At 32.1% G+C, this 112179-nt stretch overlaps 9 protein-coding genes across 9 annotated transcripts; 4 read left to right on the forward strand and 5 right to left on the reverse strand.

Moving 5' to 3' along the window:
- Positions 1-2557: 2557 nt before the first annotated feature.
- On the forward strand, positions 2558-11637 carry LOC132749471 (vesicle-associated membrane protein 4-like). The gene is made up of 7 exons (XM_060739223.1): positions 2558-2895; positions 4017-4063; positions 4927-4974; positions 5493-5593; positions 6574-6653; positions 7679-7730; positions 9945-11637. Exons 1-7 carry the CDS (start codon positions 2830-2832, stop codon positions 9986-9988), a joined length of 438 nt encoding a protein of 145 aa, XP_060595206.1. The 5' UTR covers positions 2558-2829; the 3' UTR covers positions 9989-11637.
- A 6071-nt stretch (positions 11638-17708) lies between these two features.
- Positions 17709-23926, forward strand: LOC132749472 (alpha-mannosidase 2-like). The gene is made up of 2 exons (XM_060739224.1): positions 17709-18936; positions 20313-23926. The coding sequence occupies exons 1-2, from the start codon at positions 18052-18054 to the stop codon at positions 22710-22712; spliced, it is 3285 nt and encodes a 1094-aa protein (XP_060595207.1). The 5' UTR covers positions 17709-18051; the 3' UTR covers positions 22713-23926.
- Positions 23927-26077: 2151 nt separating this feature from the next.
- Positions 26078-28451, forward strand: LOC132749457 (peptidoglycan-recognition protein SC2-like). Its single transcript, XM_060739202.1, has 5 exons — positions 26078-26184; positions 26512-26727; positions 27099-27366; positions 27679-27792; positions 28173-28451. The coding sequence occupies exons 1-5, from the start codon at positions 26182-26184 to the stop codon at positions 28376-28378; spliced, it is 807 nt and encodes a 268-aa protein (XP_060595185.1). The 5' UTR covers positions 26078-26181; the 3' UTR covers positions 28379-28451.
- Positions 28452-35442: 6991 nt separating this feature from the next.
- LOC132749458 (uncharacterized) lies at positions 35443-39902 on the forward strand. The gene is made up of 2 exons (XM_060739204.1): positions 35443-35611; positions 38506-39902. The coding sequence occupies exon 2, from the start codon at positions 38662-38664 to the stop codon at positions 39595-39597; it is 936 nt and encodes a 311-aa protein (XP_060595187.1). The 5' UTR covers positions 35443-35611; positions 38506-38661; the 3' UTR covers positions 39598-39902.
- Positions 39903-41544: 1642 nt separating this feature from the next.
- On the reverse strand, positions 41545-53382 carry LOC132749473 (uncharacterized). The gene is made up of 9 exons (XM_060739225.1): positions 53278-53382; positions 51744-51791; positions 48956-49056; positions 47752-47823; positions 46859-47009; positions 45725-45840; positions 44944-45012; positions 43821-43986; positions 41545-42179 (listed from the first exon to the last, which is right to left on the reverse strand). The coding sequence occupies exons 1-9, from the start codon at positions 53282-53284 to the stop codon at positions 41653-41655; spliced, it is 1257 nt and encodes a 418-aa protein (XP_060595208.1). The 5' UTR covers positions 53285-53382; the 3' UTR covers positions 41545-41652.
- A 5235-nt stretch (positions 53383-58617) lies between these two features.
- LOC132749475 (uncharacterized) lies at positions 58618-65854 on the reverse strand. The gene is made up of 2 exons (XM_060739228.1): positions 65733-65854; positions 58618-59334 (listed from the first exon to the last, which is right to left on the reverse strand). Exons 1-2 carry the CDS (start codon positions 65781-65783, stop codon positions 58672-58674), a joined length of 714 nt encoding a protein of 237 aa, XP_060595211.1. The 5' UTR covers positions 65784-65854; the 3' UTR covers positions 58618-58671.
- Positions 65855-80200: 14346 nt separating this feature from the next.
- LOC132749459 (uncharacterized) lies at positions 80201-83746 on the reverse strand. The gene is made up of 2 exons (XM_060739205.1): positions 83468-83746; positions 80201-81436 (listed from the first exon to the last, which is right to left on the reverse strand). The coding sequence occupies exons 1-2, from the start codon at positions 83483-83485 to the stop codon at positions 80798-80800; spliced, it is 657 nt and encodes a 218-aa protein (XP_060595188.1). The 5' UTR covers positions 83486-83746; the 3' UTR covers positions 80201-80797.
- Positions 83747-86695: 2949 nt separating this feature from the next.
- LOC132749474 (uncharacterized) lies at positions 86696-94759 on the reverse strand. Its single transcript, XM_060739226.1, has 2 exons — positions 94631-94759; positions 86696-88099 (listed from the first exon to the last, which is right to left on the reverse strand). Exons 1-2 carry the CDS (start codon positions 94691-94693, stop codon positions 87437-87439), a joined length of 726 nt encoding a protein of 241 aa, XP_060595209.1. The 5' UTR covers positions 94694-94759; the 3' UTR covers positions 86696-87436.
- A 7699-nt stretch (positions 94760-102458) lies between these two features.
- On the reverse strand, positions 102459-105130 carry LOC132749460 (uncharacterized). Its single transcript, XM_060739206.1, has 2 exons — positions 104576-105130; positions 102459-103900 (listed from the first exon to the last, which is right to left on the reverse strand). The coding sequence occupies exons 1-2, from the start codon at positions 104624-104626 to the stop codon at positions 103232-103234; spliced, it is 720 nt and encodes a 239-aa protein (XP_060595189.1). The 5' UTR covers positions 104627-105130; the 3' UTR covers positions 102459-103231.
- Positions 105131-112179: the final 7049 nt, after the last annotated feature.

A 112179-nucleotide genomic window follows, 5' to 3' on the forward strand; every position in this document is an offset into this window, starting at 1 on the left:
GTCTGTCAAAAGCTTTACATAGCTAGTGTAAACTGTTATATGATATTTCTGACAACGAATTATTTATTTATATAAAGGAGCACAAGGACATCTGATGATCTTTAAATTTAACCAGTCATTTGTGGTTCCATTTTGACAAATTAAAGTGAATGGTGTTTTTATGCTCCCCGAAAAATTTCGGGGGAGCATATCAGTCAATGCGAAAGTCAAAATTTTTTTCCAGCCACAAGGACTCAGATACTTAGATTTATTTCCGGCCCTGATGATTTTTTTGCGGCCCGGACTCTGAAAGGTATTTTTTGTAGGGGTGGGGGAGGGATATTGCCATAATTATAAACAAACATATTCAGCAAATATGAATTATCAGACTCAACTATAAGATACTATGAAAAAAATATACAGAAACATAATAAATTAAACAGTTTTGCATATTTTAGGCCAAAAATTGTTTCAAACTGGCTGAAATTTTATTCGGACATGAGGACTGACTGTATCGAAATTTATATCGGCCCTCCTGATTTTTAGTTGGCGAGGTCCGAGGACCGACAGACTTTCGCACAGACTGGCATATAGTCGGCGCCTTGTCCGTCTGTCCGTCCGTTTTCTTGTCCGGAGCATAACTTGAAAACCCTTGGAGATAATTTGTTTAAACTTCATACAGTGGTAGAGGGCATTGAGGGGGAGTGCAGTGTCAAAGAACCATAACTCTATTTTGCCCGGTTTTTTAATTATCTCCCCTTATAGAAAAATCTTGTCCGGGGCATAACTCTAAAACTATAAGAGATATCAACATGAAACTTTGTAGGTGAATAGATCTCAATGGGTAGATGTGCAGTGCATAAGAACAATAACTCTTTTTGTCCTAATTTTGGAGTTATTGCCCTTTGTTAATTTCAACACTTTGAACTTTGTCCGGAACATAACTCTAAAACTATAAGAGATATCAAGATGAAACATTATAGGTTGATAGATCTCATTGAGTAGAAGTGCAGTGCAAAAGAACCATAACTCTGTTAAGCCTCATTTTTGAATTATCTCCCCTTATAGAAGAATCTTGTCAGGGGCATAACTCTAAAATTATAAGAGATATCAAGATGAAACATTGTAGGTAGATAGATCTCATTGAGTAGAAGTGCAGTGCAAAAAAACCATAACTCTGTTAAGCCTCATTTTTGAATTATCTCCCCTTTAAGAAAAATCTTGTACTGGACATAGCTGTAAAACTATAAGAGATATCAACATGAAACTTTGTGGGTAGATGTATCTCAATGGGTAGATGTGCAGTGCACGAGAATCATAACTCTGTTTTGCCTAATTCTGGAGTTATTGCCCTTTGTTTATTTTACTTTTTGAAGTTGTCCGGAACATAACTCGGAAACCATAAGAGATATCAACAAGAAACTTGGTAAGTTGATAGATAACAGTGATTAGAAGTGCAGTGCAAAGAATAGTAACCCTGCCTTTCCTAATTTTGGACTTATTGCACTTTAAACTTTTTCCATGGACATAACTCTGAAACTACAAGAGGTGTGCTTTCCTGTGTCCAAAACCTATTCGGGGAGCATCACCCGGCTCAAACCAGGCTCTTGTTCTTACTACAATTACCTCTGAATAAAACTGTAATGTGAAGTTTTGAATTATTGGATACATTTTTGACTTCCATACTTAACGTATAAACAGTGTAAATACAATACTATTTCCTGTTGCAGCAATAAATATTCAAGTTGAAAGATACTCCGGCTTTTTAGAAAGGTTACAGTGATTTAATGAAGTAACACACTTGTAATCGCAAGATGGGGTAACTCATTTAATTGACTAAATGTAATAAGGCTTGCAAGACATTGTACAGTGATTTGGTTCATACACTGTAATATTCACAGGTGGTCCACAAAGTTTTCTACAGTTCTTTCAATATGTCTTGCACTAATCCTTGATAAAGCCTTGATCTAAATGAAGGTTGACCCGTGTAGGCCAACTTCTTCAGGGGTTTTGGACATGGACCCCCAAGAATAGGTGTTACACTGCCTTTAAGAAGCCACACCACTGTAAAGTCATTTAAACTGCAATTGTGAAATCTTCTGAAATGCATGGTAATTTCTGAATTATATTTCAATTAAGCAATTATAGAAATATGTAAATTTTCTATATTTCAATTTAGGTTAACATTTTGTGTATTTCTTATCTTTTGCATATTTTTTTCTGTTTTAAGTGACCCAATTGATCTATTTAAGACCTTCGGATTTTTATGTTTTAGGCTTCTGGACCTAAACTGAATACAGCTCATAAAAGACATCAAACTTGAGCAATCCCAAAATGTAGTTCTGGTGACCTCCCCTGAGTTGCTGCCAATAATTTAGTACAATGCAACCTTATAATATAAACATTTAGTGGTGTTCAATATGCAGAAAATATGTTAAATTCAATGATATTGAAGGGGGTCATAAAAGGACACGAAGAGAAATTAAACATGACCAATTCTCTTATAAATATCTGACTACATCTTGTTCTCTTATAAATATCTGACTACATCTTGCATTCATTTCTAACGACTATTAATTAACACGCATCACCGTTTATGCTAAGTCACTTCCGGGAGAATGAAAACAATAAAAAACTAACATTATTTTAAGGAAAATTTAATCTTGTGCTTTATATTGTTCTTTTAGATATTATACATTTATTTCAAATTAACAGTTATGTTTAAACGTTCGACTTTCACACGCTGATATTTTGTGACATCGCCAACTAAAAGTGCTACCACAGATTCAGATTGGGCAATTTTATTGACGTTTAGTTTTGTCATCTGTTTAAACTCGTTCTACAGTTACGATGCCACCTAAGTTTGCAAGAATACCGGATAGTTCAGACAGATATGGTGCAAGAGATATTGAAAGGGTATTTATCTATTGTTGTTTTTGAAAAAAATTATTTATAATTTAAATTGTTTTGTTTTTCTAGTTAATGTCTATGTTTAATAGACCAAGATCATGGAGTTGAATAGACTCCGAAAAATAAACAACTGTCCGATCTATACCCACGATCCTTTGCGCTCTTGTATATCTGTGCCAAGATGTATTGGTTTACGGAATGCCAGATGGGCAGGGATCAAAAAATATTTTTTAGAGCCACTCTTCTTTCCGGACGAGTGGCTTGAAATTTCAAAACGTCCTATATGATAATAATAATCAATAAAGTTCCTGATGCAATAGAACATTGCCGAAACAATCAAAAGTTAGAAATTTTTATTATCAGTTTGTTTACATAAATTTAACAAACCAAAACCTGAAATAAAGCTTGTGTTTTAGGTTATGTATAAATCACACACTTTATAGAGCTCTAAATATAGAGTGTAAAAAGCTCATCAGAAGTAATGTTTAATGTATCTGACTTATAATAAAGTTTATATGACAAAAGAGCATTGTCTGGCATGTTCCAGTTACACCAGTATCAAATTAACAATGCGTAAAGTGAGCAATTTATATAGAACCTAGAACACAAGCTTAGTTTCTGGTTTTCCATACAACTTGATTATGAGAATTCTAGCTTCCTATAACATTGGCTAATTTCCACTCATCATTTTGTACTCGTCCTTCATTATTCTCTTCATATAAATACGAGTGGACAAGCAGACTTTCGATCCCTCATGAGTCCATACAACGTCTGATAGGTGATAGTTAAAACCAATAATTTGATTAGTTTGGTCCACTGGACATATGAGGTCTGGTAGGTGATAGTTAAAACCAATAATTTGATTAGTTTGTAAAAGTTGTTAGACTGAAGATTTGAACCCATGAATAACAATGAAAAAAGTCATTTTTCTAAGTTCTTTCTCAATTAGTATTTCATATATTATATTATAATTAACCTTCAGTTATCTTAAAAATTATCATGAATGGTGACTTTATGATGTGTTGTAATGTCTGAATATTCTTTATCATTCACATTATAATAATGATTATAATTTACATATGATGTAAACTATATACTGATTCTCTTTTGTTGTTTTCCATTTGCAGCAATCATTGCTGGATGCTGATTCTGATGAGGATGATTTCTTTCTAAAGTATGAATGTCATTTTGTTTTATACATTACTTTTTCTCAACATTTTATTCCTCCCACTAACTTTTTAATGTGCTTCTACAAACTGATACTAAACCTGTATTTCACTCAGGAATTTATTCAATATATAATAGGGGCCTTTGCTTTATAAAGGCCATTTCACAATTCCAAATGCCAGCTTCGCAACTGAAAGAAACGCCACTTTTACATGATTGTTGCCGCAGTATTACAACATTATTTAAAAGTATATTTAGCAGTGTCACTTTAAATATCCTGAAATATTATATACAACAATGTATGTAATTAAAATGTACAGTAACACTGGATGAAATCACAGCATATCCCCCACATTACATACTGGAAATATCTCAAGTATTGAAATATCTCTCAAGTTAATGTTTTGTTTTTATCAAATACCGTAAAGATAAAGTGGACTCTTATTTGGCTTTATAAAGTTTCGCAAAGTCACAGTGTGTTGATAATAATGCTAAAACTCCACAAGAAAAATATGTATCCCTCTGCCTTTCACAATTCAAAAAGGCCCAGGCCACTTCACATTTAAGAGCAAAAAAGCCCTGGTATATTATACATGTATGCTATTACTTGTAATTTTGTATTGATCATAATTCATTGCACGATATGCTCAGACTTGTTCATTATGTGGAAAAAATAATAAAAGCTCATTAAGTAAATTAGTTTCCAATTGAAATAAAATTTGACAATTTTGAAATTATAATTCCTATATATGTTGGTATATGTAGTATTTCATATTGTAAATTGAAACCTTATTTATCTTAAAATCTATTGTACACTAGTAAAATATAATTCTTGTGTGCCTTATGCTGAATAATGATTTTCTCTTGCAGTGGTCCAAGAGTTAACACAAAGAGACTGAATGACCCTAAAATTGGCAGGTAAATATATGATGTTTATTTAATAACTTTTCTTGTTTGTGTAATGTTTATGTTGTGCATTTTTCTGAGGCCAGTTGGTTACTTCTATGGGCCGAGCTAGCCCAACCCAAATTCTACTAGCTGTGGGATGTTGGGCTTCTGCTAAAATTGCAGAATTTGTGAAAATATTTCACACTTTTCTATCTTTGGCAGATCTGTTTTAAATGGAAATATTTATCCAAAATCTTGTTAGAAAGAATAGGAAAAATTAATATTATCTGTGATAAAATCAGTCAAATATACCCAGGTCTCTAAAGTGATGTTCTTTTGAATATGAAGCAGAATTGTTATACATGTAATTGGGAATATTTATCCAAAATCTTGTAAGAAAGAATCTAGGGAATATTAATATAATTACTAAATTAGTGATAAAATGAGGCAAATAAACCCAGGGCTTTGAAGTGATGTTCTTTTGAAGATGAAACAATGAGTATGTTTTAAAACAATGATAATGGTTGTTTTGTATGATTGTATGATAGATTACGTGGTCAGGTTGAGGAAGTTGTAGACGTGATGAAAGATAATGTTACAAAGGTGATAGAGAGAGGTGACAGGCTTGAAGATCTTCAAGATAAATCAGGTATTTAAAGTTTACCTTTAATTTGGTAATGATTCAATGATTTTTGACAGAGTTTTGCCCCTTGAAGAAATTTTCAGTTTCTGACTATCTCCCCAACAGTTGTACACATTCAACTCAAATTTAATATACCGTATAGATACATCATAGTTAAGTAATAAACAGATCAAGATTTAATTTGGTAATGATTCAATGATTTTTGACAGAGTTTTGCCCCTTGAAGAAATTTTCAGTTTCTGACTATCTCCCCAACAGTTGTACACATTCAACTCAAATTTAATATACCGTATAGATACATCATAGTTAAGTAATAAACAGATCAAGATTTAATTTGGTCATGGTTCAATGATTTTTGACAGAGTTATGCCCCTTGAAGAAATTTTCAGTTTCGTTCATTATCTCCCTAACAGTTGTACACATTCAAGTTAAATTAAAATTTTTGACAGAGTTATCCCTCTTGAACTTTGAAAAAAGGAGAAATTTTCAGGTTCTGTTTTATTTCCCCAAGAGTTGTACACATTCAAATCAAATTTAATACATGTACATATGTATATAGATACATCATAGTAATAAGCAGGTCAATATTTAATTTTGGTCATGGTTTGATGATGTTGGACAAAAATGTCCCTCTTGAATGTTGGAAATTTTTTTGAAATTTTCAGTTTCCGCACTCTTACTTTTGAAGAAATGTTTATATAAAGTTGAAATTGCATGTGCAGGTATTTAACCAGAAAATAAAAGTCAAGTTTGAATTTAATTTGGTCCAATGATTTTTGACAGAATTCTCTTTCTTGAACGTAGAAAAAAAAAGAAATTTTCAGTTTCTGCTCCAACTTTTGTAGGAATGTGTGTCCGAGGTTGATGTTTCATGTGCTGATATTTTACCAGAAAATACAAGTCAAGTTCTAATTTGGTCATGGTTGATAGATTTGTATAAGTAATTGTTTGAATTATAAACTTTTGTGTTTCAATTGTTTTTACAGATAGTCTAGCCAATAACTCGGACATGTTCAGAAATAGAGCTAAAGCCCTCCATAAAACCATGTGGTGGAAAAATTGTAAGGTAAAATGATATTAAATGCTCTTACACTTTCAGAAAAATAATTTAAACTGTACTGCTATATGGTTAATACTTCAAAAGCTTGTAAAGACTATGAAATTTACGGATAGATTTAAAAGCAGGTAGGCATAGATTTTTATACAAACTTGTCTCCAAGTTTTATCATTTTTCTCATTCAGAAGATTATTTTGTTAATTTTTGCTCCTTTTCATTTAAAAGCTTTTGATAGTTTTTGCTCATGTTCAAGAAGGAGCTTGTTTTGGGAAAAAACTGCATAGATGCATGGGCTGGACTGGCTAATAATAGCTTCAGACACAAACAGTATGACTAAAGTTCAGATATACATAAATTATGTGATAGTCAGTAACTTATATTCGCCTTCTAACTAGTTTGGATTTTCCCTTTATGGCTATTTTTAGCAAACCTTATAGGGAATTATTTTACATCATTCATGATGTCAGATAAGTCATCAACTTTGCCTTAGAAAAAAAACTTTAAGGAGATATTACAAGCTTCTAAATGAGAAGGGTAAAAAATTTCAAGCTTCTTAATGAGAAGAAGGATATTGCTTTTAAATTAATCTGTTAATTACATAGTATTTAAAAGAATAAATTTTCTGTGAAACATTAGATTCTCTAAATGTTGGTACATGTATCTTAATATTGATTCTAGGATATCTAAAAAGCATGGTTGTTGCCATCTTTGTTTACATGTAATATCTTGAAAATGTAAAAATTGTGTACATGTTTCTGTTTCCCACAGTTAAAAATAGAAGCTGATCATCTTTCATGAACATGAAAGCAGTCACTGATTGGCTGACTGAAAGGTCACAAGTAGGTGATCTCCTGTTGGTCTCTGTCAGATCTACATGTAAACATAAGAAGATCTGAAGTTTAGGCAGATTGAGACACAAACTAAAATAAATATAGACTTTGTAGGACCTAATAATTGTCAATTCCAGCAGGAATACAAATTTGTTGTTCTAGAGATGATAAAAGCATTATTACACTGTTTTTGTCTGTTTTCAGATGAGATTGATAATGGCGTTTGTGATTATATTGATCTTGTCCATTATTATCAGTAAGTATATCTATGTCTTATCGATGAAGTATATCTATGTCTTATCGATGTCTCTGACTTTCATTAGATTTTAAGTGCAAATTTAATTAATACAGCATATGGAGAAAGCGCATTGACAGTTACTACATTTCGATTTAAGTTCCAAAGTTCTAATTACTCGTGGGTTAGTCTCAAGCCAAGCCAAGGATGGTGTCAATATTTTGGTGTCTTGGTGGTGGCACAAGTATTAACTATTCCTAATTTAACAAAGATTCTATTTTTAAGCATAATGTTCAGTCGTTTATATGTCACTTTTTGTGATACATCTTGTTAAATACTAGTTTAGTTAATGTGATATTATGTTGTGGACTATAAAGGTAAAAGTCAACTTAACATATTGCCAGATGACTCAGGAAAATTTCTATTAATATTGTTATATTGTTGTGTTAATGTTTAATTTATAAGCAGAGTAGGTTAACCTTTAGTAATTAGGTTAGTTTTTAGCTCAACTATTACATTTTTACTATAATATGGAGAACTATCCTTCCCACCAGAGTGCCTGAGTCATATTTATGACTGTAGGTTTGGTTTTTCATACCCACCCCTCTTCAGTTCAGATTTCCTTTACCCTTTTAGATATTGTTAACCAGGTTTTCAATTTTGAAAATCCTGGTTATTAGATTGGGGTATGGCGGGCGGATGGGCGGATGGGCGGGCGGGCGTCAAATGAAATTGTGTCCGCTCTGTAACTCTTCAACCCTTTGAAGAATTTTGATGAAACTTCAGACAAATGTTTACCACATCAAGATGACGTGCAGAACGCATGTTCCGCATGGCTGGCTCCAAGGTCAAGGTCACAGTGACATTAACATTGAAAATCCTGTCCGCTCTGTAACTCTTCAACCCTTTGAAGAATTTTGATGAAACTTCAGACAAATGTTTACCACATCAAGATGACGTGCAGAACGCATGTTCCGCATGGCTGGCTCCAAGGTCAAGGTCACAGTGACATTAACATTGAAAATCCTGTCCGCGGGCGTCAAATGAAATTGTGTCCGCTCTGTAACTCTTCAACCCTTTGAAGAATTTTGATGAAACTTCAGACAAATGTTTACCACATCAAGATGACGTGCAGAACGCATGTTCCGCATGGCTGGCTCCAAGGTCAAGGTCACAGTGACATTAACATTGAAAATCCTGTCCGCTCTGTAACTCTTCAACCCTTTGAAGAATTTTGATGAAACTTCAGACAAATGTTTACCACATCAAGATGACGTGCAGAACGCATGTTCCGCATGGCTGGCTCCAAGGTCAAGGTCACAGTGACATTAACATTGAAAATCCTGTCCGCTCTGTAACTCTTCAACCCTTTGAAGAATTTTGATGAAACTTCAGACAAATGTTTACCACATCAAGATGACGTGCAGAACGCATGTTCCGCATGGCTGGCTCCAAGGTCAAGGTCACAGTGACATTAACATTGAAAATCCTGTTTACATGATTTTAACTTGATTTGGCAGTCAAAGGTCATATCATCTTTGGAGGTAATTTAAAAAAGATATGATATATTATTTCATGTCTACTTTGTAACTTGTTTTTCATTATACAGAATTATCAATATAATTATAGTGAACAAATTCTTCTGTGCTGAACTCGTCCTACATTTCTCAACGGATTTTGTTCAAACTTTCACAGAAGCTTTGTCATCAAGCACCCTGGCACATATTGTCGGGGTTTTGTGATTGGATAGTTTTTGACCTAATTATGGCCCTTTGTTTTTTTCCTTATACATAATATTATAGTGAACACTTCTTCAGTGGCAATTCCTCCTACATTATTCATGTTTTACATTGCACATAGTTACATTGTTTGTTGCTTGTATTTGTATTTCAAATACAACATATTTATCTACAATGGTGATAATTGAAAACCTGGTTTCATGGCATTGCCATGTTTCTTGTTTTGGAATTTTAAATATTTGTTAGTAACCATCATCCCCATTTTTCAGGCAAGTATCTATACCTATAATAGTCAAGTTGACTGTCTTGTGGCCAGCTCTTGTTATATTTTATCCTTAACATTTGTCATTTTCAGTCTTCGGTTAATCTACATTATTATAGTCAATCTTTTTAAATTTAGCTGACTTAAACAGTGAAAAAAATGAGAATAATAACACTTTAAATTGAAATTTGTTTATTTCACTTCTAATATATATTTTCTCTGTTTGTATTTCAGTTCCAATCATTGTGAGTCAAGTAAACAAAAACAAGGGAGGATAACTCTGTCCAGATTTTTGTATGGAATTTGTTTGACATGTACATAATATCTTCGGGGTCATAGAGCACATACAGGGATCTTATTCTAGTGATGAATACCGTAGTTATTATAAGTCTTCAAGTTTATAATTTACCAAAGAAAAACAGGGATTTAAAACAAGATGTATAATATTGGGGTTGTTTAATTTATATATGTAAAATTTTTGTCTTTCTGACTGGTTCCGATTAAGGTAAATTAAGCAACATGACAATGCTATAAAATCAGGTAACCAGTCAAAACTGCAAAATCTGATTGGCTGAATATTGATTCAAAATTTGAATAGACCAATGAACAAGCAGTGTTTAATGACTGGTACTCAAATGTTAGGGTTATAATGAAACTCACAAACAACATTCCAATATGATGTAAATATTACAGTAAAATAATTCCATGAGGTATACGGGCATCTTTTTTCCTTTTTTTTCCTGTTTAAGTCACTTACACTGTTTGAGACATTTCCTGTATTACTGCAAGTTTTTTACATAGGTAATATAAAATTAAAAATAGTGGACAGGACAGAATTTTTTTAAACTTTGAATGATTAAAGAGAATCGTAATTGAAACAAATTTATAATAAATTTGAATTTGACATCTTATTTTTTGAGTTACCTGCCCCTAAAAATGAGATTTTTTACTTTTAGAGCTCATTTTCATCCTGAAGTTTGAAAAGATTCTCTTATCTAATTCCTGTGGTATTAGATAATTAACTATAAGCTTGCTGTCGTCAATTTTATTTACCCGTGCAAACAGTGCAGACAAAGATCAGCCGGCATGCCCTAGCTGTTCGATGATGGTCTGCATTGTTTGCTATTTAGCCATACATATTTTCCCCGACATATTTTTCAAATTTTCCCTAAAAAATGATAATTGGTTTAGTCCATATTGAGAGATGGAAAAGTGCATTAAAGATATTTAACTTACTAATTGCTAATCACAGGAATAAACCTGAACCTTTTAAATGCTATGGACAATAATAACTTTACCTATTCCACCTGTATAAACTCATATTATCCTGCACTTTTAACAGTCTGACAAGAACTACAAACTAAAACCTCTATAGAGCAACCACCCTTTTGAAGACAAATATGTTGGTTGTTACTGAGAGGCTTTTGCTCCACAAAGGTTAAATTTATTGTGAAGTCTTACTTTGGGAAGAAAAAATCTTACTTTAGGAAGAAAAAGTCTTACTTTAGGAAGAAAGACTTACTTTGGGAAGAAAAAATCTTACTTTAGGAAGAAAAAGTCTTACTTTAGGAAGAAAAAGACTTACTTTGGGAAGAAAAAGTCTTACTTTGGGAAGAAAAAGTCTTACTTTGGGAAGAAAAAGTCTTACTTTAGGAAGAAAAAGTCTTACTTTAGGAAGAAAAAATCTTACTTTAGGAAGAAAAAGTCTTACTTTGGGAAGAAAAAGTCTTACTTTGGGAAGAAAAAGTCTTACTTTGGGAAGAAAAAGTCTTACTTTGGGAAGAAAAAATCTTACTTTGGGAAGAAAAAGTCTTACTTTAGGAAGAAAAAATCTTACTTTAGGAAGAAAAAATCTTACTTTGGGAAGAAAAAATCTTACTTTAGGAAGAAAAAGTCTTACTTTAGGAAGAAAAAGTCTTACTTTAGGAAGAAAAAATCTTACTTTAGGAAGAATAAGTCTTACTTTAGGAAGAAAAATCTTACTTTGGAAGAAAAAATCTTACTTTAGGAAGAAAAAGTCTTACTTTGGGAAGAAAAAGTCTTACTTTGGGAAGAAAAAGTCTTACTTTGGGAAGAAAAAGTCTTACTTTGGAAAGAAAAAGTGTTACTTTGGGAAGAGAAAGTCTTACTTTGGGAAGAAAAAGTCTTACTTTGGGAAGAGAAAGTCTTACTTTTGGAAGAGAAAGTCTTACTTTGGGAAGAAAAAGTCTTACTTTAGGAAGAAAAAGTCTTACTTTAGGAAGAAAAAGTCTTACTTTAGGAAGAAAAAATCTTACTTTAAGAAGAAAAAGTCTTACTTTAGGAAGAAAAAGTCTTACTTTAGGAAGAAAAAGTCTTACTTTAGGAAGAATAAAATCTTACTTTGGGAAGAAAAAGTCTTACTTTAGGAAGAAAAAGTCTTAGTTTGCGAAGAAAAAATCTTACTTTAGGAAGAAAAAGTCTTACTTTAGGAAGAAAAAGTCTTACTTTGGGAAGAAAAAATCTTACTTTAGGAAGAGAAAATCTTACTTTAGGAAGAAAAAATCTTACTTAAGGAAGAAAAAGTCTTACTTGAGGAAGAAAAAATCTTACTTTGGGAAGAAAAAGTCTTACTTTAGGAAGAAAAAGTCTTACTTTGGGAAGAAAAAGTCTTACTTTGGGAAGAAAAAGTCTTACTTTGGCAAGAAAAAATTTTACTTTGGCAAGAAAAAGTCTTACTTAGGGAAGAAATGATACTGTTTTTCTTAAGAGGCTATTGTTATTCATATCATTAATTGAACGCAGAAAATTTGCAGATTTACTATCTATAGTATACTTTTCCTGATATTAATCTTTCATTTTTACAATATTTTCCCTTCCCGTTAGCCTGCTGGCATCTTCAGAATCTGCCCAGGCAAGCAGTGCAGACCAAGATCAGCCGGCACTTCTATGCCAACTGATCATGGCCTGCACTGTTCTCTATATGGTCAATACATATTTTGAAATTTTGCTTAATATAAATGAATGGTTTTGTCCAGATTAAAAAGTTGACAAGTTGGTTGTAAGATATTTTTAGCCAGGTACGAGTTAATGTGTAAATGAAAATTTTTGCTATTTGTCTATATTATGCTCTGTATTGTATTAAAGGTTGTGACACAATTTATTAGTTATTTAATGTATATATGGATAACTGTGATACATATATAGAATTTTACTGGAGTATGCTGTTCTGATTAATTATATTGTTCTAGTGTATTGTGTAAAATTTATTAATGAAGCTAATACGCAGGGCGAGTGTAAATATAACCTTGTGTAACCAGCTAGAGCTACACGATCTACCAGAATAACATACTCGTGTAACTTTCCTTGTGTTATATACCCTCCAATTAAATAAAAATATGGAGAAAAAAGATTATTTTTCCTTATGAATAAGCATATGAATGTAATTCAATAGACATATATGATATACTGTCATGTAATAACATAAAAGTGTGAATGTTAGAAAAAATTAACATTAGGTATGTTCACTTTAAATGGAATTTTTGTTTGCTTCAAACTAGGGTGCAGGGAAACATGTATATATATTTTTATGAATTTATTTATTTTTTGCTAGTTTAAGATTTTATATTGTTTTTCTCCCCACCATTATAATAGCAAATTGTTTTTTTCCTTTATCAGAATTAAAAGTAGTAGGTTTTTGGACCTTTCTTCTGCATACATACATATGTGGAAAAATTTCAAGAAACATTTATTCTTGTATGTATTAACTTGACTTTAATAAAAAAATAAATAAAATAAAAAAGGGCTTGCCATTTAGTTTAGCTCTGGGATCAGCATTGCAGTAAAACTTTTACCTGCAAGATTCATCTCCACAACCTCTGAATTTTTCTCTTTAAAGTTCATTTTTGTCTTTGAAGAGTGTAAAGATATATCTAATAAAATAAAATTGAGCATTTTGTTAAAACTTTATATATGTCTTCAGGGAAGTTATTGTAAGGCATAGACCTAACCTGTATTTCAGGCATAGATTTGACTGAGTTATTTCCCCTTGTGAAAGTTACTGCCCTTGTTTTACTGTCAAGCTCCTCTCTGTGTGCACCTTGTCTGTTTTGTACCTCTTAAGAAATTATTTAAGACTAGGAATAAATTCTTAAAAATAACTACAAAAAAACTCTTCAAGAAGTGTTGAATACTTCAACTGAAGAAAAATAATTTATGCATTCATATATTATTATATGTATGAATATATTATTTTTTGTTCTTTCCCTGCCTTTGTTTAATTACAGACATTTTTACTTAAATTATTCCATGACATTTAGCCATTGTATTTGATTTGTATAATTATATCTTGTTGGTATACTTAGTTGTATGAATAAATTTAGAGTGTTAAGATTAAAAATAAATGCTGGATACAGTAATATGTAAGAAAATTTCAGAAAATAAATGGCATTGTAACTGTAAACAGTGATTTACATTGCATTTTGCTTGAGTAATCATGCACTTATAGTAATATTTCATGAAATTATCAAAAAAAAAAAGGAATAATTTGTACTACGGTTTAAAACCATGGAATAAAACTGTAATTTGAAACCATGTAAAATTGCCAGGATCTGAAATCTTGAAATTACCATGGTTTAAAATCATTTTCATTTTCATGTGATTTGAAACCTTATGAAAAAACCATATGAAATCACACTCTTTTGAAACCATGTAATATCTATGACAAAGTGCATTAGATATAATATTTAGGAATAAATATTTTTGTGTAAATATCTTGGAAAATGCAATTGAAAAGACAGTGCTTACTTTACGCATTACATCTCCCTGTCAGTTTATAAGAAAAGTTGATAACTGATTTTGCTTTTATATTCTGTTATGTTATTAACTTATGTACACTATTTGTGCAATATATTTGTCGTTTGCAACTTACGTAATCTAAATTTGCTGGTTTTCAGTGAATATTGAAGTTCTGGTCCCGAACGCTGAAGACTTTCAAATTTTGTTGTTGTTATTGTTGTTAGGTTTTTGACTGAAATACGAACATTTTTCTATATTTACTAACATTGTCATCTTCCATTTTGAGAAAGATAAATTTTCATTTATTTGATATCAATTAATTTATAGACGCTCATTAATTATGCTTATTGATTTAATTAATATATTCATTTATTTATGTTTATGAAGTGATAAAAGCAATGTAAGCTGTATGTTATAACTACATAGGTAACTTGTGTATGTCACAAAGAAAAATCATTGTTTCATTATTTGGCATAAAGTAAAACGCTACATATTTCTGATAGTTTTGTTGTTATATTTTGGTTGGGAAGAATAAATTAAAAGCAAAACTAGAAAACCTGTTGTAAGTAATGTTCAGATTATCAGTAGTGTTAAGTGAGTAATGTTCACAATGTCATTAGTACTTAGTAAGTAATGTTCACAATGTCAGTAGTGCTTTGTAAGTAATGTACATAATGTTAGTAGTGTAAGTGAGTAATGTTCATAGTGTCAGTAGTACTTAGTAAGTAATGTTCACAATGTCATAAGTACTTAGTAATGTTCACAATGTCATAGTGCTTTGTAAGAAATGTTCACAATGTCAGTAGTGTTTGGTAAGTAATGTTCACAATGTCAGTAGTCTTAAGTGAGTAATGTTCACAATGTCAGTAGTGCTTTGTAAGTAATGTACACAATGTCAGTAGTAATAAGTGAGAAATGTTCACAATGTCAGTAGTACTTAGTAAGTAATATTCTTAATGTCAGAAGTGCTTTGTAAGTAATGTTCACAATGTCAGTAGTACTTTGTAAGTAATGTACACAATGTCAGTAGTGTTAAGTTAGTAATGTTCATAATGTCAGTAGTACTTAGTAAATAAGTTTCACAATGTCATAAGTACTTAGTAAGCAATGTACACAATGTCATAAGTATATAGTAATGTTCACAATGTCAGTAGTGCTTTGTAAGAAATGTTCACAATGTCAGTAGTTATTATTAAGTAATGTTCACAATGTCAGTAGTGCTTTGTAAGTAATGTACACAATGTCAGTAGTGTAAAGTTAGTAATGCTAACAATGTCAGTAGTGCTAAGTAAGTAATGTTCACAATGTCAGTAGTACTTAGTAAGTAATGTTCACAATGTCAGTATTGAATGTAAGTAATGTTCACAATGTTAGTAGTGTTTAGTAAGTAATGTTCACAATGTCAGGAGTGCTTTGTGAGTAATGTTCACAAGGTCGGTAGTTATTAGTATGTAATGTTCACAATGCCAGTAGTGTTTAGTAAGTAATGTTCACAATGCCAGTAGTGTTTAGTAAGTTTTGTTCACAATGTCAGTAGTGCCGAGTGAGTAATGTTCACAATGTCAGTAGTGCTTAGTGAGTAATGTTCACAATGTCAGTAGTACTTAGTAAGTAATGTTCACAATGTCATTAGTACTTAGTAGGTAATGTTCACAATGTCAGTAGTGCTTTGTAAGTAATGTTCATAATGTCAGTAGTGTTTAGTAAGTAATGTTCACAATGTCAGTAGGGTTTAGTAAGTAATGTTCACAATGTCAGTAGTGTTTAGTGAGTAATGTTAACAAGGTAAGTAGTAATTAGAATGTTATGTTCACAATGCCAGTAGTGTTTAGTAAGTAATGTTCACAATGTCAGTAGTGCTTAGTGAGTAATGTTCACAATGTCAGTAGTACTTAGTATGTAATGTACACAATGTCAGTAGTGTTTAGTGAGAAATGTTCACAGTGTCTGTCAGTAGTACTTAGTAAGTAATGTTCACAATGGCAGTAGTGTTTAGTAAGTAATGTTCACAATGTCAGTAGTGCTTAGTGAGTAATGTTCACAATGTCAGTAGTACTTAGTAAGTAATGTACACAGTGTCAGTAGTGTTAAGTGAGTAATGTTCACAGTGTCAGAAGTACTTAGTAAGTAATGTTCACAATGTCATTAGTACTGAGTAGGTAATGTTCACAATGTCAGTAGTGCTTAGTGAGTAATGATCAAAATGTCAGTAGCGCCTAGTGAGTTATGTTCACAATCTCAGTAGTGCCTGGTGAGTAATGTTCACAATGTCAGTAGTTCTTAGTGAGTAATAATCACATTGTCGGTAGTTATTAGTGAGTAATGTTCACAATTTCAGAAGTGCTTAGTGGGTAATGTTCACAATGTCAGTAGTGATTAGTGAGTAATGTTTACAATGTCAGCAGTGCTTAGTAAGTAATGTTCACAATGTCAGAACTGCTAAGTGTGTAATGTTCACAATGTCAGTAGTGCTTAGTGAGTAATGTACACAATGTCAGTAGTGCTTATTGAGTATTGTTCACAATGTCAGTAGTGCTTAGTGTGTAATGTTCACAATGTCAGTAGTAATTAGTGAGTAATGTTCACAATGTCAGTGGTTGTAAGTGGTAACATTATAGCAGTAGTGTATGAATTATGGTCGTCAAGTTTAAGAAGTGAATTATGTAAATTAACTGAGCTTCGTATGAGTAAATTATGTTCATGAACAGGGTTATTGTTAGTAAGTAGTGTCTACAGTCAGTTGTGTTCAGTGAATGATGGTCGCAAAAGTGTCGATATGAAATGAGAAATGTTCACAATGCAATGGCTGGTAAATTATGTTAAACCCACTAAATTCCATATGTGATGCGTTAATGTATAAATGGTCACACGCTTTGACTGAAAGAAAAAAGTTTAGTGTTTTCTTTCGTGTTCTTTTTATTATTTTCTTTCAGTTAAGAATGAGTTTCATATAGATTTTCAATATCACTCACTGCTTCAATTGACAGGCTGACAAATCCTCATAGATTGTATAGAATAATTCCCAGCTGTTACCGAATGAAACAAAAATGTGTGCGGGGTTGATTAGAAAAATAGATCCAGAATACGTTCCTCGTGAGGGGCTGATCAGTTCACACACGATGAACTGATAAATGATTGAAATCAATAACACGGATTGCGTTTAGTCAGTTAAGTTTGTTTACATGTTGTTCTCAAAATAACGAATTGAAAAACATTAATATCAATTTGTTTAATTGCATGTAAAATAGAGGTTAAAGAAAAGAATGTCACTTGTTAAGAAAACATTTAATGGCGATGTATTTTAATGGTGGAATATTGTGTAAATGCCATACGGTGCATATTCTAATATAAGTGAAGAATGGGTTTATTGTTAAACCATATAATTTACGAAGATCAGATTGGAAAACTAGACCCATTATGAAGTGTTGATAATCGGACTTGCTATTTAATTGTAAAATCAAAAATCGATTCTATATCATATTTAAGTATATATAAGTGCACGACCTGTGGCTTTATAATACCATATCGTTCTTATATCTTATAATCAATTCAAAAGTTATAGCGCAGACGACAATAAATCTTCATCATGATTAGGATTTGGCAATCGATGTGTAGTTTAAAATCTCAGAGAAAGTATCTATTTTACATATGTGTTTTATGCCTTGGTGTGTTAACCTTACAAGTCTCGCTATTCTGCGAAATCAATGCTAATTATGATAAAAAACGAATTGAAAAAAGAAGGTATGGACTTATGCAGGGATATTTAAAACCAGAGTCAAGGTCAGTGATAAATGTTGATTTTACTGTGAATAATGTCCTTGATCATATGACAAATGTCCGGCGCGGATATTTTGGGAATGAAAATTTTACAGACAAAATGTCGGACTTTGTTAAGAACTACACTCTTCAAATTCATAAACAAGAGCTTTTGCGAGTAATCGTGATGCCACATTCGCACAACGACCCCGGTTTTAAGAAGACCTATTCAGAACACCCCGACCAATCAACAGATACTATTTTGTCATTAGCCGTCGAGAAACTGTTTCAATACCCTGACATGGCGTTTGTCTGGCCAGAAACTTGCTTTATTCAAAGATGGTGGAAAAATCAAAATGATACAACCAGGAATAAGTTAAAACAATTAGTAAAATCAGGCCGTCTGGAAATTACTTCCGGCGCTTGGGTCACACCGGATGAAGCTACGCCGCACTATTTTGCGTACTTAGATCAGCTGATTGAAGGTCATTTTTGGGTCAAGCAGCATCTAGATGTAACACCAGTTGCATCTCTTGACATGGACCAGTTTGGCTATTCTTCAACTGCAAGATATTTATTGAAAAAGGCAGGAATAAAATATTCTGTGGTTAAACGAGTTCACATGGGAATGAAAGAATATCTTATGAAAACGAGGTTGATGAATTTCTACATGAAAACTCCATTTGATTTATATGAACAAGGAATTTTCACACAGGTATTTTAATAAACTGTATTGATAAAATCACGTTGTACTAAGCAGTGTCTATTTTGAAGGGTATTGAAGACCTTTTCCCCCCATCATAGGAGAAAGTCATTTTTAAAGTTTTCTTTGTGGCAAACAAAATAGGCTTACATTGTATGACATAGCAATAGCATAATAGAAGAGAGTATCTATGGTGGCTGGTTTGTAACATGTCGTTTTTCCCTCCGCTGAGCGCCAGACGAGAACACGAAAATACAACAAAATTACGACTTATAATCGTATTATCGTGTATTCACCTTGCTCCCCGCGGAGCTGAAGTACGACAAATTATTGTCTTTGTCATATGTACGAGTTTTTGTCTGGCGCCCCTCGGAGCAAAAATACGACATGTCATAAATCAGCCACCATACATATTTGAGAATACTGCACAACACACTGTAAACCTTTTTTTCGATTTATTAAAAACTTATACCATGCCATGTAAAGTAATTAAATGTATCATGAAAAAACTGAAGGCTATATATACGAGCAATAATATATGTCTAAATATAGAAAAAAAGTAATCAAAAAGAAAGAATTTCGGTAATTTCTCCACTCAAAGTAAAGCGCCCGGTTCAAAATGATACTATCTATTCAAAACAATTATCAATGGAGGATACTTTACACCCAATGGTTATATTTCATTTTCAGCTCGACCATTATAATTAATATACATGGGACGAGCAATCCGTGTCTAGGGCATATCACAGCTATCTTAACGATAATATCCAAAAAAAATACACGCTATAATTACAATGTATAGTACAAATAAACTTGTTCTATATAGAGCGTATTTTTTGGATATTATCTTTAATATTGGTTATATTGATAGAATTTCAAGTTCCTGTGGTCCTATATATAGTTAAGTTTTACGTAACAACCCCACTTATTCTTTACATTTGAGGTACTAGTATTGCTTTGAAACTATTACCAACATCCCAACATCTAGGCAAGAGGACATTGCCTTGTCATGGATATTGACCTATTTTTATTTAAAATTACGGTTAAGTTTTCCGAACCACCAACAAAAATGTCGGTTACGTTTTCCGTCTTTCCCCACTTTCTATACGTGTACACTTTGATCGAGGTGCGCGTATTGCTCTAAAGCTTACCATACATAATAGTGAGCATCAACCCCGCTTTCAGGCAAGAGGACAAAACTTTGACAAGAATTTTATCAAAATTATGCACAATTTTTTAAACAGTCTAATTCAACATTACCTTGTATTTTAACACAACAGGAAACATTTTCACTTAGGTAAGTCGCTAATTTGTTTCGAGTTAGTATTACTCAACCATGTATTCCATTATATACCTAAAACGTTTTAAAATCAATTCTATCTTTGAAGGTTGAACCATACGAATGGCTAAGTTTTCCTGACAGTTGTGGCCCATCTAGAGATATATGTGCTGATCTTGATTTTGGACATGACGTCACACTTCCGGATCCGGGTACACCGGAAGCAAACAAACCAATAAGGCTTTTAAATCACCATTACAGAAGCCTTTCATCGTTCGCAGACAAAGTTGTGCAACAACTGAAACGTAAAAGTAGATCGTTTCTGCATAATGTTTTGCTTCTACCACATGGCGATGATCTAAGGTATGGGACAGGTTATGAATGGGACAATCAGTATCGCAACATGAAGATTCTGATACAATACATTAATTCTAATCAAAACTACAACGTCAGAATGAAGTTTGGTACCCTGAAAGATTTCTTTACCGAGTTAGAAGAACGATCAGAGGTCAACTTCAAGTTCCCGGTTGTTAGTGGAGATTTTTTCCCATTTACAACCGGCAACGAGTACTGGAGTGGATTTTTCACAACGAGGCAATATTTGAAAAGACTCGGTCGCGAACTTCAGGAGTCTGTTCGTGCAGCCGACATTCTAGCTGCTTTGGTTATTTTAAGCGGACATGTTCATGAGATGTCGCGTGAAATTCTGACTTCAGTATTAGAACAACTGGTAGGTGCTAGAAGAGAACTTAGTGCGTTTCAACATCATGACGCTATAACCGGCACGTCACGCACACATGTCGTGAAAGGTTATGAAAATAAGTTGTCGTCTGCTTTGTCTGTGACGCAGCAGATCATGGCGTTCTTAATAGAAGTAATTCTTTTCAACGCTTGTAGTTTTAGGGATAAAGAGAATACTAGATGTGGATATCAGAAGGAAAATAGAATGAAAGACGGCAATACTCTAAGAACATCTGTATATGTTTTTCCCGCGTCTGTTCAAAAAGTGTCGGATGTTGAACTTGCATTTAATTCAAAGACAGACTATAGTTTAGTTTTATACAATGATTTTACTCAGGAAAGAGACGAAATTGTGGAGTTTTTATTTTCTAGTCCATATATATCAATATCGGATTATACATCAGGGAAAAACTATAGCTTTGATTATCTCTGGCAAGGTGAAATGGTGCATATATTCTTCAAAACAAGTTTACTTCCTTTAAGTATAACTACATTCAAAATTTTAAAATCACATCAAACATTTTTAGGAAAATCTATGAACATAAATCATTTTGATGTAAGTGATACAAACTTTACTCTCTGTGAGAACAGTCAAGTGAATGTCACGTTTTCTTTATCTGACGGTTCACCGCAGGAAATTTGTTACAAAATAGAAAATTTCTGTGAAAAAATAAGAATTGATTGGAGACATTACCGACAAAGTGGCGGAGCATATTCTTTGTCTTTGAGTAACGAAAGTGTAAATTTGTTAAAATCGAATTTAAAAGTGCGCATGATATCTGGAAGCAAGCAATGCACTGTTGAGGTTTCGCATGACACGATTAAAATTGAATATGTTCTGAAAAATACTATCGGTCTAAATGGCCGATATTTACAAGTGAATGTTCACACTGATCTGTCGCGAGCCAACGCAGGATATTTTGTTGGAGAAATTTCAATGAGAGTTGTCACTACCATCAACAATAGCGATATATTTTACACAGATTCAAACAGTTTACAACTTCTAGAACGGAAATACAGAAAAACCATGCCGTTCTCATCAAACGTTTATCCAATTTCGTCAATGGCCGCCATTAAAGATGGTTCCCGTATTTTAAATATACACACATCTCAGCCTCATGGAGCAGTATCATGGGAACCAGGTATTGTAGATCTATTTATAGACAGAGTGGCGCTAAAAGCGGAATATGGCCTTTGGCACGAAGTGAAGGACAACAAATTTACGTCAACAAAACTATATCTTCAGTTCGAATCGTGTACAAATTCAAATTCTGATTCAAAATCGGAGAATTTCGTACCATCTTTTGAAAGCTTGATAATAAACGATTTAGTTCAACATCCATTAAAAAGCTTCTTTTCTATAAAGGATGTACCCCTAGAAAAAACCTCAGTTGGATTTTTACAAAGCAGTTTACCATGTGATATTACAATAGCTAATATGAAGTGTTTATGCCAAGATAATTTTGACCTTGAGGGTGTTTCGTTGACCTTGTTTCGTAGGTTGGCAACGCGTTGTGATACTATACCAACAAAATGTGGCATTCCGGCGAAATATACAATGATTAGTCCAGACTCATTATTTATCAACAATCCGGGTAAAAACTTCACAGTAAAAGAGATGTCTTTGACGCATCTGAAAGTGAAGAAATCTCTAACTCAGTACGAAATTGTTCCATTCGAAGAAATGGATTTAAAGACATTTTTATTTGTAAAAAATCCTCGTGTTAAAATGAAGAGAGAACGAAACAAAACAAATATATTTGTATAGCCTGACATACATTTTATTATACTATATTTTTTTAAATAGGTGCTGTTTTAGATTAAGAGATTGATATAACAGATGGATAAGAAGCTTTTACAGAAGACAATGTTGAGATTGACGACCAGAATCCTTTGCGTGAGCTTATCTGGCGTTTGGTGTTGTTCGATTTCCGCCATCTTGTTTTAATGTGGCAAACATTTTGAAGATTTGTGTTATTGAAGGAGTTTCGATATTTTTGATTTTACAAACGTATAGATGCAAAAAAGTATAAGTCATTTTACTTTTAAGTTTCGCCGCAAATTAAAAATGGCGGAATAGAGAAATAGAGCAGAGAATATGAGTTCGCTTTAAAATACTTTACCAGATTTATACTGACGTCACAGCTTTGTCTTCTATGGCTTAAAATAAACAAAAAGTGAACACTCCCTCTGTACCTTTCTAACTAAAGTTCAAGCCAAAGGTTTCTTATGTACACTACTAAAACACAAACAAACAAAGAAACAAAACATATAGTCCAACACATTTTGCCTCTTTGGTATAATTAAAATGTATTTTATTGTTTGATTCATGTGAAATTTCGTATCAATTTGTCACCTTCTATGAATTGACCAAAACAAACTACAACGTCAAATACTAGATCGTAGTTTATCGTATATGTTGCAATTGCCCAAGAAAAATACTCTTGATATAATATCAATCTAATAAAAGGCGTTTCTTCTCTCAAACATATTTATGTAGCTGATCTTAACATAATCCTGTGATCTTAAAAGATAATTTATCAAGTATGAACTTTTAAAGGCAAGTAAGCATGGATATCGGTATAACCGATGGATGAAACACCTTTTTCTCAACGCCAAATCAACATGAAACCAAACGCCAAATCAACATGAAACTAAACTTAATCAACATGAAACTAAACCTAGGGAAAGTTGTACTTGCCTGGTACGAACATACCAAAATAATATACCAGTCAATAAAAGAAGGTACTTTGTGACTTTGTAAACTGACGTCGAATAAAGAGATAAAGTTAACATAAAAATTGTTAAAAAAGATTCCGAAAACAACAATGCAAATAGGTTAAATAAAAATGGCTTCTTTCATTGTGATATCGGTGAAGGGTTGTCATATTTTACCAGATTATCTTTTATTCGTATGTTTGCAGATAAATAACCATGAATGAACCATGAATGATACATTTCTAAATGTTCTTTGTAACAAAAATATTTTAACCATTCGCCACATCTCATCAAATATAGTTTTCATTGCCGTCGTATAATTATAGTACCAATGTTGTCGACACATTAAGCTGTTGTCGACGCATTGAGCTGTGATCGACGCATTGAGCTGATGTCGACGCAATGAGCTGATGTCGACGCATTGAGCTGTGGTCGATGCATTGAGCTGTGATCGACGCATTGAGCTGATGTCGACGCATTGAGCTGTTGTCGACGCATTGAGCTCTGGTCGATGCATTGAGCTGTAATCAACGCATTGAGCTGATGTCGACGCATTGATCTGTTGCCAACGCATTGAGATGTTGTCGCCGCATTGAGCTGTGGTCGAAACATTGAGCTGTTGCCGACGCATTGAGCTGTTGTCGACGCATTGAGCTGTGGTCGACGAATTGAGCTAATGCCGACGCATGGGGCTGATGTCGACGCATTGAGCTGTTGTCGACGCATTGAGCTGTGATCGACGCATTGAGCTGTTGTCGACGCATTGAGCTGTGATCGACGCATTGAGCTGTTGTCGGGTTTTTTGATTGTACGGTGTGATTCTGTTCCGAATGTTAGATGTACCAAGTGATGTATTGATTTTGCCTGAATTTGTTAAACTTGAACTCTACTTTTTACTTTTCAGATTCTACAAATGTAAATTTGATATGGAATTCAAATACCATTAACATTTAATATAAAAAAAGTAAATGTTGTTGATGCTTGCTGTCTATTTGGCTATGCTATCTTCGTTCTAGTACACTTGTATGCTTTTTGACTATGCTATATTCAAGTACACATGCACATACATATTTTGACGTTGCGCGGAAAAGTTGTGGTAATCGCCCTATCACCGTGATGCATATGCTTTTAAGGTATGCTATCTTCAAGTACGCGTATGTGCTATTTGACATTGTTATTTTCAAGTACACATGACTGTATGCTATTTGATTATGAGATATTCAAGTACACATGTATGTATGCAATTTGGCTAATTGTCTTCAACTACACATGATGTTCACTATGTTATCTTCTAGTACGCATGTATTTTATTTATCCTTGTTATTTTCAAGAACACATGTGTGCTATTTGACTATGTTGTCTTCAAGTAATCATGTATTCAAACAGTCTGGAGTTCCTTCCCCTTATAATACTTTCCGTATTGAATGTAGGCAGGGAACCAGTATAACAAAGTTATATTTATTATTTCATTCGTAACTTCCTATACAGTACTTTATTTATAATGAATGCATTTTTGTTACATAAATATAAAGCATGCATATTAAGAAATTCTAAAAGAAAATGCTTTTTTTCATGTACAGTCTGTATTTGAAAAACTTGTCAATACTGGATCTATCTTAATCATTTTATTTTTTTAATCATAGTGTTGCTATTGTCATCCGCGCTATGAAGAACTAAGAGAAGTTAATCAAATTACATAAATTTCAAAAGAAAAACTTATTTATCATATAAATATCTTAAAGGATGAGCATATGTGGGAGACTATAATAAATAAATTCTATATGAATAGATGAAAAATAAATATACACATGAATAATTTTCTTTCTTTAAAAAACAAAAACAAAACAGAAAAAAAATATTTAAAAAAACAACAACAAAAGCTTACCACAGTCTAGTTTTTTTCCAAAATTATTTCTTTATTTTTTGTTTATAGCACTGTAATAGGTACTTTTCCTCCCCCCTCCCCCATCTTAGAGTGAGAGCAAGTTTAAGTGCGTGGGTGGGTTTGTTTGATGGGCACGTGAATGCATGCACGTGGATATATGACTGCGATCACGTATATAGAACTGTATTTATACGATTCTAAGGACACTTCCAACAGCGAGCCAATTTTAGATATGACGGTGCCATTTTGTTTTTAGCAGTTAGCACAATACCGAACTTAACAATGTTGGTTCCATGTTATCCAGGTGGTTGCCTCCCCTTAATTATATTTACAAATTGAAATAAAATATGCCCCATAATTCTTATGTAACAGGTAACGCAATAAAATTGATTTTCGATATTTGTGGAAAAAGGTTAAATTTCAAAATCCTAAAGTTATCAAAGTGAAATGCGCACCGATATATTTATCGATATATCATCCACTATTAAAACAAAACTAAATCTTTAAATCTTTACTTATCACATTTTACCGAGATAACGGACAATTACGTGACCAAGACAACAATCTACATTTACCACAAAAGTCTTATCATTTTTCTGTTAATTTTACTTCAAAATCAGGCTTAAGACTGAAAATGGTTCGTATAACTTGCGAAAAGTTAACCCTTCACCTGCTGGAAACAAAAGTGCTTCGACTTTGCCATCAGTATAGAGCCAGGCGAGCCTGCACATCCCTGCAGTCTGACCGGGCTCTAACACAGATGGCTGACTAACTTCATTTTTTTATCTTGATATTCAAAATATTGATAATGAACAATTTCATAATAGAAGCTTGAAAAGTTCATTTCGAAATTCAGCAGGTCAAGTGGTAATATTAATAATAACAATTCTCTTTTGATTATATTTCAGTAATTTACAGTAATTAAAGTTGTTTTTAACTTAATTTTGTTTTAATCTTATTGCAGCTATCTTTAATATTTATTTTGGAAATATTCCTTTCGCTTACGATCGTCAGAGGTGATGATTGCGCATGCGCGACGACAAACGTTCATATCCGCGAGAGCGCTGGAACCAATTCTGCAATTTTGGCCACTCTAAGAAATCAGCACTGCGTGCAGTTTAACGGTCAAAGACAAACAGTCGATGGAACCTCGTGGGTTAACGTGATTTACAACGGAAAGGTCAGTTAACATAAAACTTTAATATTGTTTATTAAAGAAGAAAATCTAGCCAGCAGTCTTGAGGATCTGCATTGTTAATATTAACATATAGAACGACAACGATTGCAGCCAAAGATACGACTAATAATAGTAATATAGTAACATACTCATTTTACATTCTAAAACTATTTTATTATGCTCGAATTTACAGCATGCCAGATCTGAATGCTGATTTTTAGATTTTTAACTGCCAAAAAAGGATGCAGACTAATACATAAAACAGGATAGTACCGTTACTTGACGCTTGATAGAGCTACGTTGGCTTTGGTCCTATAAAAATCTATGTGAGGCAAAAATTAATGTTGTATCAGTTAATTCTTACTGTTCTATAGAACGGCTGGATTCACGAAGCATACGTCACGATATCGTCTTGTATTACGCATGCGCCAACAAACTTACAACAGCTACAACTTTCGGGATGTCCGAATATTATAACAAGGGCGGAATGGGGAGCACGTGCTCCTACTCAATATGCAGGACGGTTACCAGCCACACCAAAGTATATGTTTCTGCATCATGGCGCCTCCTCACCTTGTTTCACAAAGGACAAATGCATTGACAAAGTTCAAGGTTATCAAAACTGGCATATGGATGGTCATGGTATTTAGCAAGTATTTTAACTCATACATCTGATTGCCTGATTGTATAACAATATAAACTCTATGTTCGGTTGTCATGTCACTTGTACATGGTACATTTTGAAGAACATGATTTCGTAAACCAGTCGTACCGACCCGAACCCGTGAATCTAGTATTATATATATATATATAAACGCTTAAAACAGAAGTAACGAATTCATAGCTCTTTGCAAAGCCATTCCAGATTGAAATTTCATTACATGTATCCATGATTTGTATTCCCCATAAACTTGAATATAATACTTAGGAACCATTTCAATTATACAATTTTAGGCTGGAATGATATTGGATATAGCTTTGTTGTTGGTGAAGACGGCAATGTGTATGAAGGGCGTGGCTGGGATACGATTGGAGCACATACTAAACATTACAATACCGTTGGGCTAGGTTTGTAGCTTTAGGTCATTGTTTTAGAAAAAAAAGGGAGTGGTTATAAATTGCAACACGAACGCTAGAGCAATTTTGAAAAATAAAATAAGCCGCCATTCTAAATCATTGCTTTGTTGCTTTTACAAAATGCTGTAGACGTTATAATGTTTGAGGACTTATTAAACATTTGTACCGTATAATAATAATGTTGATGATGATGATGATAATGATAATAACAATTGAGATGATAAAAATGTGTTTTATGTTTGCAATGGTAATAACGATATAGACAAAGTCCTTGAGCTCGCTTCTTTCTTGACCTTTTTCACACCAATACTGTTTGTTCAAATTGGGAACTAGTAATTTCGAGTATTAATTTTGATTTTATTTTACAACAGCTATTTGCGTCATTGGTGATTTCACCGACCATGTTCCAAATCAAGCGGCTTTAGATGCGGTACAGAAACTGATTGCCTGTGGTGCTGCAAACAATAAACTTGTCGCGAACTACACTCTCCTCGGACACCGAGATGTCGGGTCTACAGCCTGTCCTGGCACAGCGTACTATAACCTGATTCAGACCTGGCCACATTATAACCTGTGAATTGTAGGATAATTCAACAGAGCACTGTTTCAAATTATATTTAAATCTACAATGAAATTGATAAAAAATATAGTGTAAATTATTTTCTTTAGTTGAAACTACGGTTTCAGTTAGTTTGTGTGACTGTATTTTTCTATATCTCTGCGGTCGCTCCACCTAGACGGATATCCTGAATAACTAACCAGTTGATATCTGATCAGATGATATTTTTTTTTAAACAAACAATAGAAACATTACAAACATAGACGATTTTAACTGATGAAGAACTTGGAAAACAAAACACAATTGTTCACTACTTTAATAAAATCGTATATTTAAGCTTTTATTGATGAATTTAGCAAGATACATTAAAGAAAGTTTGGCAATCAGAAATACTCTCTTAAATATTTGATTTTTTAACATCCTCTTGGAAAATAATTTTTTTTACAATTCTCATATATTATAACATCATGTTTGTTTGTGTAATCATGCATTGTTCTTAAATAATAAAGGTATTTTCTCTTATTTGATACATTATCATATGATATGTGTGTGTTAACGTGTATAGCTTTTAATGATACTGTTCTCTATCTAGAAAGAATTAAACTGCTCAATAAGTATTTAGTTTTGCTGCTGGTTAACATCTATCCTTCGCCTTTATCGGGAGGGAGTTTTACTTTCAGTGGGATGGTTAGACTCATTTGGTAAAATATGGTATACAATATCCTGTGAGGTTGCCAGTAGAATTTCTATTACTGCTATGATTGAGAAAATATTTACTTATTACTCATAACAATGTACATTCTATTATATATTCTAAGTATCACATTGTACTTTGTGTTACCATGATCACGTGACGGGATAATTGTTTTATTTATCTATATGCATGACGATGTACTATGTACAAGTCTAAATAAAACGTATGTATGTATGTATGTATGTATGTATGTATGTATGTATGTATGTATGTGTGTGTGTGTGTGTGTGTGTGTGTGTGTGTGTGTGTGTGTGTGTGTGCGCGCATGTGTGTGTGTGTGTGTGTGTGTGTCTGTATGTATGTATGTATGTATGTATGTATGTATGTATGTATGTATGTATGTATGTATGTATGTAATGAGTAGATATATAATGCACTAATATACAATTGTTCCACAAGGGACAGACTGCTTCTCCTGCTGAGTCAGCGATGATACACAAGTGACAATTAGATTCAATGTCCGAGATCAATTATCACAGAGAAATCCCGCCTAACCCGAGGAACGATTCAAATACCACTTGCTATCTCTATTGAGCTAAGGGAGGCAAATATGTAGTAGATCTATTTACAAATCATTATTTACTATATATATAACCGATGTTTCATAGTGCGATACTGCAAACAACTTTGAGAAAAGCACACTATGACATTTTTACGTCATTACTAGATCAAGTTCCAACTAACAGAAAAACGGATCCCGATTGCGTAGAAAGCAATCGAAAGACCGTGAAAAGTTTTGAAACCCGAATTTCGCGTGTATCAGATGCTACTGACGGTTGTGAGTGGTCCCATTTAATGTATTTAGTAATATTATTTAGTAAATTCAAGTGATTTTGACCCGTACTCGGCTGACAAACATGCATTAGTCTATGTTTACGTACCGAATTGTTGTGCCACTTTTTTGTCTACCTGGGAGTTTTAGCACGAATGCGCTCGTTTGCTGATAGATATTTCATGAACGGGAAGGGCTAGAGACTTGGGGTCGGTCTCATTTGGAAGCTTAATACAAACGTGAAATAGTGATAAAAGTTTTTTTTTAATTATCTGGACAATTGTTTTCACAACGTCCCGGGAAATGAATCCCTTGCTCGTAGACTCGAATCTGGAGTTTTCGGCCTTCTCTTAACTTATAATATATTTTAATGGGGACAACATCTTTTTATTTTTTTGCTTTGTGAACACCAAGGTTTTTATCAATGTGGTCATATTGGCTTTCAATCAAAAATTTACCGACTTTCCTTTGCCAGCTATATATATATTTATAGATTATACACGATTACACCATCTAAGACAATATGGCTGAACTTCTTTCTGTCCGTGATAATTACAAGGTTAGCTTTTAAAAAAGCTAGTAGCGACTCGCTTCGTAATTTTTTTCCAGGGGTGCGTTTAAATGTAAAAATGACCGTTCTGTTAGCTGAAGAGACTTCAGCGAACATCAAAATAAAAGTGACATAAAGTTATTGAAGCCAGTTCTCTCAGTTTAAGAAAGAGGAATATGAGTATATATGAAGATGCATGTAAACAGATAGAATGAAGTCCCTATGTCTATGCACATTTACTGTATGGCCTGTTTACCTTGACCAAATAAATGTTAGATAGGTAGAATTCATAAAGATGTCTCTTTATACGAAGTTAAGTCGTAATATGTTATTTAGTATTGAAATGAGTGACAGACACAAGTCCTAAAGTAAACACAAGTTGTCTATCAATTCAGCCAGGGACCCCGGAAATTGACCAGTCTAAGATGTTTTTCAGATAAGCCGGGATCCTATTAAAACATATAGGGATCCCGGGAATTGACCAGTTCAAGAATTTAGTTTTCAGAAAAACAGGGATCGTTTTAAAATATAAAGAGATCCCAGGAATTGGCCAGTTCAAGAATATAGTTTTCAGAAAAGCTGGGATTGCATTAAAACATACAGGGGTCCTGGGATTTGACCAATTCAAGAATGTAGTCTTTGATTTTTCCAATTAATTAGGCATATAATTATAAGTATTGTGATTTCCGCATTTTAAGCTTGTTAATAAATAGCTCTAAATATATTTATATCCTAAGTTTAATTAAGTTAACGTTCATAACATACAATAAAAAAAACTTAACGTTTAATGGCCTTTCATCACGACAATAATCAACACAAATATAGTTTATTAGTTTTTCCTCTATATGTTATACGATCCCGGATCCCGGCCAATCCGGGGCGTCCCGGATCCCGGCCAGTAAATATATACACTTAATATCGGAAAGGATTAAATAACCGGAAAAAGGGAAAAAGAAAAAAATGCACAGAACCAGATGTACACTTATGTTAATTAACCAAACGAAAACTTACTTCAGAGGAACAGGTGAAATCGCGAAATCAAAAGTCAGTGTAAATATGATTTATTGAAAATAATTCATGAAAACAAACATTTTAATTATCATTCTAACACTCACGTGATTTTGCCTCTATAGACAAAGAAGGAAAAAAACTGGTGTTAAACTGCCAATAAACACCGGTTAGGGACTACTTGTATATGTGCTGTTATGTTTTCACCCTCGATTGTATAGTTTACAAAGCATTTTTAAGCAATAATAAAAAGCATTTTTATTTATATCTTCAGTTCTTATAATGTTTTCTTTTCATACAATACCGAAATAATATCTCACATACACTAACGCCACATATTAGATCCATATCAGTTAAAAAATATTTTGATAAAACGGCGCCAATCCGTAAGCAGCGTAATGACGTCATCCTAAGTAAACAACTCATTCATAAACAAGCTGACGTTATTTCATACATACAAGAATGATAAATGGGGCACTGATGTAAACACAATACGACGTAAGTTTTTATTGTTGAAAACTTGATAAAATAACATTTTTGTCTTATTATTTCTTTTGTTTAATAATTTCTATATCTTCGCAATAGTAGGGTGCGAAAATCGAACAGCATTATACGAAAATCGGCACCGGAAGTTATTTCCGCTTGAAAAATAACATAAGTGATTTTCCTTATTTTATCGTGTTAGAATCGAAATAACATCGGCCTGAGAGGTGTATATCGGCTATTTAACACCGGTTTTGTCGTTTTGATGCGACAAAATTAACCACTCAGGCCTACGGCCTTCGTGGTCAATTCCTGCGCATCAAAACTCCAAACCGGTGTTAAATAGCCGATATACACCTCTCAGGCCGATGTTATTTCTTAATTATATCTTTGCGCTCAAAATAATACTGGCGTGAAAATTGAAGTTTTTTTGACGCTATGTAAGATTAAATTTGATTGGCTAAATAATTTTGGATCCTAACCCTGATAGATAAATTTTGTAGAGAGCTGGAAGCCAAGCTTCGATTAAATTTTTGGATGGATTCGGAGTTTTTGGTTGTTTCTCAGTAAAATCCTAACGTAATACCGGCTCGCCGGCTCGCCATGAACAATCAACGAGGTTTTTCGATTGGCGGTAATGTTTGCAGTTGATAAAAGTATATTTCTCAAGAAGGATATTGGAATTAAGAAATTAGGTCTTGTAACTGATCTTCTATGAAATATAGAATAAGAACTGAGTAGGCCGAAGCCAACATTTATCGGGTGAATTCCGTCGATTAGCTTGTTAGAATTCCTATCGTAATTAAAATTTACACACCTTTAATTTTTTCATCAAGTTCAAATCACACCAACTAAGCATATATTTTCGCATTTATAATATTTAGTAAAAATGTTTTACAACATTGATAATCTTTCATTTGATTTTTTTTTCTATACACGCGGTTTTTAATGTTATAACCTCACATTGGCTGTTTAAGTTCTAGGAAAAAAATGTAGGAATAAATGTTGCTTAAGTCGAGTAATCATTTACTTTTAATATCCCACAGAGCCTACAATTCTTTCATCCTTTAAGTTGGAAGACTTATGTTTGTTGAAACTGTTGATCTTCCGATCGAACGGGGGGAGGGCACTTTTTTACAACAGAAAACGAAGAAATAATTAAATGAAGCAAATATATTACACTTGAGATAAAGTGTATGATGTGGAATATTATATTTTCCATTTCGTTTATGAACTTTGTTCAATGACCATCAATATACTTTTTCTGTCGTCTGCTACTATTTACTTTGTTTACTTCTAAACTCAAGGTTAATTTCCTATAAAGATGGCTGCGCCCATAGTACATGCACATGTGCACCCATAGTGGTGAACTATAATATCGTCACGTATCACATGTATCAGTGAATTTAAACAAACAGTTCTTCCTTCTCATGAGAATGAAGAATCAAAGACAAAAGATGTAAGAGAACTACAGGTATCAAAATCAATAAGTATTAAGACGTCAACAGCTCTTTCCCCCAAAACACAAACTCTCTTGAGTCGGGATCGAGATACAGTATATTCTGGTAATGAAAAACATATGAGCTAATGCTCCTCCCTATATCGGTTATGTGCTCGAAACAAAATAAGGAAGCGGCTCTTCTCGGCATTTGTTCACATTTTCTGCAAGCACAACATCGGTAAATCATAAATTCTACAACCGTGAGCCAGGTCTATATAAACCATTAGGAAATAAATAGAAGGCAAACTTTTAATAAGGTTCAAGTAACAGCTTGATTTAAGCGCAGACGACAATATTCCCGAACGCAAAAGGTAACGTTTGTTTTTTTCTAGAAACTTTTTCGTGCAGAAAGAAATATAAAGAAAGCGGAAAAAATGAAGATATATATGGATTGGTTTCATGTAACAGCCCGATGTAATATTATTTATAATAGAATATACCTTTATTAGATGTAAGATTGCTAAATTTCTTACACGTGCTAAGTGCTTTTTTGTCTATTCTTTCCAAGCTCAAAATCAGATGTTTGTCTTAATAGGTGCTTTTAAATTTTGTAAAATAAAACAATGGATATATGTTTCAATATATATCGGATTAATTTTATATATAATGATGCAACTCAGTAAGTTGATTGACTTTTTTCCTATATTTCAAATACATAATGTTATTTGAATCATTTTTCCTATAGTACAACCAACGAAATTGTAGGTTAAGAAATCCTAGGCTGAACAAGAATGTTAAAATTTGGTATTGAAATAAAGGGAAATAATGCGTCTCTAAAAATAAAGTTGTCAACGCAATATTTACATAACATTAAACTTAAATGTCAAAATAGTATTAAATACATTGTATTTAACAAAACACAAAGAAAAAATTATTTTTGTGTAATAATGATTTATACAATTCGTTATATCAATGTCACCCGGATATTTAAATACTTGTCAAACCTCTTTCTCATACGATAACTATAACGTTGGAAAAACACCTCACTGTTATTCTCCTTTTTCTCCTTTATCCTTGAATAATACATGATTATAAAATGAAATTGTCCGTAAAACTAACTTATATATGGTTTGATCACAAATATTTGTTAAAAAATACAACTTAATTTTGGCCCACCCTGACTTTGACCTTGATATCACAGTCGTTGTTACATGAAATCGACATAAACTTGTACATATTTCAGTTTAGATTAGCCCACTCTTGAACAATTGCTGAACTTGGCAATGGTTTGCGACATTTAACCCTGGTTCATCATGTATATTTCCTGTAACATAGTCTAATGCCTTTTATGGTATATCCATTATTTTGATGTTATTAAATAACATTGAGAAAAACTGCTGCGATTGTGCTCGGTCCTGCAGCATTCGCAGTGTAAGTCAGTAAAATACACCACTTTGAAGCACTTGGTACAAAGCAGAATCAGATTACCCTTGATAAGCACAATTTTAATCTTTATATATTTTCTGGTTCAGAAATCACATACGCGGAATGAGCAAATCTATCCCAAGATCACATTTAACACATCTTATAAGTGTGCATAAATGATTGTCTTATATGTGCGTCGATCGTTCTGAAATTCTAAATAAGTACAGTTGATATACATGATTTGATATTCAATTTATTAGATATCATTAGAAACACAAATATTGATAAGGATGCCCAATAAATGTGAGAGAGAATTATGTTTTCAACCTAGCAGCGTTGTCGCATGGATGTGACAAATCTTTTTTATCATTTATAGAAGGATCTTTTCACTTTTGGACAATTTTCGCATTTCGTAGGCGATGGTTTTGTAACCTTGTACTAAACTTCTTGTGGGGCGGTTCATTTCACCTCGTATAGCTTCTATCACATTTCCCTATAGCTTCTATCACATTAAAAAATTCAGAACGATCGTACCAAAATTGACGCACATTTGAAACATTTATATATGCACACTTATAAGATTTGTTAAGTGTATATAACAAATTAGTGTCTGTTATATATTGACATTAATTATGGGTTTCAGGGCAAAAATTGTCTTATGATTTGAAAGAGAAAAAAATCAGGATATTGACGAGGACAATATTTCAGCATATTCGTATAAGACTTCACTCTATGCATCAACAAGAATAACATCAAGCTCGTTTATTTCCTCTGTAACAACTGTTGGAACAACCGATCTTACTACAAGGAATGTTGAGGTATAAATCATGTATTTAAAAGATTAAATGGACTTCGTAGTACGCGTGCACTAACCTGCTGAAACCAAGTGATTTGGCTTTGCCACCAGCATAGAACATGCATATAGCTCAGTTTTTAAGTAACCATTTCCAGCAGTAGTTTATTATTTCTCTATCAACTTCGCAAATCTGGAAACATTTTTGAACAGACACAACACCATCAAATGCTCATGCTATGATGGCTGCTAAATTTCTTAGCAAAAAATTTGACAATCTCTTTTCTTATTCATTGGCATGCTATTTGTGGACTTTATGATAACTGATGTTTACTTGAAATCTTAACATTATTATTTTATATGTATCGTATCTATTCATAAGGTATTTGGGCGTCTATTCTGATAGTTCCTTGGATAAATCTAAGTAACTATATATAGTCATCTTCTCATCATGTACGAGTAGTTAACAAAATAGCCACCTCATGAAAATAAATAAAATCTGCACTGTTAGGCTTCAGAAAATAAATTCCTAGATTCTCATCCCCGCCCGCCCGGCAAAAATTGTTCCGCCCGAACGATTTTTATTTTCAAAAAAAGAGAAGAAAGAAAAAAAGAAGAAAAAAGATAGTTTATATATAGAACCTAACATTTGATTACCGTGTACAAATTCCGAGGACTGAATGTACGTATATAAGTGCATGATTATTATCTGTGTGACCGAAAGTCCGTCCGTCTCGGTCCTGGCTGAATAAATATCAGATCATGCGATCTTATTGCCAATCCTCGGGTCCTAATAAAATTTCAAAGAGTTAAAGATAACCAGTTTTGACAGTCAAATCGAAATTTGTTTAAGAACTTTAAAGGTATTGAACCACAGAACAAGTCAGATAAACAGCTGTGAGCTTGTTAGTTCATAAACAACATCGGTAAATTTTGCCGTTAATAAAAAATTTGGATTTATTTTTTAATGCCTTTTTAAAATAGAGAATGAATAATCATAAAACATTTAATCTGATAAAATTAAAATCAACAACAACTAGAATTGTAAATGGTTATGCAGGAAAAAGACATTTTTTTTATTTGTCACATATTTTCACGATGCCGATTTTTAATAGGTAAATATCTGTACTTTCTTTGCCAAATTTTCAATAGGTTATTTGTTATTATTTTGCTATGTGATAAATAAATAGGATTTTCTTTTTGTGTAGCTTCATTGGTTGATTAATTATTTTTAACCGACGTCACTCCAGAAACAAGCAATTATCATAGTATTGCAAGCAATCCATAAGTCCCCTACCGGTTAGAACCCCATCATCATTCTGAAGGGCCATTGGCCATTCACTAATGTTTCAATTTTTCTCTATTTTAAGTAAATTTGTTGGAAAAGTTCTTTAAAAGTGATCACAGGAAACAGTTTTTATGAACAGACAGACAGACAGACGGACTGAGGACACTCTAAAGTTAATATTTGAAACATCCCTGTTACCAACATATAACATTTTAAAAGCAAAATTCTTAAAGAGGAGATAACTCTTGAATTAAAGATGCAATTTCATAAAAAAATGTTCAGTTCTTTTTGACTAATCACAAATATTGTTATATTTGCCATGTTTTAAGCCTATTTGTTGCCAAGGCAACTGATATTTTATCAAAATAGGAAGAACAGATAAGACATGCATAATCTCAAGACTGCTATCTACCCATATGTCAAGTTTCATAAAAATATTTCCAGTACTTTTTGAGTTATCACTGGTTTCAGTTTATGTGTAAAATTTGCCAAATTTTCAGTCTATGTGTTGCCATAGCAACCAGAATTTTTAACATAGGAAGAAAAGAAAAAGACCTGCATAATTTCAAGACTGTCATCTACCCATATGTCAAGTTTCATAAAAATATTTCCAGTACTTTTTGCGTTATCACTGGATCCAGTTTATGTGTAAAATTTGCCATATTTTCAGCCTATTTGTTGCCATAGCAACCAGAATTTTCAACATAGGAAGAAAAGAAAAAGACGTGCATAATCTCCATACTGCCATCTATCTATATACCAAGTTTCATAAAAATATTTTCAGTACTTTTCAAGTTATCGCGGGATCCAGTTTTGTGGACGGACGGACTGACGGACTGACAGACGGACGGACGGACAGACGGACGGAGGGTAAACCTAAAGTCCCCTCCGGTAAACCGGTAGGGGACTAAAAAGTAATATTGATCGACATGGCATAGTACATCTTTATTCAACTATTTTATAAAATAAGGATATCTTATTTTGTAAATATACATGTATGTATTGGTTATTAATTTGTCCAAACATCAATTTGTTTGATGTCGGAATATGAAAGGTTCAATAAAACAGGTCATAACAATCAAGATATATTATCATGAAGCTTCTATTCTCAATCTGAATCTATACATACACATAGTATAAGCACCTAACTAGCTTATAACAGAACTAATTCCATAATATTGACCTCCTCGTATGTAATTTCCAGACCGAGAATGGAAAATAGAAAATAAAATCCACCAACCCGCCCCATTTTTCTCCAAAGTTTGGATGAGAATCTAGTTATTTATTTTCTATTGCCTTAACCACAACATTACCACAACATTAAAGCTGTCTTAATGTTTATAAATGTGTTTGAGAGGAGCATTATCTTACATTCATTAGCATGTAATTGTCTGATATAATTTGTTGATTTGCCGTACAACTGTTGAGCTATCTTGTTCCTAGACATTACATCACTCACAGTTGCTTGAACATAGTTGTCCCGTTATGCTCTTAACCGCTAACAAAATTGCCTTGTATACATCGTTCATAAAACGATATCTTGAGTCCTATATAACTTTCTTTATCTCATTGTTTTTTTGTTTATTACACATGAATCAAAGTATGTCATATCTTAACTAATCTTTTTCTAGAAAAACAGAACAAATGGTCAAGATAGAGCTAGAGCTGTTCAAGAAATATGCGAAACATTAAATTCATCAGATGCTTTTGGGATACAACTTAATGGCAAGCTACTTCAGGACCAATCACTTTATTTCTGTGATGTTCCGAAATGTGGGTCTGCATTCATGGAACTTTTTCTGTCAAGCGTGTTTCAATGCAATGGAACATGTCAAGAAACTTCCATAACTCCTGATGAACGACGGACTAATGACGAGTCATTAAAACAGACGCCCGCTGCATATTCGTTTATGTTTGTCCGCGAACCATATGCACGATTGTTTTCAGCATATGAAAATAAACTTTTCTTACCAAACAAACACTGGATAATATTGGGTATAGATATAATAAAAACAGTAAGACCTCGCGCGTCCCTTGTTAGCAGGACGTTAGGACATGATGTCACGTTTCTTGAATTAGTGAAATATGTAATTTATAACTACGAACACGGAATAACTTTAAATTCACATCTCCAACCTATGCACATGTATTGTAACACATGTAACTTTCAGTATTCCTTCATTGGCAAGTTAGAAACAATGTCCAGTGATCTTGTCGATTTAATTGATTACTGGAAACACAACAGTATTGTTCCTAAAAACGTGTCATCCGCCGCAGAAATAGAGGCACACATGCTGTATAAGCGATCCTTTGGGCCATACAAGCACATGTTTATGACTTTAAAGAAATATGGCGAGATTTTATCAAGATACAAACTTTTTCAAAGAACCTGGTCAAGCTATCATATTCGAGGGCTTATACTGAAGAAATTTAGAATGCCTTTTGGCGAAAGCGAAGTAAACAATGTCGGCTATGTAATGTTTGGTAATGAAATTAAAAGTGCAATTGATAAAAGCTTGCCGTTTAAAGAAGATCTGAAAGCACAACGAGAGGAAGCACTTGTGCAAGCTTATAGTACTGTACCTTTTGAGCTTATGACAAAGCTTAAAGAGTTTATGAAACTCGATTGTCTATTGTTTGATTATGAAACGATGCCAAAAATAATATTTGATAAAATTAGTTCAAATAATTCATTTGAATTTGATTATTTTAAGGGCTTGTAGAACTGGATCACAGTATTATGTTATACAAACTGCCATAAAAAGTAATCAATAAGCTAATGAGAGACCCAGCGTGTTGCAAACATTATACACAAATAATTAAAGTTGTTCGCTAAGGCAGTTGTGTACACTACAAATAAAACGTTATAAATTTGCCATTGAAGAAGAGTGTTTTTATATGAAAGTTTCAACAATTACTTGTGAAAAAACAAAGTAAAATTGAAGTAACATTTTGCTGGAATATGATGTTTGATTTATCTACCACAGACTATTAACTAAGTAAAGGTAATTTAAATGACAAGGCATGCCACAATCGATTCAAACAGTATTGAAATAAAGTCGAAAATCGATATCAAAATGAAACAAAGTATAATGAACTACGTACTAGATGACCACTGAAGACATGTACCAATATCCAAGAGAATTACTTTACCTTCTATAGGTAGTATTTATTTGAAATCGTTGGTAAAATATGATGTGAAAATACATATTTAGGAAATAAATTCTGACCTTTTACAGATTAAAGAAAAGGTTTATTACTTTCATTATACTTATTCAGTTATTACTATGTATGTTTACTCATTTAGTTCTCTGAAAAAAAAAGAAATCCACCAACTAGTATGTAAATCAATAAGGAGAATGTAACCTGTATATGAAGATTTTCAACACGTTGAAAGTTATTCTTTTACATTTAATTACATGTTACCTAATCTAAGAATTTAATATTTTCAACATGTTGAATATATCAATTAAAATTATAATGATGGGCCAGGTACCATTAATCGAGGGATTTCCAATTAAATGAAGAAAAAAAATCGCAAATTAAAATGTAACACGTATCTTTGGACATTAAACACGTTTAAAAATAAAAAAAGTATGTTTTCTTGATCGGACATTTACAAACTATAGATTGGAATGTTGTTTTTTTCTCCCAAAATTATACATTTATCAAGGGATTTATCAACGTGTAGAAAAATCAATAATAAAAAAGAAGAAAGAAGTTACAAAAAGGCATTGACAACTGCTACCACCTGCTTTCTCAGGCGGGGTCATATTTGACGGGCGTTTCGGCGCTTCCTCCAATGCCCTACAATTATGCACCTTCTTGACTGAAATTAAACTCTTGTCGTCAGAAGATGGTAATCTTAAGTTACCCCTGTTATATCTACCATGAAGCGTGCGCCGCCTATCTATTGGCCGTTCTGGTCTTCCAACCATTGCTCTTCTCTCTTGTGCCAGACCCACAATTTGCTGATATGGCTTTGTCGCGGATTTGTCTTATTAAATGCCTATCAATTGATTGTAACGGGAAGTCTCTACAGTAACTTTCAAAGGAAAACACCAAGATCTTTAATATATCAACAAGAAGTCGGTACTGTTCCAGCAGTCTTATTATTTTTTTTCCTATGGAATGGTAAATTCAAGATGGGACAACTTGCCTGCTAACAAATTATCGTAAAACGATGCCATGTATCAGTTTTTTGTCACAGTAATTTCTTAGGAAGAAATTACTTCTTCCCACATATATTTACTAATATCAATTAAAATCCTGTCCGTTTCTACGGATTTCTAAAATATCGATAAACCAATGGAAATGTTACTTATGTTAAGGAATTGAAACCAAGATCAATGAATATTGACCACATTGATATATCAATGTTTCCTGGATATCAGGATTTTCAACATTCTGAAATATCAATGTTGAATAAATCAGAGTTTTCAACATGAGAAAGATACCTTTGATCCGTGTTTCGTCCATCATTTACTGAGATGTTTACTACATACTAAGTTAGAACAGGTTAGTATATCTGATCTTGTGTAACACCGCTTTCAATAAATAGATGGACTTGCAAACGAATTGCAAAATCATTGAATATAAATTTGCATACATTAAAATCGATATAGTTTAGTTAAATATATTTCAAAATGAACAAAACTTCAAAAAATATTGGAGAAATATCATCACCATTTTATTCAATTCACATTTATACAACGCATTGAACACATGCTTATGTACATTATAATTAATTTCAATGAATAAGAACATATGGTTAGCAATTAGCCAATAATTGCCGTAGTATTTGTCGATGCAGGAGAGCTTGCGCCTGCAACAACGACGGTTGCCGTCACAGGTTTTGGTGGGTTTGTAGGTGGGTTTGTAGGCGGGTTTGTAGGTGGGTTAGTAGGCGGGTTTGTAGGAGGCTTTGTAGGTGGGTTTGTAGGTGGGTTTGTGGGAAGGTTTGTAGGTGGGTTTGTAGGAGGGTTTGTAGGAGGGTTTGTAGGTGGGTTTGTAGGCGGGTTTGTAGGTGGGTTTGTAGGTGGGTTTGTAGGAGGCTTAGTAGGTGGGTTTGTAGGAGGCTTAGTAGGTGGGTTTGTAGGCGGGTTAGTAGGTGGGTTTGTAGGTGGGTTTGTAGGAGGCTTAGTAGGTGGGTTTGTAGGAGGGTTAGTAGGGGGATTAGTGGGTGGCTTTGTAGGACCTGCTTTTGTTGTCTGTGCTACTGTTGTCGGTGGTGGAACCGGATTACCATTTTGTCTCAGCGTATCAAAATCTAGAGCACCGCCTTTCCATAAGTTGTATAGTCGGTCTAGGAAAGAATAATTTGTTATAGTTGTAACATATTTGCTTTGGAAATAAAATAGTCAATTTAGAGCTTAAAGGATTTCAATTTAGAAATATAAAAATTGATTCACCAAGAGTACTGAGTCTGGCCTTGGTCTATACAGGTTTGGTTCCTGGAGATTAATGCTTTACCGAGAAAGAAAACGTTTCTAGAGACATTTGCCTATGAGTGAGACTAAAAATAGAATTTGAGCAGCACACTAAATACCGTATTCCAGTATACACTGGACAAGGTGCTTGAATGATTTAGTGCTAAAATATTGCCTTTTCACCCAACGGAATGAACTTAAAAAGGTCTAATTCATCTTAACACAGATATATGTGTGTTAATGAATGAAAAATGTAAGAATCGTCGGGTAAAAAACGATATTTTTGTCTATTATGTGATCATGATTTCTTCAAGCGTTCGAGGTACTGCTCCAGTCCTGTAATGAGTTAAATCATTTGCATATAGATATTTATCAAGTTCAATTTTATAAAAGATATGACAAATTAACTCCTTTAGTATCTTACTGATTATAAGTCTTGATTTTACTTGAGCATCTCTTTATAGATGTTTAGAATTATGATTAAAATGCCTTAAATTAGTAGTATTTCTACATCCCCATGGGCTCGCAAAAGAATGCTTTACTGTTTTAAACATTTTGAACGTGTCACCTGGTTTATCCTACTGATTGTTTTCTTATATTCAGTGATTGTGAGGCTAGTTTTTGTAGATTGCATGGGTATGTGTATTGAAAGTGTGACTACATTTGGTCATTGTGTGGCTACGTGTGGTGATTGTATGGCTAGGTTTGGTGATTCTGTGGCTAGGTTTGGTGACTGTATGGCAAGGTTTGGTAATTGTGTGGCTAGGTTTGGTGACTGTATGGCAAGGTTTGGTAATTGTGTGGCTAGGTTAGTTATTGTATGGCTAGGTTTGGTGATTCTGTGGCTAGGTTAGTTATTGTATGGCTAGCTTTGGTGATTCTGTGGCTAGGTTAGTTATTGTATGGCTAGGTTTGGTGATTCTGTGGCTAGGTTAGTTATTGTATGGCTAGCTTTGGTGATTCTGTGGCTAGGTTAGTTATTGTATGGCTAGGTTTGGTGATTCTGTTGCTAGGCTAGTTATTGTACGGCTAGGTTTGGTGATTGTATGACAAGGTTTGGTAATTGTGTGGCTAGGTTTGGTGATTGTATGGCTAGGTTCGGTGTTTGTATGACAAGGTGTGGTAACTGTGGGGCTATGTTTGGTGATTGTATGGCTAGGTTCGGTGTTTGTATGACAAGGTGTGGTAACTGTGGGGCTATGTTTGTGATTGTATTGCTAGGTTTCTCGGTTTGGTAATTGTGCGGTTATGTTTGATGAATGTTTGGCAAGGTTTTGTGATTGTGTGGCTATCTTTTGTGTATGTGTGGCTTGGATTTATGAATGTGAGGCTCAGTTTGGTGAATGTGTGCGTGCTGAGTTAATTGAAAAATGCTTTCAATTGTTGATCTGTTTATTTAAACCGGTTCTAGGAGTTAATGTAACTGTCTTCTTGCCCTTCTAACAATTTAGAAAAAGACATTCAGTTAATACGGAATATCTAATCCATCATTGTTGTGGCATGAGAAAATAACTCACCAAGAATTTCCTCGCAAGTGCCACTGTTACAAAGTCCGTCACCACAACACGCGGTACATTGCTCGGTGGCCGCACGCTTACCAATATTCCCACACACATTAACATCTGGGTTCGTCATACACTCATCCTTCCTTTTGAGTGCTTCTTTTGTCAATAATGTACAAATCTAAAAAAATTTTGAATTAGATTAGTTTGCAATATAGATTGTTTTCTTATTGTCCATTTGTACATTGGTTGTCCAAATACCACTATGACTGCCAATATTAGGGGGTCTATATTGTCATGTATGTCGATATAAAGATTTTCATATCACATTGACTTTGGAAATACATCTACAATACTAAGATATACCCATTATTTTGAGACAAGTACAATGGTACCTGGAGAGTCGTCCAACACAATATTGCAGCTGGGTCATTATATCTTCTTGTGTAAACTTTTAATTCTAGTCCTATTTTATCGTCCCTTTTGTCTATAGAAAGTATTATTACCTTCTTTAGTACATTCTTGTTTCACATTTTTGTCATTTTGTTTTTAAGAGTCTAACTGAACAAAAGATTTTGAAACAAATTGAGCTTTGCCTGACTGATAAATAGGTTCATTAGGAACCTTTTCACGAAGTTGTGACTTCTATTGTGTTAGAATCAGCTGAGACGAACAATTTCGTAAGAGGTAACGTGTACAATAGGATTTTTGTACGCACATAATTAAATATTTTGGAGTATATTTATACTGTCACATAAAAAAGAATATTTTTGAATGGCCAGATGAAATAAGAATATTGCGGAAATAGAAAAAAGTAGGTCAATTTATTACGCGCTTATGCTTAACATATTTAGAGTAAGTTTGAGACCATTCCTTCAAAGTTAATTGTTTCATAATGTATATGTCATGACAAGAAACAGTATTTTGGTATTTATCGAAGAAAGGTATGCTATGGTTTGCAAGACTATATAAACGTTTTATCGTTTTATCGAAAGTGTCGAGCAAACCCCAAAAAATATTCGTCCACTGGTTTCATTAACAGTATCTGCCAAGAAAGAAAAAGTTTTGAAAATATTGATAAAAAGGAAAGTTTTAAAATAAGCGAATAAAGATAATAATTTCAAAACAAGCTACCTACAAGTTTTGGAAGACATGTATATCTATAGCTGTCAGTTCCATCGAAATCGAGTCTTTTGGATCCACAAGCCTGAAAAATAAAATCCATATTGTTATTTCAATAATAAAATTCGCCCTCCTCGATCCACCAGGGTGACTTATCTCGACTCTGCCCGCTGCCCGACTGTGTGACTTGTTTATGCCTTTCGCGTTACCTTGGTGATCTCTCTGATTAAACCTTCATTCTTGAATTGATCATTAAATTTGTTTGAGTTCATATGAGTCAATATAGAGAATTGCAAATAATATGTTAAAATATATTCGTAGTATGATTTTGATAGTTACTCCATAGCCAGTCGGCGATTACAGAATGATTCTACCTACCCGACCAGTGCAGACGAAAGATCAATCGGTACTACATCCGTGTCGTGTTATCTTGGTCAGCACTTTTTACAGTCTGTAAGTATTTTATTTTCCCCTAAAATTCTAAATGGTTTTGTCCAGATTGAGAATGACCAAGTCTATTGAAGTTATTATGGGTTGTTTGTTCATCTTTAAAGGTTAAAGATAAGATCAGATTATAAAACGCAACCTCCATATTTTGAAAAGTGAAGACGCAGCTCAAGCAAACCAAACCTGAAACATTTTTCAATTAACAGTGTCAGGGCACTTTTAAAAGATTCAAATTTTCACAACTTTGTTTTCAATTGCTTATCAAATACTTTAAACATTTTGATCTTGTTTATCTGTGTCAAAATGTTTAAAAGCTCAAATTTAACAGTACAGATCAATTACATAGTTACCTCATTCGGTTGACATGTGGTTTCGGACAAACAGTCCACTGGCCTATCGACATCGCCTTGTTCAGAGTCCGACTTTGTATTATCGCAAAGGTAACACCTTGTTGAATTTGTATCGGCTGAAATGTAAAGCGAATTAAATATGATTTATATTGGTTGTAACATCTGGAGGGTATAAAAGCTTTCACTGTCGAAGATTGAAACTTTTTTAGGCTGGTGCTACGGCATTACATAAATAGGTATACTTTGTCAATTGCTTCTCAATCGCAGTCATTTATTTGGTTTAAAATGTTTACGTGAGAATACGATTAAATGGTTAGATTATAGTAATTATATATCAAGATTCAAGACTGAATGGGGCATAAACAATTTTATTGCCATCAGCCATAACCGTGTTAAAATATTACAAACACATAAACACTTTTTTTTAAATAAAATGAAAATGAATTAAAATGAAAAAAAAAGTAAAAAAAAGTAAAGAAAAAAAAAATGAAATAAATAAACCTATGCATTACACTCATAAACATCAGAATAATTCAGTATATAGCAACAAAATATAACAAATTGTGTTGGAAATTAGTTAAAATCAGTTACCAGTTAATGTTCATGCTAAAGTTGCATAGTACATGTGTGATTTTCTGTACTGCATTTTGTATGTTACGAAACTATTCATTATAAAGGAACGGACATATCTAAAGTTTGTTAATACACTGCTTTTAAAAAAATGGATGCGTATATAATGTAATTCAAAATATTTTTTCAATTCTCTTTTTATAAGCATTTTAACAATCGATATTATTTTTTGCTTGTAATGAAGTATATAATAATGCACGGGTTATTGTTCAAATGCTTTGTAATTTATCATTAGGCATAATTAGGTATATTATATATTATATTATTATATGATTATATTCCTGCGCATTTGAACTCGAAACTCGAACCGTGCATTATTTTACAAACAATGCACTCAAAATTGATTACCTATTTCCTAAATAATGTACATGTATATGCATTTATAAAAAATGACACCACTTACTTTTCGTAAATGTAAATGAACAACTAAATGAACAACTATATCTAAATGAACTGATATAGATTGATCATCTTTTCAAAAATTTGGGTGAAATCGAAGCTTACTATATTTTATCCCGCACAGTCTGGCGTTACAATCAAGACCTCCAGACTTCCGCTTTAAATCACAACATCTTGAGCAAGCTACAAGGTCACCTCTCTTATGTAAATCACGCCTTCCTATTGATGGAGATCCGCCCACACCTGATTTGCATACCTAAACATAAAACATTTCCATATATTATTTAATTGAAATACTTTCTCAAGCTGTGTGTTTATTATAAACAGGGACCAAAAATATTTTGGTCCCAGTGATAACTTCAGGAGCATCACAGGATTTGTTGAAAATTGAATTGGTAAACTAACTAATTGTTAAAGAGTATTATTATTAATTTTACTACATTTATTATTATTCATGTATAATATTTTATGGGACACCTCTAACCGTCATTTATTCTTAGATTTCACGTGAAGTGCCTCCTTGCATCCTAAACTAAAGTCAATTTTAACGAAATTGATATAATAAGAGAGTTACATTTCTTTTCAATTTTCGCGTAAATTAATTTTTTTTAATTTTCGCGTAATTTCATTTTTTTACCTTTGACATAGATATATTTTTTCAATCAATTTTAACTATCAAAGGTTAGATCATTTTCTTGCCATTGATCAATACAGCTTGGACGAATGAATGTGACAAACTCATTCCATACAAAAACGGCGCTTCACTTTCACAAGGAACTGATTACTTATGTACATGCCCAAGCAGAGGTTCAGTGCAAATGACCATAGAAAGGATTTCATGATCAATCCTATACCGCGACGCCAGATTCACAGTGTAAAATTTTACCTATTGAGCTAACCGGATGGCTTGCCGTGAAAATTTAGTATGCTACAGACTTATATACCAACATATTAAACATTTATATATCCACTTATTAAATATGTATATACCAACTTACACTTTTTGCTCGGCATCCACCAGTGTAAACTACTGTAAGTTGGTCAGTAATTAGTTCGTCCATATAACAGACCTGAAATTAAATTTAATTTAAAGTTAAATCATCCATCCATCTATCCATTACACTTTTGTTTCATGTTGGGTAAATACATGGAAATCATTATTACTTGATTATTAGTAATAATTTTTGCATTGGCAATTATGTTACGCAACTAAATTTTAGCCGAAAGAAAAATACATGTATATGGACTGTAAAATGAAAAACAGGAGAAAGGCTTAATCAAGTCATTTGGAACATAATTAAATAATTAATATTTTCTTCAGCGATTATATTAACATTCATCAAATGCACAGTAATCAAAACGATTTTTACCAGTCTAAAATGCCCAGAAAGGATAATTCATGCATATGGTGTCTAAACCATTTTAGTTACAAAACATATAGTCCAGGCTGTTTTATTTAAAATTTGAATAAGAATTAAAATCAAATAATAATTTAAATATGCTGTATGGTGATATTTAAGGGCAAAGTCCAACATTTCGTTGTATAGTTATGTTTATGGCACATCACTTCAAGCTGTATCTATAACATGAGCGGCGGGATACTGCTTTATATGACAAATCTGTTGACTAGAAAATATTTGTTATAGTGACTGAAGTAGGTACCCATTTATATTTATGTTAGGTAGATAAGCTTATAATATAAGGTATGATTTTTTATTGACATATATAAACCAAACCACTAGGCGTTGGTTATTTTGCTAACATTCATTTAAAAGTTTTTATATATCCATTTAGCCTGTCAATTATCTTTATAAATCTAAGTTCCTTTATTTGAGGAGAACAATGAAATTACTTCATAAATTGTCATTTCAATCAAAGGTCATTAAACAAAGTTTTTATTTATGCTTACGTTTGAGTTCTTATAAAGATCATTACCTAATCGGAGCAGTATCTTAGACCCGAGTTATTTATAGAAAAAGATAATAACCTCATTATTAGGACCCGAGCTATTTATAGAACAATACAATTATATCATAATTGAGACCCGAGTTATTTATAGAACAAGACAATTATGTCATAATTGAGACCCGAGTTATTTATAAAATTAGACAATTATGTCATAATTGAGACCCGAGTTATTTATAGAACAAGACAATTATGTCATAATTGAGACCCGAGCTAATTATAGAACAAGATACTTACCTCATCATCAGCGCATTTCTGGGAACCAGAACAAAAGTCAAGACTGGCAACTCTGTCACATTTTTTACACGTCAAATCCGACGTCTGTCCACTTACTGTAACTGTAGAATGTATCATGATGATAGAATATGTCATATTTGACGGAATAAAAGTCCCAGGGGGACCCGCCCCATTGGCGGTAACGAGGCTTGTCGAGGTACGCTTTTTCCAATCTGAACCGCAACTGCATATCAGATATTGTTTTGGGTGCATATTCTACCATATTCTATCATACTTCATATTCTTAACTTTAATGAAACAAATCTTGATGGAATTTAATGTCAATTGATCCAATTCTATTTTCTTACAATAGCGTATGAATTCATGACGGCAAATTGACCTCATCCAAAGCACGCAGTTTCATCTTAAATACAGGGAAATGACGTAATTTTAACGACGTTCATTCATAAAATGCGCTTAAATGACGCCATTGTATAGAATATGAATCATGTGGCAACCCCAATACAAGATGGAATTTCCGGCATGGGTAAAACTAATGGGAACACCATTCCGATATGCAGACTGTTATGCTGAATGGTCGGTATGGACAATCTTTCAAATACGGCCATATATAACTTAGTAACGAATTTACAAATGCTGCATTTTGATAAGAGGAACGTTTTTCATTTATGCAGCAGCCGTGTTTATTGATAATATGAGTTTAACGATTGTCCAATGAAATTCGACGTAACAAACATTATTGATAATGATCCAACGTAATTCATCCTTTCATATATGGACATCAATTAAATGAAATTAGGTCAATGTTTAATGGAAATCGGATGATGGTGTTCATTAAAGATGAATTTAAATTGTAGGTATAGTGTAAATTGCATATGAAAATGTTGGTATAGTTTAGATTACATATTAGTGGGTCGCGAAAATACATGACAATGTTATCTTAAACCGCAACTTTTTTACACGCGCCCTTTTGACAAATGTTTTTATTGAAATCATTTTAGCAACTCGATATGATTAGCATCAATTTAGTTTTTTTTAATGTTTATTTGATTTTTTTCATCATTTTTTGTTTTATTATATAAAAAACACTTTTCTGGGTATGTGATAGATAGACTATTATTTTCGTGTCGGTTCATTACTAAATTTATTGATCTCCCCAGATGCTCGCACAATATAATTTTACTCGACCCATTCAATAAGTTCAGTATTGAACCTATACTCATTCAATATCCATTTATTACTCAAACAGTCCATATTCATTATTAATTACATCAAATTTACAATAATAAATGTTTATTAATTTTATTCATTAATGTAAACATTTTAATAGCATAAATAGGAAATTATGTATAATTTGTTATATACTGTTACAACACTTTTATGTGACTTAATTATACATTGATGACATAAGAATAAATCAAATATATGTCAATTTATATCAGTATTAGGTAACCTCAACTTGGATTTCCTTATCTCTCCACATTACTTTAATGGTGATAAGTGATAAAATATGACCTCATTTTATGATGACATGACCTATTTGAACATTAAGGAACATTGTTTAAAGGAAATAATATTTCATATTCATTTCGTTATATCGGTCATTAAGTTTACAATTAGATAAGATAAATAGTTTTAACTTAAAGCGGTATAACGGACACAAATCTGAATTGAATATAAGATAATTGAAGTATCATGCCCACCAAGTGTAAGCCGGTGCCTCATAATACCGAGGTACTTAACAGTTTAACACAGACAACAAAAGTTAGAAGAATAAAATACGGGAAAATACGTTGAATATTGTAGCAAAGACATGTCAATTATATCATTGTTTATTCCATTTAATGTTTGCATGTAAGCAATTATGTACACAACATGGCTATTAACATGTATCTACTGACTAGTTCTCACAATAATATTTCCAAGGCAATAACAATTTAACAGTTTCAAAAGCAAAACCAATAGTAATCTTTATTTGTTTAGTGCATTTTTATCCTGTCTGAAAGTGTGGATTTTCTCTATGGCATCATGCATGTACCAAATATCTAAATGGTTGTTTATTAAAGACAATTGTCTTGAAAGATATGAAAACTAAAAGTAAAATGGTGAAATAATATACTTGGTTCTTAATCTGAATAAAATAATAAATTTTCTCCGTCGTATATGTAGCATATCAATAACAATACAATTAAAAAGAAAAAAGTTTAACTACAGGCAGTTGCATGAGGTCTAGGAGACACTTGAGACTGTTTATCCCTTGTATCTTGGAATTATGGGTACCTTGGAAGTATGAGGCACCAGTGTAATTGGTAAGGGCACAAGTCAAATGAACTTAATTTTTTTGTCATAATTGTATTCAATTTTGTATTTTCCGATGCAAACATAATCAATTATCCATTTGACCAACGGACATGTTTCAAATGATTATTTAGAATGTATGGGCAGTGGCGGATTCAGGCAAGCAGCCCCTCTCCCAGCTCAGCTCAAAGATACGTTCATGAACTGGGCTGGAATATGTTTTTGTCAGTTTCATGCCTTATTGGCTGTAGTGTACTCCCTTATCAAAACTTTAAATGCTGTCATCAGGTTGTTAATCAACTCCTTGGGGTAACGTTTAATTTTCAAAGGGAGTAGGGCAGTCTTTTGATATTTAGGCAGATTTTGTATTTTGTCCGTAACATTTTCCACACCATTATGCTACTGTCAAGCTCTTGAAATAGATTACTTATTCAACTGTTTAACTACTTTCAATTTTATTTTGAGAATTAGAGGAAAATGTCAAACTCACCTGAGAAAAACGTAATTACAGACACGCTAATTATGGAATATGTAACTCCTGAAAAAGAAAGTACCAAAACTTGAACAAAGATTTTTTTTTTCGTGTTAATTTAAAGTTTGTTTTAGCTGATACCTGGGGCTTATATAACAAGCTTCATGTTCGAGGGTAGATATATAAAAGTATAGTTTTAGTCAAATCAAGCCCAGATAATGTTTTTTTTTATCTTCTTTAGAAAGGGCAAACGCGTGCGTTTTAAAATGTTGTTATTATGGACTCAGAACATGTGAGATACTTATCACCTAAACAAATATCATTTGACGTACAAAAAATGTGTCATAAAGATAGCAAAATGTAAACAAAATGATATTTTGTGATACTATCGAAATGCTACGTCATTATAAATGTATTCATTGCCAAAGAGAAGAAGAACTAAAAGATTAGTAATTCAAAATGGCCGAGGTGTAAAAATTGTAATATGCTACAGATGATAAAAATGTAAGTAAAAGCTAAATAAATGCTTTTAGAGTTAAATGGGCCTTAAAAAGTACAATGATCGCATTACAATAAACGTTAGACAATTTCAAGAAATCATATAACATTACCCAATTACTTATCCTCTAAGATAATACGTCGAAATGTTCTTGTGTCTGATTGCCCCGATAATTCGTAGCGTTCAATGATATACAAGGTGTCACAGTTTCATCTACATGTGATTAATTTCAATTAAAAACATATATCTTTTAATGCTTATTCTACATCTGGATAAGATTTTTTGGGTTGAATTATGGAAATAATATTGGGCTCATGCTATATGTTGTAATGTGACAGACCAGGTTTATATGTAATAATGTGACAGACCTTAGACATGGCCTATTGAAATCTAAACTTTAAACTAAAGGTCGTCTAACGCGATGAAATTGAAACTGTTTTAGACCCAGTTATTTTGAAAAAAAAACTTCAGACTCTGTAGACTGGTAGAGTGCCATAGTAAAATGCAAAATACTGACCACTCCACTGGCACCGACCAGCTGTGGCAAAAACAAACAGCTAGATACGCAGGTGGTGATATTTGTTTTTAAAGAAATCGGTACCATGCGCATATTTCTTTATATTGCTATGGCCATGATGCTCAAATTTCTAAAAAAAAATCCAAAATTATTGAAAAAAAACAACTTAAAATTTGATGCCCTTGAATGTATTTGGTGATTGTAATAAAGTGCTTGGCACCTTAAAAAATTAAGGGTTCAGGTACACGACAAGTTTCGTTTCATAGTTTAATAAATGTTGTACGAAAATAATCAGTACTGTTAAAAAAAGTATTTGGGAATTACACATAAAAGCATTAATAACGTAGGGTCTTATATAATATAAACGGCATTATTGATAATTGTAGCAAATAAGACAATAAAAACAAATATCTTCTTAAAACACTTAAATAGTAGTACTATATAATAATATGTCTATATTTTATGACAGAAGTATAAATATAACAATAAATAAAAATAGGAAAATAAAAGTAAAGTAATAAAAGATAACGCCGAACCTTTCATGATCTTCTTTGTTGTGTATATGCCTAAACTCTACAAACATGTGTCAAATTTTACATATATAACAATGAACTTATCTTTGACATCACGGAATTAGGTCATAGCAAGGTTATAGAGGGCAACATAAAGATCGTCTGCTATTACATAAGAGGCAATATTTTATTAAGTCACCTATTATTTTCAATTAAATAAAATGTATAGTTGCTAAATATCTAGTGCAAGCTATCATTAAAGAAGGACTTATATCTATAATAAGTAACAATCCTTAAAATGTATCCATGTATTGTCTTGCTTTCATCATTCACGTACTAAAGCTCTCTTTAATATCAACCTGTAAAAATTATTATATATATCTGACTTCAAGACGTATAAATAATTGTATAAATGTGATAGGTGTCAGTAGGCCCATTGGGCCGGGTGTTCTGATAATTGTCTTCATTATTGTATATTGTATTGTTTAAAACACATGTCACTTTATTAAACAATTTACTTATTTTACTTACTTACTGTATACAAGATGCTATTTGAATTTAAAAAAAGCAAATGGTATGTATGTATCAAGCTTGTATATTCCCTTAAATGATGTGTGGTGATTGAACAGGAACGCCTTTATTATATACGGTATGTTGATTGTTTTCTTTTTGACATTGGTATGATTAAACTGCAATAATGATCGGTTCTTAAATCTGCAGTCCACGACTTATGATTTGTTTCGAAAAAGATTTTTTCTTCTTCTGAATATCCACTCAAAATAACATTTGAATTTCATAAACACCATATAGTAGTTTTTATGACCAGACTCCAGGTTTATATGGCAGATTCCCTATAAATATCCTTTGTACTTTGGTCTTCCGGTTGAAAAGTCTGGTACCCGGAACTAAACACAAAATTGTAACATATTTTGTTTTAACCATGCAGTGCAAAAACGCAAAGAACATTCATAGAACACCAGTCACCATTACTAGTACACTTACCTCTTTCAAAATTTAATATTTTAGTAAATAATCGGTCCGGCAAATAAATCTATTTCACTAATTCGTAAAATCTTTTCTAAATATTTAACAATATCTGTATAATGAATTAATTGTATGACAGTTCTGTCCAACTATCCATTAGCATTCTGGATAGTCTTGGTTAACATCAAGAATTATAAATAATGAAACTCGTACTATTGATATATCATTTGTAAACCCTGATGTTTCACTACCATACGTTTTTATATTGAAATCACTTATTCATCAAATAAATCGAGTTTTTGATTAAATGATACATATACGTAAATTCATACATGTATATAGATACAATTTTTAATCTTTAAAACGGATTTCTGAGCTTGACCAGCCAAAACCCTTTGAGCTGTGCTTAATGAAACAAACACATGAAAAAACATACCTTATTATGAGCAATTAATTACAATATCAATAATTTTTCTATAACAATATAACAAAGATTTATTATTAACAATAGCTTTTCCTGAAAATCGTAAGTTTTGTTTTTTGTTATGTTTAATTTTAGTTTCCTATTACTACAGTAATCACTCGAAACATTTAAACCATGTCGTGAATCTTTTGGATGAATTAGCAAATTGAAACACCAATGCCTTCATACAATAGAAGAAATATTTTGAAATCATATAAATCCGTACACGTCTTTGTAGAACCTTTCCTGTAAAATGTGATTCTGTTCACATCATTTGGTAGCGACGATTGAATTTGAGTGGTTGCTGAGAAGAAGTCCGGACAAAGGAGGAGTTGAAAGACAGTTGAGGGGCATTAATTTGTATAAAATAATCACTGTACCTACCGGAAATTGCTACTTATCTGCAAACATGTTCTTTGTAGTAAAGCTTCCTGTGGTGATTTGATACAATCTATTCGGTGGTTGCGGAGAACCAGTAAATACAGAAATAACAGCCAAAATATTATTAAAGGGACATAATTTTGTGTAACAAATCATTGGGAAGGAACAGACTGCTTATTTGCTCATCTGCTCTTGATAGTGAAGCTTTCAAGTTTCGTTGAATTCCATTCAGTGGTTGTTGAGATATAGTCCTTGCATAAATTATAGCTGAAAAATTAAAGACGAAACTGGAAAACCATAAAAGGACATCGCTTTGTGAAAAATCATCGTGTCAAATTTTTTATACATTTTTTTTCCAAATCATACAGATAAGATTTTCTCTTGATAGTGAAGCTTTCGATGAAGTGACGTTGAATTCCTGAGTAGTCGCTGAGAAGTACTACGAACAAAAACATCTGACAGACGGACAGTGCGAATACTATAGCCGCCCTTCGAAGGCATAACAATAAACAAACATCCCACTTCCGGAAAAAAACCCACAAAAAAACAACAACAACAAAAAAAACGTGCTCCTTTATAACACAAAATAATATATATTAATAATTTTATTTGGAAATGTGATGCTTCTTCAAGGTATTTAGGGCGTGCGTTCCGTGATTGCTGCTCTTCATTGTAACATTGAAAACTTTTATTATTTCTTTAGAAATTCTGCAATCGTATTTCCTATCATCTATTAGAGTATTTACTTTGTAACAAAGAAGGCGTGAGAAACGTACCGAATATATCACATGTAACCTGAGGTTAACAAGTTAAATAAAAAGACATAATCTCACGAAGTGCTAATGGCGATACGTCATAGTAAAATAACTACACAAACATTATCTGTGTTTAAATGACAGTTAAAGATCCTGTATGTTATAATTAAGGTTGTTAACACACTTAAGTGAAATTGTATACATGTATATAATCATGCTTCTAAAACAATTTTCAAAAATTGAAGAATATGTAAAATATATACTGCAAATATTTGTCCGCTTTATATGTAATCATTTAAATATATGCATTCATTTCTTATCGAAAAAAATTGACTTAGACTTTAGAGAAAATAAATTTCTTATTTCCTCCCTTTTTTACATGATATGTAAATTCTGTAATGTCTTTACAAATAATGCTTTTGGAACTTATATTGATATTTGAGCATTACATTTATGGTATAAAAACCATAAAAACATTGAGTTACAGGATCTTTTAACTTAGATTGCATTTGTGAAAAATGATATGCCACTGCATTAATACAACATTTGAATGTCGAAACAGAAGTAGATCCTTTTTGTTTCTATACAATTGAATTTTGCCATAATGCAGTAGGTTCTAGTGAATTGTGGGGTCAATGTCAGATGTGTTCTTATCGAAAAAATTGACTTAGACTTTAGAGAAAAAAAATTTCTTATTTCCTCCCTTTATTTACATGATATGTAAATTCGGTAATATCTTTACAAATAATGCTTTTGGAACTTATATTGTCATTTGAACATTACATTTATGGTATAAAAGCCATAAAAACATTGAGTTACAGGATCTTTTAACTTCGATTGCATTTGTGAAAAATGGTATGCCACTGCATTAATACAACATTAAAACGTAGAAACAGAAGTAGATCCTTTTTGTATTTTTCTACACAATTAAATTTTGCCATAATGCAGTAGTGTCTAGTGAATTTTGGGGTCAATGTCAGATGTGTACAAAGGCCAGAGTAAAATAATTGATTCAAAATAAAATATTCTTACTTAATAAAGTTTAGACATTTACGTTAATGTATTAAACTTTAAAATACAATTACAGTTACTTTTGAAATACCATCTTTTGCATTAAGCATTACATATTTCTGAAAGCATAAAAATGCTTTAATTTAACGATTTCAAAACCATCATAAGAGACAATGTTTAATATTTAAACTAATCTATACTACCGTTTTTTACCCGTTACACGATAAAAAGGTATACATTGCGTGATTGATAATGTCTTTATAATGTGCTCAAATCATTCCATAAATATCTTTGAAAAGCAAACATCTCTATTGCCAGAGGTTTTGACCCGGTTTTCGAATCGTTTTCTTTCTTTTGTAATATTGCATAAAGTACACATGTATAAGAAAGATGAGTTGTTTCCCTTCCATTATTTAACTCATGAGCTGTGCGGGGAATGATTTGAAGGAAAGGCATGGCATCCTGGAACAGGGCCAATTTTGACTAAAAGCTATGATCTAAATAGATGTTTACTAGACAACGTTTCATACCCGAGCCCTTGTAGTTTTGAAAAAATACTTTTAATTTCTTTTTACTATATACATATAAGGAAACACATTACCCCTTGGGCGCGGGACCAATTTTGACTCCAGGGCTATAATTTGAACAAGCTTGGTAGAGGTTCGTTATATTGTGCAAAATTTATGTGATCTAGGCCTTCAAGTTCTAGAGGACAAAATTTGTTTTTAATATTTATTTCTATCGGTCCTTTCAGTTGCCATGCGAACTAGATTTCTGCATAGAATAACTTCTGAGAGGTCATTCATACAAGGAACAATCCTAGCAAGTTTAGTTGAGTTCGGACTTGAGGTTTTTAAGGAGAAAAGTTAATAAGTTCATTATATAATCTATGTAACACACGCACACACACTGGGAAAAAGTCTAGAGCCATTAATTTCAATTTGAACAATGACACCAATCAAACAACGAAGATACACTACTTTACTTATTATTTTATAGTTAATAAGAAGTTTGCATAATCAGTCGAATATTAACAGAAAAAGAAACGACAATAAAATTGTTAACCGAGTATTTATTTCACAATTTGAATTGATATATATGCAACAATTTATACTGGTACTGATAACCATGTCAAGAAAAAAGTCCGAAAGTTATTTATAATAACGTTAATGTAAAAAGCGAAGGAATCCTTTATTTACACATAAGCACCTTCTGATGACAATCCACATTATTTGATGATATATTATCTCCTATTGTTAATTTGTCTAGTATCACTTTTGTTATAATTGACCCTTATGTAGACAAATGTAACTCCACTGAGGTTCTAAAGCCTATACACATAAATTTTGAATTTCTTTCCTAGGATGAACTGGTGCACATAAAACGGATAATTATGCAAAGATGATAAACAAGATAAATAAAATAATCAAAAATAAGTTAAAAATCCTATTTTTGTGCTCTTCTTAGCTCGCTTTGTATTAAAAACGTTTAAATGTTTTCAGTTTTGGGTCATGTCCACAATAAAAATTCATGAAATACTAAAACAAATAAAATAGTATTTCTGTGCTATCCTTAGTCCACATTAAAGGCGTTTATACGCATCTATTTTTTTGGTCAAATTCATAATCAAAATAATTATTCTTGAAAAAAGCTGAAAGTCTAGAATTCATCAAATACTTAATATATCTCGGAAAAAAATACCAGCCCTATCACGCCGAAAACAAAAGCAAAATAGAAGAGTACCGAATTTCAAAAGTTCATCTAATTACTTCTTATACAACTGTAGTAATTCTTTTAACACCACACATATATATTTCAGGATATCTACGATAACTCCATTCCATAATTTTTCATAGACTTATGAATTCCTGTATCTTTATAAGGTTTTTCCCCATCCACCACCCAATCATCGAAGAATTTTTCATACAAGATTTCACAGCCAGCCTTTTCAAATATCTTTTTTGAAAAATTCGAGGAACCCTCAACTTTGAGATACACGGGATCGATTCCAAAATTACGAATCATATCAATTGCAGTGTTGAATATCTTCGTAGCATAGCCACGATGTCTATAGTTTGGTGCTACTCCAAGGCCTAAGAAGTGGAACGCTTCTTTCGTATTAAAATGACCAAAGAACTCTGCCTCTTTGTCACAATAATCCAGAAAGCGGACCATTTCTTTTAACGGTTGGTCTTGTATGCTATCAATATCATTTGTATCATCATATCGAGCTATTCTTGTGGTACGAAATGCTATCGGCTCTCCATCTTTCTCATTCAGGAACATCAGTGAGAGGTTAAGATCAAAGGAATTCGTCCAGAATTGTTCAAGTTCATCAGTCCACTTCATACCAAGACCTTTGTTCATTGGTTCGTCTGTCATAAAGTACTCCCGAGCAAACTTTAAAGCAATGTCTTTGTATTCGTCTGTAATAAGAACAAGTTTGACGCCTGGTTCCTTAAAGTTCTTCAACGTTTTATCAAACGCCTGGAAATAGAAGAACAATAATAGAAGACAAATAAAAAGAATAAAAGATACCAACATTTAAGAAAACCTTATACATAACAATTCAAGTGACAAAATGTTCATATTATTTCTGAACTAGCTATATATTTCAAATTTGCAGTTTTGGGGAATTTAAACAATACAAAAGGCACCAAACGTCACTCTTAGCGCCCAAAGTTAAAATTCATCTTCTGGGATTTTTGTATTTTAATATCCACATACATTTAATGTATATCAAATAACATTCTGACTTGTTGCTTTTTCAAAGCTTAATCCAGGGGATAGTTGCATTTAGTAAACGGGCTATAACTGACGGACAAAATAACCTTGGAATAGACTATACGATGTAAAATATACTGACACGACTGACCGGGGTTCCCAGTAGTATGTTATTATAGAAAAAGAAAGAATAATTAAAACGGAGCAAGAATAACATTTATATTTTACTTAAAATAAAATGATGAGGTATAATATAGTTGCCATTTTGTTACTAAACTATACAGCGTTTGATCAATGATCACAAATAAACTTGTTTCTGTCGCCCACAGTATATTATGATATGTAAAGTTTAATATTGTCACGAGTCAGTGAGTTTTAACTAACATAGTAAGAAGGAAGAAAAAAATCGTAAACATTTCTTCAAAACCTCTGGTATGTTGATAAATGTTATCTTTAGATTTTCCTATTAAAAATGCAGTTTCGATAAATTTTACAATAAAAACCGCCCGTAGCAACGTTCATTTAATTTTTATGCGCATGAAATATTTTAACGTATTTCCTTTCGAGAAGGCTAGGATCATAAAAGATATATTTTAATACTTCTCGTGATTTTGTTACTAAACACAAAGACGAAAAAGGAAACACGGTGTTAAATTCCCAATAAACATTGGTTAGGGTCTACAATTAAATGCGGCTGTTACTTTTTCTCTTTCGACTGTTATTATTTCTCTCTAGATAAGGTAGTTTACAAAATAATAACGCATTTTTAATGATATTTTCCGTTTTCTATTCATATGACGCTAAAATGACATGTCACATGCACTAACGCCACAAGTTAAGATCAGTTGATAAAAGTAATATAAGATCAATCAGCGCCATTTCGTTAGTAACTCAGTTGCAAATTTATTTCAGGAAGTTTTTCAAAAGCCGCCTTAAAGCCGAAAATTGCGGCTAAACTTAAAGTCAAATTTTACACAAAATTGACAATTTTCTTTCCATTTTTCAAACATTTTTCGGCGTAAAACGATAAATTTTATATCAGCTTAAAGGGAAAAAATAATTTACGTCGGATGCTGTAGAATTTTAGATATTTTGTCCGCCACTGGCGTTGAAATACCCATTACAGTTGCCAAGGATACGCAACGACGTCTTGTTCAAAAGCGGGCTTTGATGGTCAACTTTGACGCCGTGTGTACACAAATTGGCTGAAACTATTGAAATAAAATCAACGGAACCTTATTAGAAATATGGTCAACTTTTTGCATGCCAATTTTCAAGACGCTACTCGAAAGTTCGCAAAGTGTCGCGTTCTACCTTAATTTTAAAATTATTGCCTTTTGTTTATTTTACGCATTGAACTGTGTCCGGGACAACACTTTTAAATGACATATGGATATCATTGTGTAAAAGGGCAATGCAAAAGAACCGTAACTCTACCTCGCCTAATTTTGTAGTTATTGTCCTTCGTTTTGAACTTAGTCCGGGACATCTCTCTAAAACTACAAGGGGTATTAACAAGAAAGTTTGTAGATAGATAGATCTCATAGAGAAGAAATACAGTGCAAAAGAACCATACACTGCCTTGCCTAATTTTAGAGTTATTGCCTTTTGTGTATGTTTACACTTTGAATTTTGTCCGGGAAATAACTCTTTAACGACAAGAGTTATTAACAAGAAACTTTGTAGCTAGATAGATTTCATTGAGTAGAAGTGCAGTGCAAATGACACGTAACACTGCCTTGCCTATATAAGAGGAGTAATTGCCCTTTGTTTGTTCTATACTTTCAACATTGTCCGGGACATGACTCTAAAACGACAATGTATTGAGATCTTAATACATTTTATAAAAGATTGAATTTCTTGAAATATTTTGTCCCATCTGGAGGCGTGCAGCTTTAACAAGAAAGTTTGTAGGTAGATAGATCTTATTAAGTACAAATGCAGTGCTACGGCACCGAAACTCTGCCGCCTTGCCTAATTTTAGACTGATTGCCCTTTGTTTATTTTTACACTTTGAACTTTGTTTGGTTCATAACTTTAATCCACAAGGGGTATCAACAAGAAACTTTGTAGGTAGAAAGATCTCCTTATGTAGAAGTGAAGTGCAAATGAAAAATAACCCTGCCTTTACTATTTTTTGAGTAATTTTCCTTTGTTAATTTTTATATTCTGAGATTTGTCCGGGACATAACTTGAGAACTATAACAGGTATTAACTAAAAACTTTGTAGGTTCATTGATCTTACTAAGTTGATATGCAGTACAAAAGAACCGTTACTCTGCCCTACCTTATTATATAGTTATAACCCTTTGTTTATTTTACACTTAAACCTTTTTCTAGGAATAACTCTAACATCAAAAGGGGTATTGATAAGAAACTTTGTAGGTAGATAGATCTCATTAAATAGAAGTTGCCTTATTTGGAATTATTTGACTTTTGTTCATTTTTAAACTTCGAACTTTGTCCGGTTCATAATTCTAAAACTAAAAGATATATCAACAAGAAATTTTGAAGGTACATAGACCTCATTGGACAGAAGTGCTTTTAAAAAGAACCATAACTCTGCCTTTCCCTAATTTTGGAGTTATTGCCCTGCGTTAATTTTCACACTTTGAACTTCGTCCGAGACAAAATTTGAGAACTATAAAACTTTGTAGGTATTTCTCACTGTGAGTAAGAACCGTAACCTTCTCATTCCGAAATATTGTAGTTTTTTCGTTATAAACTTTGACCTTGGTCTTGAATAATTTAAAAAAAAAAAGTATAAATTTGAAACTTTTTGGTAAATAATTCACAGAGTAAAGGCAGTGGGAGAACCCTAACCCTTTCCCTTTCCTTAATTTTGAAGTTATTTCAATTTTTCATTTTTTTATGCCCCGGGACAAATTTTCATGTCCTGTCCGCTTTTGCAATTTGGTTTCCGGGGCATAACTTAAAGTTCATTTTTTCCCACAGATTAAATTCATAGGGTGATTGTCCATTCAAGTGAAGGCCCCTTTTATTTTGGGGGCCAGGTCAAAGGTCAAGGCATTTACTTAAACGAAAAAGGTTTCCCGGGGTAATTAGTTTATTTGGGCCCCCGTATTCGATTATAGGTATTTTTCCCTATTTTAGTAGAACCTATTGATTTTGGGTCCAAGTAAAAAGGGCAAGGAATATTACTTTTTAACTGAAAATGGTTTTCCCGGGCATAAATTTAGTTAGACCCCCAATTTTTAAAAATTATAGGATGATTTTCCCCATTTGGGGAGAGACCTTTTGATTTTTTTTGTCCAAGTAAAAGGGAAAGGGGGTTTTTACTTAAATGAAAAACAGTTTCCGTCATAATTAGTATTTAAACAAAATACATGTTAAATTTTATGGATGAACAGCAAAAATATGACCCTGGGGTTTTAAGGGCAAAAGGAAGGGGCACAAAAGATTTTAACTGAATTTTGTGTTTTGGAGTAATACAACTTATGGGGGTGCCTTGAAAACGCAATGAATATATAAAATTCTTCATTAAAAAAGGATTGCTTTTTGAAAGAGGGTAATACTGTATATAATTCCCATGTCTTACAATTGTTTCATCCTTACTAACAAATAAAAACACTTTCGGGCATATAATGCTCCGTCTAGCGGTGCTCTTGGTACACTTTGAACTTGTACAGGACATTACTTGAGCACTATGAAAGGTATCAACATGAAACCATGTCTGTAGATAGATCTTTCATGTCAATATCTCTGGTAGTTTCAGAGTTATGCCCCGGACAAAGTTCAAAGTGTAAAAAAGAACAAAGGGCAATTACACCAAAATTAGGCAAAGCAGTGTTACAGTTCTTTTGCACCGCACTTCTACTCAATAAGATCTATCTACCTAATCAATTTAGATTTATGTTCTGGACAATGTTGAAAGTGTAAAAATAAACTAAGGGCAATAACTGAAAAACTAGGTAAGGCACATTTACGGTTTTTTTGCAATGCACATCTACTCAGTGAAATCTATATACCTACAAAGATTTTAAGTTGATACCGTTTATAGTTCTTAAGTAATGTCCCGGACAAAGTTCAAAGTGTAAAATTGAGCAAAGTCATAATTCAGGCATAATCCATGTCAGATCCATGGGTCTTACTTAGTAATCTCAACTTATGATCTCAAAGACATGCATGAAATTGCAAGTGAATACCTTTAAAAGCTCTTGAATATTGATATTACACGCAAAAAGACTTGAACTAAGAATTTGTCTCTGTTTAAAAAAAGGCAATAATTCATTCAAAATTCATGTGTTTGGATAGTGACCTTCAATCATAAACCCGTTTTTACATGAATACCTTTAGTTATTCTGCACTCAAGACTTGCTATGAGAGTGTTCTAAGTTTAAAAAATGGCAATAATTCTATTATAATTCATAAAGTGATTATGTTTAAAGTATTACGAAAAAATATTTAAATGTATTTCACGTTTTAAAGCAGAAAGAAATATTTTTGAACGCGCAATAAAGCAGCAATTAAACCTAAACCACAAAAGCAGTTTTAAAAAAAAGATATCGTCAAGTTATATAAACTGTGCAATTACATGCTTGAGTTAAAGGTGTGTTATATAAAGGTGTGGTATATTACAATAAAATTGTGATATCCCAGTATGCTGCTATCTTTGTATTAAAATAAAGAAAATAAGTATCCCTAAAGAAACCACAGCACGGCAAAAATTGAAAATATTAATTGGAAAGTGCCAAGTTACCGTCCAAAGCAATTTTCATGAGTTGGCAGGTAGCCCTTTTTATTTTTTTTTTTACCCAAATAAAGATAGTTTTAAAAAAATCTTGAAAATTTTAGTTTTTTTTATATTTAATTTTCCTCTTTTTGTTAAATTTGAAACCTTAGCTTAAAGGGGATAAATTTTTTTTAATGAAATTTTTATAAATTTTTTTAACATAAAATTTTTAAATTGGTTCCATATAATATGGATTTTCTCGAAAGGTTGAACATAAAAGTTTGTTTTTTTATACCCTGAAAATGTAGGTAAAGAATAAAATGTTCGGAAAAAAATTATTTTGCTATTTTAAGCGGTTTTTATCTGTGTATCAATGATTTCGTGCATGCATCATTCATTTTTAATGCAATTAATTACCATATTTATTTCATAGAAGCATTTTGGAAGTAAACATTTTTAAAATTCAAGCAATATTTTTTACATCAGATACATAGCTTTATACACTTTAGTTTCTGTATATTGGCTGAATTTAGAAGAACGTAGTCCAGCAATACACCAGTGAAAATACGAAAAATATGTTTCTCTGCAGTGCAAAATAAATTTTCATTGTGAAAATAAGGAAAATAACAATGAACGTTTTATTTCATGAACATTTCTAAATATTACATTTATAAGTAGATAATAAAGCTTTTTTCTTTATAAGTTTAATAACATTTAAATCATGACTTAAAGGGACTCCACTGAGGTTTAAAAGTCTAAAAACATTTTTAATTTAAAGGTCATTAAATTATATAAATTAAATAAAATTAAAATTTTAATTTCTTACATAAATGAGCTGGGGAACTTTAAACAGAAATATATGCAAAGATAGTTAAAAAATAAACTTTGAAATGAATTGAAAATCGTATTTTTATGCTTTTCTTAGCCCGAATTGAGTGAAAAGCGTTTAAACGCTTTTCATTTTGAGTCTTTTTTTGAATAATTATTCTCGAAAGACGAAGTGCGCGAATAATCTGAAATTTTACACAAATATTAGTGGTCTTAACCTACATCAAATGGTACATTTATCTGGAAAAAATATTTTCAGTCCCATCATGTCTGTGGAGTCCCTTAGATGCTTATTACCTACGAAAGTGGCCCTGAATGTGAAATTATTTGTCAACGAAAGTAATAAAATTGTAACAAAGTAGTGTTTTGACCTCCATACAAAATACTTAACATCTTTAACTGTACTTATTAAAAAACAATAACAACAACAACAGAAGCAAAAGATACTTCGGATAGATGGCCAATGAGTAGCGTTTTTTTATAAACTATATGTACTGGAATATGTAGTTAAATGACTCGCTGAGCAACAAAATGAACACATGGAATGTTTAAATAAATAAAAAAATAAATAATAAAAACAAAACAATAAATAAATAAATAAATCATAAAAACAAAACAAAAAAATAAATAAATGACATACTGTCTGTATCTGTTCCATCGTCAATTCCTTTAAACTCAAATTTTCCGCCATTTTTAGAGCCGTGCAATTTTGAATAAACACTGATTTTAAGCTGTTGTAAAACACATTTGTGTCATAGCTTGTTAAAAATGTGTCAGCTTAAAAATCGTTTACCAATGCATGCAAAGTGTGTTAACTGGGGTGCAGGTATGATCAATTACCAACGTGACCTACATAAATACCTATTATTATTATTCACAGGAAAATACCGGTAATGTAAAATGTATAAAAAGAGTGGGACAGTCTTTTTAATTATATTTTAGGCACCAGTTTATTATATATATATACTATATATATATTATATATATAATATATATATATATATATATATATATATATATATATATATATATATATATATATATATATATATATATATATATATATATATTATATATTTTAAACATTTGTGTTTATCAATTATTGTTCAATCGCCACAAAAAAGAGATGTTTTTTAAATATGCAACTAATTTATCTCAGATTGACTGTGAAAAAGAATGAGCATGTCACTCTAACAATTTCTAATAATCACTTCAAAAACCAAAATCACTATCATTTGCAGTGTCTTCGGGTTATTGTGTTATAACCAGCACATTTTATTTCCGAACAATGTATCATACATGCATATTGCAAGCGGTTACCTTTCAATTTAGAGCATAAATTGTTTTACACTGTGATAATGGACAAATTACTTCAAAATAGGACATGCATGGTTTTTAAGTGTGGTTATTATATTTTATAATAAAGCTAATTACTGCAAAATAAAACCGCCTCCGTGGTCGAGGGGTTAGAGTCGATGACTTCTAATCCAGTTACCTCTCTGGCGTGGGTTCGATCCCCGGGAGATGCTTTGGTAGTTTAGCGCGGAGGAAGGTTGTCTAGTACTGGTGTAACTCTCCAGGAACGATGGTTAGGAAACTACCCGCCTATATGACTGAAATACTGTTGGAAAAAGGCGTAAAATGAAACAAACAAACAAAACTGCAAAATAAACTATAAGTCTATATGGATATTCTGGATATAGGTCAAACAACGCTACAGTTTTGCCCGAGTTAGGCACACATCTATCAACAGAATAAAATACACGCTTACATATAAACCGGTATGCACTATACAAGTTACTAAAAACCAACATTTACCTGACTCTTGGTCTAGCATTGAATGCATGTTTCAAAATTAGTATAATAATAATAATAATAATAATAATAATAATAATGCACTGCAGTTCTACTCTTTGAGATCTATCAATCTACAAAAACTGCAGGGATGTAATCCTTTTATAGTACACGCCATTTGAAAGTTTCAACTTTTATCGATTGCTGCATGTTAAAACATTGATTAATTTCTATGGTTTTCGCTGAAAATAATATAGCAGAACATAACAACTGAGCCAGTTGTTTGTCACATGCATGGTGGACGGATAATCTTAGTGATCTATGGTGTAAATTGTCAATTGCAGAAAAACAGTGGTTGCAATGTTATAATAGAGCTGATAGAGTTTCTTTTAAAGCTAAATATGTTAGTACATCCGTAAACAGTTTGATGCAGAAGTCCAAAGGGCTAAGCGTCGTCACTGGTACAACCTTCAGAAGGATATATTAAATGCATGTAATGTTGATCGTTCTAGTTTCTTGAAATCTGTTGGTAGAATTGGTATAACACAAGCTAACAAGAAAATAATTCCTGATGAAGTTGTTCTGGCTGACGGCTCTTTGTCCGCAGATCCTAGTGATGTTTTACTTAAATGGAAAATAAAATTTAGTAATTTGTTTAATAATCCAAATGTATCTTGTGATAACAGGTATAATATTGTAAATGGTGATTATGATACACTAAGTTTTAATAGTGATATTTCTGTTTTGGAAGTCAAAAAAGTTATTGATGAAGGTAAACTTGGAAAAGCAAATGGTATAGATGGAATACCCATTGAAGCCTTAAAGAATGACACTGCTGTTATGTTTATGCACGCTCTGTTTAGTGTATGTTTTAAAAGTGGTACTATTCCAAATATTTGGAGTAAAAGTGTCATTTACCCAAATCCTAAGTCCGCAAGTATGGATCCAAGGAACCCATTACTATATAGGGGAATTTCTTTAACTTGTTCTGTTTATAAACTCTATTGTGCTATATTAAATAATGGATTAAGTTGGGCTGAAAATCGAGATGTCATTGTTGACGAACAGAATGGGTTTAGAAAGAAAAGAAGCACTATTGATCATTTATTTACGCTAACAAATATAATCAATACCTAGGAAAAACGTAAACAGTGTACATTTGCTGCTTTTATTGATTTTAAAAAGGCATATGATTATATAAATAGAGATTTACTAGGGAAAAAATTGTATGACATAGGTATAAAAGGTAAAATGTTGGGTGCTGTACAATCTTTGTATGATTCTGAATATTCATGTGTAAAAATTAACTCTAAACATACTGATTGGTTTACTGTTAAGTCTGGATTACGTAAAGGCTGTATATTAACTCTCCTTTTGTTTAATTTATATATAAATGATCTTGCTGTTTACCTGAAATCTCTTGATATTGGTGTTGACTATGGATTTGATAAAATATGTATGTTACTTTATGCAGATGATATTGTCTTGTTGGCAAAAGATGAAAAAGATTTGCAATGTTTATTAAATGCACTTAACAACTGGTGTAGCACCAACGATATAATTATAAATAGTAGTAAAAGTCAAATTGTCCATTTTAGACCTTTATCTGTATGTAGAACATCGTTCAGTTTTATATGTGGTGTTCACACACTTACTATCGTTAATAAATATATGTATTTGGGATTAATGTTGCAAGAGCACTTAGATTTTAATGTAACTGCAAAGGTTGTAGCTCAAAGTGCAAGTCGGGCTCTTGGCTTTCTTATTGCTAAATATAAATCGGCTGGTGGTCTTCTGTACGGTGTATTTACCCACCTATATGATTCTACTGTTTTGCCAACAATCAGTTATGATTCTGCTACCTGGGGTTATCGCTCTTTCTCGTGCGTTAACGAAGTGCAGTTTCGCGCTATGCGCTTCTTTTTAGGTGTCGTTAGATATACGCCTAACGTCGCGATTTCCGGTGAAATGGGATGGATATCCTCAGAAATCAGACAGTGGAAATCCATTGCTATTCATTTATCTAGAGTCTCTTATATGCTTGATTGTAGAGTAAACAAACGAGTTGCACTTTGTACTGCATCTGCAGCAAATAGATCATGTAAGAACTGGTTCTTCGTTGTTAATGATATGTTAAAAAATTGTAATGCACACTTATATAGTGATATAAGATTTTCCATTCCAAAACATACTATAGTGAATATTGTTAAAACTAAATTGCAAGAAAAATTTGTTTTAAACTGGCTCGAATCTTTGAATAGTGTCACAGGTCCTTCTGGTCGTGGTGGCAATAAGTTGCGTACATATCGACTGTTTAAAACAGAATATGAGACAGAATTATACATGTATTGTAAACTCATTATGCCTCCTTGTCATCGCACTGCATTTAGCAAGTATCGTTGTGGTGTGGCGCCTTTACGCATAGAAACTGGGCGTTACGAAGACTTAGAACGAAAATGCCAGTTCTGTGACAGTATTGAAGACGAAAGCCATGTCATTCTTGATTGCTTTGTGTACGATGACTTGCGACAATCATTATTTGATAAGGCTAAAACGGTAGATAATGCATTCGTACAAATGTGTAAAAATGAACAATTAATATTTCTGTTCACTAAAACTGAAATGATACGTTATTGTGCCAAAACCTGTTTTAACATTCTACAATGTCGTCTTTTATTCTCTTGTAAATAATGCCATTATATTTGCTTTAAACATGATAATGTATTTTACCTAGGTTAAAGTTATCATTGCTAATCAGGTCATGCAAGATCTTATCTTGGATGATAATCGATCTTTTAAAACGTTTTTAAAGGCGCGTTTGGGCTCCGATTTACAATTCTCAATTTCTTAGCAGTTTTTATTTTTCGATTAGCGATGGTTACCTTACTTTTAATATTTTGTTTAAATACATTGTAATTTGACTATTTGATTTTAGTCTAACTGTAAAAGGTCTTGAATATGTTTATCATTGATATAATGTCTCTTGAAATTCTTAAATAGAATGGTCGTATGCAGATTTCAAAAAAATGTATTATTTTACTGCATTCTGATATCTGGTTAATTTTTACTTGCTTCAAGTTTAGGAAGCACGCATGATATCTTAGCAGTATTGGCAATAGCCTGTCTCTGTTAGCCTGTCTCTGATTTCACAACAATGTTTTTTCTTGTGTTTTGAGGAAATATACATGACAATAGCTTTTGGTACATACACGCTATTCAAATCATACCATTTGTCAGCATTTAAAAGATCATGAGTAAGAGATTCAACTACTCTATTTAGGGATACATGGATGGTATCATCTATCATCAGCAAAAATATCATTGTCTGTTTTTTCCATAGACAAAGGTCGTTGATACAGCTTTAAAACAGTATAGAACAAAGCATTGAACCACGAGGAGACCCAGTAGTTACTGAACGTTACTCTGATTATTAACCAGCTATGTACGTTTGTTGGTTTCTGCTACCTAACAGGAGGAGAACCAAACAACTGATAAAGGGTCAAAGATAAACATTCTAAGCTTTATTTTAGTAAAAGCTTTAGAAAGATCGATGAAAAAAATGAAGCAAATATTTCATTTCTGTCAAAGGCTGTGATCCAATTATCATAAACAGTTCTTAGCAGTGCAGTTTGACGTGAAATATTAATCTGACTCAAAACTAGTTGATTTCCCCCAGGTATTGCTTGAAATGTAAACTGACATGACTTTTTAATTGGTATCAAAGAAAGTATGAAAATTGGCCTATAACTTACTTTAATTGGCCTGTAATTTATTTTATCACTTAGAATCCATTTTATATGTATAAGAACGACTTTGGCATTTGTGAACCATTTAGGAAATGTATTATTTAGAATGCTGCTGTTGAACATATTGCAATGTAAATGAGCATATCTTTAGAAACCTTGCACTGATACAATCTGACCCGTATAATATCTCGCGAATTTAATTGGGTTCAGATGTAAAATTTGATAATTTAAAAAGTGTATTGCTAAAACTTATAAATTCAGCCGCAAGTTAGGTTTTTTATAATCACCCTGATTAATGACATGATTGGATTCATTGAGATGAACACCAGTCAAACAGCGAAGATAATTAGTTAAAAAGAAGTTTGCACAATAAGAAGAATATAAACCGAAAAAGAAAAGAACAATTAAGATTTTTCACTGAGTATTTATTTCTCAGTTTGGATGGATATATATTCAACAATTTATACTGATATTAATAACTATGTAAAGAAAAAAGTACAAAGAATAATTTGTATATAAAAATGTAAATTGATACTTTTTTGTAAAAGAAATAATCTTTACTTAAAAAAAGCCCCTTCGATGACAATCACAGGGGATGATATAATTTTTTTTAAATTGCCTTTTTGGTAGACAATTGTTAAATTCCATGATTCAAAAAGCCTATAAAATTTAAATTTTGAATTTGTTTGCCAATGATCAGCGGAACTTAAACGATTTTTAGAAAAAGTAATCAAAAAAATAATAAAAAATAAGTGAAAAATTCCTTTTTTTGTGCTCTTCAAAGGTTGTTTGTTTTGATAATTTTTCAGTTTTGGGGTCTTTTCCCAAAATTTTAAAATTTCATAAAATACTAAAACAAAAAAAATTGAATTTTTCCCCCAATTTAAGGGCGTTTTCACTATCTTTTTTTTTGGGTCAAATTACAATCAAAAAAATTATCTGAAAAAACTGAAAAATCCAGAATTCATCAAATACTTTATATTTATATCTAAAAAATAAATCCCAGCTTATCATGCCAAAAACAAAACCCTGAACCTATTTCAAAAGTCAATCTAATTTGTTTTACTTCTATACAATTTGAAAATCTTTTAACACTCATTCTGTCATTCAAATATCTACGACAATTCATTCCTTTTTTAGGGTTTTTAAAATGCCTGTATTTTTTATATTTTTTCCCCCATCCCCCACCACTCATCAATAATTTTTATACAAGTTTTTCACAACCTTCCCTTTTAAAATATTTTTTTTTAAAATGGGGCCCCTCGATTTTAAATACACGGATCGTTAAAAATTGGAATTATCTTTGCAGTGTTGTAATCTTCGTGGCTCCACGGTGTTTATTTTGGTGACTGCAAGGCCTAAAAGGGGAACGCCTTTTCGTATTAAAATGCCCAAAAGAATCGCCTTTTGTCACGTACACGTATGGGGACCTTTTCCTTTAACTTTGGTCTTGTTTTTCCATCAAATCATTTTTATTCGTCTTTATCGAGCTTTTCTTGTGGTCCGAAATGTTTGGGAAAACCATCCTTTTCATTCAGGAACAAAAGGGAGAGGTTAAGTCCTAAAAAATTTCGTCCAGAATTTTTTAAAGTTATCACCCCATTCTACCAAGACCTTTTTTAAATTGGGGTTCCCTCTGAAAAAGTTTTCCGAGCAAATTTTAAACAATTTTTGTATTCGTTTTAAATAAAACAAGTTTGACACCCGGGTTCGTTAAATGTTTTTCAACGTTTTATAAAAACGCCGGGAAATAGAAGAAAAAATAATATGCAAAGACAAATAAAAAGAATATAATATACCAACATTTGAACAAAACCTCTACGAGTCACATACATGACATAACAGTTTAAATGACGAAAATGCAAAATTTTCGCCAGAAGTAGCTATTTATTTCAAAAGAACGACTATCATATTTTAATTTACAATATTCAGCTTTGGTAAAGGCTGACAAACTACAATTTATACAAATCACACACTGCATTCAAATGATCATATAAATGATTTACATAACACGTAACGTACCACTAACATAGTTTGTTGCTGGGAGAAACAGGGAAGAACATGACATGCATTAAGTTACACATTTATTAAATTTCTTATTGTAACTCCCTGGGGTCTAAAAGCTAAAAAAAATAATTGAATTGCTAACGAAAAAAATATGCGAACTATAATTACAAAATATACTCAGAATTTGATTTGAGTGAAAAACGTTACAACGCTTTTCAGTTTCGGGTATTTTTTTCACAATTAAAATAATAATTCTGAATATTTTAAAAAAAGGGTTTTAACACAAATTTTAAAAGAAAAAATTATAAAAGGAGTAAAATTTTAGAACCCAAAAGGAGATTTTTTCTTAAAAAATATTTTTTTGAAAAATGGGCCTGGTAAAGTTCTAAAAAAAAACGTATTGTGTGCCCCATTTCATTTCTAATCTTGAATCGTTAAAAAAATATTTTTTAAAAAAGATTTATGAAAATTTTTGTAAATGTAATGTTATCAAAAAATAACTGGGGTCCATCTTCAAGTTAAAAGTGAGTTTTGGGACTGCTATTGGTTTTTATGTTTGGAACAACCATCCCTGTGTTTGATTAGGTAAATTTCATCTACTTTTTAAAGCTCGACTAATTGATACTTTTTGAAGCAAAATGGTTTCAACGATTGCAAGCAATGTGGACTATTATTTATGTTAAGCAATTTAAAACAAGAAATTTAGATTTGAAACCTTATTTAGATTTATTGCCTTCAAGTTTCGAAATGCGTTTATCAAAATTAAAGATTATCTTCACATAAAACTGGACTATTGAAACTGCGGACGCTATTCTAGAAAACACGAGGTTGAACGAAATGAGCGTTATGGTAATTTTTGTCACAAAACAGATGATATTGGGATGAATACCATTTTGTTTATATCATGTCCGTTGTACGAAGTTTTTTTAGAAAACAATATATCAAAGCATATTTTTATAGAGACAAATGTTATTAAATTTACAGAGCTTTTTTAAGAGTGATAATCAAGCTACAATTAGAAAAAATCTTTCCGAATTTATTTACAATGCTTTTATACTTAGCAAAAGTATTTGATATTTGTTAACTTTGCCAATTTTTATGGGAAGGAATTTACCTTCCCACTATTTGATTTTGTTCATGATATTGATTAATATATATGTAAACCATCTTATTCATCCTCCCAACAAAAACATCGTTGAACAATGTAAATTGTGTTCACTGTTTGTTAAATCACATGATAAAATTATGATATTTATGTATATGCTAATTGTATTGACACAAAAACTGTACTCGTTTACGTCAATAACATATATCGTATCTATCTATCTAATTATCTATTCACTCTATCTACCTCACTCTACTCTATACTCATCTACATCTATCCATGGCTATCGTATCTTCCCTATTATCCTATGCTTTATCTATTCCTTATCCTATTCTATCCTATCCTACCTATCTATCTATCTTATCTTATCTATCTATCTATCTATCTATCTATGCTATCTATCTATCTATTATCTATCTATCTATCTATCTATTATCTATCAATCTATCTGATACCTAATGTTTGAAGTGACCAATACAATGTTGATTGCTTCGACTTTAAAAACCGGGGTTATAACTGACCAAAAAAATTTAATTTGGAATAGACTATACTATGTTTTATGATGCAATTCAAACATAGTAGACTTCGTCCGATTGAACTAGTTTTTTTTTACCGAAAAAGAAAGAATAATATGAAAACGAGCAAGAATGATATTTATATTATACTTAGAAGATAAAATGAGGTAGGGCATAATATATTTGCCAATTTGTTACTAAAATTTGTATTGTTTTGTTCAAGTGATCACAGATAAACTGTTTCTGTCGTCTGCTACTTATTACTTTGTTACTCCAAAAATCAATATTAAAGATGGATGCGCCCATAGTAAAAATCTGAATGCTTCAGACAGTGAAGTTTAATATTTTATCACGTTTCTAATTTATACTTTTAAGGACAATAAAACGCCGTTTTTTTGAAATAATTTTTTTTAACAAGGAATATATTTGGGTTAGATTTTTTTACAGTTTTTATAAAACCCAATGTATTCCGGGGCATTTAGTACCAAAAATTTGAAAAATTTGAATTTAAGGAAGTATTGCAAAAAACTACCCAAAAAAACAAAAAAAACATTTTGGTAATTGTGATAAGTTCACAAAGAAAAAAATTATTTATTAAAATTTGTTTTACTTTATAAATTTCAAATTATTTTTTTAAAATTTTAATTATTAAGTTTTTAACCTTTTAGAATTTTTAGAACAAATGAGAATTTTTTTTATAAAAAATGATTTAAACTTAAGATCAGTTTAAAAACGTAAAAAATCACTTAAAAAATTGTAAAACTTTTTCCTCTTAAAATTGCTTTAAATTTTAAAATCCTGAAATTGTAGAAATTTAGGAATGATTCTCAAAAGGGAAATTAAAGTGGGTAATTTTGGGGCAGATTCGTTGGTTTCTTACAAAAAATTTTTTTTTATTTAAAAGGGAAAACCCTTTTTTGCCTCTGTCTTAATTTTCTCGGTTTCACCACGTTTTCGCACTACACTCAGGGTGAAATGGGGGCAGATTCACAGGCACTATTCCCCCCCAAAGGTTATGAGGCGAATGTCAACGAACAGACCTAATGGAGGATATTGTCGTTTCTAAAGATCCCCACGGTGACATTACGAATAGACATTTATTATGAGTGACTTTGTTTTGGATTTTCATTTTGGTTTTTGCCTTTGTTAAGTTTGCATTACTGTGACAAAAATGTGTGATTTTGGGATTTTCACCTAAGGTTCTTCGATTAACTGTTGTACATTTGATTTTAAATGTTTTGAATTATTTTCATTTGTTAAGTTTGTGTTTTGTATTAAAGTTATGATATATATCTAATGAAGTCGTTAGTGTTTTGTTTTCATGTAATAAAATGCATATAGTGCGGGCGTGCGTTTTCATTGTCCTTAAGTATAGTTTTAACTAACATACTTCTTCCTTTTCACGATTTCAAAACCACTGGTACGTTGATATTAGATATTGTTATTCAAAATGCACTCAAATAAATTTTACGATAAAAACCGCCAATAGCAACGTTCACGCAAGAAAATATAATAGAGTATTTTCGAGTAGAAGGACCATTAGAGAAATATTCTAACACTGCTCTTGACTGTGACTTTACACAAAGAAGAAAAACTAGAACTCCGCGAGTCGGATGTGTCGCCTTGTGAACAATATAGTTTAGGAGAAATGGCCAGGACAAAAATGAAATATGAAAATTAACAAAGGGCAATAACTCAAAAAATAAGACGTGCAGAGCAGCAGTTTCTGTGCACTGCACTTCTTATCAATAAGATATATCCTGCTATGAAGTTTCAAGTCTATAGCTTTTATAATTTATGAGAAATGGCCTGGACAAAAATAAAGTATGAAAATTAATAAAGAGTAATAACTCAAAATAAGAAGTGTAGAGTACCGGTTCTTGTATACTGCACTTTTTTAATGAAATCTATCATCCTATGAAGTTTAAAGACCATAGCTTTTATATTTTAGGACAAACGGCCTGGACAAAAATAAAGTATGAAAATTAACAAAGGGTAATAACTCAAAAAATAAGAAATGCAGAGTACCGGTTCTTGTTCACTGCACTTCTTCTAAATGAGAGCTATCATCCGATGAAGTTTCAAGTCAATAACTTTTATACTTTATGAGAAATGGCCCGGACAAAAATAAAGTATGAAAATTAACAAAGGGCAATAACTCAAAAAATAAGAAATGCAGAGTTACCGGTTTCTTGTGTGCTGTACTTTTTTCTTAATGAGATCTATCATTCCTATGGAGTTTCAAGTCCATAGCCTTTAATACATTAGGAGAAATGGACCCGACAAAAAATAAAATATGAAAAATTAAACAAAGGGCAATAACTCAAAAAATAAGAAATGCAGAGTACCGGTTCTTGTGCAATGAACTTTTTCTTAATGAGATCTATCATCTTATGACGTTTCAAGTCGATACCTTTTATCCTTTAGGAGAAATGGCCCGGACAAAAATAAAGTAAGAAAATTAACAAAGGGCAATAACTCCGAAAAGGTTATTTATAAAAATAATAACGCATTTTATTGATAGTCTCCGTTCTTTTCATACGATGCTAAAATAACAGTAACACATGCTAAACACCACATGTTTAAGACCAGTTGATAAAACGACTACGTTTTTATAATGATTTACACCCTAAATGAGTAATGAAAAAATTAGGTTATTTAGTGTCACCAGGAAGAAAGGTAAATATGTACGAATGGTTAGAATAATTTGGAGATTTTACTCAAAACTATCAGATTTAAACAGGAGGAGATTGATTAAAATGGACTTTAAAAGTTTGTTCTGGCAATAATACATTATGTAAGGCAGGCTTAACCATCAAAGTTTAATTTAGCACCTCAAACTTCTCTTTTTTTAAAGATGGAAAAATTACTATTTGACAAAGTGTTTTCTTCGGTATAAAACAAGTTTTTCCGGTGAACTGCGTGACAGTTACGAAGAACTCCCTGACAAGCTTATTTTTTATTAAGAATTCCATTCCTCGCTGTTGTTTTTGCAGGGACCTTTTCAGCCACGTATAAGCAATCCTCCCAGTTCACCACGCGATATATATTCGCCACAAATGTTCTCACTTTAGTACCAGCATTTGTAAAGAGTGATAAGATTAGAAAAACCAAGGGAATGTTTTTTTGTAAATAAAAGGAAATAAATAAAAATCTTTAAATAAATACAATTACCATACTGTCTGTATTTGTTCCATGGTCAATTCCAAAACTCAAATTTTTCCGCCCATTTTTAAGCCTGCAATATTTTAAAAAGCTGTTTGCAAAAAAACACGTATGTTTACATGACCCAATTTTTTTGGTTACGGTATAGGTCGTTGACATTAATCGGTCATACCATTATGGTAAAATGGGTTGTGCAAGGTCTTCAGTTGTTACATTTTGCACTTTTATTGCAATATAGAAGAATAACAGCACTTGGATATTAATTGGTAAATCCAAGTAGCGTAGTGGAAAGAAAGTTCAGATTATAAAATCTCAAAGTTCAAAGCTGAATTTTATCTTGCTCATTTATCACCTTTATCTCTTATATTTAACCTCAGGTTATACGAATGTGTGTATAACCTCTCAAATAGCATTGTTTGAATGAAATTCACGGGGAATTAAATCCATTTTGTCATCCTATAAACAAAAAAATAAAAGGAAAGAAAAAAAAAACTCCTTTTTATTCAAACCAGGGTCTTTTAGTTTACAGACACTACGCTGTTATAAATGCTAAAAGCATAAAAATAGTGATTGATAAGGTGGTAAAAGATTTAGACGATAAATAGTATTCTTTTATAAAAGAATTATCGACACCCCTATTTGTCAATATTTATATTATACGTTTTTATAATGCAAATAAAGGAATAGCGAATTCGGACTTGTAATATAAATCGGACCGTTAAGTAAATATGGTACAAATCTAAAGCGTTAACTTGTGATGATAGTGACATATTCAGAAGATGGATTCATGGGGAAGTTAGATAAACAATTTGATTGATTTAAGAGAAAAACATAATTTGAGCCGCGCCACGACAAAACCAACATAATGTGTCTGCGACCAGCATGGATCCAGACCAGCCTGCGCATCCGCGATCAGGATCCATGCTGTTCGCTTACCAACCCATTAACAAGTAGAGAAACTGATAGCGAACAGCATGGATCCTGATCAGACTGCGCGGATGCGCAGGCTGATATGGATCCATGCTGGTCGCAAACCTATTATGTTGGTTTTGTCGTGACACGGCTCATTTCTATATAATCAAAACATTTACTGGGCGCAAATCATCATCATAGATTGTTCTTTGCCGAGTTTATTTTTTTCTTGTAGTTATTCATTTGTATCTATTCCATCTTTGGTTAATGTCGTGTATGCGACATGTATACCGTGTGGTTTATATATATGATACCATCTAGATAACTTTGTGCAGTTGTCAAATGATATGTACACCCAGTCCGTATTCCTTTAGTTCAATCTAAAAAATAAAAAACAAACAAACAAAAACACACACACAACCAAAACAACAACAACTTTTTATTTACCTCACCCCGACCAACAAAACAGTAAAAATAAGATTTTAAATGCTTTTTAACTATCACAGCGCGTTTCTAATTCAGGAGTAAATAGATAGTCTTCAGGTTAAATCAAAATAACTTTACATTTTGTCATATTTGTTTTCAATTGAATAGTAACGTCACCTGAGTAATCAACTACCTACGTGACCCACATACATATCTATAGATATATTAATACCGGTAATGTTCAATGTATAAAGTGGGGCAGTATTTTAATATTTAAGGTAGTTATTTTTTTTTTGTGTTTAACAACTATTTTTCAATCGCCATTAAAATAGTAACACTTTTGAAATATACAACTAATTTATCTCAGCATATATGAGGTTTAACGCACGCGTAAAATGGCTGCGATTGAAATAGCCAGTCGTGCACTGCATACCTTGAGAAGAGCCGAATAAAAATACAAATAAACCTTCACGAATGTCTGTTTAGATCTGCAAAGTTGTGAAAATTGAAATTTAAAGGTGAGCGTTACCCCACTTCCATACTAGTTCTCGTTTAATACTGTGACAGGACGGGTAGGGTTAAGTCAATGCCATAGAAAAAAGCTAACAGGTATGACTTTATATTTCTATAAAAAAGATCGACCCTCCAAACAAATGGAAAATCGAATCCGCAACGGATTGGCTCGAGAAAATGGTGATTTTTTACAAAAATTTTTACATTTTATATACAGAAAGGAAAGAACAAATCGACAGGTCCAAATAAACGACTATGCCACGCAGAAATCTCCAAACAACAACAAAAAAAAAAGACAAACAAAAAACGACCATGCCACGTGGAAATATCTTAGGCATGTCGCTTGGCTAGGGGCTTTGGGTTTTATGTTTCTGTAAAGAAGACCCTCCAAACTAATTGATAAAAGAAAACGCAAAGGAATCAGACAAGTGGTGTTTCAACAGGTGGCCTGAAAAATGCTGGTGTTTTTTTACGAACATTTATACACTTTTTGAACAGAAAGTTCAAATCGCTTGTCTAAAAACCGACCATGTCAATCGGAAATCTCTCGGACATTTTGCTTGGTTTAGGGCTTTTGGCCTTATATTTTTACAAAGAAAACTAATAGAAAATCGAATCCGCACTGGAATCAGACAAATTATGTTATAACTGTTGGCTAGAGAAAATGTTGCTTTTGTTTTAACGAAAATTTAAACACTTTTTATGCAGAAAGAACTAATCGCCGGTCTAAAAACGACCATGTCAAGCGGAAATCTCCAAAAATGTTGCTCGGGTTATATTTCTGCAAAGAAGACCCTTGATATTAATGGAGAATAGAATTTTCCGCAATGGAATCAGATAATTGGTGTCTTAACGGTTGGTGAGATGAGTATTAATATACAGCTGCGCGATTTGTTAAATAACAACAATAAAGTAACCTGGGCATCAAAGAATGAATGTTTATTAGATAATTTAGGGAATAGTTATTTATGAAATACAAATAACATTGATACAAACTATATGAAATATATGTTTAAACAAAGATTACGTCACGTAACGTGACGAATATGTACAAGCTTGGAATGAAACTGTTTCAAATAAATCTAAGTTATTCTACTATAGACAGTTTAAAACTCTATTTGTGTACGAAATATACTTAGATGTTATTAATTTTTGACATATCTAGAAAAAATGTCTCGTCTAAGATCTCGTCTCACATTCCCTTGAAATCGAAAGCGGAAGATATTCTGGGACTGATAGAAACCTTATGTATATAAATGCATATGAATATGTAAAATGTGACACAAAATGTTGAATCTGAATACCATTTCTTGCTATGTTGCCCCACGTAAAGTGAACTCAATCAAAAAATATAATAAATTGTTAAACTGGAAACGGACCTGAAGTCAAAAATTGGAAATTACATATGGTACAACTAGCCTGGTTTCTTTTTTTGTAATGTAACTAAAATAGCTGATAACAATAAAGTTATGACTGTATCACACCAACAATGTTATTTTGCAGACAATTTCAGTCCATAGATTTAAAGAGACTTATGAATGCCCGTATTCTGGAATGGTTTCCTCCCTTCAAATTCCCAATCTTCAAAATATTTCTCATGTAAGATTTCCATACCTGCCCTTTCAAAAATTTTCTTTGAAAAATTGGATGAACCTTCTACTTGAATATACACCGGATCAATTTCAAAATTTCGCACCATATCAATTGCAAAGTTAATTATCTTTGTCCCATAGCCACGTTGTCCGTATTTCGGAGTCACTCCCAAAGAAATGAAGTGAAAAGCTTCCTTAGTTTGAAAATGGCCAAAGAAGTCCGCATTCCGGTCACAATCAGCCAAGCAGCGAACGAGGTCTTTATAAGCTTGGTATTGAATACCTTCAATATCACATCTGTCATCAAATCGGACGATTTCGATGGTTAGAAAGGCTATTGGATCATCATCTTCATCATGCAAGAGCATTAGAGAAAGACCAGTGTTCATATCTTTCTTCCAATAATCTTCAACTTCCTCTGTCCACTTCATACCACGACATTTATTCATTGGTTCCTGTGTAATAAAATATTCTCGTGCCATTCTTAAAGCAATGTCTTCATTGGCCTTAGTAATTAAGACAAACTTGACTCCCGGTTCTTTGAATTTGCTTGACGATTTATCAAATGCCTGAAATGAAAATTTAAACAATATAAACAACTATCAGTCAAACTTCATTCGCTCGAACTCGGAGGCCCTGTGCAAATTTGTTCGAGACATCGGTAGTTCGAGCCAGCCGAGGTTGAACTAGTATCATGTATTTTATTATATTTTACGTGAAGGTTTTCTAGCTTACCTCGGTCGAATGATAAAAACGTCAATATAATTGTTTGTCGAATACGTCATTAAGATATTCTCTAAATAACTCTGCTTAAAATAGCAAAATAATATTTTGTTCCGGAACATTTTATTCTGTTTTTGTACTTTATTCATGTGTGTTAAATAACAAAGACATTATATGTCACAACTTCTTCAGGAATCAACCATATAATAATGGAACCAATATAATTTTACTGTTGATAGATTAAAAAAATATTTCATAACTTTTAGATTTATACCCTTTAAGGGCATGACTGGTGACATGTCCGGGGTCCGTAATCGACAGCGAAAGCTGCATTTTGTGCCCGTACGGGCGGATAGACCCTCATTAAGCATTGACTATAGATAGATAGATCGCATTATTGGCAACAACAGAAACTTTGATCTGCATCTTTGACTCGCACGAGCATGATGTTAGTGAATTTTCCTCATACCTGCCTAAAATTCAGGTAACAGTCTTCTATCAGTATTGAAAGAAACCATTTTTTTTAAATTTGACATGAAAAAAATGCATATAATATAACTATATTATAATATAAGTCCCTTTTGTTACTATTTGTATATTCGTTACAATTATAATAATAAAAAAACAGACTTTGATATTTTTATCATCTTATGATACTGACTACAGTAGTGACACAAAACAGTCATGTCACATAACATTTACAAGTCTTGTAAGCCTTGTTTGTATTCAATGGAATTACTTTCCTTACCAGGTAGGCATCAGTGAAAGCATTTTTTCAAATTAAATATCTGGGCCCTCTTTTTAATTATGGACAGTGCATCAGGTAAGTTTAATTATGCAAAAAGTGGTTTACAAAACATTCGGCAAAATCTATAATAGAACTTAATCTGAATATAACATGACCTGTGCGTAGGAATAGTTTGGTAAGGTATCTGTAATGAGCGCATTTTGTGCGGAGCTTCTCAATTGCTGCATTGCAGCAACATTTGTATTTGTACACTTTAGATTTTGTATATTGGCTGAATTAAGAAGAAAGTAGTCCAGCAATACACTAGTGAAAATACGAAAAGTATGTTTCTCTGCAGTGCAAAATAATTTTTTATTGTGAAAATAAGGAAAACAAAAATAAACTTTACATTTCATCAAAATTTCTCAATATTATATTTATAAAGAGATAATAAAGCTTCTTTCTTTATAAGTTAACATTAATAACATTTAAATAACGACTTAAAGGGACTCCACTGAGGTTTAAAAGTCTAAAAACATAACATTTTAATTTCTAACATAAATGAGCTGGAGCACTTTAAACAGAAATATATGCAAAGATAGTTACAAAATATACTTTGAAATAAATTGAAAATCGTATTTTTATGCTTTTCTTAGCGCGAATGGAGTGAAAAGCGTTTAAACGTTTTTCATTTTGAGTTATTTTTTACAATTTGAATAATTATTCCGGAAAGACGAAGTGCGCGAATGATCTGAAATTTTGCACAAACATTAGTGGTCTAAACCTACATCAAACGATACATTTATCTGGAAATAATATTCTTAGTCCCATCATGTCAAAAAACCTCTGTGGAGTCCCTTTAAGAGCATGTTAGAAGCTTATTACCCAAGGAAAGTGGCCCTGAATGTGAATTATTTGCCAACGAAAGTAATAAAATTGTAAGTAGTGTTTTGACCTCCATGCAAAATACTAAACATCTTTAACTGTACTTATAACAAGAATATGGTTCGGATTGATTGCCAATGAGTAGCGGTTATTTTTAAAAAAACTATACATACTGGAATATGTCGGAAAAAGACTCGGTGAACAACAATATGTTTAAATAAATAAAAAATAAATCATATAAAAAAATAATAAATAAATGACATACTGTCTGTATCTGTTCCATCGTCAATTCCTTTAAACTCAAATTTTCCGCCAGTTTTAGAGCCGTGCAATTTTTAATAAACACTGATTTAAAGCTGTTGTAAAACAATTTTTACCATATCTTGTTAAAAATGTGTCAGCTTTAAATCGTATACCAATACATACAAAGTGCGTTAACTGGAGTGCAGGTATTATCAAATAACCAAGTGACCTACATAAATAACCTATTATTATTCACAGGAAAATACCGGTTATGTACAATGTATAAAAAGAGTGGGACAGTCTTTTTATTATATTTTAGGCAGTTTTTATTTTTTTTTTTAACATTTGTGTTTATCAATTATTGTTCAATCGCCACAAAAAGTTTTTATTTTTAATATGCAACTAATTTATCTCAGATTGACTGTGAAAAAGAATGAGCATGTCACTCTAACAATTTCTAATAATCACTTCAAAAACAAAATCACAAAATCACTATCATTTGCAGTGTCTACGGTTATTGTGTTATAATCAGCACATTTTATTTCCGAACAATGTATCATACATGTATGCATATTGCAAGCTGTTACCTTTCAATTCAGAGCATATATGTTTTTACACTGTGATAATGGACAAATATCTTCCAAATAGGACATGCATGGCTTTTAAGTGTGGTTATTATATTTTATAATAAAGCTAATTACTGCAAAATATACTGTAAGTCTATATGGATATTCTGGATATGGGTCAAACAACGCTACAGTTTTGCCCGAGTTAGACACACATCTATCAACAGAATAAAAAACACGCTTACATATAAACCGGTATGGACTATACAAATTACTAAAAACCAACATTTACCTGACTCTTGGTCTAGCATTGTATGCATGTTTCCAAATTAGTATAATAATAATAATAATAATAATAATAATAATAATAATAAAAATGATAATAATAATAATAACAACAACAACATCACCACCACCAACAACAACAACATTAATAATACTACTACTACTACTTCTACTAATAATAATAATGCACTGCACTTCTACTCATTGAGATCTACCAATCTTCAAAAACTGCAGGGATGTAATCCTTAGATTTGAAACATTTCAACTTTTATCGATTGCTGCATGTTAAAACATTGATTAATTTCTATGGTTTTCGCTGAAAATAATGTAGCAGAACATAACGTCTGAGCCAGTTATTTGTCACATGCATAGTTATGTAACAAAGGTTTATAAGTAGTTGATGTATCATTTATATAAATGGGAACAGTAAATGTTTTTTTTTACATTCAGCCGTAGATAAATGTATAAGATTTAAAAAAAAAATGTATTATTTTACTGCATTCTGATATCTAGTTAAGTTTTACTTGCTACAAGTTTAGGAAGCACGCATGATATCTTAGCAGTATTGGCAATAGCCTGTCTCTGTTAGCCTGTCTCTGATTTCACAACCATAATATTTCTTGTGTTTTGAGGAAATATACATGACAATAGCTTTTGGTACATACACGCTATTCAAATCATACCATTTGTCAGCATTTAAAAGATCATGAGTAAGAGATTCAACTACTCTGTTACGGGATACATGGGTGGTATCATCTACCATCAGCACAAATATAATTGTCTGCTTTTTCCAAAGATCATTGATACAGCTTTAAAACAGTATAGAACATAGCATTGAACCACGAGGAGCATCAATAGTTACTGAAAGTTACTCTGATCATAAACCGGATATGTAAGTTTGTTGGTTTCTGATACCTAACAGGGGGAGAACCAAGAAACTGATTAAGGGTCAAAGATATACATTCTAAGCTTTTTTAAGTAAAAGCTTTAGAAAGATCGATGAAAAAAATGAAGCAAATATTTCATTTCTGTCAAAAGCTGTAATCCAATTATCATAAACAGTTCTTAGCAGTGCAGTTTGACGTGAAATATTTCCTCCAGGTATTGCTTGAAATGTTAACTGACATGACTTTTAATTGGTATCAAAGAAAGTATAAAAAATTGGTCTATAACTTACTTTAATTGGCCTGTTATTTATTTTATCACTTAGAATTCATTTTATATGTATAAGAACGACTTTGGCATTTTTGAACAATTTAGAAAATGTATTATTTAGAATGCTGTTGTTGAACATATTGTAATGTAAATGAGCATATCTTTAGAAATCTTGCACTGAGACAATCTGATCCATATAATATCTCGCGAATTTAATTGGTTCAGGCTGTACAATTGGTAATTTGAAAGAGTGTATATGCTGAAACTTATATACATTCAGCTCAGCAAGCTTAGGATTTTTATAACCAGTCTGATTAATGACATGATTGGATTCATTGAGATGAACACCAGTCAAACAGTGAAGATAATTAGTTAATAAGAAGTTTGCACAATAAGAAGAATATAAACCGAAAAAGAAAAAACAATTAAGAATTGAACCACGAGGAGCACCAGTAGTTGCTCTGAATACGAACCGGATATGTAGGTTTGATGGTTTCTGCTACCTAAAAGGAGGCGATACAAGCAATTGATAAAGGGTCAAAGATATACAAGCCTTTTCTAAGCTTTATCTAAGCTTTTTCAAAAATAATGGCGTGATCTTATAGTCAAAGCTTTAGAAATATCGATGAAAAAAAGAAGCAAATATTTCATTTATGTCAAAAACTTTAATCCAATAATCATAAACAGTTCTTAGTAGTACAGTTTGACGTAAAATATTAATCTGAATCAAAATGAGTTGATTTTTACCCAGGTATTGCTTGAAATGTTAACTGACAAGACCTTTATTAAGTTATATCAAAGGAAGTATGAAAAGTGGCCTATAATTTACTTAAATTAGCCTTTAATTTATTTTATCACTTTTAGAACCCTTTTATATGTATAAGAATGACTTTGGCATTTTTTAACCATTTAGGAAATGCATTATTTAGAATGCTGTTATTGAACATAGTAAATGAGCATATCTTTAGAAACCTTGCACTGAGGCAATCTGACCCATATGACTGATTTTGAAATATATCGCGATTTTAATTGGTTCAGGCTGTACAATTGGTGTTTGAAAGAGGGTATATGCTGAAGCTTATATGCTTCAAGCTTAGAAAGCTTAGGATTTTTATAACTAGTCTGATTAATGGCATGATTTGAATCATTGAGATGAACACCAATCAAACAGCGAAGATACACTAGTTAATAAGAAGTTTGCACAATAAGAAGAATATTAACCGAAAAAGAAAAGAACAATTAAGATTTTTCACTGAGTATTTATTTCTCAATTTGGATGGATATATATTCAACAATTTATACTGATATTAATAACTATGTCAAGAAAAGAGTACAAAGAATAATGTGTATATAAAAATGTGAATATGATATCGTTTTTGTAAAAAAAGTAATCCTTTACTTAAACATAAGCACCTTCTGATGACAATCTACACTGTTTGATGACTATAACTTTTTTTATAATTGACCATTTGGTAGACAATTGTTAACTCCACTGAGTTTTCAAGCCTATACACATAAATTTTGAATTTGTCTTACCAAGGATCAGCTGGTACACTTAAAACGAATAATTATGCAAAAGATAATAAACAAAATAATCAAAAATAAGTTGAAAATCCTATTTTTGTGCTCTTCTTACGTTGCTTTGTATTGATAATGTTTTCAGTTTTGGGTCATTTCCACAATTAAAATTCATGAAATACTAAAACAAATAAAATAGAATTTCTGTGCTATTCTCAGTCCACATTTAAGGCGTTTACACGCATCTATTTTTTGGGTCAAATTCACAATCAAAATAATTATTCTTGAAAAAAGCTGTAAGTCCAGAATTCATCAAATACTTCATATATCTCGGAAACTAAATACCAGCCCTATCATGCCAAAAACAAAACCTGATACCTAATTTCAAAAGTCCATCTAATTTGTATTACTTCTTATACAACTGAAGAAATTCTTTTAACACATCTCATTCATGTCATTCAAGATATCTACGACAACTTCATTCCATAATTTTTCATGGACTTGTGAATGCCTGTATCCTTTATAGGTTTTTCTCCATCCACCACCCAATCATCGAAGAATTTTTCATACAAGATTTCACAACCTGCCTTTTCAAATATCTTTTTTGAAAAATCCGAGGAACCCTCGACTTTAAGATACACGGGATCGATTCCAAAATTGCGAATCATATCTATTGCAGTGTTGAATATCTTCGTAGCATAGCCACGATGTTTATATTTTGGTGCTACTGCAAGGCCTAAGAAGTGGAACGCTTCTTTCGTATTAAAATGACCAAAGAAATCCGCCTTTTCGTCACAGTACACCATATAGCGGACCATTTCCTTTAACGGTTGGTCTTGTATTCCATCAATATCATATTTATCGTCATATCGAGCTATTCTTGTGGTCCGAAATGCTATTGGATCACCATCCTTTTCATTCAGGAACATAAGGGAGAGGTTAAGTCCTAAAGAATTCGTCCAGAATTGTTCAAGTTCATCAGTCCACTTCATACCAAGACCTTTGTTAATTGGTTCCTCTGTCATAAAGTTTTCCCGAGCAAACTTTAAAGCAATGTCTTTGTATTCGTCTGTAATAAGAACAAGTTTGACGCCTGGTTCGTTAAAGTTCTTCAACGTTTTATCAAACGCCTGGAAATAGAAGAAAAATATTTCAAAAGAACGACTATCATATTTTAATTTACAATATTCAGCTTTGGTAAAGGCTGACAAACTACAATTTATACAAATCACACATGCATCAAATGACATATAATGATTACATAACACGTAACGTCATAACATAGTTGTTGTGGAGAAACAGGAAAGAACAGGACATGCATTAATTTACACATTTATTAAATTTCTTATAGTAACTCCCTGAGGTCTAAAAGCTAAAAAAAATAATTGAATTGCTAACGGAAAAATATGCAAACTATAATTACGAAATATACTCAGAATTTGATTTGAGTGAAAAACGTTACAACGCTTTTCAGTTTCGGGTATTTTTTTCACAATTAAAATAATAATTCTGAATATAATTAAATGGAGTGCAACACTAAATTTATAGAAATGTTTATAAACAGGAGTACAATTTAGAAGCCGGAAGGAGATTTATCTTAAAAAATATTTATTGATAATAGCCTGGTAAAGTCCTAACAAAATCGTATTGATGTCGAATCATCATTCATTTCAGAGATAAAGATACCATTATCTACATCTCTGTTCATTTCTGGTATCTCTCATATCTAATTGATTGAAGTGACCAATACAATGTTGATTGCTTCGACTTTAAAACGGGCTATAACTGACCTAACAATTTAATCTTGGAATAGACTATACGATGATTTATAATGCATTAAATTATGATGCAATTAAACATAGTGACTCGTCCGATTGGACAGTTTTTTTTACCGAAAAAGAAAGAATAATTAAAACGAGCAAGAATGATATTTATATTATACTTACAATAAAATGAGGAGGAATAATATATTTGCCAATTTGTTACTAAACTTTGCATTGTTTGTTCAAGTGATCACAGATAAACTGTTTTCTGTCGTCTGCTACTTATTACTTTGTTTACCTCCAAAATCAATATTAAGATGGATGCGCCCATAGTAATCAAAGTGCTGCAGCACTGAATGCGACGGACATGCAACCGGAGAGACATTAAGGCTTTTTTTAGAAAAAAAAAACAAAAACAAAATATATAACCCATACAAGTTCGAGATTTGTAGAGCAATATTTTGTGTCCCAATCTGATATGATTCAGATTTTCTACTTTCAAGCATTTAAATACAGAATGAAATTTATGCCTAAAAACTCTGGTCAAACTTGTAAATCAGTGTCCTTATCGATTTATTCCAAGAAATGATATTTAAATAGAAAAAGAAACTGTCAACGAAAATCAGTATTTCTAAAATAAAACCATGCAAATAAACTTCAAGCATAATACATTACACATGTGAGAATGCTATTTAGAGTTGCTTCGTGTTATATCGTAGTGGGCATATAGACAATAAAATATAAGTCATTTGTATTTTTATTTCTCTCGGATATGTCTCATTAAAAATATTTTTGGTTAAAATCATCAGCAATTAATAGTGCATTTTTTAGATTTTTTTTTCATTTACAAAGTAAAGATGTAGAGGCCAGAGCACGTCGTTTTTATTTTGATTTAAATGTCACTTAAGCACTACAGTGTTTAGTTGTCCTTTTCAATTTCAAACTAAATTCCTTTTTCAACTTGTTTGCTTCTAACAATTGTATAGAATTTCTAAAAGTATTGCATGTAATCCGCTGGTTTATAACATGTATAATGTGTACTCCCTAATCGCCTGTCCGAAAATCAGCACAGGTGAAGCAGAATAGCGAAGGTTAACTCATATCGTGTGACCTAGAAAATATGTAAACAAACCACAAGAGTCGGAAGTAGAACTGATATTATAACTTCCTTCAATTAAGATTACCATGAAAGACTACATGGTGGTAAAGTGTTGAAATACTCTCTTGTTACATGCATTTTCAAAAATAGATATTTATACTAACCATTGTACTGCATCTAATTTATTAATAACTGCTGACCATTCAGCTGAGTCACGGAAATAGTTCTTCTTTTATTAATGCGCGAGTTATTCTAGAGTCACGAAAAACTTTTGATTTGTTAATAATAATGTTTTGTATAATGTAGAAATATTTATTTCCTACTAATAATTTCTTGGAACTCAGAGCTTACACCTTTATTATAGTACATGTATAATTTTCTGTCCTACTTTTTCGACAGCGGTAAATCGTTTCGGCAGTAATTTGCATATTGCGCATAATACTACGTGAATACAACGTTTTTATCAATCATATACGTTCATATTTTAACTTGGATAACTTAATTTGAAATTGAAAAGGCTAAATATGGAAGATTTTAAGATATCCCGACAAAGTATGGGAGTTTTAAAGGATCACATTCATGTACTATTTCTTGGGCTGTTAATCGGTGGAGGACATTCTGCGCGATTGTAGCCGACGAAATCCCATGTGTAGATGACTTAGCTCTGAACGCGCCCGAGAGCGCGTCCGTCGCAAAAATCTGAATGCTTCAGACAGTGAAGTTTAATATCGTCACGTCTCATTGAGTTTTAACTAACATACTTCTTCCTTTTCACGATTTCAAAAACACTTGTACGTTCATATTAGATATTGTTATTCAAAATGCACTCAAATAAATTTTACGATAAAAATTAAAGATAAATTTTGACAAAACTAAGGTTATTTGGATAGGCTCTCTTAAATATAGTACTAGGTCAATTAAGACAAGATGGAAATTAACATGAGGTGATACACAGTTCAAATTGTTAGGTTTAATATATGATGTTGATTTAGAAAAAATGATTGACTTAAATTTTAATGAAAAATTTCAAAAAGTAAAAATTAGTATCATTCACTGGATAAAGAGAATATTAACTCCAATAGGAAAAAATGCTGTTATTAAGTCAATATTGCTTTCTTTATTTACTCACTGTTTCACAAGCCTACCAACACCAAATACTGTATTTTTGAAAACACTTAATGACTTATTTTATGATTTCATTTGGGAAGGCAAGGCAAAAATAAAACAATCAGTACTTAAAGAAGGTGGTTTAAACATGGTTGATATTTAAAGTTATATACATAGTTTAAAGATAAAATGGTTTAAAAGATATGTTAGTAATAGCAAAAGTAAATGTTATAAGCTTGTTAACACATTGTTTAATATTGATAAAATTTTTTTAACACTGGAAATATGTTTTGTAATTTGATTATAAGTAAAATAACAAATTCTTTCTGGATTGATGTTTTAAAAGCTTATATGGTGTTTGTAGATAAACTTTGTATAGATAATATAGAGCAAGTATTACATATGCCACTTTTTTACAATCACAACTTTTTAGCAGGAAATAGATATATTTTCATTCAGACATTATATAATAAAGGAATCAGATTTGTAAAAGATATTATAAATGAACAGGGTAACTTTGTAGATTTCATATAATAAGAACAGGTCACAGGTAAACCTGTGAACTTTTTACAGTATCATAGTTTAAAATAGGCAATAACTAGAAATGTGTCATCATGCCACGGATGCCCCCGCATGCAGCCATAATTTCAGATGTTATAATATTTAGTTCCAAATTTGTTTGCACAAATAATTTTTTTCATTTTAAGTTCAAAGCCCTTAAAACTTTTCAATGTTAACACAAACCATTTTCATACAATGTTCAAGGCACTGAAATTATTCAGTCTTAACCTTTTAAACAAAGCATATTGCATATTTGTAGCCAAAAATATGGCTACATACATTTCCACAAAAGTATGAGTGATGAAATTGAAAGTTCAAAATTTTTCCAACATTCAGAAAAGATAAGTTTGTCCAAAGTCATTGAACCACGACCAAATTCAAACTTAAACTGCTTATTCCTAAGATGTATCTATATTATTTTCAAAGTGAAAGGGACATAACTCTGCCAAAAAATCATCAAACCATGACCAAATTCCAACTTGACCTGCCCATTCCTTTGACATATCCATATGTCAAATTTGAGTTGAATATGTAACACTGTTGGGCAGATAATGAACAGAAACTGTAAATTTCATATTATTTTCAAAGTGAAAGGGGCATTTCTCTGCCAAAAATCATTGAACCATGACCAAATTCGAACTGGGCCTGGGCATTCCAAAAGCATATCCATATGTCAAATTTGAGTTGAATGTGTTGTACCGTTGGGGAGATAATAAACGGAAACTGAAAATTTCATATTATTTTCAAAGTGAAAGGGGCATAAGTCTGCCAAAAAATATTGAACCATGACCAAATTTGAACTTGGCCTGCGCATTCCTTTGACGTATCCATATGTCAAGTTTGAGTTGAATGTGTTGTACTGTTGGGGAGATAATGAACGGAAACTGAAAATTTCATATTGTTTTCAAAGTAAAATGGGCATAAATCTGCCGAAAATCATCAAACCATGACCAAATTCGAACTTGACCTGTATTTTCTCATGACATATCCATATGTCAAGTTTGAGTTGAATTTGTTGTATCGTTGTGGAGATAATGAACGGAAACTGAAAATTTCATATTATTTTCAATGTAAAAGGGGCATAACTCTGCCAAAAATCATCGAACCATGACCAAATTCGAACTTAACCTGTATTTTCTCATGACATATCCATATGTCAAATTTAAGTTGAATGTGTGCAACCGTTCTTAAGATAATGAACGGAAACTGATGATGACGGAATGACAGAATGACGGAAGGACGGAAGGACGGAATAACGGAACAGGGTAACACTATATGCCCCGGCTATTACATGGCGGGGGCATAAAAATGTACATGCAAAAGTTAAATATTTTTATTAGTAACAATTTGCTTAATGTTCAATATCCTATAATAAATTGTTATGTTATACCTATTTTAACTATGAATAACAATAAAAAATATGTTTATGAAATTATTACTAAAAAATCAGACATACCTACAAGTCAAGAAATGTGGAACACATGTTTTAAAGATAATAACATTAATTGGCAGTTAATATATAGTTATGTTTTCAAATGTTCTAAAGATTCATATATTCAGTGGTTCCAAACAAGAATTATTCATAGAACTTTAGCTACAAACTCACTTTTGTTTAAAATGAAAATTGTTGACAGTTAAATGTGTACTTTTTGTAAATGCTGTGAAGAAACACTTTTACATTTATTTTGGGAATGTCAGAAAATTCAAAGCCTATTTCAATACCTTAGAGTAAACTTACATAATTTTGATGATGTTCTTTGTTGTAAATCATTCATATTAGGTACAGAAACTAAAGATTTTAAATATGACATATTGTTTCTAGAATTGAAAGATATATTTATTTGTCTAAGAGAAAAAACTTTTTACCTACATGTATTGGTTTTAAAAATAGTTTGAAATTAACATGGAATATCTATAGAAATACAAATTTGACAGATGATGAAAATAATAGATGGTCAATTATAAGATCCTTTATTGCTTAAACTACACTTAATATGTGAAACAAAACTTTTACCTCGTAACAGATTGTTTAATTGTTTAATAATAAGTAGTAGTTTTTTATTGGTAAAATATTTTTGGAAAACAGATGGGTTTATTGTATGTATGTTGTTTATATTTATATACAAAGTATATACTGTAGATGCATTTGACAATATTTACATTAATGTAATTATTTTGCAACATATATATTGTATATTAACAATGTAAGGTATATTGGAGGATGACCCCGATCCCCTCATACCTATTATGGGGTAAATAAACGGGGTTACCCAGATGGGGCCTCAAAAAAAAATACGATAAAAACCGCCAATAGTTCACGCAAGAAAAATAATAGAGTATTTTCGAGTATAAGGATCATTAGAGAAATATTATAACACTACTTTTGACTGTGACTTTACGCAAAGAAGAAAAAACCGGTGTTAAATTCCCAATAAACGCTGGGTAGGGTCTACCCCCCCCCCCCCGATAAGGTAGTTATAAAAATAATAACGCATTTTATTGATAGTCTCCGTTCTTTTCATACGATGCTAAAATAACAGTAACACATGCTAACACCACATGTTTAAGACCAGTTGATAAAACGACTACGTTTTATAATGATTTACACCCTAAATGAGTAATAAAAAATTAGGTTATTTAGTGTCACCAGGAAGAAAGGTAAATATGTACGAATGGTAGAATAATTTGGAGATTTTACTCAAAACTATCAGATTTAAACAGGAGGAGATGTAAAATGGACTTTAAAGTTTGTTCTGGCAATAATACAATATGTAAGGCAAGCTTAACCATCAAAGTTTAATTTAGCACCTCAACTATCTTTTTAAAGATGAAAATTACTACTTTGACGAGTGTTTCTTCGGTATAAACACAAGTTTTCCGGTGAACTGCGTGACAGTTATCAGAAGAACTCCTGACAAGTTATCGTATTAAGAATTCCATCCTCGCTGTGTTGCAGGGCTTTTCAGCATATAAGCAATCCTCCGTGTAACAGTTCACCACCGCGATTATATTGGCCACAAATGTTACTCACTTTCAGTACCAGCAGTGTAAAGAGTGATAAGATTAAAAACAAGAAATGTTTTTGTAAATAAAGGAATAAATAAAAATAAGTAAATAAATAAATAACATACTGTCTGTATTTGTTCCATGGTCAATTCCTTTAAACTCAATTTTTCCGCCATTTTTAGAGCCATGCAATATTTAAACAGCTGTTGCAAAAACACGTATGTTTACATGACCCAATTTTTTTGTTACGGTATAGGTCGTTGACATTAATCGGCCGTACCATTATGGTAAAATGGGTTGTTCAAGTTCTTCAATTGTTACATTTTGAATTTTTATTGATTCGTAAATGCGTGCAGCATAGTGGTTAGAGAGTTCAGATTGTTAAATGTCAGGTTACGAACATGTTTTTTCAAGTTTAAAACTGAAATTGTGCACATTTCTTAATTATGATTTTTACTTTCAGAATATAATCGTTATAGTGTGTCATGTAACTTCATTATCTTTATATTTAAAGTTAAACTTATGACGGTTTAAAAGCGAAATTTCATGTATTTGATTTTTAACTGACATTGAAAAGATTGAAATGTATTGTCGATTATTATCTTTTTTTGAAACTCTGAATTCCATTCGCCATATTTTTGAATAATTATATGTTTTCTTGCTCATTTATCACCCTTATATTTAACCTGTAATGCGAATGTATTTATAACTAAATGTTCACAAATTACATTGCGTGAATGAAATTCACGGGGAATTAAATCATGTTCATTGTAAAAAAAAACAACAACAACAAAACAACAAAAAACCTACTAACAAAAAATAAAAGGAAAGAAAAAAAAGCATTTTCAAGGATTCGAACGAGGGTCTCTACACTTACAGAGAGAACACTCTACCACTACGCTAGTATGCTAAACGCATAAAAAATGTATGATTGATTAGGTGGTAAAAGATTTAGACGATATAAAGTATGCTTTTATAAAATAATTAACTTGACACCCCTATTTGTCGATATTTATATTAACAGATAATGACAGGAATAGCGAATTCGGACTTGTAAACGGACCATTAAGTAAATATGGTACAAATCTAAAGCGTTAAATTGTGCTGATAGTGACATATTCAGAAGATGGATTCATGGGGAAGTTAGATAAACAATTTGATGGATTTAAGAGAAAAACATAATTTCTATTTAATAAAAACATTCACTGGGCGCAAATCATCATCATAGATTGTTCTTTGCCGAGTTTATTTTTCTTGTAGTTATTCATTTGTATCTATTCCATCTTTAGTTAATGTCGTGTATGCGAAATATATACCGTGTGGTTTTGACAAACGAAAATATATCTTCTGTCTATCTAGATAACTTTGTACAGTAGTCAAATGATATGTACACCCAGTCCGTATTCCCTAGTTCAATCTAAAAAAATCAAACAAAAAAAAAAACACACACACAACCAAAACAACAACAACTTTTTTTTACCTCACCCCGACCAACAAAACTGTATTAAATAAGATTTAAAATGCTTTTTAACTATCACAGCGCGTTTCTAATTCAGGAGTAAATAGATAGTCTTCAGGGTAAATCAAAATACCTTTAAATCTTGTCATATTTGTTTTCAATTAAATAGTAAAGTCACCTGAGTAATCAACTACCTACGTGACCCACATACATATCTATACTAATCCTACGAAAAATACCGGTAATGTTCAATGTATAAAGTGGGGCAGTCTTTTAATATTTTAGGTTGTTATTTGTTTTTTAAACATTTGTGTTTAACAATTTTTTTTTTCAATCGCAATTAAAATAGTAACACTTTTGAAATATGTAACTAATTTATCTCAGCATATATGAGGTTTAACGCACGCGTAAAATGGCTGCGATTGAAATAGCCAGCCGTGCACTGCATACATTGAGAAGAGTCGAATAAAAATATAATTAAACCTTCACGAATGTCTGTTTAGATCTGCAAAGTTGTGGAAATTTAAAGGTGAGCGTTACCCCACTTTCATACTAGCTCGTTTAATACTGTGACAGGACGGGTACGGTAAAGTTAACAGGTTTCTGTAAGAAGACCGATCCTCCAAACAAATGGAAAATCAAATGGAAAATCCAATCCGCAACGGATTAAGACAAAAGTTAGTTGTGTTATCGGTTGGCTCGAGAAAATGGTGATTATTTACGAAAATTTATACATTTTATATACAGAAAGGAAAGAACAAATCGACAGATCCAAATAAACGACTATGCCACGCAGAAATCTCCCAAACTGTTACTTTGACTTAAATTTCTGTAAAGTAAATCCCCTAAACTAACGGAACAAACACGAATCCGCAAAGGAATCAGACAAATTGTGTTGTTACGGTTGGTTCGTGCAAATGGTGTATTTTTGCAAAATAATAAAAACTTTATAGACAGAAAGAACAAAAAGCCGGTCAAAAAAAACAAAAAAAAAACAAAAAACAAACAACAAAAAAGAAAAAAAAGACGACCATGTCACGTGGAAATATCCTAGCAATGTCGCTTGGTTAGGGGCTTTGGGTCTTATGTTTCTGTAAAGAAGACCCTCCAAACTAATTGATAAAAGAAAACGGAAAAGAATCAGACAAGTGGTGTTTCAGCAGTTGGCCCGAAAAATGCTGGTGTTTTTTTACGAACATTTATACACTTTTTGAACAGAAAGATTTCAAATAGCGGAAGATTTCTAGAAATATAAATTTTTATAAATATTTTTTTTAAAATATCTAATCTAAAATTTTTAGAAGTATAAATAGAAAGATTTCCGTACGTGTAAATTATCCATGGCAGCCGGAAAAACGGACAGCCCGATAATATATGACCATATTATTTTTGTTTTGAAATCGGCGTAAAAACAATCTACCAATAATCCAATTCAATAAACAATCAAATTGATGTGTTTATTCTTAATAAGTTAATATGCGCTACAATTATTGTGATAACAATGGCCATTGATTAAATTGAATATTATGATTTTGTCCATGGCTGCAGATCTGTATTGCAAAGGATCATACCATATGCATTAATGTATAACTAGCACAATAAGTTAAATGAACATAATCAAAATATTTAAACAATTTGGATGGATATACATTCAACAATTTATACTGATATTAATAACTATGTCAAGAAAAGAGTACCAAGAATTATGTGTATATAAAAATGTGAATATGATATCGTTTTTGTAAAAAAAGGAATCCTTTACTTAAACATAAGCACCTTCCGATGACAATCTACACTGTTTGATGACTATAACTTTTTTTATAATTGAAATTTAATATTTAAACAACTGTTGCAAAAACACGTATGTTTACATGACCCAAATTTTTTTTATAGGTCATAGATCGTTGACATTAATCGGCCGTACCATTATGGTAAAATGGGTTGTTCAAGTTCTTCAATTGTTACATTGATTCGTAAATGCGTTAGCGTAGTGGTTAGAGAGTTCAGATTGTTAAATGTCAGGTTACGAACATGGTTTTTAGACTTTAAATCTGAAATTGTGCTTTCAGAATATAATCGTTATAGTGTGTCATGTAACTTCATTATTTTTATATTTAAAGTTAAATTTAATACGGTTTAAAAGCAAAATTTCATGTATTTGATTTTTAACAGACATTGAACAGATTGAAAAGTATTGTCGATTATTATGATTTTTTTTTTTGAAACTCTGAATTCCATTCGCCACATTTTTGAATAATTATGTTTTCTTGCTCATTTATCACCCTTATATTTAACCTGTAATGCGAATGTATGTTAATGTTCTCAAATAACATTGCGTGAATGAAATTCACGGGGAATTAAATCCTGTTCGTTGTTAAAAAAAACAACAAAAAAAAAAACCTAAAAACAAAAAAAAAATAAAAGGAAAAAATGCATTTTCAAGGATTCGAACGAGGGTCTGTACACTTACAGAGAGAACACTCTACCACTACGCTAGTATGCTAAACGCATAGAAAATGTATGATTGATTAGGTGGTAAAAGATTTAGACGATAAAAAGTACGCTTTTATTAAAGAATTATTGACACCCCTATTTGTCAATATTAACAGATAACGAAAGGAATAGCGAATTCGGACTTGTAATACAAACCGAACCGTTAAGTAAATATGGCGATAAACTGTGATGATAGAAACATATTCAGAAACTGGTTTCTTGTGTATGTTAGATTAACAATTTAATGTATTAAGGAGACATATATAATTCCTATTTAATAAAAACATTCACTGGAAGCAAATCATTATCATATTGTAGTTATTCATTTGTATCTATATCATCTTTGGTTAATGTCGTGTATGCGAAATGTATACCGTGTGATTTTGACAAACAAAAAGTAGACCTTTTGTTTATACTTGACACTATCTATAGATAGTTTTTGTACAGTAGCCACAGGATTAAAATCCAAATATGTACACCCAGTCCGTATTCCTTTATTCCAGTATATCTGTTCAATCTAAAAAAGAAAGAAAAAAACCCCAACAAAACAAAACAAACAAAAAGCACACAAACATACCCCCTTACACAAACAAAACAAAAACAATAACAACAACTTTTTTACCACCCGACCCCCAAACCAGTTAAAATAAGATTTTAAATGCTTTTTAATTAAGTATCACAGCGCTCTAATTCAGTAGTAAATAGATTATCTTCAGGTAAAATGAAAATAACTTTACATTTTGTCATATTTGTTTTCAATTGAATAGTAACGTCGCCTGAGTAATGAACTACTTACGTGACCCACATACATATCTATTATTATCATACGAAAAATACCGGTAATGTTCAATGTATGAAGTGGGGAAGTCTTTTAATATTTTAGGCAGTTATTCTTTTCCTAAACATTTGTGTTTAACAAAATTTTTTCAATCGCCATTAAAATAGTAACACTTTTGAAATATACAACTAATTTATCTCAGCATATATGAGGTTGAACGCACGCGTAAAATGGCTTAGATTGAAATAGCCAGTCGTGCACTGCATACCTTGAGAGGAGCCGAATAAAAATATAAATAAACCTTCACGAATGTCTGTTTAGATGCGCAAAGTTGTGAAAATTGAAATTTAAAGGTGAGCGTTATCCCATTTCCATACTAGTTCTCTTTTAATACTGTGACAGGACAGGTACGGTTAAGTCAATGCAAAAGAAAAAAGTTAACAGGTATGACTTTATATTTCTGTAAAGAAGATCGACCCTCCAAACAAATAGAAAATCCAATCAGCAACGGATTAAGACATAAGTTAGTTGTGTTATCGGTTGGCTCGCGAAAATGGTGATTATTTACGAAAATTTATACATTGTATATACAGAAAGGAAAGAACAAATCGACAGGTCCAAATAAACGACCACGCCACGCAGAAATCTCCCAAACTGTTATTTTTGACCTTAAATTTCTGTAAAGTAAATCCCCTAAACTAACGGAACAAACACGAATCCGCAAAGGAATCAGACAAATTGTGTTGTTAAGGTTGGTTCGTGCAAATGGTGTATTTTTGCAAAATAATAAAAACTTTATAGACAGAAAGAACAAATAGCCGGTCCAAAAAAAACCCAAAAAAAAACAAACAACAAAAAAGAAAAAAAAGACGACCATGCCACGTGGAAATATCCTAGCAATGTCGCTTGGTTAGGGGCTTTGGGTTTTATGTTTCTGTAAAGAAGACCCTCAAAACTAATTGATAAAAGAAAACGGAAAAGAATCAGACAAGTGGTGTTTCAGCAGTTGACCCGAAAAATGCTGGTGTTTTTTTACGAACATTTATACACTTTTTGAACAGAAAGATTTCTAATACCGGAAGATTTTTAGAAATATAAATCTTTATAACTTTTTTTTTTAAATATAAAATCTAAAAATTTTAGAAATATAAATAGAAAGATTTCCGTACGTGTTAATTATCAATGGCAGCCGGAAAAATGGACTGACCGATGATATATGACCAAATTTTTTTTTTAATCGGCGTAAAAACAACCTACCCATTTACCAATTAAATAAACAATCACATTGATGTGTTTATTCTTAATAAGTTAATATGCGCTACAATTATTGTGATAACGATGGACATTGATTAAATTGAATATAATGATTTTGCCCATGGCTGCAGATCTGTTTTGCAAAGGATCATGCCATATACATTAATGTATAACTAGCACAATAAGTTAAATGTACAGAAACAAAATATATAAACACCGCCATACTAATATACTGCATAGTTCATGACGACTTATAAATTATAATAATGTATGGTAATTAAAATCATTGTATATCTTTCGCCTCTTGCCAAACACCGGGTGTCAATTAAAGTCACGAATTTAGCCCTTAACCTGCTCAATGTGTTATATGCATTTGCATTGCTTTAAATTTGGAACAGTCCTTTCAAAGTTAAAGGGATTTCAACGTTAAAAGAAAAAAAATAAATGAAAAGCCAACAGTGTTTAAATGTTTAATCTGGTAATTGCAGTTATGGTTCCGTCAAATTGTTTAATCTTGTGCCTAAGTTTTTTACATTAATTTTAATTGATGATATGTTTAACTCAGAGTTGACAAATTATTTCTTGTCTTAAGAAGGAGAGCTTCACGATTTTTTTTAAATACCTCAATGTAAATATATCAATAGTTTGCATAAGTATTTATTGCCGCCCTAACAATATTACATTTTCATTGAAATAAATGTGCAGTGAGGTGAAGAAAAGTAAAATATAACGAGTTTATCTTAATTACGTTTAATGCAAAACATTTAGCTAATCAAAACAAAATTAATTTCACTTAACGAGTGCACATTTCGAAATGAACGAAAGATGTAATATAAACATGCATAAAAATCAAAATCGACCTACCTTTTGTAGTTGGTCTATTGTTTTAAGCACTAAATTGATTTACCAGCCATGATTTAACTGATTGTATTAATGATATTACTATACTAGTTAGTCTTGTTTAAACATGGTCTGTGCATTATGTTACCTTAGTTCCGCCCATAGTTTTCTTGTAAAGGACACATACATGTATATATATTTTTTATAATTTGGAACCATACGCCGCTGTTCATAGAATGGCATGACTTAAATTTCGGTTTAAAGATAAGTCACGAACGCACCAGAGGATGAAAGTCATTACTTAATAATACACCATTATTATAATTTTAAATTAAGATGTTTTATTTTGTTAGTTCGTTAGCACACAACCGTCCATAATCGTGTTGTAGCTAACCGTGCGGGCGACATTTTCATTTTCGGTTCACTGGAAAAACCTTCGACTTTTTAGTACATGTATTTGTATTTCGTTATACTATAACAAAATGACCAGCTTTTAACATTGAATCAATCAAAAAATTTGTAAAAACGGCAATCATTTATTAAGTAATTTGAATCCTTATGCTATCAATAACATTTACGATAAAAGCATGTTGAATTAATTAAATATTCGTTACCTTAACGATTTTTAATTTGTTTATAAACTTCTTTTCCAGCATAAAAATTCAAATTTTCCTTGAATAAAAGTACTAAAAAGCATAAACTTTCATTTGTGTTCAAAGCTACGAAACTGGCTTCACAAACATCTTAAGTCAATCTTAATTTTCCATGAAACGATCTTAGTATTTTTGACTACCTTTTATCAGCACCAGTATGGTCGCAATAATAATATTTGTTATATAAACATTTCTTTTTAATAGTCTGTCCGATACCATTTTTATATCTCTTGATATAAATAAAATATCGTCAATTAAGAGATATGGTAGTGCTTTTTCACTTTCAAGTGATTAAAAGTTTCTGTATCTTTTAGATTTTTGTAGAATATTAACATTGATATGCGATATCAATTATCCAATACCTACATTTTCAACTATCTTGGTGACTTTAATATTTTCTCTGTTTTTGCTTTACTTCAAATTGTGTTAATTAAAAGCAAACTACCTTGCTTGTCGTCTATATGAATGCAGTCGAGATGAAAATCTTAAAACTCGCCATACACATCAAAACTTTAAAAAGGTTCATTAAGCCAAGAAACCACATTATGTTTATTGGGCCATGAAGCTCAACCATCTAATTATTTAGTCATTAATAAAGTTGTAATGATTAAGAAATTTTAAGCAAGACGAAATATCAGTTACTAAAGTTTTTGCTAGTTCAAAGACAACGTGGTTGCTTTAATAAAACAACTTGTTTTATCATAAACTTGCATTAGCTTTATATCTAGAAATATAACTTTCTTTGGTATATTCTTTTCCTACGATCACAAATAATGTCTATTGTCAAACAACATAACCACTATGTTAATTTAGAGGAAACAAAAATTGGTATCGAAACGATAAAAATTAAATAAGAATCATTTAAAAATCACAATATCTCAAAATCAGTACACAAAATGAGCATCCTGGCTGGGCTTGGATTATCTCTATATACGTTTTGTCCAACTGTGTATACCCTTTGACTGCCTTCACACACAAATCATCAGTCATTTTACCACAAGGGAAGAGCCAGGTCAGCATCCGGGCCATTTGTGCAGTCAGTTCAAGCTCTTAACGTTTTGTAGCTCAAAATTTGATATATAAAAATCACAAAATTTATGTTTTAAAGATCGGCAAATCCATATCAAAAATGCAGCTGGTTAAGGGGTGTATCATTAACTCCTTTCTTGAAGTCAGTAGGCGAAGGTCATATTGGAAGTTTTGTTAGAATGTCTACCTTTACAACAAAATCATCATCATTGTCGCACCGTTATCCTGTTGATAATTTCATGCCATACATTTTAACAGACCTATGAATGCCCGTATTCTGAATTAATGTCCTTCCTTCAACTTCCCAATCATCAAAAAACAGTTCGTATAAACTTTCCATACCTGTCTTTTCAAAAATTTTCTTCGAAAAATTCGAGGAACCCTCGACTTTAATATACACAGGATCTATTCCAAAATTACGAATCATTTCAACTGCAGTGTTGAATATCTTCGTAGCATAGCCACGCCGTTGATATTTTGGAGCTACTGCAAGACCTAAAAAGTGGAACGCTTCTAGAGTATGAAAATGGCCAAAGAAATTCGCCTTTTGGTCACAGTATCCGAGAAGACGGACAACCTCTTTTAAGGGCTGGTCTTTGATACCGTCACTATCATTTGTATCGTCATATCGAGCTATTCTTATTGTCCGCAATGCTATTGGCTCTTCATCTTTCTCACTGAGGAACATCAGAGAAAGGTTGAGATCTAAAGATCTCTTCCACAGCTGCTCATATTCTGCAGTCCATTTTATTCCAATACTTTTGCTAACTGGTTCCCGAGTCATGAAGTTTTCTCGAGCAAATTTTAAGGCAGTGTCTACATATTTATTTGTTATCAGGACAAGTCTGACTCCCGGCTCATTAAATGTCTTTAATGTTTTATCAAAAGCCTGAAAAAAAAAGAAAAATAAATAAACTAACTTCAATTATATTCCGTTTGGTGCATAAACTGGGTTACATAGCGACAAACGGTCAATTAATATTCCAATGTATTATTTAGTTGACCATAAACAAAAACATGTTTTCGATTTTTGTAATCTGTATTAAGTATATTGCTTCTCTTACATTGCATGGGCTTTAAATCTTTTAGAATGTACCCTGAATTTGAGGTAGTTAACCTTATTAAGGGAACTCCACTGACGTTCAATAGCCTAACAATATCAAATTTGAATTTTTTTCAAGATCAGCTGGGGCACTTAAATCAAAAGATGCGCAAAGATTAATTTAAAAATATACTCAAGCATAAATTGAAAATTGTGTTTTTTGTGTGCTAATCTTTACCCGATTTGACTGAAAAGCTTTTCAACGCGTTTTAATTTTGGATTTTTTTTACACAATTAGAATAATAATTCTGGAAAACGGAATGAGCGATTAATTTGAAATTTTGCACACAAATTATATATCTCGACCTACATCAATTTGAACATTAATTCCGAAAAAATGTTTTTCAGTCCCGTCACGTCAAACGTCCTCAGTGGAGTCCCCTTCAAACATTCAAATATCAGGATAAACAAGAATAGAGTAATAGATTCTTAATAGAAGCAATGAAATATAAAATATCATACGGTCTGTATCTGATCCATTGTTAATTCCATTAAGCTTGAGTTTTCTGACATCGTTGAAGTAGTATATTTCCAACACTAAATTTTAAACACTAATTTCAAACTTTAAATCCGGGAAATAATTCTGTATCGGGCCGACCATTTGTATAACTGAGGTGTAAACTAATAGATTTAAAAAGGTAATTTGGTAGTTTTACATTATACTGCTTGTTTGTAGAAAGAAAGGTCAACATTAAAAAGGGATGAGATTTTTAATATTCTAACACACTTTTTTGCTACACGTTTGTTATTGTTTGTTACTTGTTGATTAATATCACTGCTGTGAATAGTATCCATATTATAAACGTCATATTATCCAGTTGTATCTATATATAAAAAAGATAACTTGTTAATAACTTGCAAAAAACAAAACAGAGATATTTTAATGGATAGGATCCGACAGTAGTGAAATTAAAGTAAAGTAAATCTAACTAAACTCCAATTGTATTGAGAATGTGCAAGCCCATGAAAATATGTATTTTATCCCATATTTTATTCTAGATATGTCAAAATTTATAAAACAAATATTTATGCATAATTCATAGTTAATTAATCCCATTAAAATATGCTTGCATTTCAAAATCATATATAAAGTTTTAAGGTAACATGTCACCACCATACGGTGTCGCCTTGTGCATCGTCACAAGATCGACCGCCAACTATGGTGGTTGTTTTGGTACACTTTGCGCGTTGCGTTGTCGATAGCGACAACTCAACCTATATGGTTATCGCCTTTTCGTATTGTCGCTTGCGAAACACGTTAGACGGCGCATTGCCACACTGTCGTCTATTCGTCCTGTCGCTATCACACGGCGCGCTGTTGTCCGCTGCGTTGTCACGATTTCTCCTTGTTGCTTGGCTTATATATAAAATAATAGCCAATCCATCGATTTGAGCCTAGCCACAATGTGACATCGTGACAACACTTCGCTCGACAACGCGCCGTTTGGTGTGCATCGTTAGGACAAGACGATAAAACGACAGTGCGATAATGCGCCGTTTGGCGCTAGCGACAACATGACGCACAAAAGTGTGCCAAATCAGCCACCATAGCAAACGGCTTTTTATTACTCACTCATAGCATTCAAAATTCACTTTATTTTACATTTTGTAATCTTTGTCAGAATAATTCGGCATTCAGAGCTAATTTCTTTAAGTGATAAATATGTTTAAATTTCTTCTATTTCTGACCAATAAAACACTCAAAAGATATTTAGTTGTATTAATTGTCCGGTAAACAATGTTCAGACATCATCTGCTGCAGAGTAGAGTATCAAGTTTTCTTACCATTTCACTGAGTAGAAATGTTTACTGCCGCTGAATCTCTAGTCTGGTTCCCTGCTGGACCACTGAATCTGCCGAGTTCAAAACGTAAATGTGCGGAAAAAGCCGTAATTTATCGAGTATCAAACGCAATCGGAACGACATCGGCTATTATCTATAATAACCTCGGAAACAATACGGATTGAAAGTAGTGTCAGATGTAAACATAAGGAGAAAGGTGTAATCTTCGGTAATGTAAAAGGAATGTACATATAATTGACAACAAAAAAAAATTAAGTCTGTTTCGGTACAATTATAATTGATATATGACTGACTTTAAACATGCCCACTGATGCAAATGCGACGAAATGTCAATGGGTTGGCATTTTGTACTTTCGGTTTCTTCAACATAATAATAAATATACAAATAATGTACTGTTTGCTTTTGTATCTATAAATTCACTTATTTTAGGTGGGCATTTACTTAATATATTGGAAATAAACTTGCCAAGAACTCCCAGCATTAAATAACTATTTGTTTACATGTTTAGTTTCTAAGCGTACATGTTGTAACCGAGAACTGGTACGAAATAGTATTTGACTTCGATAATATCAAATGCATTACGTAAATCTAAATTAACCAAGTCGACTAGTTTACCAGCTTCAAGTTGCATCAGTGATCAATTAATAGTCCGGTGTAGTGGGTTTGATATAGATAAAATTAATGTAGGTATAAAATTCTTTCAGCCTGAACATCTACTGATTAAAATATAGATAAAACACGCACAAATTTCAACTTAAATATCGGAAATATGCAATTCTATTTGGTTGGAATTTGTGTCGCACTACACAGTATATGTCGTATTGCAAAATTCCAGCTTTACTGGTAGAATAAGACCTCAGGCACCCAGTTTTATTATTTCAGACATAGAAGGGTCATGAGTAGAACCACTGACTTCCCGTAAACTAGCTTGACAGATTTATCACATGACAGCGGTGAAATACATGTGGTTTGAACTCAACGAACTTACCATTTGGTCACGGACGCGCAAAAGATGACCGTATGTATATCACTGTTAATTATTGACGCTAATGGAATCGCTGTAATTTAAAAATTGGGGGACCTTTATCTTCAAGACCCGTTGATTTGGTATTTTTAGGTGATTCTAAAATAATCTAAACATCAGTGCATGTTTATGAAATACAATCAAGACTGAATATGTTAAGTTTAACGAGTTGTCAATATGCGTGCTTAAATTCTTAATGTATTTTTTATCTATATCTTAATGAGTAATCATACCTGATAAATACGTTACTGAAACCATTAATAATATATTCGCCAAATGTCACCAGTACGCATACCATTTAAGTTTGCGTATTGAGTGACTTGTTGTATTATCAGATGCAAGGTGTTCATACTTGTTCAGAGAAATTCAATAGGTTTTCTCCTGAATCGATTTGTTAAAACACTTTTTCGATTTAACAAGCAAATTAACGTTATTATTTCCAGGTTTTAAAATCATCACAGACATTACTACTTAAGTACTTTTAGCACTCCAGATTTCTTCAGATGTCCAACCTGGCTGGACAATATATTTAATACGCTTCTTTTCACAGGCTCATTATGCCACAAAAGGGCTAACATCTAAATGTTTGCAATAAAAAATATTTTCGTTTTGTTTTGTTACAACAAAACGTTACTCATCTTAATGGACGTATTTTTGTGCCGTCTTTTATTTTTGTTGCCTTTTGGTAATTTGTACAGTTGTAGTTATTTAGAAACTTGTATGGAAGTCAAAGATACACTATGTTAACAATTTCCTATCTTTCTATTAAAATGTTTCACATTCAACACTATTTTCTTCAGATGATAAGCATCACCCGTGTTCTTAAACCATTATAATAACATTTTAAAACACATCTTGGCCCTTTTTACAAAATAAAAAAATATTAATTTCTGAGGTATAATGTGCTTTAAACAGTTGCATTTCATCTAATTTTATGAAAAAGAATCTCTTTATTCAACTATTGTAAAGGTCTCAATAAAAGCAATCGTCAAGTGCCCGGTTAATACCTTTTACCATCTAAACATATAACGGTTGAATTTATTATGCTTGTTGACATTTGCGTGCCAAAGGGTAAAAAAATATGATAAAGCATTTATATCTACACAGTTACCTCATTTATCTAACGGACCATACAAATGACAAATAAGCGGATTGAAAAAAATGTAATAACGGTTAGAAGAGTTCTAAAGACGAGGCCTTTCCTGTGTCATTTGATCAACTGGAAAAGCATGACACAGGTTGCAACAATTCACAACGGTGACGTCATCGTTGTCCTTCTCTACCACAACTAATGGATACCAACCCAATATACAGATGTCACCTCCACCATGTCTTTGTCAATTTCTACCCAGTACATCTATTTATAGTTTTAAATGACTCTCCAGTGCAGCAGTTATCCATCCCGGTAACATTGACATCTCTAGAATCCTCAAGTACCCTGACTGACTTTAATGCTTCATCAAATACGCATGACCAGTCGTGGTTTATATTTTTATGGCAAAGTTATTTTCTATTGAAACAAGCCGAAACGTATGTCAGCTGTATGTGAATATGGGAAAACTGAGATATGGATAAATTATGGGAAGCATTAAATCATAAAAAATCACTATTTGCCTAATTGACTGGCAAATAACTTTTATGCAAGCTAGTATGATATTAATGCCTGGATGAATAATTTTTCAAATCAGATATCCAACTGCAAGGTAAAACATGTTCATCGAAGCGAATAACGCATTTAAGGATTCAATCGTTCTCCAAGGTTCGATGATTTGTGCAAATCAAAAAAGCATGAAAACACATATTTAGTGTAGACCTAGGTAATCAGAACAAATACTTGTTTTTAAATGCGCTTGTAGATTTTAAGCTTCAATAGAAAAGAAAGTAAATGATGAAAACCGAGGTAACTAGCTTTGTCAAATCTTACTAAATCAAGCAGCTGTAGAAATGTTTTGAAATACATTAACAAATTTAATTGCAAAGTGAATTATGCTAATTATAATATTGACCTAACTGATTTTTTTTAAATGATTTTAGTTACTGCTTCAAAAACACCTTTAACTCAAATGATTTTACCGACACAGATGAACAAATGGTTATTGATATGTCTTTTTCGGTATAGGAAATTTGCAAAACGATCTCGTGTTTAAATAAACATAAAAGCTGTGATATGCGGGGGGGGGGGGTCTGGCCGATTTCTGTATTGATCCGAAGGAATCCATTGCTCCATATTTTGTTAAAGTATTTAATACAATTTATGATAAAGGTGTACCAGAGGCGTGAAGCAAGAGGGATATTGTTTTTGTTTCCATGTATAAAATGCATACAATCCGATTGTTTAAATTACAGAGGAATAATTCTTGTAACTGTGGTAGCTAATATATCAATAATAAGTACAGTCCGAAACACATTGTAAAATGATAAAAATGGACAAGGCTACGTTGTTTAATCAAATGCTATATATTTTATAGAGGATATATGTTCAATATCTTATTCTAACATTTTTGATATCTCGCTTGGACTCAAACAAGGGGAACCACTCTCGCATGCACTTTTGTTTATTTTGTCTATGAATGATACAAGTTATATCATTGATTTATAAGGACATCAATTTGTTACTATTTGCTGATGATATTGCTTTATTTACAACCAACTCAATTTGTCTTCAAAGCCAGATTGATAATCTATATTAATTCTAAGAAATGGGGGTTAAGTTAAGTAACAAATCTAAAATAAATGTTTGAAAGGAAAAGGCCGAGAAATAATTTTACATGGTCTATCAACGGAGAAAATGTTGAATTTTTCTATTCCTTTTGTTACCTTTGTGTAAAATTTACATACAAAGGCAATAAGGTAGATGCTGTGAATGCATCAAACGAACAAGCTCTTACGGCATACAATAATCTTTTGTCATTGTCCGGTAGAATAGACATAGATATTATAATTTAGGTTTTCTTTGTTTGACTCTCAAGATGTTCCTATAATTATCTATGGTTCCGAAGTCTGGGGGACTTACGATTACAAAGAAGTTGACTAAATCCACCTCGATTTCTGTAAAATAGTTCTTGGGGTTTGTTCTCAAACATCAAGTGCTCCTGTCTACGAGAAGCTTTGTCGATTTCCCTTTGTATTTTTTCGCAAAGAAACATGGATTTAGATATATTGAAATTACTCATCTCACTAAACATAGTTTTTATATAGAACTGCGTGATTTGTTAACCTTTTATTGCATAATCATATTGTGAAAAATTGCGATTTTATTTAAAAGCCTCCTGTTACAAGTTCAAACTGCTATGAAACTATATAAAATACTGATCAAACTTGGAACAAATAATGACTGTACCATAGCCTTTGTAAGAGATTGCTAGATCTTTAATTTCCGGTTACCATGGCAAAGGGGCACATCTCAAAATCTCAAAAGTTTGCGTTGATTTTTTCCATCAAAATTGATTTCAAAGTGCTGCAACTGAGATAGAGTCAAAGGCTTTTCAGATTTTGTTACACGTTACGTTTAGATTGACATTAAGCCAATTTAAACCTCTTACAAGTCCTAACTATTTTAGCGCTGACGGGAAAGGCTGACATCCTTTCAAACCCCCAAGCAGAAGAGGGCATATCCATCTTTGGAACCCCCTTGATAGACAATTTTATAGGTGGCGGCGCCGAAAACAAGTGATCACATTTTTAACAACATTTCTCAAAACAAAAACAAGTGTTTGGACAAATATAGGGCATTTTTACACTATTTGAGGCCTCAAAAAGGGGAAGGTGAAAACCCATCGAAACACGTCTATATGATGCTTTAGGTAAAATAACAACAACAAAATTACCTGGGCTTCAGAGATAAAATGTTTATTAGATAATTCAGGGTATAGTTATTTATGGAATACAAACAACTTTGATACAAACTATATAAAAAAGATTATGTGACATGTTTAAACAAAGATTAAGTGCCAATTTATAACAAATTCATCTATGTTATCCTACTATAGACAGTTTAAAACTGTATTTATGTACTAAAATACTTAGATGTTGTTAAATATGATATACATAGAAAAATGTCTCGTCTTAGATCATGCTTATCTGCTCTTGAAATCGAAAGTAGAAGATATTCTGGTACTGACAGAAACCTAAGAATATGTAAGAAATGTTCTAAAAATTTTGAATCTGAACATGTTGCCCCACATATAGCGGTTCCTTTGCATGTTTGAATAAATAAGAATCGCTATAGACAGCAAAAATAAAAACATTGCAGACTCGAATTTATTGAGATTGTTCATGATCGGTACGGTCAAGTGCAAATAACCGTCCACGCCTCCTAGTACCGGCTTAAGCACTTAAAGGTCAAATTTAAAGAAAAACCAGAATTTATCGGTTAAACGTTATTTCCACAAGAAATTGGTTATATTATCAGTTAAATATTGTCTGATTATTATATTGAGCCGGAAAACGGTAGTTTTTATGACTTTTATTCGTTTTTTTTTTGTTATTTCGTTAAGTGGCTTACCTCCCTTGTTTAAACTACGCTGTGACGTCATTGGTGAAATGTCAGTCCGCCATTACATGTATACATGGTTAGCGAGGCGACAGTTAATTTTGTTTTTTCGGGCATTACATTCTTCGGATTTTTGTTTATTGTGTATATTTTCATGTTGTTGGATATTTACATGTGGATTAGTTATGGTTTTGTGTGCTGCCTTTGGCTGTAATTCTCTCTCAGGTCGAGAAAAGGTGAATTTTTTTCGATTTCCGAAAGACAAGAAACTTCGAAAAGTTTGGTGCAAAAAGATCGGTCGTGCAAACTCTGCTAGTAAATACAAAGTGTATTCACCAAATAAGAACAGTCGTTGTGTTCGCTACACTTTGAAGAGGATCAATTTACACATAGTGGCATCATTTTTTAGAGACAATTGGTTTTTAAAGCAACATTCAGGAGAACTCTCAAGACAGACGCCGTGCCCACCATTTTTTCAGTCACCGCCGGGGAAGCGGTTAGAAATTCAACAAAAAAGAAGGCACTCTTCAGAAGTTCTGCTTGAAAAAAAAAAAAGAAAAAATCAAGTAGGTTTTTATTTTTAGATTGCAGTTGTTCATTTCATATCTAAATAAATTGCAATAAAACTATCAAATACTGCTGGTATAGACTGTTTGGACCAAAAATAGCAAGAAATCAAAGAGTTGAGTGGCAACTAGCCATTTTTCATGGTGGACAGTCTTCCAGTGTTTATGACTTCAAGTTAA

The sequence above is a fragment of the Ruditapes philippinarum genome, unplaced genomic scaffold (assembly GCF_026571515.1).
Source record: "Ruditapes philippinarum isolate M1 unplaced genomic scaffold, ASM2657151v2 ctg671_1_1_1_1, whole genome shotgun sequence".
Classification (NCBI taxonomy): domain Eukaryota; kingdom Metazoa; phylum Mollusca; class Bivalvia; order Venerida; family Veneridae; genus Ruditapes; species Ruditapes philippinarum.

Excerpts from the sequence above, each read along its gene's own strand:
- LOC132749475 (XM_060739228.1), bottom strand. The coding sequence starts at position 65,783 with ATGGCGGAAAATTTGAGTTTAAAGGAATTGACGATGGAACAGATACAG. Across the intron at positions 59,335-65,732 it reads CGATGGAACAGATACAGACA|GCGTTTGATAAAACGTTGAA; the intron begins GTATGTCATTTA and ends TTCTATTTCCAG.
- LOC132749473 (XM_060739225.1), bottom strand. Across the intron at positions 45,013-45,724 it reads CCACATGTCAACCGAATGAG|GCTTGTGGATCCAAAAGACT; the intron begins GTAACTATGTAA and ends TTTATTTTTCAG. Across the intron at positions 42,180-43,820 it reads CACTTGCGAGGAAATTCTTG|ACCGACTATACAACTTATGG; the intron begins GTGAGTTATTTT and ends ATTCTTTCCTAG.
- LOC132749472 (XM_060739224.1), top strand. The coding sequence starts at position 18,052 with ATGATTAGGATTTGGCAATCGATGTGTAGTTTAAAATCTCAGAGAAAG. Across the intron at positions 18,937-20,312 it reads AACAAGGAATTTTCACACAG|GTTGAACCATACGAATGGCT; the intron begins GTATTTTAATAA and ends CTATCTTTGAAG.
- LOC132749458 (XM_060739204.1), top strand. The coding sequence starts at position 38,662 with ATGGAACTTTTTCTGTCAAGCGTGTTTCAATGCAATGGAACATGTCAA.
- LOC132749457 (XM_060739202.1), top strand. Across the intron at positions 27,367-27,678 it reads CTGGCATATGGATGGTCATG|GCTGGAATGATATTGGATAT; the intron begins GTATTTAGCAAG and ends ATACAATTTTAG. Across the intron at positions 27,793-28,172 it reads TTACAATACCGTTGGGCTAG|CTATTTGCGTCATTGGTGAT; the intron begins GTTTGTAGCTTT and ends ATTTTACAACAG.
- LOC132749474 (XM_060739226.1), bottom strand. The coding sequence starts at position 94,693 with ATGGCTCTAAAAATGGCGGAAAAATTGAGTTTAAAGGAATTGACCATG. Across the intron at positions 88,100-94,630 it reads CCATGGAACAAATACAGACA|GCGTTTGATAAAACGTTGAA; the intron begins GTATGTTATTTA and ends TTCTATTTCCAG.
- LOC132749460 (XM_060739206.1), bottom strand. The coding sequence starts at position 104,626 with ATGTCAGAAAACTCAAGCTTAATGGAATTAACAATGGATCAGATACAG. Across the intron at positions 103,901-104,575 it reads CAATGGATCAGATACAGACC|GCTTTTGATAAAACATTAAA; the intron begins GTATGATATTTT and ends TTTTTTTTTCAG.
- LOC132749471 (XM_060739223.1), top strand. The coding sequence starts at position 2,830 with ATGCCACCTAAGTTTGCAAGAATACCGGATAGTTCAGACAGATATGGT. Across the intron at positions 2,896-4,016 it reads GTGCAAGAGATATTGAAAGG|CAATCATTGCTGGATGCTGA; the intron begins GTATTTATCTAT and ends TTCCATTTGCAG. Across the intron at positions 4,064-4,926 it reads GAGGATGATTTCTTTCTAAA|TGGTCCAAGAGTTAACACAA; the intron begins GTATGAATGTCA and ends TTTCTCTTGCAG.